Here is a 144,179-nt window from a genome sequence, read left to right as displayed (position 1 = left end):
TTCTGGGCCGATTTCGTTGCCATACCCCGTTCCTATTATTCAATTGCCGCTTGTCAGAATCGCGCCTGTGTTCTAGTACGTTTTAATAATTATTTTAAGTCTGATATCGGCGCGTTCTTTCTGGGAGGGAAGATCGAGGTCGGAGAGCTCTTCAGTTGCGTCCGCTCTCCGCCATGGCGTCACGTGATCTCGTCATCAGCAAATTTAATTACCTCACTAGTTACTCCCATCTCTAGCTCATTTATAAATATGTTAAAAAGCAGCGGGCCCAGCACAGACCCCTGGGGAACCCCACTAACTACCCTTCTCCATTGAGAATACTGACTATTTAACCCTACTCTCTGTTGTCTATCTTTTAACCAGGTTTTAATCCACAGTAGAACACTACCTCCTATCCCATGACTCTCCAATTTCCTCTGGAGTCTTTCATGAGGTACTTTGTCAAATGCCTTCTGAAAACCCAGATACACAATATCAACCGGCTCACCTTTATCCACATGTTTGTTCACCCCTTCAAAGAAAAGTAGTAGATTGGTGAGGCAAGTTTTCCTTCACTAAATCCATGTTGACTTTCTGGCTTATTGTCGAAAGAGAAGGGCACCCATCTTCCGACACAAATCGGGAGATGGGCGTCCTTCTCTCAGGGTCACCCAAATCGGCATAATCAAAAGCCGATTTTGGGCGTCCTCAACTGCTTTCTGTCATGGGGACGACCAAAGGTCATGGGGGTGTGTCGACACCGTAGCGAAGGTGGGACTGGGGCGTGATTAAGAGATGGGCGTCCTCGGCCGATAATGGAAAAAAGAAGGGCATCCCTGATGAGCATTTGGATGACTTTACTTGGTCCATTTTTTCTTGCGACCAAGCCTCAAAAAGGTGCCCGGACTGACCAGATGACCACCAGAGGGAATCGGGGATGACCGCCCCTTACTCTCCTAGTGGTCACCAACCCCCTCCCACCCAAAAAAAAAAACTTTAAAAATTTTTTTTGCCAGCCTCAAATGTCATACCCAGCTCCATGACAGCAGTATGCAGGTCCCTGGAGCAGTTTTAGTGGGTGTAGTGCACTTCAGTCAGGTGGACCCAGACCCATCCCCCCTACCTGTTCCACTTGTGGTGGTTAATGGTGAGCCCTGCAAAAACAAAACAAAACCCACTGTGCCCACATGCGGACCCAGGCCCATCCCCCCCCCCCCACCTGTTACACTTTTGCTGTTAAATATGAGCCCTCCAAAGCCCACTCGAAACCCACTGTGCCCACATGCAGGTGCCCCCTTTTCATCCGTAAGGGCTGTGGTAGTGGTGTACAATTGTGGGGAGTGGGATTTGGGGGGGTTGGGGGGCTCAGCACCCAAGGTAAGGGAGCTATGCACCTGGGAGCAATTTGTGAAGTCCACTGCAGTGCCCTCTAGGGTGCCCGGTTGGTATCCTGGCATGTGAGGGGGACCAGTGCACTAGGAATTCTGGCTCCTCCCACGACCAAAGGGCTTGGATTTGGTCATTTTTGAGATGGGCGTCCTCGGTTTCCATTATGGCCGAAAACCAGGGACAACCATCTCTAAGGTCGGCCATCTCAACATTTAGGTCGACCATCTCTAAGGTCGACCTAAATGTTGAGATTTGGGCGTCCCCGACCGTATTATCAAAACAAAAGATGGACACCCATCTTGTTTCGATAATACGGGTTTCCCCACCCCTTCACAGGGCTGTCCTGCTAGGACGCCTTCATGAAAACTTGGGCGCCCCGTTCGATTATGCCCCTCTTAGTCTCATTAATCCATGCTTTTGAATATGCTCTGTAATTTTGTTCTTTATAATAGTCTCTACCATTTTGCCCGGTACCGACGTCAGACTCACCAGTCTATAATTTCCCGGATCTCCTCTGGAACCTTTTTTAAAAATCGGCGTTACATTGGCCACCCTCCAATCTTCCGGCACCACGCTCAATTTTAAGGATAAATTACATATTACTAACAATAGCTCCGCAAGTTCATTTTTCAGTTCTATCAGTACTTTGGGATGAATACCATCCGGTCCAGGAGATTTGCTACTCTTCAGTTTGTAGAACTGCCCCATTACATCCTCCAGGTTTATAGAGAATTTATTCAGTTTCTCCGACTCGTCAGCTTCGAATAATATTTCTGGCACCGGTATCTCACCCAAATCTTCCTCGGTGAAGACCGAAGCAAAGAATTCATTTAATCTCTCTGCTAAGGCTTTGTCTTCCATGATCGCCCCTTTCACTCCTCGATCATCTACCGGTCCAACTGATTTTTTTGCTTGACCCCTTCTTAATTACCCAATGGATGCTGTCCCTCTCCCACCCTCTTAAGAACTGAAACTAAAGTTAGTCCAATAGGTACGCCCGCATCGTGTATTATGGGCGTACCCAACAGAACAGCATTCAGCTCCCAGGAGTAGCCTAGTGGTCAGTGCATTGTACTGGGAACAAGGGGATCCAGGTCCTAATCCCACTCCACCTAGTACAATTGTGGTGGACATTGTGAGCCCTCCAAAACCACCAAATTACAGACTGTGCCTAAATATAGGAGACACCTGCAGGGTGGATGGCCATTGTAATGGTGTACAGTTAGGTACAGTATATTTTATTGTTTCTGGAGGGCTCCGAATACAAAATAAAGGAGTTATGGTGAGAACTGTACTTGGGTGCCATTGTTAAAATCCATTGCACTGACCACTAGGCTGCCCATCTGATCTGCAAGGATGTCTGTGTGACTATTTCTCTCAAAATGATGCCAGACAGACGTTCTGGTGCCTGTTTTTTTTAGTGTTTATACTTTGAACGTGTCAGATTGAAAAATGCCTCTTCTTTGTAGACATCTTCTGTGAAAAGAGGTCCATCTTAGAGCTAGTTTTGAAAGAGAAACCCAGACATTTTTCCTGTTCGAAAATGGCTTTTAGAAGGCTAGGGGGTTTTTGGACGCCTCAATTTTAATTTTTGTTTGAAAATACCCCTCCACTGTACTACTGGGTGCCTATGTATTCTAGCATGTAACTTCAAAGGGGACCATCAGATGGGAGGGACATGGGCGAGTCATGAGCATTCTGACTATTTAAATATGTGCTTTATTGAATACTCTTAGGTAGGCGTGCCCATTTACACCTGTCATAGAGCAAGCATAAGTATGCTTACTACTACTACTACTTTACATTTCTAAAGCGCTACTAGAGTTACGCAGCGCTGTACAATTTAACATAGAGGGATGGTCCCTGCTCAAAGAGCTTACAATCTAAGAGACAAATGAACGGTCAGACCGATAGGGACGGTCAAAATGGGGCAGTCTGGATTTACTGAATGGTAAGAGTTAGGTGCCAAATGCAGCATTGAAGAGGTGGGTTTTAAGCAAAGACTTGAAGATGGGCAGGGAGGGGGCTTGGCGTAAGGGCTCAGGAAGGTTGTTCCAAACATAGGGTGAGGCGAGGCAGAATGAGCGGAGCCTGGAGTTGGCAGTGGTGGAGAAGGGTACAGAGAGGAGGGATCTGTCCTGTGAAAGGAGGTTACGGGTGGGAACGTAAGGGGAGATGAGGGTAGAAAGGTAGTGAGGGGCAGCAGACTGAGTGCATTTGTAGGTAAGAAGGAGAAGCTTGAATTGAATGCGGTATCTGATTGGAAGCCAGTGAAGTGACTTGAGGAGACGGGTGATATGAGTATATCGGTTCTGGCGGAATATGAGACATGCCGCAGAGTTCTGGACAGATTGAAGGGGGGATAGATGGCTAAGTGGGAGGCCGGTGAGGAGTAAGTTGCAGTAGTCAAGACGAGAGGTAATGAGAGCGTGGACGAGAGTTCGGGTGGTGTGTTCAGAGAGGAAAGGGCGAATTTTGCTGATGTTAAAGAGGAAGAAGCGACAGGTCTTGGCTATCTGCTGGATATGCGCAGAGAAGGAGAGGGAGGAGTCAAAGATGACTCCAAGGTTGCGGGCAGATGAGACGGGGAGGATGAGGGTGTTATCAACTGAGATAGAAAGTGGAAGAAGAGGAGACATGGGTTTTGGTGGAAAGACGAGGAGCTCAGTCTTGGACATGTTCAGTTTCAGGTGGCAGTTGGACATCCAGGCAGCAATGTCAGATAAGCAGGCTGATACCTTAGCCTGGGTCTCTGCGGTGATGTCTGGTGTAGAGAAATATAGCTGGGTGTCATCAGCATAGAGATGATACTGGAAACCATGAGATGAGATCAGGGAGCCCAGGGAAGAGGTGTAGATTGAGAAGAGAAGGGGTCCAAGGACAGATCCCTGGGGAACACCAACAGATAGGGGGATAGGGGTGGAGGAAGATCCATGAGAGTGAACTCTGAAGGTAATTGCTGACTTAGGTTAATATTCTATAACAGATTAGGTGCACAAATGTATCATTATAGAATAGTAGCTAAACGACTAGATTTTGAGTACCTAACTTTTAGCACCCTTATTGAATTGGCCATTGTCCCCTGGATTCTATATATGGTGCTGAAAAATCGTCACTAACTGGAATTTACGTGTTCATCTTCCTGCGCGCTATTCTATAACACCGGGCACTCAAATCCACTAGCACACAACTCAAAAGGGGGCATGGCCAGAAGCAGATCACGGGCATTCCAAAAAATTGCATGCATTGTTATAGAATAGTGCCTATTCATGCACCCAAATGCCAAGAGTTGGGCACCATCATTTACACCAGGTTTCAGCTGGCATAAATACCGGCGCTCAACTTACCTAAGAACATAAGAATAGCCATACTGGGTCAGAACAATGGTCAGTCTAGCCCAGTATCCTGTTTCCAGCAGTGGCCAATACAGGTCACAAGTACCTGGCAGAAACCTAAATAGTAGCAACATTCCATGTTACCAATCCTAAGGCAAGCAGTGGCTTCCCCCTGTCTGTCTCAATAGCAGACTATAGACTTTTCCTCCAGGAACTTGTCCAAACCTTTTTTTAAACCCAGATACACTAACCACTGTTACCACATCCTCTGGCAACGAGTTCCAGAGCTTAACTATTTGTTCAGTGAAAAAATATTTCCTCCTATTTGTTTTTAAAAGTATTTCCATATAAATTCCTTGAGTGTCCCCTAGTCTTTCTACTTTTGAAAGAGTAAAATATTGATTCACTTCTACTTGTTCTACACCACTCAGGAATTTGTAGACCTCAATCATGTCCCCCCTCATCCGTCTCGTTTCCAAGCTGAAGAGCCCTAACCTCCTCATACGAGAGGAGTTCCATCCCCTTTATCATTTTGGTTCCTCTTCTTTGAACCTTTTCTAATTCCGCTGTATCTTTTTTGAGCTGTGGAGACCAAAATTGAATCCACTTTACAACAATGTTATAAAATTTCATTAATGCTATTTATTTTGAACAGCTTACAATGCCATACATATATCCCTATCACTAATCCTCATTCATACATCAAACACCCCGGCACTCCTACTTCCTAGCCTTTTACTATCAAACTTTTATCACGCACCTATTATCGGCACAAAATGATAATATAGCCACAAGACATATATAAACGGTATTTCCGTCTATTCACATTTATACATCAAAGGGACCTATTTTCCATTTCAAACTATTCCAGTTTAAAAGGTCTTCTTATGTCAATGTCCCATATGTATAATCAAAACAAAGCCAAGTGAACAGTCCACCGGAATCCCGGTTTGATAGCTTTAAAGATCTTCTATCCACACGTATAGCTGCATTCAACGTGTGTCGTCACAGGCATAGGTAAGGCTGCTGGCGGAACTGCATTCATTCATTCAACATATCATCACGGAGTCTTCATGGTTCCCAATGCGTGCATGCATTTCGTCAACGACTTCATCAGGAGACCCAAATCATCCATCCTATAAACCAAACAAATATGAGATACTACCTACGGCATCTAGCTCTACAACTCAGTCAAACCTTCTATAATATGCATTGAAATATATTAACGGCTGCTTACCATCAGGTCTATTGTCCAAGCCTGGATTACCGGAAGTTACCTCAGAGTGTAATAACATGATCCTTTAAATTCCACATTTAAATACTACTAAGACTCCTCCCCCTGCTACCAAGTCACCGTGGTCAAACCCATTCAACTTCCAGGTTCAACCCTCTGGGGGCCATCGTATCCCGCTGAAATATATATCTTTGTTCGAGGTTTAGCAATCGCTCACTAACATCCCCTCCCCGTGCGGTCAACGGTATCTGTATTAATGCCAAGCAACTTAAGTCCTCTATCATATGATTATGACTAATCCAGGACCCGATTGCCCGGACATGTCCTCAAAAAGAGGGCATGTCCGGGTAAATCTGGACATATGGTAACTCTACCCCTCCCCCCTTCTGAAGCAGTAAAAATGAATACCTTGGCTGGCAGCGATCCCCAAGCCCCGCCAGTTGAAGAGTTTTCTCCAGAGCTCCCTGAGCTGTCTCCATCCTGGGGTATCAGCAGCACATTTCCAGCCACCCATGCCGTCATCTCCCACACGTGCTCAGTTCACCCGGTGCCCCCTTGAGCATGCACTGGGGAGTGCTGATTGATCTGAGAAAGCATGGGGGGTGCTGGCTTCAGCAGCTGGAGACACACCACTGACCACCCCTGGGTTGAGACAGCTCGGGAGCGGGGGGGGGGGGGGGAGTTCCAGAAAGGTCTCTTCAGCTGGCAGGGCTTGGGGATCTCCACCAGCAATGCTGACAATGTGCACCGCCACTGGGTGAGCCTGAACCACCCATAGCTAAAATCTCAGCCCTGTTATGGAGGCACCCCTAGCCAATCAGGTTTTCAGGATTACCACAATGATTATGCATGAGATAAATTTACAAGCATTGGAGACCTAGCCACCCCATTGGAGACCGAGTCTCCAAGGCTTGTAAATTTATCTCATGCATAATCATTGTGGTAATCCCGAAAGCCTGATTGGCTAGGGGTGCCTCCATAACAGGGCTGAGATTTTAGCTACGGGTGGTTCAAATGTATCTCATGTATGTTGATTGTGGAAATCCTGAAAAATGAACTGGCTAGGTGTGCCTCCCGGAGAGGATGGAGAAACACTGATCTAATCTAGCATGTATGAGAATAATGAAAACATTTTAGGTTGACGTGAGGTCGCATGAGGTAGGCAAACCTATGCTTGAACAAATCAATAGTTTAAAAATAGTATCTGTACCTTTACATGTGTTTCAGACATGGCAATGCAATAAAATCCCTGCCAAACCTTCCCCTCCAAAAAAATGTCTCTTTGTGATTCATGGCATGCTGTTGCACTTCAAATTAATTAAAAGTGATCATGCTGATTGCAAGTAGTTTATGAGGCAATAAATGGCTGACAGGTTGAAGCGAAACTGAAGCGCTTAATCAATTTGGAAGCTGTTAATTACACGTATGCTACCTATAATCAAACATTATTGATATTATGCATGAAATTTCTCTATATTTTTTTTTAAGTTCTCTCTTCTTAGGATAACTGAGCTACCATTTGGATAGCAGCTTTTCTGTCTGTTCTCATGGGCTTTTCGGAGATGAAACTTAAAGCACAGGTTGTATTTTTCCACCTCCTGCATAGCCCCACCTCACGTGACATCATTAAACTAATCCCACCCAGCATGTCATGCAAGGTGATTCACTGCAAGCAGAGGAAACACGTGTACAGAGTGTAATTTGTTTCCTCGCTTTGAACTGTAGATAGGCCGACGAGAAATATTTTTAAATAAATAAATAAATGTTTGAGAATGACATTTGTCCCTCAAGTCATTTTGGATCCCACCTAGATACCATGTTTTGCACTCAGCACAAACGAATACACTGTCCCCTGCATTACCAAGTTTTAACATGCACAACGGCTCAGGGCCCCTAAACTTGCTAGCGCATGGAACACATTTCAATAGACTGGCAAAGTGGCCTGTGGGAAAGAGGAACCCGAACTACAGCTACGTGATGCAAGGTTCCATATTAGGAGTCACCAACCAGAAAAAGGACCTAGGTGTTATCGTTGATGATACATTTAAACCCTCTGCTCAGTGTGCTGTGAAGGCTAAGAAAGCAAATAAAATGTTGTTAGGTATTATTAGGAAAGGAATAGAAAACAAAAATGAGGACATTATAATGCCTTTGTATCACTCCCAGGCAGTGGCGTACCAAGGTGGGGGCGGTGGGGGCGGTCTGCCCCGGGTGCATGCCGCTGAGGTGTGTGCCGAGCGCCGGTCAGTGTCGTTGGTTTCCATGCTCCCTCTGCCCTGGAACAGGTTGCTTCCTGTTGGAAACCAACGACGCTGACCAGCGCGTGGCACCCCCCCCCCCAGCGGCGTGCACCCGGGGGGTTCTTTTGCCGGGGTGGGGGGGTGTCCCTTCACCGGGGGGGGCGCGCTGCACGGGGGCGCTGCACCCAGGGGGGGTGGGGCGCATCGGCGATCCGCCCCGGGTGTCAGCGCCCCTCGGAACGCCACTGCTCCCAGGTACGACCACACCTCAAATATTGTGTGCAGTTCTGTTCACTGCATCTCAAAAAAAGATATGGTGGAATTAGAAAAGGTACAGAGAAGGATGACGAAAATGATAAAGGGGATGGGACGACTTCCCAATGAGGAAAGGCTAAAGCTGCTAGGGCTCTTCAGCTTGAAGAAAAGATGGCTGAGGGGAGCTATGATAGAAGTTTATAAAATGAGTGGAGTGGAACGCGTAGACGTGAATCACTTGTTTACTTTTTCCAAAAATAAGAGGACTAGGGGACACGCAATGAAGGTACAAAGTAGTAAATTTAAAACAAATCAGAAAAAAATATGTTTTCACTCAACATGAAATTAAACTCTGGAATTTGTTGCCAGAGAATGTAGTAAAAGCAGTTAGCTTAGCGGGGTTTAAAAAAGGTTTGGATAACTTCCTAAAAGTCCATAAGCCATTATTAAGATGGACTTGGGGACAATCCACTGCTTATATCTAGGATATGAAACAAAAATAGTAGAGTAAAAGGCAAAAGCCCCTTAAGACTTCAGGATAGGTTGTTCAGGGCAAGTCTCGTATAGTCACAGGTGTTAATTTTTTATCACCCATCAGGTGAACCCCTATTTAGTGACAAATTTAATCATAGACTACCCCCAACCTTCCTTGATGTGTAGTTCAACTTAATACTTTGTGTGACTAAAAAATTTTTCTTTTTTTATACGTTTATATATTTTTTTTGATTTTTCTATGTATTTTTTTGATTTTTCTTACTGATTTTACAATTCGTTAATCTTCTTTGTTGCTACTGTTCACCATGTTATTGCAGTGCTTTTCACTTCCCACACATTTCTACACATTAATGCTAACGAAGGCAACTTTGCTGCACCTGCGTGCCCAGGTGTGGCTGCAACCCTGGGCGGGTGGATGACACTTATCTGGATAAACTATATATGAAAAAAAAAACCCAGGGATTACTCAATACTCAAACTTGACAAACCTTCTTATATCCAAAAATATTTTTAAAAGTTCAAGAATATTGCCAAACGTCTTCTTGTAATGTCAAAAATCTTTAATTATCCAATCTCAATGAACAAATTCTTTCATTAATTCTTGAACTTTTTTCATATGATGGAAATGTTCAACTAGTCCTGTTTTGGGGGTGTGAGCCTACTACACACGTTTTTGAAATTACCGTTTTCGTATTTTTTCATATAAAAAGGTTTGTCAAGGTTTTTTTGAGTAATCCCAAGGGGGTTTTTTTTCATATTTAATTTGACTATTTTTCCTGTACATGTTTTTTTTTGTTTGTTTTTCCTCTCATTTTGATCACTTGTCTGGTTAAAGTCAATATTATTATTATTATTACTAGTAAGAAATGCCCGTTTCGGAAACAAATGAAACGGGCGCTAGCAAGGTATTACCCCCCTCCCTCCCTCACGAGTTACAGACCCCCCCTTCCATCCCTCCCTTCCGAGTTCCACACCCCCCTGTCCCTCTCTCCTTCACTTCGTTGCGAGTTTCATCTGCAGTCCGCGTACCTGATGCGAAGGGGAGCGTGTGAAACGGGCGGTAGCAAGGTTTTCGTTGAGGGCGGCGGAACGGCGGGCGTATTTATGTACTCCTGCCCCTGCGTGGCTTTTGTTGAACTCGTGCCTCCCTTGTGCCTTCCCCGGGCCTCGACGTCATGGCGTTTTGACGCAAGGGCGGAGCTACACTGCAGGCCAGCCAAACTGGATATCTCTGGCGCCTCAAGTTTCCGGCTTGAGGCTTCATTGGAACGTTGGAGGTGCCTTTTATATATAGAGATTATTATTATTATTTGTTGCATTTGTATCCCACATTTTCCCACCTTTTTGCAGGCTCAATGTGGCTTACATATTACCGTTAGCCGATTCCGGTCTGAACAAATACATGGAATACAAGGTGATATTGTGGTAGATAAGGTACATGTATGGTAGGTACAATTGGGGGGAACTTAGGGAGGGAGGGAGGGAGGAGGAGTCAGGTAATGTCCATTACATTCTTTGGTTACATTGTGTCACAGGTGTCCATGTATTTTTATGCTGGGTCGGTGGGGTATGCTCTTTTGAACAGGTCTGTTTTTAGTGCTTTCCGGAAATTAAGGTGGTCTGGCATAGTTTTTACTATTTTTGGCAGCGCGGTCCATAGTTGTGCGCTTAAGTAGGAAAAGCTGGATGCATAGGTGGATTTGTATTTGAGTCTTTTGTTGCTTGGGTAGTGGAGGTTTAGGTATGATCGTGCAGATTTTGTGGTGTTTCTAGTTGGCAGGTCAGTGAGGTCTGTCATGTATCCAGGTGCCTCGCCATAAATGATTTTATGAACAGTTGTGCAGATTTTGAAGGTGATACGTTCTTTGATTGGTAGCTAATACAGTTTTTCTTGGAGTGGTTTCAGTCCTTAAACAGATGAGTGAAACCAGACTTAGATAGGACTGTGTGTTTTATGCTGTCCGACTTGTCCAGTTACCTCATGCGGTTAAGGACTGAATATTGGTACTTAATCACGTAAGTGCCAACTCCGCCCCCCCCCCCCCCCCCCCAGACTGCCCACAACATAGCTGATTTCAGCTTAAGCAATTAGAGGGGATATTCACGGAACTGTCCAGTTATATGCCGCTCAATATCGGCTGATGGCCCTGCACTGGCAATTTTCTCCTGCTCAGTTAAACAGACGTTCAAATATTTGAAAGGTATTAATCCGCAAATGAACTTTTTCTGGAGATGGGAAGGTGGTAGAACTAGAGGACATGAAATGAGATTGAAGGGGGGCAGACTCAAGAAAAATGTCAGGAAGTATTTTTTCACGGAAAGAGTGGTGGATACTTGGAATGCCCTCCCGCGGGAGGTGGTGGAGATGAAAACAGTAACGGAATTCAAGCAAGCGTGGGATAAACATAAAGGAATTCTGTTCAGAAGGAATGGATCCTCAGAAGCTTAGCGGAGATTGGGTGGCAGAACCAGTGGTAGGAGGCGGGGCTAGTGCTGGGCAGACTTCTACAGTCTGTGCCCTGAAAATGGCAGATACAAATCAAAGTCAGGTATACACATACAGTGGTGGAAATAAGTATTTGATCCCTTGCTGATTTTGTAAGTTTGCCCACTGACAAAGACATGAGCAGCCCATAATTGAAGGGTAGGTTATTGGTAACAGTGAGAGATAGCACATCACAAATTAAATCCGGAAAATCACATTGTGGAAAGTATATGAATTTATTTGCATTCTGCAGAGGGAAATAAGTATTTAATCCCTCTGGCAAACAAGACCTAATACTTGGTGGCAAAACCCTTGTTGGCAAGCACAGCGGTCAGACGTCTTCTGTAGTTGATGAGGTTTGCACACATGTCAGGAGGAATTTTGGTCTACTCCTCTTTGCAGATCATCTCTAAATCATTAAGAGTTCTGGGCTGTCGCTTGGCAACTCGCAGCTTCAGCTCCCTCCATAAGTTTTCAATGGGATTAAGGTCTGGTGACTGGCTAGGCCACTCCATGACCCTAATGTGCTTCTTCCTGAGCCACTCCTTTGTTGCCTTGGCTGTATGTTTTGGGTCATTGTCGTGCTGGAAGACCCAGCCACGACCCATTTTAAGGCCCTGGCGGAGGGAAGGAGGTTGTCACTCAGAATTGTACGGTACATGGCCCCATCCATTCTCCCATTGATGCGGTGAAGTAGACCTGTGCCCTTAGCAGAGAAACACCCCCAAAACATAACATTTCCACCTCCATGCTTGACAGTGGGGACGGTGTTCTTTGGGTCATAGGCAGCATTTCTCTTCCTCCAAACACGGCGAGTTGAGTTCATGCCAAAGAGCTCAATTTTTGTCTCATCTGACCACAGCACCTTCTCCCAATCACTCTCGGCATCATCCAGGTGTTCACTGGCAAACTTCAGACGGGCCGTCACATGTGCCTTCCGGAGCAGGGGGACCTTGCGGGCACTGCAGGATTGCAATCCGTTATGTCGTAATGTGTTACCAATGGTTTTCGTGGTGACAGTGGTCCCAGCTGCCTTGAGATCATTGACAAGTTCCCCCCTTGTAGTTGTAGGCTGATTTCTAACCTTCCTCATGATCAAGGATACCCCACGAGGTGAGATTTTGCGTGGAGCCCCAGATCTTTGTCGATTGACAGTCATTTTGTACTTCTTCCATTTCTTACTATGGCACCAACAGTTGTCTCCTTCTCGCCCAGCGTCTTACTGATGGTTTTGTAGCCCATTCCAGCCTTGTGCAGGTGTATGATCTTGTCCCTGACATCCTTAGACAGCTCCTTGCTCTTGGCCATTTTGTAGAGGTTAGAGTCTGACTGATTCACTGAGTCTGTGGACAGGTGTCTTTCATACAGGTGACCATTGCCGACAGCTGTCTGTCATGCAGGTAACGAGTTGATTTGGAGCATCTACCTGGTCTGTAGGGGCCAGATCTCTTACTGGTTGGTGGGGGATCAAATACTTATTTCCCTCTGCAGAATGCAAATAAATTCATATACTTTCCACAATGTGATTTTCCGGATTTAATTTGTGATGTGCTATCTCTCACTGTTACCAATAACCTACCCTTCAATTATGGGCTGCTCATGTCTTTGTCAGTGGGCAAACTTACAAAATCAGCAAGGGATCAAATACTTATTTCCACCACTGTAAAGTAGCACATATGAGTTTATCTTGTTGGGCAGACTGGATGGACCGTGCAGGTCTTTTTCTGCCGTCATCTACTATGTATGTAAATTCATTTGACTATCAACCCCTTATAGAATGTGCTACATCTTTTCTATGAAACATACAACTGCACACCTATGGACACAGGGAAGTAAAACCAGGAATGACTCAGAGTGTACTTTATGACACGGAGTTAGCTGGTCCCTGAATTATTTAAAATAGAGACTTTGGCTGGTGGGAGAGAATTCCTGGTTTGTCAGACAGAACAAGAGTTCAATCTTATTTTTGCAATCAAATTCTTAACTTTTTTCCTAATTAAAAGAGTGCTATCTTGCATGCGCTTCTGTTAATGTGTGCCTGCCTCATTGTATTAGATTTCTTAATTAACGAAAAATGAATTTTCTCTTCTCAGCTTATTTTTTCTTCGAGGAAGAAGAATTTCCTTTGGCTCATCAGGGATGTCCAATAATTCTTTCAAAGCATGAATGTCACAGATATTAGCTCTGAGCCCGGTGACAGCAGTGAGGTATAAGACAGCAAGTCAATGACTGTAGGGAGGAAAACAGAATTGTTTAAATTAAGAAGTACTTTCTGTAGTTCCTGCTGCTCAAGAAGGCTGAAGAGGCTCCCAGTCGCTGTGAGACTGGGGCAGTTTCCATTTATTTATTACCTGAGGAGCCTTCTCTGGAGCAGCCCCCACACTCTGGAATGCACTGCCTGAAAGGCTCCGCTTAACACAAGGTAACCTCTACTTCAGGAAGCAGGTGAAAGCTTGGCTCTTCAACTAGGCCTTTAATGGAAGAAGTAACTAACCTGTTAGTCTCACTCACACAAGGAGTGACACGGGCTGCATAGGGAACCTAAAGGTGGACAAAGCCATGGGACCGGACGGGATATTGAGGGAGCTCAGAGAGGTTCTGGCGGGTCCTCTTAAAGATTTGTTTATTAAATCCTTGGAGACGGGAGAGGTTCCGTGGGAGTGGAAAACGGCGGATGTGGTTCCTCTTCACAAAAGTGGTGATAGGGAAGAAGCTGGAAACTACAGGCCGGTAAGCCTCACTTCGGTTATTGGAAAAGTAATGGAAGCGATGCTGAAGGAAAGGATAGTAAATTTCCTGGAAGACAATAAGTTACAAGACCCCAGACAACATGGTTTTACCAAAGGGAAATCGTGTCAAACGAATCTCATTAAATTCTTTGACTGGGTGTCCGAATAATTGAATCAAGGGCGTGCTATAGACGTAATCTACTTAGATTTCAGCAAAGCTTTTGACACGGTTCCCCACAGGAGGCTCTTGAATAAACTGGACGGCCTGAAGATAGGACCTGAAGTGGTTAACTGGATTAGGAACTGGTTGACGGACAGAAGCCAGAGGGTGGGGTTAATGGAATTCGCTCGAAGGAGGGAAAGGTGAGTAGTGGAGTGCCTCAGGGATCGGTGCTGGGGCCGATTCTGTTCAATATATTTGTGAGTGACATTGCTGAAGGGTTAGAAGGTAAAGTTTGCCTTTTGCAGACTATACTAAGATCTGTAACAGAGTGGACACCAGGGAGGGAGTGGAAAACATGAAAAAGGATATGCGGAAGCTAGAAGAATGGTCTAAGGTTTGGCAATTAAAATTCAATGCGAAGAAATGCAAAGTGATGCACTTAGGGAGTAGAAATCCACGGGAGACGTATGTGTTAGGCGGGGAGAGTCTGATAGGTACAGACAGGGAGAGGGATCTTAGGGTGATAGTATCTGAGGATCTGAAGGCGACAAAACAGTGTGACAAGGCGGTGGCCGTAGCAAGAAGGTTGCTAGGCTGTATAGAGAGAGGTGTGACCAGCAGAAGAAAAGAGGTTTTAATGCCCCTGTATAAGTCGTTGGTGAGGCCCCACCTGGAGTATTGTGTTCAGTTTTGGAGGCCATACGTTGCTAAGGGTGTAAAAAGAATTGAAGCGGTGCAAAGAAAAGCTACGAGAATGGTATGGGATTTGCGTTACAAGACGTATGAGGAGAGACTTGCTGACCTGAACATGTATACCCTGGAGGAAAGGAGAAACAGGGGTGATATGATACAGATGTTCAAATATTTGAAAGGTATTAATCCGCAAACAAACCTTTTCCGTAGATGGGAAGGCGATAGAAGTGAACTAGAGGACATAATATGAGATTGAAGGGGGGCAGACTCAAGAAAAATGTCAGGAAGTATTTTTTCACGGAGAGAGTGGTAGATATATTGGAATGCCCTCCCGCGGGAGGTGGTGGAGATGAAAATGGTAACGGAATTCAAACATGCGTGGGATAAACATAAAGGAATCCTGTTCAGAAGGCTTGGATCCTCAGAAGCTTAGCCGAGATTGGGAGGCGGGGCTGGTGTTTTGGAGGCGGGGCTAGTGCTGGGCAAGACTTCTACGGTCTGTGCCCTGAAAATGGCAGATAAAAATCAAGGTAAGGTATACACAAAAAGTAGCACATATGAGTTTATCTTGTTGGGCTGACTGGATAGACCGTGAAGGTCTTTTTCTGCCGTCATCTACTATGTTACTATCCACTCCTACCCTAGCTGAGATAATATTTAACCATCTCTCCGACCTCATGTGCAACGTTCTTTAAATTAATCACCTTACTTTCTAACTTTTCTTACTCTCTTACCTATCTATGGGGTCCTTTTACTAAGGTGCGCTGAAAAATGGCCTGCGGTAGTGTAAGTACAGGTTTTGGGTGCACACCTGTAAAAAAGGCCTTTTGGGGGTGGGGGGGTTTGCTGAAAATGGACGTGCAGCAAAATGAAAATTGCTGTACGTCCATTTTGAGTCTGAGACCTTACCACCAGCCATTAAGCTAGCGGTAAAGTCTCACACGGTAACCGGGCGGTAATGACCTACACGCCAAATGCCCCTTGGCACACATCCGATACACGCGTCAGAAAATAAAAATTATTTTTCGGCCGTGCGAATCAGATGTGCAGCAAGAATGAAATTACCGCAAGAGCCACGGGGTAGCCATGTGGTAACTCCATTTTTGCACACGTTGGGTGCACGTAGACGCTTACGTGGCTTAGTAAAAGGGCTCCTATATGTTCCATCTTTGCTTTACCCTTCACTATCAAATAAAATGTTCTATTACGTAGGTGGACTATTGGTCTGACCCAGTATGGATACTTCTTATGTTCTTATGTATTGTAACATAGTAGATGACAGCAGAAAAAGACCTGCACGGTCCATCCAGTCTGCCCAACAAGATATACTCTTGTGTGCTACTTTTTGTGTATACCCTACCTTGATTTATACCTGTCCTCTTCAGGGCACAGACCATATAAGTCTGCCCAGCACTATCCCCGCCTCCCAACCACCAGCCCCGCCTCCCACCACCGGCTCTGGCACAGACCGTATAAGTCTGCCCAGCATTATCCCCGCCTCCCAACCACCAGTCCCGCCTCCCACCACCGGCTCTGGCACAGACCGTATAAGTCTGCCCAGCACTATCCCCGCCTCCCAACCACCAGCCCCGCCTCCCACCACCGGCTCTGCCACCCAATCTCGTGTTTGTCGAAACTCACAAAACGTGTTTGGGAATGAACCTCTGTACAAGTTAAATCAATAAATCAAGTAAACACAGGGTTCTAAATAAACGAAGCACATATGTGTGTTTTAGGAGGAAAAAGCCTCGAGCAAACTCCTGTTTTACTACAACATATAGTTTAGTCAGAGTTGGACGTCCTCATCATTGGCTAAAAAACCTCCAGGATGGGACTTACAAAAGTATTTTACAGAGATATGTGATAACAAAGCTTTCAAACTTAGCTTAGTAATCTTGGTCTCAATGCCTTTTTCTCCAAACGTTGACTGTGATCAACGGTGGCCAGTGTTTCGAATGACTGCTTCTGCTTCAGGATCGCAGGCCAAGTACTCTCAGCTCAATCTTGCTGGCGGTCGCAAATGAGTCCCATCCTGGAGGATTTTTAGCCGATGATGAGGAAGTCCAACTCTAACTAAACTATATGTTGTAATAAAACAGGAGTTTGCTCGAGGCTTTTTCCTCCTAAAACACACATACGTGCTTCGTTTATTTAGAACCCTGTGTTTACTTGACTTATGTATTGTGTTGACATTGTAAGTAGTATACTATCCTGCTTATTTTCGAAAGAGAAAAACCCCTATATTGTGACCCAAATCGGGAGATGGGCGTCTTTCTCCCGTGGGCGCCCAAATTGGTATAATCGAAAGCCGATTTTGGGCGTTTCCAACTGCAATCCGTCGCGGAAACAGGTAAAGTTGACGGGGGCGTGTCGGAGGCGTGGTGGAGGCGGAACTGGGGCATGGTTATCAGCCGAGGAGAGATGGCCATCTTTAGCTGATAATCGAAAAAAAAGGCGTTTTTACCGCAATTTTGGGTCGCTTTTTTTTGGACACTTTTTTTTCACAAACAAGTCCCAAAAAAGTGCCCCAACTGCCCAGATGACCACTGGAGGGAATCAAGGATGACCTCCCCAGACTCCCCCAGTGGTCACTAACCCCCTCCCACCAAAAAAAACCCCACTTTACAAACTTTTTTCCAGCCTGTATGCCAGCCTCAAATGCCATACCCACCTCCATGACAGCAGAATGTGTTCGATCCTGTCACAGCCTTTCCCTGGGTCAGATGTGGCTCTCGGGTGCACTACAGGGTCACAACAGCATTGCATTGTGGTGGGTGTAGGGTATTGGGCTCCATGATTTCATTAGCTTGTGTTACAGTCTCACAATGTTGGTAGTTGGTAGGCTCTTCTCCCATGGTGCTTTTCCCCCTGCCTACTGGGTCAGAGCGTGCCCTGTTGTGTTTCCTGTTGTACTCCATGCGGTAGTGGCCATTTTTGTAAGCCAGTTTTAGTTCCCTTTCCTGTGTTAGCCACGTTAGACAACTTAGTTCTTCCCTTGAATGTGGCTGAAAGAGGGCATTGTACAGCATTCTGCCAGCTCTGACCTGCTGCTCATTTCAGTACCAGGGAGACTCGTTGCCAGTGGGGCACAACCTCTGATCTGCAGTTAACTGTGAGTAAAGGTGGTTATTCCAATAAAGGACGTTTTCGGAGAGATTAGTCTTCAGGTGTCAACTGGTGTGCCAATGTTATATAGCAGCAACCAGTCCTAGAGGCCTGCGTGTATGCAGGTCCCTGGAGCACTTTTAGTGGGTACCGCAGTGCACTTCAGCCAGGTGGCCCCAGGCCCATCTCCCCCCCCCCTCCCCTCCCACCTGTAACACTTGTGCTGGTAAATGGGAGGCCTCCAAAACCCACTGTACCCAAATGTAGGTGCCCCCTTCACCCCTAAGAGCTATGGTAGTGTTGTACATTTGTGGGTAGTGGGTTTTGGGGGAGGGGGGTTGGGAGCTCAGCACCCGTGGTAAGGGAGCTATGCATGTGGGAGCTTTTTCTGAAGTCCACCGCACTGACCTAGGGTGCCCAGTTGGTGTCCTGGCATATCAGGGGGGCCAGTGTACTACCAATCCTGGCCCCTCCCACAACCAAATGGCTCGGATTAGGACGTTTTTGAGCTGGGCGTTTTTAGTTTCCATTATCGCTAAAAAAAACAAACGCCCAGCTCAAAAACGTCCATTTTTTTCGAAAATTCGGTTCGGCCCGTCCCTTCACGGACCCGTTCTCGGAGATAAACGCCCATGGAGATAGGCGTTTCCATTCGATTATGCCCCTCCACACCATATTTTTTATTGTTATTTGAATATTTTTACTGCTGTTATTGCCTATTGCCCATGTTTGATCTATTCTTACTGTAGACCGCCTTGAGTGAATTCCTTCAAAAAGGCAGTAAATAAATCCTAATAAATAAATAAAAAGTTTTCTAGCACTTCTAGGTGTCTAAGAGACATCCCTGCTTGACAGAGCTTACAATCTTAGGCAATTCTATTTATTTTGGGAATGATTTTAAAAAACATAGTTATTGAACAGGTGGACAAGACAGTAAGAATTACAAAAACCCTCCAAAAGTGGGCATTTAGCTTAAATTTGAATAGGGCCAGAGACAGAGCAAGATATACCGACTTAGAAAGTCTATTCCAGGCATAAGGTGGAGCAAGATTTATTTATTTATTAGGATTTATTTACCGCCTTTTTGAAGGAATTCACTCAGGGAGGTGTACAGTAAGAATAGATCAAACATGAGCAATAGGCAATTACAGCAGTAAAAATATTCAAGTAGCAATACAAAATATGGCAATGACAACACAATACGTAATAGAACATTATAATTGGTAGTGAAGGGTAAGGCAAAGTTGTTACTTCTTCCATTAAAGGCTTGGTTGAAGATAAAAGGAACGCAGTCTGGAGTTGGCAGTGAAGGAGAAGGGCTCCAATATGAGTGACCGGAGTTCCCAGAGATAGGTTTAGGGGAGAGGTAAGAGGAGAAATACTAAGGAGCTGCAGGTGGTGCCAGTAGGGCTCCCACCCCTGTTGGTCAGCATTTTACAGGACCAGGACACTGTACCAGTGACTTCACAGTGAGAATCCTGAAAGGTAACTTTAAAACCATACAAGAACGTAAGACCTTTGAAGTCAGAATGATTGAATATTTTAACTACCAACAGAAAGGACTTAACAAGGATCTGGGGTTCCTAGCCCATTATCCTATATAATAAAATGCACCTCCAACATTCTGAAGCTGACTGCATGGCTGAGGCATTCTTGCTCTCATCTCCTGAATTGACATCACATACTTCCGGGTTCATCACAAGCAGAAGTGACCAATCACACGAGGTTTCTCGGCTTTAGAATGTTGGAGGTGCATTCTATTAAATAAGATTGGTCAGTTCCTTGAAGCACAGCCAGAGCTCAGCGTCCTGCACAGTAACGCTCAGACAACAGAGAGAGAGGGGGGGGGGCTGACACCAGAGAGAGGGAGGGAGGGGGGCCTGACACCAGAGGGGGGGGGAGGTATCTCTGTCACATACACTCTCTCTCTCACAGTCAATGTCTTTCTCTCTCTCACTCTCACACACTGTCTCTCACACACTCTGTGTCTCACACTGTATCACATTCACTCTCTATGAGTCACACAGTCACTCACACACACTCTCTTGGTCTCATACACTCAGTCTCACAGAGAGTCTGTGTCACACACTCTCTCTCTCTCACACACTGTATCTGTGTGAAACACACTCTCTCTCTCTCACACACTGTGTCTCACATACGCACTTGCACACACTCATTCTCTCACACACACTCTCTCTCTCACAGACTCACTCTCTCTCTCACACACACACACTCGCACATTCAGTCTCTCTCTCACACACAGTCACTCTCACATACACTCTCTCAAACATACACACTCCGAGGAAAACCTTGCTAGCGCCCGTTTCATTTGTATCAGAAACGGGCCTTTTTTACTAGTAAACCATAAAGCTGTATCTCTCTGTTGATCACCCTCCCCTCACCTATCCACACCTATCCTGTTAGAATATCAATGATATGCTTTGATGTCCCCATGCATACCTCCGACCAACCCCCATCCTCCCACCCTGTCAGACTTTCATAGTAATGCTTGAATGTTTTCACTTATATACACTGTCAGCTAGCACATTTGCTTATTTCCGATCTGACGAAGAAGGGCAACCTTCGAAAGCTAATCAAGAAATGTATTAAGTTGTGTCCAATAAAAAAAGGTATCATCTTATTTTCTTTTCCATGTTTTATTTTGTTTGATTTCTATTGATAACCTTAAGAGTAGACTAACACGGCTACCACACTCCTCTACCTAAGGAGCTGCAGAATGAATGCACATGTAACTCAGTAAGAGGAGTTTGAACTATATACAGAAATGAACAGAAAGCCAATGAAGAGACTTGAAAAGAGGGTTATGTGAGTGTAGTGACACTAGTGGAAGATAAGTCATGCAGCAGAGAGTTGAACTGATTGAAGGGAAGAGATATGGTTTACTGGGAGAGATACGGTTTAGGGGGAGACCTCTAAGGAGCAAGTTGCAGTAATCTAAATGTCAGGTGATGAGAGCATGGATAAGAGTTTTGGTAGTGTGCTCATAAAGAAAGAGATGCATGTCCAGATTTGCATCCTCTTCATTGCTTCCAAAGTTTTGCTAATTTCCATTCTTCTTCTCTTGGCTTATTCCAGTAGCTTCCCATAGGAGCAGCAGAACATCATTCTGGTTAAGGAGGAAGTAGCCAACAAATTAACCTTTCCCTCTGCTCTCCCCTCACCCAAGCTACCTAGCTGTTGACGCCATATGTGACAAAACGTAGCCCACCCCTTTCCACTGCCTATGTCTTCCCATCTGGTACCACTCAGCTAAAAAGATCCTGTTGTGCCTTCAACAGCCTACATGGCCTGGCTCCAGGTCCATGTCTTCTCCCATCCTCCCATCGCTTGGTGTTTATTTTACACTAATTGCATTGACACCCCTTTTGAGCTGAGTTTAATGCTGTCCTCACCGTGCATCACACTGAAGTTTCATCACAGGTCTGTGTTTTCTCCCTGCTCATCTCTTACCAGAAGGATGCTTGGGTGCATAGGAAGAGAAATGGCCAGCAAGAAAAAGTTGACGATAGTGCTTCTGTATCAGTCTCTGGTGAGGCTCCATTTAGAGTACTGTGTACAATTGTGTAGGCCGCACCTTCAGAAAGATATAACCATAAGAACATAAGAGTAGCCATACTGGGTCGGACCAATGGTCCATCTATCACAGTATCCTGTCACAAGTACCCAGCAGAAACCCAAATCGTGGCAACATTCCATGTTACAAATCCCACGGCATGCAGTTGATTCCCCATGTCTGTCTCCATAGCAGACTATGGACCTTTCCTCCATGACCTTATCCAAACCTTTTTTAAAACCAGATACTCTAACTGCTGTTACCACATCCTCCGTCAAAGTGTTCCAAAGCGCAACTATTCATTGACTGAAAAAACATTTCCTCCTATTTGTTTTAACGGTATTTTCATGTAACTTTCTTAAGTGTCCCCAAGTCTTTGTACTTTTGGAACGAGTAAAAAATCTATTTACTTCTACAAGTTCTACACCACTCATGATTTTGTAGACCTCAATCATATCTCCCCTCTCTCTTTTCCAAACTGAAGAGCCCTAACCTCTTTAGCCTTTCCTCATACAAGAGGAATTCCATCCCCTTTATAATTTTGTTTGCTCTTCTTTGAAACTTTTCTAATTCTGCTCTATCTTTTCTGAGATACGGAGACTAGAACTGAAAGCAATACACAAGGTGTGGTCGCACCATGGAGCGATACAGAGGCATTAAAGTATTTTTGGTCTTATTCGTCATCCCTTTCCTAATAATTCCTAGCATCCTGTTTGCTTTTTTGGCCGCTTCCGCACACTGACCAGAAGATTTCAGTGTATTATCTACAACACCTAGATCTTTTTCTTGAGTGCTGACCACCAAAGTGGACTAGGGGGCATGCAATGAAGCTACAAAGTAGTAAATTTAAAACAAATTGGAGAAAACCTTTCTTCACTCAACGTGTAATTAAACTCTGGAATTTTTTGCCAGAGAATGTGGTAAAGGCAGTTAGCTTAGCTGGGTTTAAAAAGGTTTGGAAGGCTTCCTAAAAGAAAAGTCCGTAGACCATTATTAAAGTGGACTTGGGGAAAATACTCTGATTATTTCTGGGATAAGCAGCATAAAACGTAATGAACTTTTCTGGGATCTTGCCAGGTATTTGTGACCTGGATTGGTCACTGTTGGAAACAGGATGCTGGGCTCGATGGACCTTTGGTCTGTCCCAGTGTGGCAATACTTATGTACTTATGTAACAGAGATGTGATAAATGTAGTACATTATAAACCGTACCATAATAGACAGCAAATGCAAGTTCTTTGCATGCATAAATTGACATGCGCATTAATGATCAGCTTCTGGCTAAGCATTATTTTGTAAGTGTGCACCAATATTTGATGCTGCATGCTGTGCAGGTGGACGTGAACACAGGTGCGCTGCGTATGCCTTGTAGCGCTATAGAAATGATAAGTAGTAGCAGTAGTAGTTTGGGCAGATCATAAGTGGAGTGCACATTTGCATGCATAGATTATAAAATATATAATCTAATGGGGAAGCTATTAACTTAGCCAACTGTTAAGATAGGTTATTTTGCTGATAACCAACTTATTAGTAACTAGGTGTCATTGTATAAAATGGGACCTGTACTAAAATAGAACAATCTAGTGGTAAAATAACACATCTCAATGGTAGCCCACATTGATAACTTCCCTCTTAGTGGTAACCGGAGCTGATATTGTGATGTCATAATGCCTCATTCCACCAGTGCCTTAGAGCCAACCTCATCATTGATGTCATAATGGCTTGATGGCTCATTCTTATTATATGTAGCAGTGATTTTGATGTCTAGAGACTTTTCTTTTTTCTTTAATTGGGGAAGAGAAATTATCAGTGTAGGCTGCCATTAAGACACGTTATTTTACTGTTTATCCCAGTTATTAGTGTATAGATCTCACTGCATAAAATGGGACCTGTGCTAAATTAATATGAGTTAGTGGTAAAATAACACATCTTAATGGTAGCCCATGTTGATTACACATCTATGTGCATTCTTTAACAATCTTGTCACTAGCATCTGCATCAGCTCTATGGCTGGTGGAAGTGATCTTGCCTGCCTACTTGCCTACTTGTCTTTATAGAACAGCCTTCAGATAGGTGTGTTCTTGGCACCCCTTTATAGAATCACCCTCAATCTGTGGGAAATATGGAAGATGTTCAGAAGGCTCTACCAAGATCCATCCGAACAATCAACGACTATCTACCCTTCAGAAAAATGTTGAAGACCCATCTCTTCAAGAAAGCTTACCCTAACAACCCAAATTAACTTTTTAAGCCCACCCACATGACTCCTGTCCTGACGATTATTATACCTTAGACCATGTCTCCCAATCTCCTTATGCTCATCCCCCAATCTTTTCTTCTCCATCCTCCCTACACCATACCCCTCCCAATCTATTTTCCTTTTGCTCATCCTATCTTTGTTTACCTCTCCATGTTCAATTTACATATCCTTAAAACCCCACTATTACTATGTTTACTACAATTTGTAATATTCTCCTTCAAGACTTTGTAATTCTATTTACTATGTAAGCTGCATTGAACTTATGTGTGGGAAAGCGCGGGGTACAAATGTAATAAATAAATAAATAAATAAAGGCAAAGAAACATTTCTATCATAATGTGAATGTAAAGTCAGTAAATGGATCATGAGAATTTTTTCAAATGATTACTAAATTGTTGGGGGGGAAGATCAAAGAAGGATATTGAAAATTTGTTGGACCCAGAATGTAAGGAGTTTGCAACATCTATATAAATAAAATCCCCCCTCAGACGTTCTGAAGCTCACTCCATCTGTCCTGAACTCCTGTCTTCCTGGTAGGCTAGGCTATTCGGACTACTCACCCTCAGTCTCAGCCACGCCCATCTGGGCCGTAGGCCACGCCCCATCTGCACATAAAAAGCACCCTCAACATTCTAAAGCACACTCTGAGGCTTCAACAGTTCGTATGTTTGAAGCTCTGTAACTATTTTTAAGCACACTACATCTCTGCCCCGCCCTGACCTATCAGAGAAGGGAGGAGTGTCACAGCTGCACCGCTCTGACCTATCAAAGGGAACTGAAACAGGAAAAGAGAGGAGCGTCACACCGAATGACGGACCTATCAGAAGAAAGTCAAATAGAAGAAGGGAGGAGCGTCAGAGGCCAAGGGGACGGCCGTATCTACGTCTCATAGGTTTCCTTGCTTTCTTTTCAGTGTATTGCAGCTGCAGTCATTTAGGTAAGTCTAGCAAGCCTGTCAGCTACTGAATACAGAAAGCAAAAGATAGCATGTGGGAACTTGCTCCATTTTGTTCTCTGGAATACAGTGATTATTATACAAACTAGTAAGAAAGGCCCGTTTCTGAGGCCAATGAAACAGGCGCTAGCAAGGCGCTTTCGTTCCCATCCCCCTCCCCTTGATGCTGGACTTAGACTTACCCTCCGTGCTTCAGGGTGGTCGTGGTCGCCCTGCCCCAGCCGGCGACCCGCCCCGTGACGTAGAGAGTGGGTGGCTGGCTCCCTCGCTGCCTGTGACCTACAGCCTGCCTAGCTCACTCCCTCCAATCGTCGTCGCGTAGTAGATCGATGTATGCCCCGCCCTCGCGTCAAACGTGATGACATTGAGGGCGGAGCGATGCGATTGGTCAAGTGTCATAGCTCCGCCCTCAACGTCATCATGTTTGACGCGAGGGCGGGGCAAATAGTAATGGGGCTAAATTCTGATCTCTGGCACCTCACAAACCGGAAGTTGCAGCTTCATTAGAACGATGAGGTAGGCAATTATGTGCGGAAGGGGCGTGGCTGTGGGTGGGTCTATCAGTGAGAGTGGTGCATGAGTGACAGTGAGTGGTGACAGCCTAAGTGCAGGGCCCCAGGGTTTCCCTGCCACAGAGTGAGCTTCAGAATGTTTGAGGTGAGAATTATTAATATAGATGGTCTTGCTTTCATTATTTTGGTAGGGGCTGCCTTCATGACTGTCCACAGTCCCCCCAGTCCTGACACCTGACAAGGGGGACAGGGAAGGACACTCACTGTCTCACATACGCATTCGCACACACTCATTCTCACATACACACACGCTCTCTCACAGACACACTCACACCCACTCTCTGTCTCACACACACACACATACTTGCACATTCTCACTCTCACACAGTCACTCTCACAGACACTCTCTCAAACATACACACTCCGCGCAAAACCTAGCTAGCGCCAGTTTCATTTCAGCCAGAAAAGGGCCTTTTTTACTAGTATCTTTATAATCACCTTGAGCAACTTATAGCCTGTGTGTTGACACAAGAATTGAAGAAGGTTTTAGCACCAACTGGACTGGATGTAGAGAGAGAGAGAAAAAAAATATGTTGGGAGAGTCTAAGGGCAATTTCATTGTCGGATTTGAAGAAGTATTTGACTGGGGTCAAAGCAACCTATAAAAAAAATTCCTGATGTGATATTTGGATGTTTTAATGTTGATAAATAAGGGAAAGGATTTGATATACTGCCTTTCTGTGGTTTACATATTATATACAGGTACTTATTTTAACTCATATTTGGGAAAGCAAAATACGAAAGCGCCAAACCCCTAAGAGAAAAACTACACTAGTTGGTTAAGTTAAGACAGAAAATGGTTGTCTTTACTGTCATTGAACCATGAAAAGAGAATAAGAGCAGTGCAGTCTTTCAAATGAGGGGAACGCATTTATACTTAGAGAAGGGAGAAAGAGCAGAAGAGGCAGAGAAGCGTGAGGTTCTTAGGAAAGAAAGAAGGAGAGAGAGGCAGGACCACTGAGAGACTGAGCCAGGCCCAGGACAGGGCCGCCACCGCCAGGCTGCCCCACTGAGGATTGTCGCTGCCACCGCCCTGCAACTGTAAATACCTTGGTTGGCCGGGATCCCAAGGCCCTGCCAGCAGAAGAGTCTTCCTCCAGCGCTGCTCTTCTTCACTCTGCCGCGTGACCTGCCCCTGCAGCTGCTTTTTCTATCAGGTCTGCTCCTCCGGGTCCTCCCCAGCCTCCAAGGGGGGCCTGGCGCCGGAGTTTTCTCTGTCCTGCTCCTGTCGGGACACGATCAACCGGGTCCCATCAGGAGCAGGAGAGAGAGAGAGAGACCCTGGCACCCAGGCCTTGGAAATTTTGCTCCACCGCCCCCCCCCCCCCCCCCTCTCGGCGGCACTGGAGAGAATAACAGATCTTAATTTACCCCAGTGGTTCTCAACCCAGTTCCCGGAACACACCTAGCCAGGATACCAACAATGAATATGCATGAGATAGATTTGAATGAGACAGTGCATGCAAATTTCTCTCGTACATATTTATTATGGATATCCTGACTGGCTGGGTGTGTCCCAAGGCTGGACTGAGATTTACATTAATAGCAGAAATCAGTTGTTCAGTAAATACTCAGCACCCTCACATCCCATTCATTGAGCTAAGGCATTTATATTCCTCCGGTTTTCATAGTGCAAGTCATAAAGCTTACCTTCAACATTATTCCGTGCGTAACCAACGCTCAGGCCCGTGACCTGAGAGTACCGGCCTTTAATGAAGAAAAATGACTGCTGGGGATGAGGACATCCACAGCAATTTGTCACCTACTGGAAACCCGGACTGTGCTGCAGCGGCAACAAGCCGCTTTCGCCTTGTGATGGATTGGAAAGGGGAAGACACCCCCCTGTGGACTGCCTGGTGTATTATTAGCAATAAATACCCAGTCATTGTAAAAGGCTTTGGCATTTCACAGTGCAGCTTCAGGCAGAATGCAGTAAATATCCCATTGAGCATCAGGGTCTTTCTTAGTCAACAAATTAATTTTTTGTTTTGTTTTTTGCTTGGAATAGAGCCATTTCATAAATAAATAAATAAACAGAAGAGCACTAGGGGGACTGGAAGAGCTGCAGACAGCTTGATTTATATGGAGGAACAATATCCATGAAGACTACATGGATTGGAAACAGAGAGGGTAGAGGGAGTAGTAAGCTCAGCAGCAGCTGCACAAGATTTCACAGCATCGCTAATGCAAGGAGGCTATTTCAGTCTAGAGGGACCCTGGTGCATCCTACTCCCCTCCTACTAAAATATTTTTTTTTTTAAATCATGTTTTAAGATTTAAAAAAAAAGAGTCTAGCATGATGGGGAGAAAGGGCCAACTCCAGACTCCGCCCTTTCTGCCTTGCCTCACCCTATGCTTGGAATAAACTCCCTGAGCCCATTCGCCAGGCCCCCTCCCTGCCCATCTTCAAATCCTTGCTCAAAGCCCACCTCTTCAATGTCGCCTTCAGCACCTAACCACCATACCTCTATCCAGGAAATCTAGACTGCCTCAATCTTGATTGACTGCATTTTTCGTCCTTTAGATTGTAAGCTCCTTTTAGCGGGGACTGTCCTTCTTTGTTAATTGTACAGCGCTGCGCAACCCTTGTAGCGCTTTAGAAATGTTAAATAGTAGAAGTAGTAGTTTTGCAATTAAGATCAATTTGCCTCCTAACTAATCCTCCGAGATCTTCTTTCTGGCACTCGGTGGATCGCAGATGCAGATGGCCTCTCGAAAAAAAGCTACAATATGCTAAATCGGCTTCATCTGCCTGAGATCAACCAGCAAACAAGCCACAGTCAGTAGAGAGCAGTGCCACGAGTCTGAGATCGACGATTACTCGGGTTCCAACTTGGAGCGTGGCTCTGCCCTGATTAGCACAAAGGCGATACACAAGTGGATGACAGAGTTCAAAACTGAATTTCAATAAGTTCGGTATGATTTGAGATCTACACTTGAGGATATTAAAAAAAAAGAGACCGGAGAACTCAGCAGCAGGCAAGAAGAAATGGAAGGCAGAGTGGGTCACTGTGAGGATCAGTCCTTGTTATGACTCTCAAAGCACAGATATTAGAGCACTGTGGGACAATGTAGAGGATTTGGAGAACCGGTACCAGAAGCACAATATTTGTATCCGAGGATTGCCAGAGGAATCTAGTTTTACTGATTACGTGGCAGTGGTGCAAAATTTAGCAGGCCACCTTCTACATGCACCAGACTCCCCAGAAACTGAGACTCTAAATGTAGTGGTAGCATAGTAAGAAGATGAAGAAAAGAGGAGAAGCAAACCTCAAGTAACCGTGAGCGATGAAACAAAAAAAAGTGAGGTGAATCCAGAGAGGATATCAAGGAGTCTTTATTGTAAATCAAGCTGGAAAACAATCCGACACGGCCGTGTTTCGGCACAAAAGCCTGCTTCGGGGGTCTGATAAATCTCTAATGTTGTGGCTAAACATCTAATAAAAGAGAACTATCAATATCCAGTCCATTGAATCCTTATTAATTGCGCAAAACCGCTGAACTACAATAGCCGTCCAACCGGCTAGGGTACGTGGGTCAAATGGTGCAAAAGTAGCATAGTAACACAGTAAGTGACTTGACAGCAGATAAAAACCTGAACCAACTATCACACTCATTATCAATTCATGATTACATCAACAATGAATGTGATGTAAAATACTTGGTCTTTGTTGGGCATTTCTGGGACATAGATCATAGAAGTCCGCCCAGCCCTGTCCTTAAGCAGTGGCGTACCAAGGGGGGAGTGGTGGGGGCGGTCCACCCCGGGTGCACCCCGCTGGGGGGTGCCGTGGCGCGTGCCTGCTCCGAGTTCGCTAAACTTCGTCGCTCGTTCGTTGCAGCTCCCTCTGCCCCGCAACAGGTTACTTCCTGTTCCGGGGCACAGGGAGCTGCAGCGAAGCGAAGTTTAGCGAACTTGGAGCAGGCGCGCGCCACGGCACCCCCCACCCCCAGCGGCGTGCACCCTGGGGGGGGGGTCATTTCGCCGGAAGGGAGGGAAGGTGTCATTTAGCGGGGGGGGGGGGTGCATCGGCGCTCCGCCCCGGGTGCCATCCAGGCCAGGAACGCCACTGTCCTTAAGTTCCAACTACTGGAGCTGCTGTCAAAGCCCACTCCAGCCTGTCTTGTCATTTGCGGGACACAGACCATAAAAGTCTGTCCAGCACTGTCCCTGGGTTCCAGCCACTGAAGTTGGTTATCAAAGCCCTTTCCAGCCCATTCTACACTGGATTGCCATATACAGGACACAGACCGTGCATGTCTGCCCGGCACCAGCCCTAGTTCATCACAGCCTGAGTCACCATCTAAACGTCACTCAACACATCCACAGACTTGCAGTCATTTAAGTTTAGGGGGGGGGGGTTTTATACCATTCATTTTCAAGTGTTGCTGAAGGAAAGGATAGTGAATTTCTTGGAATCCAAAATCCAAGGCAACATGGTTTTACCAAAGGTAACAAGGAAAAGAAGGATAAGGTCCCCACTGGAAAACAAAGAAACACAACAGTGGATTGACACTCTTGAAGAACCAGAATCACTTTATTCCAACCAACGTCTGTGGCACATATAAAGAGACATGACACAGCTGTGTTTTGGCAAACAATGCCCGCGACAGGTAAAAAAAAAACATCAAAAAATCGAATCACTGATCGAAAACATTGCTGGTCACAAAGGTCGGCTCATATAACACTGAGTGTATTAGTGATATCGCGAAGAAAACACTAGCATAAATGAACGCAACTGAGATGGCAGTATTTGGGGAGACCACTATAAGTGGCCAGTTTTTAGAGCACCTGTCTTGACATCCAGAGATGGCCTGGTTGAAATCCCACTGCTGCTCCTTGTGATCTTGGGCAATCACTTAACCCTCCATTGCCTCAGGTACAAACTTAGAATAGGGTGTAGCCAAGACACCCAATTTTTATTTATTTATTTGTTACATTTGTATCCCACATTTTCCCACCTATTTGCAGGCTCAATGTGGCTTACATAGTACCGAAAAGGCAATCGCCAGGTCCGATAGAGGAACAAATACAATTAGATGTTAGGGTCGAATAAGGTAAGTTACAGGCACGTTATGGGTCAAAGATAGGGGGGGGGGGGTTAATAATGTCCAGGATGATCTTTGGTTTTGCTGTGTTGCTGAGTTGAAGCATTTATGTTGGGTCGGTAGGGTATGCCTTTCTAAACAGGTAGGTCTTTAGTGATTTCCTGAGGTTTAGATGGTCATACATTGTTTTCAGAGCTTTAGGCAGTGCGTTCCACAATTTTGGGTGGGCCTGGGCCCAAGATGGGTGGGCAGAACTCCACCTTGTCCCACAAGTGATTTGGTCTCTCCCTCTCTCAACTGAGAAAATATTTAACCCTCTCCCTGACCTCATGTGCAACTTTCTTCAAATCAGTCACCTTACTTTCAAATTCTTCCTACTTTCTTACTCATCTATATGTTACAACTTTGCCTTACCCTTCACAACCAATTATAATGTTCTATTACGTATTGTGTAGTCATTGCAAGTAGTATACCATGCCATATTTTGTATTGTTACTTGAATATTTTTACTGCTGTAATTGCCTATTGCTCATGTTTGATCTATTCCTTCAAAAAGGCGGTAAATAAATCCTAATAAATAAATATGGTCTCTCAAGCATCCCCCATCCCCGCATACCTTTTAAATAGCAGATTTTCAGCGGCAGTGAGCAGCAACTAATACACACTGCTCATGTTGGCCCCACAGCCTTCTCTCTGATGCAACTTCCTGTTTCCGCATAAGTAGGAAGGCTGTGGGGCCGGTGCGAGTATATATCAGTCGCTGCTCACTGCAGGCAAAGATCTGCTATTTACATGATATGCAGGAGGGACAGTTGTTGGGAGTTTTCCAGCTGGTGGGGCTTGAGGATCCCTGCCAGCCACATCATAGGTGTACTGCTACTGGGTGGGCCTGGGCAGTGGCATAGGAAGGGGGGGCAGTCCGCCCCGGGTGCATGCGCTGGGGGAGGTGTCGGCTTGCTGGTTCTCTGCTCTTTCTGCCCCAGAACAGGTTACTTCCTGTTCCGGGGCAGAGAAAGCAGGGAAGCAGCAGAGCCGACGCAGCTCCCAGTGACGTGCACTGGGGGCGGATCGGCCTTCCCGCCTGCCCCCCCCCCCCCCCGCTGAAAGGTAGGGTGCGTTTTGGGGGGGTGCACTCCGGAGGGAGGGGCGCCGTGCCCTGCACCCGGGGGGGGGGTGCGCAGCGGCAACCCGCCCCGGGTGTCAGGCACCCTCGCTACGGCACTGGGCCTGGGCCTGGGCCCACCCTTGGCTATGCCACTGACTCAGATTGTGAACCCTCCAGGGACAGACTGAGAAATGCCCAGTGTATCTGAGTGTAACTCACCTTGAGCTACTACAGAAAAGGTGTGAGCAAAATCTAAATTAACAATCAAGCCGAGAAGTTATCAAAGCATGTATTGCAATAAGGTTAATTGAGAATCTTTGTTCAAATAAGATCAGATCTAAAGCAGGAAGCGCTCCAAAACATTTCGTAACGGCTGATATTTGAGAGGCAAAAGTAAGCTGATGATTAAACAGAATCCCAAGTTATTTGAATGGCTTAACCAGCGGGATGGATAGGTTTGCCACCTAATAATGGTCCATTGTCAGAGGAAACAGCTCTTTGTAAATGAGCTGAAAAGTTGGCATCAGAGCAGAATCACAGGAGCCATACCGGGATCTGTCATTACAGCTAACATTCAAACAGCAGATAATCCATATGCCAAGTCTAACTCTCCCACTGCTTCCTATCAGTGGTCTTCTAAAACAACAAGCAAATAGAAAAACATATAAATATCGTTATAACTTTTCCTAGCTTTAAAGAAAAAAATCAGAAATTAAAAGCCAACGTGTGGGGACCATGTGGCATTCACAATGCCATCCCAACAAACTGGCACCTGAAAACTCTAGACAATGAAAAACAGGTTATCACAAAAATAGAAGAAAAAAAAATTCTATATCAATATGGATTTTTTCCCAAATTTTCTATGATCGTAGAGAAACACAATTAACACACAATCAGCGTCCATCTAGCACCTGCATTTCCCAGCAAAGAGCAATGGATTAACAGGGAGATGTTTACTGGCCAGCTGCACGCCACAGCTCACATTACTCCTGTTTTTAATGGGTTCTGATGACTTTCATTTAACCAAAGGCCTAATGAATACCTTTCGCAAACTGTGGCGAAGTAGCTTTTTATTCAGCGGTAAATGAAATTATGTTTCACGGCCACTTACAACCCCTCTCTCCCAGCACCTTCCTGTCCATTTTTGCTGGGCGCTCATTAGCTTTCTCTTGCAGACTCTGTAGAGTTTGGCGACACAAGAGTGACATCTAGTGTAGAAATATGAAATTGCACATCGCCTCAAAGCCGGATTGCAGATTTCATCATTCTCACTCATACTTTAAAAACAATTAGGAGGAAATATTTTTTTTTCACTCAAAGAATAGTTAAGCTCTGGAACTGATTGCCGGAGGATGTGGTAACAGTGGTTAGCATATCCGGGTTTACAAAAGGTTTTGAAAGTTCCTGGAGGAAAAGTCCATTTGTTACTGATTTGGACATGTTTTTTGTTACATTTGTACCCTGTGCTTTCCCACTCATGGCAGGCTCAATGCGGCTTCCATAGGGCAATGGAGGGTTAAGTGACTTGCCCAGAGTCTCACTAGCAACATTCCATGTAGAAGTCGGCCCTTGCAGATCACCAATGTGGCCGCGCAGGCTTCTGCTTCTGTGAGTCTGACGTCCTGCACGTATGTGCAGGACGTCAGACTCACAGAAACAGAAGCCTGCGCAGCCTTCTACATGGAATGTTGCTAGTGGAATAGCAACATTCCATGTAGAATCTCCAATAGTAGCAACATTCCATGTAGAATCTCCAATAGTATCTATTTTATTTTGGTTACATTTGTACCCCACGCTTTCCCACTCATGGCAGGCTCAATGCGGCTTACATGGGGCAATGGAGGGTTAAGTGACTTGCCCAGAGTCACAAGGAGCTGCCTGTGCCTGAAGTGGGAATCCAACTCAGTTCCTCAGTTCCCCAGGACCAAAGTCCACCACCCTAACCACTAGGCCACTCCTCCACTGCTTGCACTGGGACTGGTAGCATGGAATGTTGCTACTAATTGGGGTTCTGCCAGGGACTTGTGACCTGAATTGGCCACTGTTAGAAGAAGGATACTAGGCTAGATGGACCATTGATTTGACACAGTATGGCTGTTCCTATGTAGAATTGCACACAGTATTCAAGGTGCATGCAGTCCCACCATGGAGTGATACAAAGGCATTATAACATTCTGATTTTTGTTTTCCATTCCCTTCCTAATAATTCCTAACATTCTATTTGCTTTCTTAGTCATGCTGCGCACTGAGAAAACAAAATAGAATGTTAGGAATGTTACAAATCATGGCTCCTCTTATTAATTAGGATTTATTAACCACCTTTATGAAGAGATTCACCCAAGGTGGTGTACAGGCTTACTAGGTTCTCACTCCATGTGCAACTTTGTCTTCTCTCCCAGCTCCCGACTCAGCTGTGTCAGCCTCTCTCCTAACTTGAATCAGCCAGGCAGGCATATAGCAGGGCAATACCAGTGTAAGGTCTAATGCCCTCACATGCTTATTTATCAAGAGGTCAATGGGACAATCCACATTCAGGGTGAGAAACACCTGAGGATACTCACTCTGCTGCTCCCCAGTATCTCTCCACACTAGTCCTTCCCTACACCCCTTCCCCTGCACTCCGCTCCATGGATAAATCCTTCTTATCTGTTCCCTTCTCCACTACTGCCAACTCCAGACTTCGCGCCTTCTGTCTCGCTGCACCCTACGCCTGGAATAAACTTCCTGAGCCCCTACGTCTTGCCCCATCCTTGGCCACCTTTAAATCTAGACTGAAAGCCCACCTCTTTAACATTGCTTTTGACTCGTAACCACTCGCCTCCACCTACCCTCCTCTCTTCCTTCCCGTTCACATTAATTGATTTGATTTGCTTACTTTATTTATTTTTTGTCTATTAGATTGTAAGCTCTTTGAGCAGGGACTGTCTTTCTTCTATGTTTGTGCAGCGCTGCGTACGCCTTGTAGCGCTATAGAAATGCTAAATAGTAGTAGTAGTAATGTTCGCCTCCAAAAGATGCTCTCCTGGTTGAAAAACAGGCATCTGAAAATAGGGGGATTTTTTAAACTGTGCCTAAACGTAAGCAACAAGAGACCCAAGTGAAACTGAATTCCATGTAATTTCATTGCGTGTCCACTGGTCACCACATCTCAAAAAAGATATAGCAGAATTAGAAAAGGGAAATGAAAATGATAAAGGGGATAGAAAGACTTCCCTATCAGGAAAGGCTAAAGCAGCTAGGGCTCTTCAGCTTATATATAGAAGAGAAGAGATGGATGAGGGAAATATGACAGAGATCTATAAAACACTGAGTGGAGTGGAACAGGGAGACATTTTTTTATTTTTGTTACATTTGTACCCCTTGCTTTCCCACTCATGGCAGACTCAATGCGGCTTACATGGGGCAGTGGAGGGTTAGGTGACTTGCCCAGAGTCACAAGGAGCTGCCTGTGCCTGAAGTGGGAATCGAACTCAGTTCCCCAGGACCAAAGTCCACCACCTTAACCACTAGGCCACTCCTCCACTCCCTGAATTGCTTGTTTACTCTTTCCAAAAATACTAGTCTGGGGGGGGGGGGCACACAATGAACCTACTAAGTAGTACATTTAAAACAAACTGGAGAAAATATTTCTTCACTCAACATAAACTCTGGAATTCATTGCCAGAGAATATGGTAAAAGCCGTTAGCTTAGCAGGGTTTAAAAAAGATTTGGCTAATTTTCTTTAAAAAAAAGTTCATAAGCCATTATGAAAATGGACTTGGGAAAATCCACTGTTTATTTTTAAGATAAGCAGCATACGATTGCCAGGAATTTGTGACCTGGTTTGACCACTATTGGAAACAGGATACTGGGCTTGATAGACCTTCGTTCTGTCCCAGTATGGAAATGTTTACGTTCTTATGTTCTTGTAGCTGATCAGGAAGGACAGCTAGGAAGCCAAACCAGGAAATGCAATGCCTCCTTTTTCACCATCTCCCTCCCTAAACTACACCCTTCATGTCCTGTCACTTTTTGCTGCTATGGAGATATTTCTCTGTGCCTGTTCCCCCTCAATCCAAGCCCTGTCTCTGACCCTTCTCAACATTAGAACTGCCAAAGAAGGTCAAACAATTATTAGTAGGGAAATTTTCAGAAGTGTGCTTCCATTTTAAAATAGCGTGCCAGCGGGGACTCAACACAGGCCAGCAAAAGAAGAGAAAAGCCACAGTGAAGAACTGTGTAGTTTGTTGACAGGGACATAAGCTGTGGCCAATAGTGTTTGAGCAGCGTTAGCCTCTTCCCACACAGACAAGTCTGAGTTTGTGAAAATGACACTTCTCGGTGTATGTTCCACCAAATACAAGCTGCAGCCTTATTTGCATTTTACAAAAGGCTCCATGTTCAGTAAGCCTTTTGTAAAATATGATGCAAATTGTAAACTTACTGACTTAGCCGCCCTAGACAAAAGTGGGCTTCAAGTTTTGAGCATGCACAGCTGCTTGAGGACACTGCATAATATTGAATATCTGAGAGGGAGCACTGAGCAGGAATCTAGGAAAGGGATGACTAATAAAAGCCAGACACTTCGGACTGGATTCTATATATGGCACCTGAAAAATCGGTGCCGAAAATATTTCTGCCTATGCATATTCAGTAAACTGTGCCTAGATTTAGGTGCAGTTTATAGAATACGCCCAGCGGGTTTATAGAATACACCTAGCAGCCGTACCAAACTCTGTGTCTATTTACGCCAAGGGGAGATATGATAGAGGTCTATAAAATAATGAGTGGAGTTGAACGGGTAGATGTGAAGCGTCTGTTCACGCTTTCCAAAAATACTAGGACTAGGGGGCATGCAATGAGGCTACAATGTACTAGATTTTTAAAACGAATCGGAGAAAATGTTTCTTCATTCAACTTATAATTAAACTCTGGAATTCGTTGCCAGAGAATATGGTAAAGGCAGTTAGCTTAGCGGAGTTTTAAAAAGGTTTGGACGGCTTCCTAAAGGAAAAGTCCATAGACCGTTATTAAATGGACTTGGGGAAACTGCCCTATTTCTGGGATAAGCAGTATAAAATGTTCTGTACAGTTTGGGGATCTTGTCAGGTATTTGTGACCTGGATTGGCCACTGTTGGAAACAGGATGCTGGGCTCAAGGCACCTTTGGTCTTTCCCAGTATGGCAATACTTATGTACTTATGTAAGTAAAACTTGGTGTAAATACCAGCGCCTAAGGGGCCCTTTTACTAAGCTGCATAAGCGTCTATGTGCGCCCAACATGCGCCAAAATGGAGTTACCGCTCGGCTACCACGTGGCTCTTGCAGTAATTTCATTTTTGATGCATGTCCGATATGCGCACCTGAAAAATCTTTTTTCTTTTTGGATGTGCATATTGGATGCACGCCAAATGGCATTTGATGCGTGTAGGTCATTACCACCCGGTTACCAAGTGAGACTTTACCACTAGGTCAATGACTGGATGTAATGACTCAGACCCAAAATGGATGCGCGGCAATTTTCATTTTGCCTCGTATCCATTTTTGGCAAAATTTTTAAAAGGCATTTTTTTACAGGTGCGCTGAAAAATGATTCTGTGCACGCCCAAAACACGCGTCTACACTACCACAGGCCATTTTCAGCGTACCTTTGTAAAAAGGCCCCTAAGTTAGGCGTGGAGCTGGTGTACTCTACATTAGGGTTACCATATGTCTGGATTTACCCGGACATGTCCTCTTTTTGAGGGCATGTACAAGCAACCGGGCAGGTTTTGCCAATCTGCCCGTTTGTCCGGATTTCTGGACAAACGGGCAGGCTGGTGGGCTGACCAGTGGATGATATCATATTATATCTCACCAACCCTCAGTCATCCTTGAAAGCCCCAAGGGGATTCTTTAGTTTTGTTAACGGACGCTGAAAAGGCGTCTGATAGGGTGGAGTGGCCCTACTTGTGGGAAGTCCCGTGTATTATGGGTTTTGGACCTAAGTTTATTGATTGGTTGCGGTGTCTCTATGCTGCACCAGTAGCCCGAATTAAAGTAAACGGGGGTTACTCCTCCCTATTTTCTATCCAGAGGAGGACTAGGCAGGACTGCCCACTGTCGCCTATGCTATTTGCATTATCAATAGAGCCTTTTGCTAGTCGGGTTCGGCTTCTGTCTGATATAAGGGGGATTCGGATAGGGGGAAGGGTGCATAAAATTGCTCTGTTTGCAGATGATGTTTTGTTCTATGTTAATTCTCCTCTGCTGACCCTGCCCATTATAATTAGGGAGATTAAGAGGTTTGGGAAGTTATTGGGTTTTAAGGTTAATTACGATAAATCAGTTTTTAGGGATTACTATTACGGATGTGGAGGAGAGGTTGCGGAGTTCTTTTGCTTTTCAACGGGCTGGTGTCAGTTTTCGGTATTTGGACATCCAGATTCCTAAAGATTTATCTAAATTATATGCACTGAATTATATCCCTTTGTTGTGGCAGTTACGTAGGGAACTGGCGGGCTGGAAAGAGGGACGGCTGTCGTGGTGGGGCAGAATTTCAGCGGTAAAGATGAATTTACTGCCTCGCTTATTGTTTTTGTTTCTGTTTCAATCTTTACCCCTATTGGTGCCGCGATCGGAGCTTTTGAAGCTTCAGTCTGAAATTTCTGGCTTTGTTTGGGGAGGTTGCCAGTCAAGGCTGGCTAAAAAAGTAATGTGGGGTCCCGTGGAGTTGGGTGGGAGAGGTATGCCGAACCTATTATGATATTATTGGGCGGCGCAGTTAAAGCTAGTTCATCACTGGAGTGAGGGAGTGAAGTCTCCTATCACTAACTTGGAGCAACATTTTGTGAAAGATTACTCCCTAGACGCAGTACTGTGGGCATCTCTTCCCAGTTGGGCATATGGGAGGTTGACCCCTAATCCGTTTATATCTCATCTGTTATCGCTGTGGGGTTTTTTGAAAAACAGGTTGTGGGGTGCGAGCGATTCTTAGTCATTTGCACATGTTGTTCAGGACCCGGGGTTTTTGGTGGGAAGGAAGCATGCAACTTTTTCAGGTTGGGCAGGCAAAGGTCTTGTACGTTTTAGGGATTTTTTGGATGTGGGGGAAATGCGCTCTTTTGAGGAGTTGCAGGAAAGGTATGGGCTGTCTTCTTCTGATCTATTCCCTTACTTCCAGATTAAGCATTACATATCTTCCCAGGGGTGGTTACGTGGGGATCCGGATGACAGTGAACACTTTGAGAACTTGCGGGGATCCATGGAAAAGGAAGGGGGGACTATAACGCTCCTTTATTGCTTTATTAGAGGAAACACTTTTGTTAAGTTCCCGAACATGAGGGCTTGGGAGGGGGATTTGAGGTGTGAACTAAGTGTGAATGAATGGAAGGCGGTGTGTATGGAGGTGAAAAAAGCATCTATATGTGTACTGATTAACGAGAATGAATTTAAAGTATTAAGTACAGTGAAACCTCGGTTTTCGTTGACTTCGGATTTCGTCGGTTTCGGTTATCGTCAATTTTTTTCACGAAAATTTTGTCTCGGTTTTCGTCGATCGCCTGTATCAAAGTCCCTGCTGGTTTTAGGCCCCAAATTTCGTCGTTTTGCCACACTACTACTACAGCTGGTTGAGTGCCTGTATCAAAGTCCCTGCTCTCATCATGGGACCCAAAAAAGTTTCTATGGGCAGCAGTCCTTCAAAGAAGGACAGGAACACGATTGAGTTGAAGAAAAATTGCTTGTTGCCTCGGTTTTCATCGGTTTCGGTTTTCGGTGATAGTTTTTGGACGAATTATCGACGAAAACCGAGGTTTCACTGTAGATGGTATTATACTCCTGACAGGATTAAAGCTATGTATCCTGGAACTACAGATTTGTGCTGGAGGTGTGGCGCAGCTGTGGGCACCTATTTTCACATCTGGTGGACACGTGGCAAATTGCAGGAATTCTGGCACGAGGTTTCTCAGTGCTTATGTGCAACCCTGGGATCAGTGTGCCCTTGTGACCCTAAATGATGTTTGTTAGGATTGGGTAATCGTAGGGGTTTGAAGTGGCAGGCGCAGACTCAAAGGCCTCAGTTTTGCTGCAGCTAAGATGGTGATTGCTGTACACTGGAAGAGGGGAAGAGGTCCCTCCTTAAACAGCTGGATCCTGAAATTACAGTTGATGGGAGAATTTGAGAAATGAACAGACCGTAGATTGGGCCGCTTGGATCCCGCAGCTGAGGAATGGGTACACCTGGATCATATTTTTTTTTTTGTTACATTTGTGCCCCGCGCTTTCCCACTCATGGCAGGCTCAATGTGGCTTACATGGGGCAATGGAGGGTTAAGTGACACCAATGTGGCCGCGCAGGCTTCTGCTTCTGTGAGCCTGCGCAGCCTTCTACATGGAATGTTGCTAGTGGAATAGCAACAATCCATGTAGAATCTCCAACAGTAGCAACATTCCATGTAGAATCTCCAATAGTAGCAACATTCCATGTAGAATCTCCAATAGTATCTATTTTATTTTTGTTACATTTGTGCCCCGCGCTTTCCCACTCATGGCAGGCTCAATGCGGCTTACATGGGGCAATGGAGGGTTAAGTGACTTGCCCAGAGTCACAAGGAGCTGCCTGTGCCGGGAATCAAACTCAGTTCCTCAGGACCAAATCCACCACCCTAACCACTAGGCCACTCCTCCACCACCTACTACTACTACTACTTATCATTTCTAAAGCACTACTAGACGTACGCAGCGCTGTACACTTGAACAAGAAGAGACAGTCCCTGCTCGACAGAGCTTACAATCTAATTAGGACAAACAGAACAAACAAGAGATAAGGGAATAGTAAAGTGATGATGATAAAATAAGGGTTCTGAACAATGAACAAGGGTTAGGAGTTAAAAGTAGCATCAGAAAGGTGGGCTTTTAGCTTAGATTTGAAGACGGCCAGAGATGGAGCTTGACCTACCAGCTCAGGAAGTCTATTCAAGGCAGCAAGATAAGAGGAACAGAGTCTGGAGTTAGCAGTGGAGGAGAAGGGTGCAGATAAGAGAGATTTACCCAGTGAACAGAGTTCCCGGGGAGGAATGTAGGGAGAGATGAGAGTGGAGAGGTACTGAGGAGCTGCAGAGTGAATGCACTTATAGGTCAATAAGAGGAGTTTGAACTGCATGCAGAAACGGATAGGAAGCCAGTGAAGTGACTTGAGGAGAGGGCTAATATGAGCATAACGACACTGGCGGAATATTAGTCGTGCAGCAGAATTTTGAAAAAGAAATGAATGTGAGTGGAGGAGGGAGAGGGTGGTGGGGGGGGGAGGTGGGTTTGGGGAATATTGTTTTGGATTGTTGCATGTAACAGTAGGGTGCTTCAATAGTATTTGCTGGGTCATTGCAATGATTATGGTTGTAATTGTATGTTTCTACAATTTTCAATAAAAAGTCAAGGTTTAAAAAAAATAAAATAAAATAAACTGAGTGCCTTCGGTCTGGGCCCTGAAGTGACTGACTGGGTTAGAAACTGGTTGAGTGGAAGGCGACAGAAGGTAGTGGTAAATGGAGCTCATTCTGAGGGAAAGGATGTTACCAGTGGTTTGCCACAAAGTGTGATTCTTAGGCTGGTTCTTCGTAACATTTTTATAAGCGATATTGCTGAAGGGGCTGTCTGGTAAGAATAGCCTCTTTGCGGATGATACCAAAACCTGCAATAGGGTAGACACCCCTGATGATGTGGATAACATTAGGAAGGACTTAGAAGAGCTAGAGGAATGCTCTGGAATTTGTCAGCTAAGATTTAACACTAAAAAATGTAGGGTCATGCATTTGGGCTGCAAAACCCCGAGGGAACGGACCAGTATATGGGGTAAGAACTTTTAAATGCAAAAGAAGAGTGGGACTTGGGTATGATCATACGTGATGATCTTAAGGTGGCCAAACAGGAAGAAAAGGTGATGACGAAAACTAGAAGGATGCTTGGGTGCATAGGGAGAGGAATGGCTAGTAGGAAAAAGGAGGTGATGATACCCCTGTATAAGACTCTGATGAGACCTCACTTAGGAGATTGTATACAATTCTGGAGACTGCATGTTCAAAAAGATATAAACAGGATGAAGTCGGTCCAGAAGGCGACTACTAAACGGTCAATGGTCTTTGTAATAAAGCATATGGAGACAGACTTAAAGATCTCAATATGTATACAATGGAAAAAATGCGGGAGGGGAAATATGATAGAGATATTTAAATACCTATGCAGCACCAATCTACAGGAGGCAAGTCTCTTTCAATTGAAAGGAAGCTCTGGAATGAGGGGACACAGGATGACGGTGAAAGGAGACAGACACAGAAGTAACCTGAGAAAATACTTCTTCAAGAAAGGGTGGCGAAATCATGGAACGGCCTCCCGATGAAAGTGGTGGAGACGAAAACAGTATCTGAATTCAGTAGAGCTTGGGATCTCTAAGGGAGTGATAGGGAGAGTAGATGACATGAATGGCCAGACTTTATCTGCCTACATTTTTCTCTGTTTTCACCGAGCATGTCAAGTTGGACTTTTGGACACATGGGATAAACTCTACAAATGGCACCCAAATGTAGGCAACAGGATGATATGAATCTATAATGGCAGTTGTGTGTGTGGAACTTCTGTCATAGAATACTAGCTTAAGTCTGCTTCTATGCACCTAACGGTAGGCGTGAGCAGTTGCGCAGGTTCAAAGGCATAAGTGATAGTATTCTATTTATTTATGTATTTATTGCATTTGTATCTCATGTTTTCCCACACATTTGCAGGCTCAATGTGGCTTACATTGCTCCGTCGTGGGGTCACCACGACAGAATGGCATATACAGTTATAATTTCATAAGAATATGGGGAACATCTACTATAATAAAACGCACCCTGAACGTTCTGAGGACAAAGGTAATGAAGTCACAGCAGAACGATAAGGGTTCGTAAGTTCGTGGTGGTGAAGCCATCCCACTGAGAATGCCTCCAGCTCCTCTTCACACTGCTTTTCTTTTCAAAGGAAAACCTACAGGAGCCCTAAAAGGCCAAAAAAAAAAACGATCGCAAAAATAACCTCCCTTCCGCCCACGTAAACAAACACTGCTGCCTCAGCACAATACCAAAGAAGCTTAAAAAAAAGAGAAACATCTATCCAACACTCTGCAAACACTGACCCCCCTACAAACACCCTTACATTTCACCAAAACAAAGATCTACCTACACAAACCCCACAGACAAAGAAACAGCTTGCAAGCACAGCACATCCCCCAACCCCCTCCCCAAAAACAAAAGTTAAAAAAAAAACCACCAACAACCTGCACACACACACAAACTAACTCTGTCACACATGCTCTGTCACACATGCACAGACAATGCACCACAAACACATACATTAACTAACAGAAACACCCCTCCCCCCAAAAAACCACAGAATGTAAACAAAAATACATGCATACTCAATTGCTATCTGAATCACTCTATATCATCTCTGCAGCCATAAACACCCTCAAAGCCACACTCTGCTCCATGACACTTTGCAAGCCTGGGGAGGGGGGAGGGGGAAATCCCTGCAACTGACATAAAGACCAGGGAACTGGGAGGGAGGGAGGGGGGACCCTGCCACATACTCTCATTCTCACACATGCTGGTAACCAGTCTCTGTCTCTCTGTGTGACACACAAACAAAGGCACATTCACTCTCTCTCACACAGACCATCTCAACACACACTCTCCAAAGGTTGTTTGAAACTATGTGACTGGTAAGGATTTTTACCTAAACCCGACAAACATGTTTTTATAGTAAAGCTCTTTTTTGAAAACACTTATATCCCTTAATATCAAACAGAAAAAAAAAAAAAAACCCCAAACCACATGCTAGCACCCGTTTCATTTGTTACGGAAACGGACCTTTTTTACTAGTAGTATATAAAAGTATCATGTATAAAGATATCAATATCGGAACAATAGGTAAACACGGCAATGTACTAATGTTCTATAACCTGGTATACCTAACTGCCTGACATGCCCCTCCCATATCCGCACCCTGCTTGAAACTGTTCGCTCTGGAATTTGAGCACACAACTTATAGAGAAGGGATTAAGGGCAGTTACACATGTAGCTGCTAATTGGTGCCAATTAGCAGCAATTAAGGCCAGTTATAGCCAATAATTGGCTGTTAACTCCAATTAACAGTCAGTTATTGAATTAAGTTATGAGTGCCACTGGCCTTATTCTATAAATTGTGCGTGCAACTTTGTGTATTAAGGGTAAAGTTGGGTGCCCAACTTTATACAATTTGGGGGACAATACAGAGTGATGAACCCAGTATTACTCATCTCCTCCTAGGTTCTCAGTATCGGTGCAGCAGCTGACTCTCTCTAGTCATTAGTTTTCTTCTGCTTCAGGCCCAGATGCACAAAAATTAATGAGCCAGCAACATGGTTTTTACACTGGATTTGGCCGGTTAACTGAGCACAGAGTTCAGCAGACTCTTTTCCTTTCAAGGTAGCAGCTAACAATAATTGCATGCTAAGTTATTTAAATGAGCTACTTACTATTCAAATGTGCATTCCGAGTAATGCACAGTCCTTTTCCTAGGAATGCACTGAAAGGACCGCCTACCTTAACGATGAAACTTTTACGGGTGGTCAGGAGCTGTCGGTACTGCTGTTTCCTTCCCATTATCTCAGAAATAGCAGCTGCCTATTGGCTGAGGAGAGCTGTGACATCTCTAGTGCCCACCCCCCTGCCCCCCTGTTCGCCAAGCAGCCCTTTGCTCTCTCCTTCACCTGGCTTGCTTCCCTCCCCCTTCAACACTGGCTCCACTGCTGCCGAGGGTCTGGCCACAGGAAACGGAGTGCTGTAGAGGAGACAGCTGGCAACAAGGAAAAAAAACATTTGAAAAAAAAAAAAGCTACACACTGCTTTCATACATGCAGCTTTGTATGTGTGTATGAAAGACATCTGTATCATGTGCAGAGCACCCCATGCTTAGCAATTGGCTCTTCTGCGCATGTCAGGTGACCGATTGACTTCCCCTCTGCTGAGCTGCTTCCCCTCTGCGAGCAGCTCATTTGCATTTCATTTGTTTTGAGCATCCTTCGCTATTTCCAACTCAGTAACGTTAACCGAGTTGGAAATAGCGATCTGTGCTTTTGTGGGACTTTGATGTATCTGCCTGTCAGACCACTTAAATCTGTGTAATGCCTGGACTGCAAAGATTGCTGGCAGTGGTGGGCAGCTATTCAGTTCCAGTCTTTGGTACATTTCATTCTCTTTCTGGCTGTCACAGGAGCTGCCTAGATCATGGTGCTGAACAGAAAACTCTCTTTTTGTGATTTTTATTATTCTTACACTATTTCTGTTTTATTTATTGGGCAAGGAGTGGGGAGGGGGATCATTTCTCAAACTTTTTACCATGGATAACCGTTTTAGAATTGGGCCCATTGTGTGAAACAAATTATTTCCTTGATGCTGGATAAAGTGGTAGGGTAGTTGTATTAGTCCACTTGTAAAAGTAATAAATAGAAATAAAAAGAAATTTGAGAAGCTCCTGTAGAACGCCGTCGGTCAGTGAAAACCACCAAAGTAATTTGAGAAGCTCCTGTAGAACGCCGTAGGTCAGTGAAACCTCCAAAGTAATTTGAGAAACTCCTGTAGAACGCCGTCGGTCAGTGAAAACCACCAAAGTAATTTGAGAAGCTCCTGTAGAACGTCGTCGGTCAGTGAAACCTCCAAAGTAATTTGAGAAGCTCCTGTAGAACGCCGTCGGTCAGTGAAAACCACCAAAGTAATTTGAGAAACTCCTGTAGAATGCCGTCGGTCAGTGAAACCACCAAAGTAATTTGAGAAGCTCCTGTAGAACATCGTCGGTCAGTGAAACCTCCAAAGTAATTTGAGAAACTCCTGTAGAACGCCGTCGGTCAGTGAAAACCACCAAAGTAATCTGAGAAACTCCTGTAGAACGCCGTCGGTCAGTGAAACCACCAAAGTAATTTGAGAAGCTCCTGTAGAACGCCGTCGGTCAGTGAAAACCACCAAAGTAATTTGAGAAGCTCCTGTAGAACGCCGTCGGTCAGTGAAAACCACCAAAGTAATTTGAGAAACTCCTGTAGAACGCCGTTGGTCAGTGAAACCACCAAAGTAATTTGAGAAGCTCCTGTAGAACATCGTCGGTCAGTGAAACCTCCAAAGTAATTTGAGAAACTCCTGTAGAACGCCGTCGGTCAGTGAAAACCACCAAAGTAATTTGAGAAACTCCTGTAGAACGCCGTCGGTCAGTGAAACCACCAAAGTAATTTGAGAAGCTCCTGTAGAACGCCGTCGGTCAGTGAAAACCACCAAAGTAATTTGAGAAACTCCTGTAGAACGCTGTCGGTCAGTGAAAACCACCAAAGTAATTTGAGAAGCTCCTGTAGAACGCCGACAGCGAGCAGATTGCTAGCCTCCCCTCCCCTTACTACTGCACTGGTGGTCTAGTGACCTCTTCAGCCTTCGGGGCAGGAAAGAGCCCCCCTCTTTCCTGCCCGGATCGCTGCCCTGCATGCATCCTTCCTGTTCGTGATCTCGGCGCCGATTCAAAATGGCCGCCGAGAGTTGAAGTGACCTCGCGAGACTTCAACTCTCCGTGGCCATTTTAAATCGGCACCGAGATCACGAACAGGAAGGATGCATGCAGGGCAGTGCTCTGGGCAGGAAAGAGGGGGCTCTTTCCTGCCCCGAAGAGCAGTAGTAAGGTAAGGGGAGGGGGAGTGATGGGGTGTGTGGCAGGGGGGAGGGGAAAATGTGACAGGGAGTGGAGCGAGGGCGTGAAAGGGGGTGGGTGGGTGTGAAAGGGGCGGGGCATGTGTCCTCCTTTTGGGGGGACAAAATATGGTAACCCTAACTCTAGAGACCTGCTTGGAATAGAGGCTGGCAAGTAATGTTTTAAATCATATTTTTGGGAGGTGGGAGGGAGTTAGTAACCACTGGGGAAGTAATTCTGTCCAGTGGTCATCTGGTCATTTAGGGCACCTTTTTGTGCATTATTTGTTATAGAAAGAGATCTAGCTCAAAACATCTTTGTTTTAATCCTGGACAGTTTTGTTTTGTTCCATTACAGCTGAAAAACGTCCAAACATTAGAAACCGCCCACCTTCTTTCCTCCTCGAAATGCACCACCTGTTCCTCTGATCCCATCCCCACCAACCTACTTAGCACCATCGCTCCTACTATCACCCCCACCATCTGTCATATCCTCTACCTCTCTCTCTCCACTGCAACTGTCCCGGACACCTTCAAGCATGCTGTGGTCACACCACTCCTCAAAAAAACATCACTAGACCCTACCTGTCCCTCCAACTACCGCTCCATCTCCCTCCTACCCTTCCTCTCCAAGATACTTGAACGTGCAGTTCACAGCCGCTACCTTGATTTTCTCTCCTCTAATGCCATCCTTGATCCGCTTCAATCCGGTTTTCGCCCTCTATACTCGACTGAAACGGCACTCACCAAAGTCTGTAATGACCTGTTCCTTGCCAAATCCAAAGGTCACTACTCCATCCTCATCCTCCTTGACCTATCCGCCGCTTTTGACACTGTCAATCATAATTTACTTCTTGCCGCACTGTCCTCATTTGGGTTCCAAGGCTCTGTCCTCTCCTGGTTCTCCTCCTATCTCTCCCACCATACCTTCAGAGTACATTCTTATGGATCTTCCTCCACCCCTATCCCTCTCTCTGTTGGAGTTCCTCAGGGATCTGTCCTTGGACCCCTTCTCTTTTCAATCTACACCTCTTCCATGGGCTTGCTGATCTTATCTCATGGTTTCCAATATCATCTTTATGCTGACGACACCCAGCTTCATCTCTCCACACCATACATCACTGCGGAAACCCAGGCCAAATTATCGGCCTGCTTATCTGACATTGCTGCCTGGATGTCTAACCGCCACCTGAAACTGAACATGGCCAAGACCAAGCTTATTGTCTGTCCTCCCAAACCCACTTCTCCTCTCCCTCCACTCTCTATCTCAGTTGATGGCACCCTCATCCTCCCTGTCTCATCTGCCCGTAACCTCGGAGTCACCTTCGACTCCTCCCTCTCCTTCTCTGCGCATATCCAGCAGATAGCCAAGACCTGTCGCTTCTTTCTCTATAACATCAGCAAAATTCGCCCTTTCCTCTCTGAGCACACCACCCGAACTCCCATCCACTCTCTCATTACCTCTCGCCTTGACTACTGCAACCTACTCCTCACTGGCCTCCCACTTAACCATCTACCCCCCCTTCAATCCGTTCAGAACTGTGCTGCGCGTCTTATCTTCCGCCTAGACCGATATGCTCATATCACCCCTCTCCTCAAGTCACTTCACTGGCTTCCGATTAGGCACCGTATACAGTTCAAGCTTCTCCTACTAACCTACAAATGCACTCAATCTGCAGCCCCTCATTACCTCTCTACCCTTATCTCCCCTTACGCTCCTTCCCAAAACCTCCGCTCACAGGACAAATCCCTCCTCTCAGTACCCTTCTCCACCACCGCCAACTCCAGGCTCCGCCCTTTCTGCCTCGCCTCTCCCTATGCTTGGAATAAACTTCCTGAGCCCATACGCTGAGCCCCCTCCCTGCCCATCTTCAAATCCGTGCTCAAAGCCCACCTCTTCAATGTCGCCTTCGGCACCTAACCACCATTATACCTCTATTCAGGATCTCTAGACTGCCCCAATTTGATTGACTGCACATTTTGTCCTTTAGATTGTAAGCTCCTTTGAGCAGGGACTGTCCTTCTTTGTTAAACTGTACAGCGCTGCGTAACCCTAGTAGCACTTTAGAAGTGTTAAGTAGTAGTAGTAGTAATAGAAACGCCCAGATCCCACCCTTAACATGCCCCCTTGTGATTTGAACTCACTTCTGACAGACTTCATAGAAAAACGTCTAAAAATTGGTTTTGATATTACAAAAAACAGACCAATTATGGTAAAAGAAATTTACGATTTACATCATAACAGCAAGGTAGCATTAGCAAGCAAGGCTTCTAATTATAAATTCATAGTAGGCCAAAAACCTCTCTCTCTCCACTGCATCTGTCCCGGACACCTTCAAGCATGCTGTGGTCACTCCACTCCTCAAAAAACCATCACTTGACCCTACCTGTCCCTCCAACTACCGCCCCATTTCCCTCCTACCCTTCCTCTCCAAGATACTTGAACGCGCCATTCACAGCCGCTGTATTGATTTTCTCTCCTCTCATGCCATCCTCGATCCGCTTCAATCCGGCTTTCGCCCCCTACACTCAACAGAAACGGCACTATCTAAAGTCTGCAATGACCTATTCCTCGCCAAATCCAAAGGTCACTACTCCATCCTCATCCTCCTCGACCTCTCTGCTGCTTTGGACACTGTCAATCACAACCTACTTCTTGACACACTGTCCTCCCTTGGGTTCCAGAGCTCTGTCCTCTCCTGGTTCTCCTCTTACCTCTCCCATCGTACCTTCAGAGTAGACTCTCATGGTTCGTCCTCCTCCCCTATCCCGCTCTCTGTTGGAGTTCCTCAGGGATCTGTCCTTGGGCCCCTTCTTTTTTCAATCTACACCTCTTCCTTAGGCTCCCTGATCTCTTCTCATGGTTTCCACTATCATCTTTATGCCGACGACACCCAGCTTTATCTCTCCACACCAGAAATCACTGCGGATACCCAGGCCAAAGTCTCGGCCTGCTTATCCGACATTGCTGCCTGGATGTCCAACCGCCACCTAAAACTGAATATGTCTAAGACTGAACTTATTGTTTTCCCACCCAAACCCACTTCCCCTCTCCCTTCACTCTCTATCTCAGTTGATAACACCCTCATCGTCCCCGTCTCATCTGCCCGCAACCTCGGTGTCATCTTCGACTCCTCCCTCTCCTTCTCTGCGCACATCCAGCAGATAGCCAAGACCTGTCGCTTCTTCCTCTATAACATTAGCAAAATTCGCCCCTGCCTCTCCGAGCACACCACCCAAACTCTCATCCACTCTCTCATTACCTCTCGCCTTGACTACTGCAACCTACTCCTGACCGGCCTCCCACGTAGCCATCTTTCCCCCCTTCAGTCCATCCAGAACTCTGCCGCACGTCTTATCTTCCGCCTTAACCGATATACTCATATCACCCCTCTCCTCAAGTCACTTCACTGGCTCCCAATCAGATACCGCATACAGTTCAAGCTTCTCTTACTCACCTACAAATGCACTCGATCTGCGGCCCCTCCGTACCTCTCTACCCTCATCTCCCCTTACGTCCCTACCCGTAACCTCCACTCTCAAGACAAATCCCTCCTTTCAGTACCCTTCTCCACCACCTCCAACTCCAGGCTCCGCCCCTTCTGTCTCGCCTCACCCCATGCCTGGAACAAACTCCCTGAGCCCATACGCCGTGCCCCCTCCCTACCCATCTTCAAATCAATGCTCAAAGCCCACCTCTTCAATGTCGCCTTCGGCACCTAATCACTACACCTCTTCTCAGGAAAACTTATCTACCCCAACTTGACATTTCGTCCTTTAGATTGTAAGCTCTTCCGAGCAGGGACCGTCCTTAATTGTTAATTTGTACAGCGCTGCGTAACCCTAGTAGCGCTCTAGAAATGTTAAGTAGTAGTAGTAGTAGTAGTAGCACTTTAGAAGTGTTAAGTAGTAGTAGTAGTAGTAGAAACGCCCAGATCCCACCCTTAACATGCCCCCTTGTGATTTGAACGCACTTCTGACAGACTTCATAGAAAAACGTCTAAAAATTGGTTTTGATATTACAAAAAACAGACCAATTATGGTAAAAGAAATTTACGATTTACATCATAACAGCAAGGTAGCATTAGCAAGCAAGGCTTCTGATTATAAATTCATAGTAGGCCAAAAACTAGGAGGAAAATGTTTCCAAAATAGTAAATATCAGGATGACATAAATCCACAGGCAGGCTATTCCACAGAAATGACCAATAAGGGTAAATAAAACCCCCTGAAAAACGAGTTTCATCAGGTTATACTACTATCCATATCAGTGAATAGTTCCAAACCATGGAATGGATCCTCAGAAGCTTAGCCGAGATTGGGTGGCAGAGCTGGTGGGGGGAGGTGGGGGAGGTGGGGCTGATGCTGGACAAGACTTCTACGGTCTGTGCCCTAAAAATGGCAGATACAAATCAAGGTAAGGTATACACAAAAAGTAGCACATATGAGTTTATCTTGTTGGGCAGACTGGATGGACCGTGCAGGTCTTTTTCTGCCGTCATCTACTATGTTTTCATGAGGAAACAGTATGTAAAGCTTTCCCTGTTGATCATAACTAGGGCAATGGGCAACATTCAACCAAAACTTTTCCGATGCAGTAGCAAACTGAGTGGAGGTGTAGCTTAACGGTTAATGCAGTGGGCTGAGAATCTGGGGAATTGGGTTCAATTCCCACTGCAGCTCCTTGTGACCCTGGGTAAGTCACCTAACCCCCCATCTCCCCAGGTACAAAACCTTAAATAGTGAGCCCACTAAGGACAGGAAAAGAACCTATATATAAACAACTTTGGTTGTACCATAGAAAGACAGTATATCAAATGCCTTACCCTTAGGGTTACCATACGTCCGGATTTACCCGGACATGTCCTCTTTTTGAGGACATGTCCAGGCGGGTTTTGGCCAGCCTGCCCATTTGTCCGGATTTCTGGACAAATGGGCGGGCTGACATGCGTGTGGGCGGGCGGCGGACCTCCCCTCCCCTCCCCTTACTCACGATCTTCCCTGGTGGTCAGGTGACCTCGAGGCAGGAAAGAGCCCCCTCTTTCCTGCCCGGCGCACTGCTCTGCATCCTGTATGCTGCCTGTGACGGTATCAGCGAGATTCAAAATGACCGCCGAGAACTGAAGTCTTGCGAGGCCGCTTCAATTCTTGACGGCCAGTTTGAATCTCGCCGAGACCGTTACAGGCAGCATACAGGATGCAGAGCAGTGCGCCGGGCAGGAAAGAGGGGGCTCTTTCCTGCCCCGAAGTCACTAGACCACCAGGGAAGATCGTAAGGGGAGAGGTGGTGACGGGGCCGAGGGGAGGTGAGGTGAGGGGGTGACCAGGGGGAGGGGAAAATGTGACGGGGGGCGGGGCGAGGTGTGACAAGGGGCGGGGCGATGGCATGAAAGGGGCGGGGCGAGGGCGTGAAATGGGGTTGGGCATGGGCGGGGCAAGTGTCCTCTTTTTTTAAGGACAAAAAATGGTAACCCTACTTACCCTTAACTACGCTTAACTATGCTTCTCCAAGTGACTAGGAGTCAGTGGAGTTCATGGATGAACTGGGGTGGCTTTGTCAGAATACTTACTGCCACTTAGAACACAAGCAACTGCATTCCGGATTGTCTGATTGAATACAAGCATCAAGTGCAAATAACATCAAACTACAATCAACGTGTCAATACTACAGCTTATAAAATAGAGTGTAACATAGTTTTAAAATAGCAGTTAATTTGGGCATGCATCAATAACCTAGAATCCTACACTATAGCAGGATCTTCGTTTCTGTCAGTAAAGGAACACTAGGGGGTCAATATTTACTATTAAATATTCAATATTTAAAGCAATTTAACCAGCCAGAAATGGCTCCTGGTCGGTTAAATCGCTTGTTTGGAACTATTCATTTATTTATTGCATTTGTATCCCACCTATTTGCAGGCTCAATGTGGCTTACATAGTTTTGTTAACATTGTCATTACAGGATAACAGATACATTTAGTATTATGCAGAGATTAAGTAAGGGAAGAAAGAAGAAGGAAGGAAGGGAGTGATTAGGGTAATTATAGAAGGTGGGCTTTCTTAACTGAGTGGTTTGGTGAGGTGGATTAGTGTGGCTATAGGTTCTCTTTATAGGCCTTGTTGAAGAAATATGTCTTCAGAGATTTGCAAAAGATAGTTGTTTCGTCGATTGTTTTCAGGTCTGTAGGTAATGCATTCCATAATTGCGTGCTTATGTAAGCGAAGGTAGTGGCATTCACTGATTCACTGCTATTTAGCGGCACTTAACTGGTTAATGCTGTTGAATATCATCACAGACTGCTAAACTCAAAGCTGACTGTTTAGTAGGCGGTCTGGGGGCTGGGTCAGCACTTATGCAGTTGTGTCAACATTCAGCACTGACCTGCCTAAATTTAGCGGCTATATCGAACCGCATAAAAGTCAGTCTTATTTTTTATGTGGTGTCACTTAGTGACCAATTGCTGAATATCGCACATAACCACATAAGAGATAGCCAGCCACGTAAACCCGGATATACAATGCTGGTGGCCCAGACATGGCCCGGCGTTGAATATCTGGGCATAATACCAGCAGCAGCCAAAAAAAAAAAAACCTCCTATTTGTTTTATTTATAGCATTTATACCCCGCTCTTGTCGATAGCAGGTTCAGTGCGGCTTACAATGTATGAGTACAAAGTGTCACAGAGATAACACAATGTAAGTACAAAGTATCATAGAGGTAATACAATGTATGGATAAAAAGTATCACTACGAGAATACAACTGTATAGAGCAGGACAGGGGAGGAGATTGAGGTATGTATAGTGTTAGTGGTGTGGATTCGGATCGTAAATTAAGTTGGGTTGTTTGGATAGGCTTGTTTGAAGAGGTGTGTTTTCAGCAGCTTTCGGAAGCGTAGATGTTTGTTGTGCAGATGAATCTTGGTATGGCGTTCCAGAGTTGGCTGCCTATGACGGAGAAGTTGGATGCATAGTAGGTTTTGTATTTGAGACCTTTGCAGTTAGGCAGGTGAAGGTTGAGATATGTTCGAGAAGATCTGAATCCGTTCCTGGCTGGAAGGTCGATTAGAGTGGTCATGTAACTTGGAGATTCTCCGTGGAGAATCTTGTGGATCTGGGCTTTGAAGTTTATTCGTTCCTTGATGGGGAGCCAGTGGAGTTTTTCACAGAGAGGTGTTGCACTTTCGAACCGTGATTTTCCGAAGATAAGTCTGGGCGGTTTGGAGTTTTTTTTAGGATTTGGGCTTGGCAACCAATGAAGATACTGCTGCAGTAGTCAGCGTGGGTGAGTACTATGGATTGTACCAGATTGCGGAACGTTTTTTGGGGGAGGAATGGCTTTACTCTTTTCAATACCCACATCATGTTGAACATCTTCTTCGTCATGGCTGTTGCGTGAATATCAAGAGTTAGATGGTTGTCTAGTGTTACTCCTAGAATTTTCAATTTTAAAAGTATTTCCATGTAACTTCGAGTGTTTGCTTGATTTTCCAAAAAAATCTAAATATCATTATTTGCATTACTCAGACATAAATAATAGACCAGTTCATTAATGGGCTTCAAGGTAGAAAATGACATGGGGACCCATGGGCTCTGTCCCCATCCCCTCAGTTACTGCGGGTCCCTGTGTCACTCTGTAATCATGTGCATCTTAGCTGTTTCAGTAAAGTTACATCATTCCCAGCTATGTTAAATATAAATTCCCAAGTACTGAGCCTGTGAACATTAATGTAAAAAAGCTTTCCCTCTAAAAGGGCACACTGCACCTCAAATTTAATAGACTTTGACCTCCCCCCTGTAGTTTTGGGTAATATTATCCCAAAAGTTTAAAAGTATCAGCTTTGATCACAAATGCAAAAGTAATAAGAATGTGATCTGACCAAGGAACAGGACATATAAGGAGAGTTCTTATGCTTAGGTGTTTCTAATAGAGCTGTCCAACGAACCATAATCTGGTCCCCATCCCCACCTGCCCCGAGTCAATTCTTTTCTGTCCCTGCAGCATCCCCTTCAAATTGGTACCACCCTACACAACTCCCAGTCTTCTTTCCCATAAGAAACAAAGAATAGCCATACCTGGTCAGACCAATGGACCATCTAGCCTAGTATCCTGCTTCCAACAGTGGCCAATCCAGGTCACAAGTACCCTCCTATAGTCTAACCAGTTATTTCTGTCTCTGTGTTAAGCCCAAATGGTTTATGGAGCAGCTATTCTCCGAGGTGAATGGCCTAGCCAGACAAAATGGGTTGCTATGCAGTGCGGGCTGAGTAGTCCCCTCAGGCCTCCTGCAGGCCCTTTCCTTTCACATAGTCTCCTCTGAGGAAAGGAGACTAGGCCATTTATGCTTCCATCCACAGAAATGGGATTTGATATAACGACATTCAAAGCGGTGTACATATATTCAGCTACTTATTTTGTACCAGGGGCAATGGAGGGTTGTGACAGAGTCACAGGGAGCTGCAGTGGGAATCGAGCTCAGTTCCCTAGGATCAAGGTCCACTGCACTAACCACTAGGCTACTCCTCCACTCCAGGTTTGGTGGCCCATCCTCTATTATCTCACACTACAGGGCAATGTTAGACTGGCAGCAGGCAAAAGAAGCAGAATGGGCTGGGCCATAGGGGTAGTGGTTGCACCAGCCCAACACACAATCAGCACCCAGAGAGCGGAAGCTTAGTTCGTTGGCCCCCTCCAACTAAATAAATGTTTTGCAGCTTATTAGGAAAGTATTCTCTACCTGTTTTCAAATCTATGCTGAAAACCCAACTTTTCACCACTGCTTTTGGCTCCTAGCTACTAGGCAATTGCCTCCCCTTGTTCCTTCTCACCCAGTACTTCCCTGGCCCTTAACTGTCTTGTCTGTATTATTTTTAGATTGTAAGTGCTATTGAGCAGGGCCTGTCTCTCTATGTCTGGTAGCTATACAAATGTTAATAATAATAATAATATTCTACTATCAGCCAGGAGTTTGGAAAACTGCGGCCGGAGACCATTATACTGAACATGAGAAAGATCCTGAAACCTTAATCACAACAGCGGCATCAGCAACAGACAACTAGACATCTGAGCCCACAAAGGCTGAGTGAGTCAACAAACGATGACGCAACAATGAGGTCGAGACGAGCATCGCGTTACGCAAATCCGAATTCGGGGAATCTCTTCCGTCCGACCATATAAGGTAAAGGAGTTGGACTGGAAAACAGGGACTCAGGTTTAATAGAACGCTAGAGTAATGCACGAAATTAACGTTCTCCCGGAAGAGCGACGCCTTCAGCTAAGCCATCGTGCGTACGTATGCAGTGTGCTCAACGCGGACTGTTGAGTAGTATAAAGCCACTCTGACCAGAACACATATCCGAGGCAGAGCTGCCAAATTACCCATTCCAGGAGACTTTTTGGCTGATCCTGGATTTCTGCCAAAAAAAAACAAATCCCGGTGCATTATGGAACCTTGCAATACTGGTTTCAAAGGATACAACACTCACGGACTACAAATACTACACTGCTTTAGGATTAAAACCAGGACCGGTCAAAAAATCACCCTCCTGGAATGGGTAATTTAGTAGCTCTACCAAGGTAAAACCACGGCGTAAATAAGAAGGGACAGGGAGCAACTAGGGACACGCTAAGCTTCCGTCTTTTAATATACACAACCTTTCCCCTACATTTCGCCCCTCCTCCTTGGCCGCCTCCATTGGCCTACAAGAAGGGTGACACCACTTTAAAACATTATAAAGCAAAAGAAAAAAGAACTAGAACCTTATCAGTCATAGACGTGATCTCACAGCGCCTTTCCAAGACAACACAATAAACTTCTTCAGTCTAATTTTGAACACGTGGTATGTTTCTTCCACGCCCCCCCCCCAGATGATAGTTGGACTCTTCCTTACGTCAGCAGGTGTGTGTGATGTCAGTGCCGCGTTCTCCGGCCGCAGGCTCAGGTAGTGTTTTTGTGGGGGGAGTTGTGGGTACACGGCGCGCGCGTTTGTGTGTGTGCGGCAGTTGGTTCGTGGCGGTTGGCGCGCGGCATGTCCCAGAGCCCTGCTAGGCTGTGCGCGGCGGCTCTGTTGCTGCTGTCGCCGCGGAAGGACTGCCCGGCGGCGAGGACTCGCTGTTCTTCTCTCTCCCCGCGGCAGACGAAGAGGGAAGCGGCGCTTCGGGGCTCTTGCCTGCCGAGTGTGCGGGGTTGTTGTGCCGGGGACGCCGGACTGACAGCGACGGGGCCGAACCGGACTGGTGAGTGAGTGAGGAGGCGCGCGCGAGTGACAGGTGTTGGGAGGCAGCCTGTGGGGAAAACAAGGTTTCATGGATGCTGATGATGGCCCAACTGAGGAGGATTTTGATTCAGTGTGTCATCTAGTCTGCCCGGTTTTCCAGGTTCACGCTGCAAACGATTAACGAAACCAGTGTGGCCTTACGGTATTATAATTATAATCCTATACAGTATAATAAAACGCACCTCCAAGCCTTGAAGCATTCCTGCAACGTTCCCGAGCTTTTAGCTTCACTGGGCGTCAGAATGCTGGAGGTGCGCTTTATTGTATAGGATGTGCTCGGTGCTTTTCTGTAGCACATGGGGGAATTTAATATATGCTGATTAAAGTGGAGGAATGGCTGGGGGGGGGGCAGGGGAGAGAGGACAATCGCTGGGGGGCAGGGGTGAGAGGACAATCACTGGGTGGCTGGAGGGGGGAGCAGGGGAGAGAGCACAATCGCTGGGTGGCTGGAGGGGGGCAGGGGAGAGGACAATCGCTGGGTGGCTGGGGGGGGGCAGAGGACAGAGGAGAATCGCTGGGTGGCTGGAGGGGGGACAGGGGAGAGAGGACAATCGCTGGGGGGCAGGGGTGAGAGGACAATCACTGGGTGGCTGGAGGGGGGCAGAGGACAGAGGAGAATCGCTGGATGGCTGGAGAGGAGGGGCAGGAGAATCGCTGGGTGGCTGGAGGGGGGCAGGGGAGAGAGGACAATCGCTGGGTGGCTGGAGGGGGGCAGGGGAGAGAGTACAATCGCTGGGTGGCTGGAGGGAGGAGCAGGGGAGAGAGGACAATCGCTGGGTGGCTGGAGGGGGAGCAGGGGACAGAGGAGAATCGCTGGGTGGCTGGAGGGGGGAGCAGGGGACAGAGGAGAATCGCTGGGTGGCTGGAGGGGGGGCAGGGTAGAGAGGACAATCGCTGGGTGGCTGGAGGGGGGCAGGGGAGAGAGGACAATCGCTGGGTGGCTGGAGGGGGGAGCAGGGGACAGAGGACAATCGCTGGGTGGCTGGAGGGGGGGCAGGGGAGAGAGGACAATCGCTGGGGGGCAGGGGTGAGAGGACAATCACTGGGTGGCTGGAGGGGGGGCAGAGGACAGGAGAATCGCTGGGTGGCTGGAGAGGAGGGGCAGGAGAATCGCTGGGTGGCTGGAGGGGGGCAGGGGAGAGAGGACAATCGCTGGGTGGCTGGAGGGGGGGCAGGGGAGAGAGGACAATCGCTGGGTGGCTGGAGGGGGGCAGGGGAGAGGACAATCGCTGGGTGGCTGGGGGGGGCAGAGGACAGAGGAGAATCGCTGGGTGGCTGGAGGGGGGACAGGGGAGAGAGGACAATCGCTGGGGGGCAGGGGTGAGAGGACAATCACTGGGTGGCTGGAGGGGGGGCAGAGGACAGAGGAGAATCGCTGGATGGCTGGAGAGGAGGGGCAGGAGAATCGCTGGGTGGCTGGAGGGGGGCAGGGGAGAGAGGAGAATCGCTGGGTGGCTGGAGAGGAGGGGCAGGAGAATCGTTGGGTGGCTGGAGGGGGGCAGGGGAGAGAGGACAATCGCTGGGTGGCTGGAGGGGGGCAGGGGAGAGAGGACAATTGCTGGGTGGCTGGAGGGGGGGGCAGGGGAGAGGACAATCGCTGGGTGGCTGGGGGGGGCAGAGGACAGGAGAATCGCTGGGTGGCTGGAGGGGGGACAGGGGAGAGAGGACAATCGCTGGGGGGCAGGGGTGAGAGGACAATCACTGGGTGGCTGGAGGGGGGGCAGAGGACAGTCGCTGGATGGCTGGAGAGGAGGGGCAGGAGAATCGCTGGGTGGCTGGAGGGGGGCAGGGGAGAGAGGACAATCGCTGGGTGGCTGGAGGGGGGGACAGAGGAGAATCGCTGGGTGGCTGGAGAGGGGGCAGGGGAGAGAGGACAATCGCTGGGTGGCTGGAGGGGGAAGGGGAGAGGACAATCGCTGGGTGGCTGGAGGGGGGAGCAGGGGACAGAGGAGAATCGCTGGGTGGCTGGAGGGGGGAGCAGGGGACAGAGGAGAATCGCTGGGTGGCTGGAGGGGGGGCAGGGGAGAGAGGACAATCGCTGGGTGGCTGGAGGGGGGCAGAGGACAGAGGAGAATCGCTGGGTGGCTGGAGAGGAGGGGCAGGAGAATCGCTGGGTGGCTGGAGGGGGGCAGGGGAGAGAGTACAATCGCTGGGTGGCTGGAGGGGGGGCAGGGGAGAGAGGACAATCGCTGGGTGGCTGGAGGGGGGGCAGAGGACAGAGGAGAATCGCTGGGTGGCTGGAGAGGAGGGGCAGGAGAATCGCTGGGTGGCTGGAGGGGGGGCAGGGGAGACACACTCGCACCCAGCAGTCTCACTCTTTCTGTCACACACACACACTCGCACATTCACTCTCTCTCTCACACACACACAGTCAATCTCGCGCATACACATTCTGAGGAAAACCTTGCTAGCGCCCGTTTCATTTGTCTCAGAAACGGGCCTGTTTTACTAGTTAAGTTATAACAGCTTGCTTTAAAAAGTTTCCAAATTAAGTGTATTGTTGGAGCAAACAAGCGATTTGCACGAGGTCACAAGCTCTGTCAATACAGAGGCAATGAGAGATGGACTCTGGGCTCTCTGGTTTTTAGCCCTTTGCTCCAGCCACAATAACAATAAACAAGTGTAATGTAACTGGAGGAAGGAAGGTCAAACTGCTTTGGCGGCTACTTCCCTTATGAAGCTGTTAGTTAATAACCGACTGGCTGAACCTAAAACGAATTACCAAATAGTATCCCTGCAACTCACTCACACTGCCATCCACACCAGACTTATACCCTGATCACATAAATAAATAGATGAGATTGTGCTCTGATGATACACAGAGACTGAAGAAACTGTAATTTAGGGTTTATGTTCAATGTTCTTTGTGGGATTTATTTATGTGATCAGGGTATAAGTCTGGTGTGGATGGCAGTGTGAGTGAGTTGCAGGGATACTATTTGGTAATTGTTTTAATGCACTGGTTTGTTTTCACTAATAAAGATTTTGTAATTTATATAGAACAGGAGTACTGTTTGTTTTTAATGTTTTAGGTACCTCCTATATATATATATATATATATATATATATATATATATATATATATATATATCCCCTATTAGGATTAAGATTGAACCTAAAACGAACCAAAGATCTATCAAAGGCCAGTCAGACCCAATTACATATATCTCCTAGTCCTGCTCAAAGAGCCGTTTGTGAAGCAAATAGGCAAGGGGAGAGCATGGCTTTGGTTGAATATGGTGACATTTTGTGTAATAATAGATCTGGAAACTGACAGGGGGATGGTATGGGATGCTGGACAGTTCAAACCATGTCGACATTACAGTCAAACTGAAATGGGCTAAGCGGTCGTTTGTTGTCACTTAATACTTCAGAAGCATTAGTGTAGCCTTCTCTAGTCTGTATGGCCTGGTAGTGGGATTCTGACACCTAATCTGTTTTTCTCAATGAATGAGGAACCATGGGAATAGAAAACAAACACTTCGCAGTTGTTTACCTGTTGCTTAAAAATACATAAAACCAGTGGTCCATTCAGTTGATGTGGCTTCCATTAGCCATGGGATTTCTGTCACACTGGGGTAGACTGAATTATTTCTGACACATTGGAAGAACATCTTAAAAACTTGTCAAAGTAACAGGTGGTTGAAGTAGTTCATAATATTTAATCACTGTAACATGCTTTTTTTCTTTTTTTTATTAAAACTTTGGTAAGTGTTAATCCAGAGCAGTGTCCTAACTGGCTGGCTTATTTTTTTGACTGGAGAAATAAATTACTGGTCTGTTTATATGTGCACAGTGTTTTCTTTGTGTGACATTGAGGCATATTTTCAAAGAACGTAGCCTTCCAAAGTTCCATAGGTTTCTATATTTAGTTACCATGGTGCAAGTATTGTAAGGAAAGATTGAAATCTGTAGCTTGTACTTAAAAGGCTCTATAATAGCAGATATGGGCAAAATATAGCTTTTACTAGAGGCAGAACATTTATTTTCAGAATTTAGGCTGACTGGTTCTTTTGAGAAGTGAGGTGTCGGTGGACTTCAATTACCATGTGATTATTTAACAAACAGCACGCAAGGGGTGAGTGACTCTGCCCAGTACTGTAAAGTGAACCAGCCGTGTGGCTGAGGCCAGAAAATTGTATGCTTTGAGGGATTTCTAGGTTTGGATCTCATCAGAGACAGTGAAACAGAGATATTGTACTCAGACCCTGAGAGGAGGAGAGGGGAACAGTTGCTTTTATTGTGTCATATATATTTAGGTTCAAGAGATGCTGTTGGACCTGCAGAGTTGTGTGATTCAGAACCACAGTTTTGTGGTTTTAAAGTAGCTACTTTCTCTATTGTTACCCTTTCATCAGAGGTACTAGGTGTATTTTGTGCTATGTGCCTGTAGGTTCCTAAATCTTTTTGGGACATAGTAAATATTTCACCATTAACACAATTGGGTGTCATTTCATTCTTTCCAACCCAACAGCAGTTGAAAAGAATCATACAAAAGGGGTGGGGGTCAAATGTCTGTCCAGTGGCAAAATAACTGAACATTTTACAGAACAGGATGATACTTGGGCATGTGGGGGGAAAAATAGTAGAAACACAGGTCAAAAATGGGCCAAATCAGACCTGAGGTTCCAGGGAAATGACACCTCCCCCCCATATGGCCTCATAGAAACATGACAGCAGGTAAGGGTCAAATGGTCCATCCAATCTGCCCATCCTTTTCTCCTCCTTTTCCTAAGAGATCTTAAATTCTGACACTTTTCTCCAAGACCTCTACTGGGAGGCATTTTCATGGGAAAAGGAGTTCCAGCTTCTGCTGCATGTCACCTGAATGCCCATTTGACCATGTATTTTAGAACAGGCTATATGAGAGTTCCTGTCTAAAATACCAGCAAAACTTCAGACATCCTGACTTGGTCTAAAGTCAAATTCCACTCTGTATTTATGATATTCTCCGAGGACAAGCAGGCTGCTTGTTCTCACATGTGGGTCGACGTCCGTGTCGGCCCAGGAAGGTGCAAATTTTTGCAAGCAAAAAAGTAAAGTTTTACCAGAGTCTTCTGGCATGTGAGCTGTGCAGACGACTTCCTGCCCATCGCTTGAGCGTTCCCCTTCAGTTTTTTCTTGTCCGCGAATGAGGTGATGGGTTTTTTTCTGTGCTTCTCATAAGGCCCAGGAAAAGAGTTTGATGACTTGAACTTTATTTTTCCTAATTTTTTCTTTAAAAAAAAAAAAACCTCCCGTAGCCAACTCTTAGTTTAGCCCCCTTTTAAAGTTTACTTTGTTTTCGACACGGCCAGCTTTAAGCCGCATGGTCGGTTCTCCCTTTCTTTTGTGCCCTTTTTTCTTTTAGTAGGCACAATCGCATATTTTGATTTCGCCGAAGCCGTTTTTCCTTCCATCTCATCGAAGACACCCAGCGGCTTCAAACGTTGTACTTGGTGCAACCGGACCATCTTGGGTACTGATATCCACACCTGGTGTATCCAGTGCCTTGGGCCCGACCCTAGCCCAGCCGCTTGCAGTCTGTGTCTTCGTATGAAGAAACGGACTCAAGCGTCTCGTGACGTCCAATTAGAAAAGCTTTTTGGGGCTTGGTCCGGTCTTTCGACATCGGTACCGAGGGTGTCAACAACAAAAGGAGCATCGACGTCGGGAAGAGAAGTAATGGCTACTGAGAGATCAACTCGCGCTGGGAGCAGCGAGGCGTCGAGTAGGTCTCCACCTGCCTCCTGTTATGCAGGCCCCCCCCCCCCCCCCGGGACCGACCTTCATCAGACCAGGCCCCGAGGAGACATGAGGATTCCATGTCCTAATCGGTACCGAGGAGTCTCAATGACGGGCGTCGAGCGAAGGCGAAGAAGCACAGTCATCTGTCTCCTTCAATACACGGTGCTGGGAACTCCGGGTCGTCGAAGGAATCGGCACCCGAGAAGCGTCGGTGCCAAGAGGATCGCTTCCCCTCTATACAGGAGGTGCTGATGCGTCTGTCTCCTGGCAGCCTGGTACCTGCTCCAGAGCCTCAACAGATTCTACCACTGGCTGCTCCACCGACCCTGCAGCCTTCTCCGATGGCGGCTCTCGACGAGCGCATCTGGACCCTGCTTCCAGTCCTTCTGGAAGGATTGCTGTGCCAGTCTGCTTCGGTGTCGGGGGTGCTTGCGCTTTCCGTGCTGTCTGCTGCAGCGGTGTCTGGCCCTTCACCTGCAGTGAGGTCCCCGGCCTCGGTGCCACCTGCGGCATCAGCATTGGCTGCCACCCAGGTCAACTCCCCTTCGACGTCAGTTGAGGAAGCTTCGCTGCAGTCCAGGCGGGTGTCGGCTTCTCGACATCGCCATCGAGGACGTCGTTCCTCACCATCGAGGCAGGCTCCGTATCGGAGTGCCCTGAGGGCAGTCTTGTCCGATACTGAGGAGGAGCGTTCGTGGGAGTCAGAAGAAGATCCCAGGTACTTTTCTTCTGATGAGTCCTATGGGATTCCCTCTGAACCTTCTCCTCCACCAGAAAGGAGACTTTCTCCACCGGAGAGTCTGTCCTTTACCGCCTTTGTCCAGGAAATGGCTACGGCTATTCCCTTTCCTATGGAGGCTGAGGATGAGCCCAGGGCTGAGATGCTCGAAGTCCTGGACTATCCTTCTCCACCTAGAGAGGCTGTAATGGCTCCTCTACAGCTAAACACGCTGTGATTGGCTGAGAGACCTAGGGGCGGAAGATGGACAGGAGTTGAAGACGTGGATGATGGACATCCTCAACTGCGCTCTCCTGCACTTTTCTTGCCTGGGGTGGGCTCTCAGGGGTGGTGGCTGAGCCGGGATCACGGAAGAGAGGAACCCCCGGAGCCTTCCTGCAGCAGGCGTGGAGGGGGTGAGTGGCGCGGCGTCTTCCTTTCCCGGGTGGCGCAGGGACGGCCACAGGCATAGCAAAGGTGCCATAACTTAAAAAAAAAATTTTAAGTCCCTCACGAGCACTTGGGACACGCAGCTTGTTTTTTTTTGTTTTGTTTTTTTAGATTGGTGTTAGGCGCTTTCCCACTGGTCTCCATGGGTCCCGTTCACAGCAGCCCCAGCCTAACGAGAGGTGCAGACCACCCGTTAGGTTTTCCACGGTAAGGGGATCGTAATACCTTAGTGCATCTCATTAAACTAGCCTGCTACGGTAGTGCAGCTCATTATAATACCCTTTGGATCATTTGCATTCCTTTTTCGTTAGCTGCTACCATGACAAGACAATGCCCTTTTGTGCATGGCACGGTTTACTACTTGCTCGTTGAACTGGCTTGAACCAGTTTAAAACCCACATTAATGGCTCGTTTTTTTTTTTAGTGCATCTACCCCTAAAAGGAAAGAGGACAATAACTGTGGAGAAGAGTCAATCAAAGACATACAGCGGAAGGTGGTAGAGACAGGAGTAGAAGGATGGATGCTGGAGGCAAGGAAGAGAAAAGGAAAATATCTGTTGCAGGAGTATAATGAGGATAAGGATGCAAGAGCAATGTTAAGGGAAAAGGGCAGAGGGCTTATGAATAGGGTGAAAGAAAGTGGGTATAGACCCTTTGAAGGAAGTGAGAGGGAGGAAATGTATAAGAGGGTAAGACAAGGAGACTGGAGATGGATAGAGGATGAGTGACAGTGAAGGAACTGGGGTTGGTGATGGGATGAAAGGCAGAGGTAGATGAGGCTGGGTTGAGAGTACAGAAGTAGAAACAGTGGACTACAAAGTGGCTAAAAGACAAGAATGGGAGGCTGTCATACAAATGAGAGACAAAACTGGGAGAATCAGAAGTGAGCATAGGGAGTGGAGGTGGAGAAGTAGACAAAAATGCAGATAAGAGAAATGGGGAAAAATGAGACAGAAGGATGTGTCAGATGTAGAGGAGGACAGGAAGATGAAAAGGAGAGTAAAGAAAAAATGGAAATGTGATCATAAAAAAGGATTTAGGAGAAAACAAGAGGAAGTGGTAGAAAGAGACCAGGATCAACTCAGGAAAAATAAAATAATCAAACAAAGGTACAGAATATCTATTTTCAATTTCTAGAGAATGAATAATGTTCTGAAAAAGTGCATTACTTGCATTTTGCTCAATACAGGAGGAAATGCATTTGTTTTTCTTTCTTCGGTATACCATGGCTGTCTGAGTCTGGTTTCTAGAGTTTTCCATTTCATTTTTTGTCTGTGTTTGTAGTCTCCAATTCTTTGGGGGTGTTTTACTAAAGATTAGCACAGGTTATTGAGGCACACAGTCTCGGGGGGCGGGGCACCCAATCTGCTCTACAGCTTCCCAGCACAGAGACACTGGAACCCTTGGCCCGACGTCTTCAGGAAACGGCAACCACATTGGATTCCTCTACTCTTTCTCCCCGCTCCCATAATCCAGATGGTCTTATGATTTTAAGTGGAGGAAGTTTTCCGTCTGTGGTGGAAGGCTTTTAAACTCTTTATCCTGTCTCACATAACTGCTATATTTCATTCACCTCAAGTATTTTCCAATAGCAAAAAATAGTAAATATTTAGATGGGCTATCAAGTGTGAGATACGTTTTTAAAAATACAGATCACACATCACTATTCTCATCAGACCATTTTTCAGTTCACTGTATTGTGTATATATTAAAACTTTTCAGGTCAGGTACTTCAGCTCATAGAAAAACTTTCACCTGTTGGGTAAAAAGCAGGAGCCACATAAACAGCTAAAAATCATGTGGCAGTGAGTTTTAAGTTTATAATCACCAGTTGCACCAAGGTGAATTCTAAGAGTTGGTTTTCAAACCGGACTGATAAATATAGAAACATGACCTATGGCTATGCTAACCCTGACAGTGTTTCGATTATCATGCCATATCAGAGAGAGAGCACATGTGATAAATTTCAAAACTTATCTCTAAGTAGACTTCCACTGTATATATTTTAAGAATTACTGAAGATTGTGAAGATTATGATGTGGGATTTAAATGTGCACTTGGTGGTGGTGGTCACTTCTGTGTGCGGTCTGTGAACTCCAGAGCTGATGCTCTGATGATCAGAAGCAAACGCAGGTGCTAGAGGACAATAGTGCCATACTAGGGCCCGCATTTGCTCCCGCCTGATGATCAGAGTCGGTGAGCATGTGTAACAGTGCACTCGCCAGTTCTGATTGCAGTGAGCATACAAATGCATATTAAACAGGGCATTGCCTATTCCTCCCTAATGCTCAGCGGGCAGCATGCCAAACATTGGTGGTGCTTGTGCAGCAAACCCTATGCCAGCTTAGAGATAGCGTTAGGATTTGCAGAGCAATTGGGAGGAATGGGGATCCCTGTCCAGCATTCATTAGCATGCTTGCAGGCCCCCCCCCCCCAAGCAATCAAGGCCCTGGTGGCCTAGTGCCCCCCCAACACCCAAAAAAGAATTCCTGGTGGGCTGCCACCCCAACCCCCCCCCCCCCCCCAGAAGTCTAGCAGAGCCTTTCCCTCCTCCTGTACCTCTCCGATGGAGGAGGGAGTAGCGCACTCCCTCCTCATGCAGCGCCACCTTCAAAATGACGCTCTGCCCAGTGCATCCAGGGATGCACTGGGCAGGGCTTCCCTACAATATAAGGGATTCTTTTGGGGGGTTAGGGGGCTGGAGATCCACTTGACCTCCAGGCCCTCGGGGGGGGGGGGGAGTGTTGGGGGACTTGAGGTCCACTGGACCTCCAGCAACCATGTCGCTGTCTGGGGGGGGGGGGCTTGGGTTGGCAGCTGGCATCCTTTCACACTTTCCCCCTATGATTAGAGCTTTTATTTGCATGCTATTAGCTCTGATCATAGGAGCGGTATAGCCCCGCGCTGTTGCGGCACCATTTTTAGAGAGCTATTTGGAACAGTGGAGGGCTTCTGATAATCTGGCTAAGCCTTATCCACCTTATAGAAAAGTTTTTCAACAGTGGGATGGTTCTGTGCACACATGGTACAGTGATCTTCCTCCACCCCCATCCCCCTATCTGTTGGTGTTCCCCAGGGATCTGTCCTTGGACCCCTTCTCTTCTCAATCTACACCTCTTCCCTGGGCTCCCTGATCTCATCTCATGGTTTCCAGTATCATCTCTATGCTGATGACACCCAGCTGTATCTCTTCATACAGACATCACCGCGGAGACCCAGGCAAAGGTATCAGCCTGCTTATCCGACATTGCTTCCTGGATGTCCAACCGCCACCTGAAACTGAACATGTCCAAGACCGAGCTCATCGTCTTTCCACCAAAACCCACTTCCTTAGCATCCCTCCGGACCGGCCCAGGATTGGACTGATGGGTTGTGCACGCCTACCAGCAGGTGGAGACTGAGAAAAAAACTCTGACTCTAGAGAGCCAATGAGAGCCCTGGTCATGTGACCCTAGTCTCAGTATTTTCTCAGTCTCCCAGCAGGTAGGACGTGAGCCTATTAGTCTCTCTTTTTGGTATTTGTAGATATTTTCTTTATTGGTTCTTCTGTGCCCAGGAATTTTATTGAGGTCATTCCTGATACTAAGTGCCTTAGTGTTCAGCCTCTGGGGTGTTAAACTCGGGTGCCCCGAGTCCCTCCCCCCTATTTCCTCCCCATCTCCCTTCTGGTGTATCCCCACACAGCTTTATTAATAACTAAGGGGAGGGCTACCCTTTCATTGTAAAGGAGTATTGCCTTTGGGAGAGGCAGCCAGTATTTAAAAAAAAAAAAAAAAAAAAAAAAGAACTGAAACAGCTGAGTAAGCTATCTGTTCCCCGCTGACTTAACGAGCAGGCAGCTCTGTCAGGCAGCTCTGTGTTTTCAACTCTGTGGGTTTCAGCACCTGTTTTGAAAAAAAAAAAAAAAAAGAGCTTTGAGATAGGGGAAGCGAACGAAGGCAAGCAAGTACCCTTTTAGTGCTTTATTGCTCCTGTCAGCCCTTGGGTTTTTAGCTGCTAAATAGGCGTTTTAAAAAGGCGCGAACCGCGTTGCCGCTTTCTCGCGAGTGCTCGCTTGTTGCCGCGATGGCGGAGAAGTTGAAAAGATGTGCAGTCTGTCAGCGTCGGGGGGTTAATGCCTCCGGCGCCTGTAAATTTTGTACAGCGCTTGACATGCCCGCCGTTTCTCTTCCTCCGCCGGTTTTGCCTTCGGTTCCGTCGGGGGTTTCGATTTCGCCGTCGCGCTCCCTCGCTCCTACTTCGGAGATCTCTGGCTTAGAAGCGCCCGCGGCGAAAGTGGCGCGAACGGCGGCCATTTTGGCTCCTGCTCCTTCAACGTCGGGTGCCGCGTCTGGCCCTTTAAACTCCGCGATTTTAGGAGATTTAAATACGGAGGTCCTGGCACATTCGACAGCCACTCAGGGAGGAGGTTTTCCCCCTGAGTTTGTTATTCAGATGTACCAGGCCTTCCTGATGCAGCGAGAGGGGCCAGCAGCGGGGCTGGCAGGGACTACAGCGGGGCTGTCAGGGGCTATGGGCAGTTTGGTTCCTACTGCACCTAAGCCTAGGACATGTGAGTTTCCTTCAGATCTGGTACCAGAGCATACTTCAGACATGCCTTTTTTGGAGGAAGAGGAAGACTTAGGACCGGCACTTAATGAGCTGGCTTGGGAGGATCCTTCCTCTTTAGATCCTGACTCTGTTCCTTTGGGCCAGGGGGAAGATCCCTCGGTGGCTAGAGTGTTTCATAAGGAAGATTTACAGGATCTTATTGTTATGGTGGCTACTACTTTAAATTTTGATGATCAGCCTCCAGCTTCACAAGTCCGTAAGGTTGATTTGTTGGTTAAGGGCTCTAGGGCTTCCAGCAAGACCTTTCCTATGCATGAGGACATTTGGGATGTCATTAAAGCGCAGTGGGAGGTCCCGGATGCTGCTTTTCGGCCTACTAGATCCATGTCTCGTTTATATCCAGTGCCCGAAGCTGATAAAGCACTTCTTAAGCTGCCAGTGGTTGATGCTGTGGTCTCTGCGGTTACTAAACGCAACACAGTCCCAGTAGATGGAGGAACGGCGCTTAAAGATACTCAAGACAGGCGTTTGGACTCTCTTTTGAAGCATAATTTTGAGGTTTCCTCTCTGGCAGTGCAGGCGGCCATTTGCGGATCTTTAGTGGCCAGGGCCTGCTTTCGTTGGGCCGAGAGAGTCTTGGATAGATCTTCGGATGATCTTGCAGCTATAGATGTCGAGGTGGCAAAGATTGAAACGGGCTCTGCTTTTTTAGCCGATGCCCTATATGACCTGTTGAGGGCTTCTTCTAAATCTTTGGCCCTGGGAGTTGCAGCTCGCCGCTCTCTTTGGTTGAAAGGTTGGTCGGCAGATGCGGCCTCCAAATCTAAGTTGAGTAAATTTCCCTTTAGGGGGTCATTTTTGTTTGGAGAGGACTTGGACAAATTGGTTCACTCCCTAGGAGACTCTAAGGTGCCTCGTCTCCCTGAAGATCGGCCTCGCCTATCCAGTCGGGGTGCCTTGTTTGGACGTGGTAGGCTAAGGTCTTTCCGTAGATTTCAGCCTGATAAAGCTTCTCAGCCTCAGAGATCGCGTTTCTTTACCAGGAACCAGTCCTTTCGAGGTTACCGCAGAGGAGGCAGATTCTCAAGCGGCAATTTTCGCTCCCCTGCGCGTACTTCCCAATGAAGGTGCGAGGGCCCCTTCTCTGGTACCTGTCGGAGCTCGGCTTTCTCAGTTTTATCAGAGGTGGGCCCACATTACATCAGATCAGTGGGTCTTGGAGGTGGTTCGAGACGGATATGCCTTAGAATTGGCAAGGCCTATTTCAGACGCCTTTCTGGAGTCTCCCTGTCGCTCTCCACTCAAAGCGCGTGCGGTTCGGGAGACTCTACAGAGGCTCTTAGATCTTCAGGCGATTTATCCAGTTCCTCCTGCCGAGTACAAGCAAGGTCGGTATTCCATTTACTTTGTGGTGCCCAAAAAGGAGGACTCCCATCGTCCTATTCTCGACCTCAAAGCTGTCAATCGCGCTCTCAAGGTCACCAGTTTCAGGATGGAGACCCTTCGGTCAGTCATAGTAGCAGTGCGCAAGGGAGAGTATTTAACAGCTTTGGATCTGACAGAAGCCTATTTGCATATTCCCATTCGTCCTGCTCACCACAAGTTTTTGCGTTTTGCAATTCTAGGCCGGCATTATCAGTTTCGCGCTCTGCCTTTCGGCCTGGCGACGGCGCCGCGCACATTTACCAAAGTGATGGTCGTGGTGGCAGCGGCTCTCAGGAAGGAAGGGATTCTGGTTCATCCCTACCTGGACGACTGGTTGATAAGGGCAAAGTCTTATCAGGAAAGTTGTCAGGTCACGGAGCGAGTAGTATCGTTCCTGCAGTCCCTAGGTTGGGTGGTGAACATTGCCAAGAGCCGTTTGGTTCCCTCTCAGTCTCTAGAGTATTTGGGGGTCACCTTCGATACTGCGAGGGGTCGAGTTTTTCTTCCGCAGGGCAGAATCCTAAAGCTCCGGTCTCAAGTTCTGAATTTGATGCATCTGAAAGTACCGTGTGCTCGAGACTATCTTCAGGTTCTCGGTTCCATGGCTGCCTCGATAGAAGTAGTTCCCTGGGCCAGAGCTCACATGAGATCTCTTCAGTGGTCTCTTCTGACCCGGTGGTCTGCTCAAACAGATTCCCTTCTGGTGAGACTGCCTTTGCGGCTCCGGGAACGAATCTCTCTGTTTTGGTGGCTACGGATGCAGAATCTCACTGTGGGGATGCCGTTGGAGCCTCCGCGGTGGATTCCTCTAACAACAGATGCCAGTCTCCGAGGCTGGGGGGCTCATTGCCTGGACAAGTGGGCCCAGGGCCTCTGGTCGCCGCTGGAAGCAGTTCAATCCATCAACTTTCTGGAGACCAGGGCGATTCGGTTAGCTCTGCTGCACTTCGGTTCTCTTCTGGAGGGCACAGCTGTGCGAGTTCTCTCGGACAACGCCTCGGCAGTAGCCTACATCAACCGCCAGGGAGGTACGAGGTGCCGTCTCCTGTGTCGGGAAGCGGAGAGTCTCCTGGCGTGGGCGGAGATTCACCTCACGGCCATCTCAGCCTCGCATGTGGCAGGAGTGGACAACGTGCAAGCAGACTTCCTCAGTCGTCACACTCTCGATCCCGGGGAATGGGCTCTGAGCGATCGGGCGTTTCAGTTGATAGTACAGCGTTGGGGTCTTCCAGTACTAGATCTCTTCGCCTCCAGGCTCAACTCCAAAGTTCCTCGCTTTTTCAGTCGCCGAAAAGATGTAAGGGCGGCAGGGGTAGACGCCCTCTTGCAGCAATGGCCCTCCGGCCTTCTTTACGCGTTTCCTCCATGGCCACTAATAGGTCGTCTCCTTCAGAAGATCGAAGACCACGGGGGGCCGATCATTTTGGTGGCACCGGACTGGCCTCGGCGTCCCTGGTACGCGGATCTCCAGCGTCTGTCCGTGGCGTCTCCTCTTCGTCTTCCGGCACACAAGGCGTTGCTGGTTCAAGGACCAGTTCTACATCCAGATCCAGCTCGATTTTGTCTTACGGCTTGGCTCTTGAACGAGCTCGTTTAACTAAGCGAGGATTTTCAACGCCAGTGATTTCTACCATGCTGCAGTCTCGTCGCCGTTCCACTTCGTTAAACTATATTCGCACGTGGAGAATTTTTGAGGATTGGTGTGCAGAAGCTGACATTGTTCCTTTTCGGGCGTCAGTACCTCAGATGTTAGACTTTTTACAGCGAGGTTTTGATAAGGGGCTCTCTCTTTCGTCGCTGAAGGTGCAGGCGGCAGCTCTGTCCTGTTTCAGAGGTAAAATAAGGGGTAAGTCTTTGGCTAGTCTTCCCGAGGTGGCTCGTTTTTTGAAGGGGGTCTGCCTTCTTCGTCCTCCGGTCAGATCGGTTTTTCCATCTTGGGACCTTAATCTGGTGCTTTCGTCTCTGACAAAGCCTCCTTTTGAGCCTTTACAAACATGTTCTCTGAAGGATTTAACGCTTAAGACGGTGTTTTTGGTGGCTATCGCGTCAGCTAGAAGAGTCTCAGAGTTGCAAGCTTTTTCCTGTAGATCTCCATTTCTGGAATTTTCTAAAGAGCGAGTGGTCCTTCGGCCGGTTCCTTCCTTTTTGCCCAAGGTACTATCTCGGTTTCATATGTCCCAGTCGGTTTTTCTTCCTATTCTGGGATCCTCCTCCGGAACGCAGGAGCAGCGAAAGTTGCATACTCTGGATGTTAGGAGAGTACTTAAAAGGTATCTTGCGGTTACGGAGGACTTCCGTCGATCGGACCGCCTCTTTCTGCTATTTGCTGGTCACCGCAAGGGCCTGGCAGCTTCTAAGCCTACTTTGTCTCGGTGGATCAAAGAAATGATAGCGTCTGCTTATCTCTTGGCAGACAGACCAGTTCCGGCAGCGCTTAAAGCTCATTCTACCCGGGGGCAGGCAGCCTCGTGGGCGGAGTGTTCCTTGGTGCCTCCAGCGGAGATCTGTAAGGCAGCGACTTGGTCGTCACTTCATTCTTTCTCTAGGCATTACAGGCTAGATGTACAGTGTCGTCAGGAGACCGTCTTTGCATCTCGCGTACTCACAGCGGGTTTGCTGGGGTCCCTCCCTTAGGACTACTGCTTTGTTACGTCCCATCAGTCCAATCCTGGGCCGGTCCGGAGGGATGCTAAGGAAGGAGAAATTAGACCTTACCTGCTAATTTGCTTTCCTTTAGTCCCTCCGGACCGGCCCAGGTCCCTCCCGTGTTCTATGGTTCTCAATTTTACTGTGTACAGAGATGCAACTGTCGTCTACAGAGCTGTTCTGCTAGTTAGACAGTTAAAGGAGATACATTATGTTCTACAAGAAATACATTATGTTCTACAAGTTAAATGTTTTGCAAGTTCTCTGGTTATTCAGTTCATAATATTATACAACTTGCACAGTTTATGGGATACACATTTCTGTACATAATTGGCCATGCCACGGCTCTGAACTGAGTTGTTGGTGCGCCCAGTGTCACGGCGAAGCCGTAGTTTAAGCACGTTGGTTTTCTCTCGTGCTGCCTGGCTGCTTAAATTCCTCAGGGCACAGAATATAGGTCCTTCTTTTCCTTTCTGCTTGGTTATTCAAATACTGAGACTAGGGTCACATGACCAGGGCTCTCATTGGCTCTCTAGAGTCAGAGTTTTTTTCTCAGTCTCCACCTGCTGGTAGGCGTGCACAACCCATCAGTCCAATCCTGGGCCGGTCCGGAGGGACTAAAGGAAAGCAAATTAGCAGGTAAGGTCTAATTTCTCCTTCTCCTCTTCCTCCACTTTCTATCTCAGTTGATAACACCCTCATCCTCCCTGTCTCATCTGCCCGCAACCTCGGAGTCATCTTTGACTCCTTCCTCTCCTCTGCGCATATCCAGCAGATAGCCAAGACCTGTCGCCGCTTCCTCTTTAACATCAGCAAGATTCGCCCTTTCCTCTCTGAACACACCACCCGAACTCTCGTCCACGCTTTCATTACCTCTCGCCTTGACTACTGCAACTTACTCCTCACCGGCCTCCCACTTAGCCATCTATCCCCCCTTCAGTCTGTTCAGAACTCTGCTGCACGTCTTATATTCTGCCAGAACTGATATACTCATATCACCCCTCTCCTCAGGTCACTTCACTGGCTTCCAATCAGATATGGCATTCAAATAAAGCTTCTCCTTCTTACCTACAAATGCACTCAGTCTGCAGCCCCTCACTACCTTTCTACCCTCATCTCCCCTTACGTTCCCGCCCGAAACCTCCATTCACAGGATAAACCCCTCCTCTCAGTACCCTTCTCCACCACCGCCAACTCCAGGCCCCACTCATTCTGCCTCGCCTCACCCTATGCTTGGAACAACCTTCCTGAGCCCATACGCCAAGCCCCCTCCCTGCCCGCCAAGCCCCCTCCCTGCCCATCTTCAAGTCTTTGCTTAAAACCCACCTCTTCAATGCTGTGTTCGGCACCTAACTCTTACCGTTCAGTAAATCCAGACGGCCCCAATTTGACTGCCCCTATCGGACTGATCGTTCACTTGTCTTTTAGATTGTAAGCTCTTTGAGCAGGGACTGTCCCTCTATGTTAAATTGTACAGCGCTGCGTAACCCTAGTAGCACTTTAGAAATGTTTAGTAGTAGTATCTTTTCTAGTATCCACATCCAATCTGTAGTGCTTTGAGAGATAATGCAAAGAGGACCATGTAGCTGATCTACAAATTTCTTTAATAGGGACCACAAGGGACTCTGTCCAAGCAGTGGTTACACCTCTAACAGAGTGAGCTCTCAGAAGGGCTAAGAAGTTGTTTTCCTCACAAAATATATGCTGCGGAAATGGACTCCTTCATCCATGTAGCAACTGTGGCTTTGGAAGCTGCCAGACCTTTCCTAGGACCATTAACAACCTTAAAGTGCATAAGAAGAACATGACGGAGATTAGCACAATGAGAACCATAATGCTCTTTAGATAAGGATGGGAGAAGAAAAGGCTGATTCACATGAAATGAGGAGAGAACCTTGGTAGAAAGGAAGGAACTGTTTGAAGGGAAACCCTGGCCTCAGAAAAAAAAAAAAACAGGGATCTTTGAAGCTCTGAAACTTGCCTGGCTGAAGTAATAGCCACCAAAGACAGTCTTGAGGGTAAGGTCCTCCAAAGTTGTCTTGTATAATGAGTCAAAAGGAGGATCTTGCAGAGCTTTCAAGACTAAATTGAGGTTCCACTGAAAACAAATTAGATGGAGGGGTGTCTGAAGGCCCCACAAGAATCTGACTACATCAAGGTTTCCTACCAAGGAGGAATTGTTCATTCGTCCCCTGAAGCAACCTAACGGCACCACCTGAACTCTGAGAATTCAAGCCTAAACCTGTTTTGAAACCACCTTGAAAGGCTAAGAGATGCACAAAGGTATATATTTTTTTAAATGTATCTTTAATGAAATGTTTAAATTTACAATCCAAGCATATTGTCAGTTGTATAGAAGATAAACTTATACAAAGGGGAAATAAACTTGTACAAAGTACATAAAATTGTTAGAAGAGACACCTGGATGTTATCACAAGTCCTCACTAAGTGGAGGAGACGAGATCAACCAAAAAAAAAGAAAAGAATATTCAAAGGTCAAGAAGAAAAAAAAACCCCTAGAGCTAGATATTTAAATCTTAAATGAGGGACTATAAAACTTATAGCTGTGGTTCTTCTGCATCAGATACAAGAGCCTGTCAACTTGTCACAATCGTATTACTCAACAACAGTCAACTGAGGCAGATTGAAAAAGAATATATGATTGGAACTGGTATTGAACCACACATTTACATGGACATTTTAAGAAAAACTGACCACCAGAGCCAAAACTCTGGATCTCATTAACAAAAATTGTCTACGCTCCTTTTCTAAGGCTTTTGCAACACTAGGAAAAATGTGTACTTTTAAAGAACAAAAAACAATATCTAAAATATATGGTTTTAAAATCCAATCATAATCCAATGTAAAAATCACCAAAAGAGTAGAGGATAGTGTTGTAATAGTTTTAGAAAATTCCAAAAAAGCTGTTGGATGTAAAATATTGTTGGGCAGACTGGATGGACCATACAGGTCTTTATCTGCCGTCATTTACTATGTTAACTATCTTGAGAGATAAGCTTTTATCTCTGACTTATCAGATTTTCTTTGATAAGAGAAGAAGAGAGAAGACCTAGACGTGTCGTGAAATGCTGTTCCACCATATGAATGCCTGAACTGCTTGCAAATAATACATTTAGAAACAGGTGGCAATGATTGACAAGATACTTTTTCAAAATTTCCAACATACAACAACATTTTTTGTGCAGATGTCCCACGAATTCTAAGAAAATTAATCAAATGAAGATTTCTACTTAGTTTTCAAGATTTTTATATTTAGTTTCTAAATTAGTGTTACCCTTCACTAAGGAAGGTGACACTGATTTTACATTTATATGCCATTTTCCAAAGTCTTAATGTAATTTTGAACCATAGTTAGCCGAGATTCATGCATTTCCAGCTGCCGTTCAAAATTATCAAACAGTGGATGAATCCAGAGACTTCTGGGTTATGTCCATCTACCAGTAGGTGGAGAAAGATGTTCTGAAGTGAAGTGTGCCACATATAGGTCGGTATGTTCTCTATCTCCAATAGGCAGTGGACAGGCTTTCACCAAGCTCCTGGTCTCTTCCTCAGCTTTTGCTCCTGTTTTAGGTTCTTCTGGTTCAGTAGAGCATGGGGGCATTTAGGACTGCTTTTTCTAGGGGTACACTTGGTGGTTCCAGGCCCCCCCTTACTCCTTCTCCTTCCTCACAGGACTTGAACAAAATAAATGGAGAAAAGTGCCCTTACAGACACCTGTTTACTAGGTAGTAAGGGATCCTGTGCTAATTGGTTAGTGTGTGGCAATGTAGCTGCGCTGATTAGCACTGGGTATGCCTACTGTCCGCCCCCCAAGACCTGCCCCCAGCACTAAAAAATATTTTCTATTTTTTTAGCACATGCATAGCACGTGCAGAACACAAAACTACTGCAGGACACCTGAGCATCCCCCATAGTTTTGCGTTTTATCCTGCGTTAAGCACACGTTTCACTAAGCTGCGATAAATACTAAGATTTGATATAGATGTCATGCAACAAGGTCACAGTGCAGAGAGAAATTATTTTCTTCCCCATACAGTTGGAACTAAATTTCAAATTGAAGTTGTGTTTTCCACCTTGAGAATAACCTGGCCCAGTGCTGAACCAAGTGCTGTTGAGCAGTGTGATGACATACGGCATAAATACAGAGGGGGCACAGAAATTGCTCCCAACCCACCTTCTCTCAGTGGTGGTGGCGAAGCAGGTGGGGTTTGGGGAGGGAAAGCCAGTGGGCAAGTCGCATAGGGCACAACTGTAGCTCCCTTAGCTGGTCTAGTCCTACTTTTAGCTTGAGTTTACAAGATTGTCACCCTATGAATAGCCACTGAAGATGTACAGGAAGAAAATTTTTGTTTATCTGACTTCACGGTAAACCTGGAGGACGTAATGGGGCAGTTCAGCAAACTGAAGAGTAGCAAATCTCCTGGACCAGATGGTATTCATCCTAGAGTACTGATAGAACTGAAAAATGAGCTTGTGGAGCTACTGCTAGTGATATGCAATTTATCCTTAAAATCGAGCGTGGTACTGGAAGATTGGAGGGTGGCCAATGTAATGCCCATTTTTAAAAAAGGTTCCAGGGGAGATCTGGGAAATTATAGACTGGTGAGTCTGACGTCGGTGCCGGGGAAAATGGTAGATGCTATTATTAAAAACACAAAATTACAGAGCGCATCCGAAGACATGGATTACTGAGACCGAGTCAGCACGGTTTTTGTGTGGGGAAATCTTGCCTGACCAATTTACTTCAATTCTTTGAAGGAGTAAACAAACATGTGGACAAAGGGGAGTCGGTTGATATTGTGTATCTGGATTTTCAAAAGGCGTTTGACAAGGTACCTCATGAAAGACTACAGAGGAAATTGGAGGGTCATGGGATAGGAGGAAAAGTCCTATTGTGGATTAAAAACTGGTTGAAGGATAGGAAACAGAGAGTGGGGGTTAAATGGGCAGTATTCACAATGGAGAAGGGTAGTTAATGGGGTTCCTCAGGGGTCTGTGCTAGGACCGCTGCTTTTTAATGTATTTATAAATGATTTAGAGATGGGAGTAACTAGTGAGGTAATTAAATTTGCTGATGACACAAAGTTATTCAAAGTCGTTAACTTGCGACAGGATTGTGAAAAATTACAGAAGGACCTTACGAAACTGGGAGACTGGGCGGCTAGATGGCAGATAACTTTTAATGTAAGCAAGTGCAAGGTGATGCATGTGGGAAAAAAGAACGTGAATTATAGCTATGTCATGCAAAGTTCCACGTTAGGAGTTACGGACCAAGAAAGGGTTCTGGGTGTCATCGTCGATAATACACTGAAACCTTCTGCTCAGTGTGCTGCTGCGGCTCGGAAAGCGAATAGAATGTTGGGTATTATTAGGAAAGGTATGGAAAACAGGTGTGAGGATGTTATAATGCCGTTATATCGTTCCATGGTGCGACCGCACCTTCAGTATTGTGTTCAATTCTGGTCGCCGCATCTCAAGAAAGATATAGTAGAATTGGAAGAGGGGCAGCGAAGGGCGACTAAAATGATAGCGGGGATGGGACGACTTCCCTAAGAAGAAAGACTAAGGAGGCTAGGGCTTTTCAGCTTGGAGAAGAGACGGCAGAGGGGAGACATGATAGAGGTATATAAAATAATGAGTGGAGTGGAACAGGTGGATGTGAAGCGTCTGTTGACGCTTTCCAAAAATACTAGGACTAGGGGGCATGCGATGAAACTGCAGTGTAGTAAATTTAAAACAAATCGGAGAAAATTTTTCTTCACCCAACGCGTAATTAAACTCTGGAATTCGTTTCCGGAGAACGTGGTGAAGGCGGTTAGCTTGGCAGAGTTTAAAAGGGGGTTAGACGGTTTCCTAAAGGACAAGTCCATAAACCGCTACTAAATGGGCTTGGGAAAAATCCACAATTCCAGGAATAACATGTATAGAATGTTTGTACGTTTGGGAAGCTTGCCAGGTGCCCTTGGCCTGCATTGGCCACTGTCGTGGATACGATGCTGGGCTCGATAGACCCTTTCCCAGTGTGGCATTACTTATGTACTTATGTCGTTTTGCCTAGTAAAAGTGCATGTTTTTACTATAGTGCAGGCTATTCAATTTACATGAAATAGCATGCACTACTACAAAATGGAAATGATACAAAAATGCACATCCCTAGAAGCTACTGCTTGAGAGATTCTGTGCCTCTTCACTTTTGTTTTGGGTTGGTTCCCCCCCCCCCCCCCCCCCCCCCCCCGGTGCTATCTGTAGTTCCCCAGGGGAGCACTGGGTGGTGCTATTATGCCATGTTTGTTGTCAAGGCCTTTATGTGTGACTGAAGTTCGCATTTCTCTGTCAGCCTCCAGTTCGGTTTGTCATTTTCTCGGAGTTGTTGCATTTCTTGTTTTTACAATTCCAGTGTGTATGTGGGATTGTTCAAACCTTGTCAGTTGATGGTAATATAGGATTGACAAATCCTAGCCCCGAAGAAGTGGCTACTGTTCCATTTTCATTTCCATTAGATCAGTGTGCTGGCATTTAGTTTTTAAGCCATATCATGTTACATTTGCTTTAGTCTGGCTTTGCCTGGGTGTCTTAAGTGATTGTGCTGCAGGACCTTGACAGGATTCACCAGAGTAGCAATCTCTATCTGAATGTGATTCTTGAAACGTGTAATGGATGTAAGTAGATGGTTTTCAGGTTCGGTAGGCCTAAAGTTGACATGTTGTCTTGGGAGGTGTTAAATGGGTAACTATCACAGTACTTGATGATATTTTTCTGTATTAAATACAGTTATTTCTTTGTGTTTAAATATGCTATAATGTGGGTAAAAAAACATGAATTTAGCAGCAAATGATCACAGCTGGCCAGATTAGATGGGGTTGTATTTTAAATTGATATTCAATACACATGTCAGGAACTCATGTTTTGATGTTAGATTTCACTGCTGTTTTTTTTTAAAGCTACTTGCTGACAATTTAAGTCACAGAGCAATATAATGGAATGACATATAAACATATATAGAAAATAACAGGTAAAAACCATATGGCCTGTCCCGTCTACCCTTCAATACAAACTACTAAGCTCTAATCCTTCCTCTCCCCTCAAAGATGACATGTCCTCTAGAGCAAAAATGATAGGTTTGTTTACGCAAGTCTTTTACACAGTTTCCTGCCCTTAGATACTAAGAGGCTTTTTTTCTGGGTTTTTCTCACATCTTTTTTTTCGGGTTTTTAATTTTTGCTAATCTTTTATCTGATTTATATATTTTTTAAGGATACCATTCTTATATTCTTGACTGGAATGCACATAGCCATTGTGTAGAAACTGTATGTGTGGTACTGAAGAAAAGAAAGGAGGACATAATTGAAATGTTCAGATACTTAGCAGACTTTATACAGCTGCTAATATGGAAGGAAAGGATAGAATGGCCTGCTTAGTCGTCTTATCTGGTTTCTATCCCTTTGGATAAATGAACGTAAACCAACCCAAGCTCTCCACTTCACTTCAAGTATTATACTCATCCTCTGTTCTGTTCATCTACTGCTTTTTATATCTGCCCCTAACATGTTTAAATTATGATACACTCCTAGTCTCCACCTCTACTAGAGGCTATTTGAGGTCTTGTCTGCTTCCTTTTTGGCATGTATTAGTCCCATGCATAATCCAGCACTAAAGTCCCTTTCTGTAGCTTTCTGCCAAGCTTTGTAGTAATCTAAACAGCTACCAAATCTAGCAGACTGGTGTGTGAACATCTAGCTGCCCCCCTGCTCATTAATGACAGCATTTTAACTGTGGCCACTTTATGCAGACTATTGCATCCTTCTGGAAACCTGATCTAGCAGAGTTTTTTTCTTAAGAAAACAAAACTCTGTGACAAGGGGATATGACTTGAAGCCAGTGGGAGGTTTAGAGAAAATACCCTTATGGAAACAGTGATGGATGCATGGAGCATAACCTATTTATAAATAAAAGGTATAAACCACTTCTTCAAATGATTGTTCAAAGTGGTGTGCATAGAAACAATTATGTATTTGACCATACTATAACAGAATTTAAGCATGCTTGGTATATAGGGCAGTGGTAAAAACAAGAAGAAAAGGGTTGAGAGATTAGGGTTTATGGAGCAGGAGGCTTGGTTAACTTGTACATTAATTTACCCAGATTTAGGGTTATAAAATTAAACAGCTAAATGACTATAAGTATTGATCTTACATTTTTAATATATTAGAGTTAATGTTCAAAACCTAATAAGCACAAAATTGCTGACTTGGGCTAAAAGCCTCCAAAATTCTTACTGTGAATAGCATTTCAAATTTAATCATGTGAAATGAGGGGACTAATCATTTGTCTCTCCTAAAGAGGGCTTGGTCCCATTTCTGAACTTCAATTGTCCCTCCTTTCCTTGTCATCAATACCAGACCAGTGGGTTATATCCATCCACCAGCGGAAGGAGACAGAGAAAATAGTTCCATGTACTTTGCCCTTAAAGGGTATTGTGCAGCCTAGAATGCTCAGTATTTTCTCTGTCTCCTAGCGGATGGTAACTGGATGTGCAACTTCTCTTGAGTATGGCTGGCTAGCTCTGGCTCCAGCTCTGCTGGGGACTGTTGAGCAAGGGGTCTCACAATCTTTCCTACTGTCATCCCTTTTATCTGTCATATCCTCAATCTTTCACTTTCCACTGCAACTGTTCCTGATGCCTTCAAACATGCCGTAGTCACACCACTCCTTAAAAAACCTTCATTGGACCCTACCTGTCCTTCCAACTATCGCCCCATCTCCCTCCTCCCTTTCCTATCCAAGATACTTGTTCATAGCTGTTGCCTTGACTTTCTTTCATCTCAAACTATTCTTGATCCACTTCAATCTGGCTTTTGCCCCCTTCATTCAACTGAAACAGCGCTTGCTAAAGTCTCCAATGATCTGTGCCTGGCCAGATCCAAAGGTCTCTATTCTACCCTCATCCTTCTTGATCTATCTGCTGCTTTTGACACTGTTGATCACAGCCTACTCCTTAATACGTTGTCCTCACTTGGATTTCAGGGCTCCGTTCTTTCCTGGTTTTCTTCTTATCTCTCCCAGCGTACCTTTAGTGTATACTCTAGTGGATCCTCCTCTACTTCTATCCCACTGTCAGTTGGTGTACCTCAGGGATCTGTCCTGGGACCTCTTCTTTTCTCCATCTATTCTTCTTCCCTTGGTACTCTGATCTCATCCCATGGTTTTCAGTATCATCTTTACGGTGATGACTCCCAGATCTACCTCTCCAAACCAGAAATCTCAGCTGAAATCCAGGCCAAAGTATCAGCCTGCCTGTCTGACATTGCTGCCTGGATGTCTCAGCGCCATCTGAAACTAAACATGACCAAGACTGAGCTTCTTATCTTTCCCCCTAAACCAACCTGTCCTCCTTCCCCATTCTCTATTTCTGTGGATAACACTCTCATCCTTCCTGTCTCAGCTCGTAACCTTGGGGTCATCTTCGACTCCTCCCTCTCCTTCTCTGCACATATTCAGCAGACTGCTAAAACATGTTGTTTATTTCTCTATAATATCATCAAAATTCACCCTTTCCTTTCTGAGCACACTACCAGAACCTTCATCCACACTCTTATCACCTCTCGCGTAGACTATTGCAACTTGCTTCTCACAGGTCTCCCACTTAGCCATCTCTCTCCTCTTCAATCTGTTCAGAATTCTGGTGCACGACTAATATTCCGCCAATGTTGTTATGCTCATATTAGCCCTCTCCTCAAGTCACTTCACTGGCTTCCTATACGTTTCCGCATACAGTTCAAACTCCTCTTATTGACCTATAAGTGCATTCACTCTGCAGCTCCTCGGTATCTCTCCACTCTCATCTCTCCCTACATTCCTCCCCGGGAACTCCGTTCACTGGGTAAATCTCTCTTATCTGCACCCTTCTCCTCCACTGCTAAGTCCAGACTCCGTTCCTTTTATCTTGGTGCACCATATGCCTGGAATATACTTCCTGAGCCGGTACGTCAAGCTCCATCTCTGGCCGTCTTCAAATCTAAGCTAAAAGCCCACCTTTTTTATGCTGCTTTTAACTCCTAACCCTTATTCACTTGTTCAGAACCCTTATTTTATCACCCTCACTTTAATATTCCCTTATCTCTTGTTTGTCCTGTTTGTCCTAATTAGATTGTAAGCTCTGTCGAGCAGGGACTGTGTCTTCATGTTCAAGTGTACAGCACTGCATACGTCTAGTAGCGCTATAGAAATAAGTAGTAGTAATAGGGTCTGCTAGTAACCCAGTCTTGGGTTTAAGATGATACCCAGTGTTCCTGAGCCCCTCATCTCCAGCTAGGGCATAGTGCAACTGGGTCCTTCCCCTCCCCACTCTCATAAGTACATAAGTATTGTCACACTGGGACAGGCCAGTGGTCTATCAAGCCCAGTATCCTGTTTCCAACAGTGGCCAATCCAGGTCACAAATACTTGGCAAGGTTCCAGAAAAGCTCAATACATTTTATGATGCTTATCCCAGAAATAAGCAGTGGATTTTCCCAAGTCAATTTAATAATGGTCTATGGACTTTTTCTTTAGGAAGTCATCCAGACTGGTTTTAAACCCTGCTAAGCTAACCGCCTTTACCACATTTTCTGGTAACGAATTCCAGGGTTTAATTACACGTTGAGTGAAGAAATATTTTCTCTGATTCGTATTAAATTTACTACTTTGTAGCTTCATCGCATGCCTCCTAGTATTTTTGGAAAGAGTAAACAAACGATTCACATCTACTCATTCCACTCCACTCATTATTTTATAGACCTCTATCGTATCTCCCCTCAGCTGTCTCTTCTCCAAGCTGAAGAGCCCTAGACGCTTCAGCCTTTCCTCATAGGGAAGTTGTCCCGTCCTCTTTATCATTTTCGTCGCCCTTCTCTGCACGTTTTCTAATTCCACTATATCTTTTTTGAGATGCGGTGACCAGAATTTAACACAATATTTGAGGTGCATTCACACTTTGGCCTGATACAAAGACATTATAACGTCCTCAGTTTTGTTTCCATTCCTTTCCTAATAATACCTAACATTCTATTTGCTTTCTTAGCCGCCGCAGCACACTGAGCAGAGCATTTCAACGTATCATCAAAAACGACACTGAGATCCCTTTCATGGTCGGTGACTCCTAACGTGGAACCTTGCATTACTTAGCTATAGTTCGGGTTCCTCTTTCCCACATGCATCACTTTGCACTTGCTCACATTAAATGTCATCTGCCATTTAGACGCCCAGTTTCCCAGTCTTGTAAGGTCCTCACCAAGACATGATAGAGGTATATAAAATAATGAGTGGAGTGGAACAGGTGGATGTGAAGCGTCTGTTCACGCTTTCCAAAAATACTAGGACTAGAGGGCATGCGATGAAACTACACACAGTGCAGTAAATTTAAAACAAATCAGAGAAAATGTTTCTTCACCCAACGCATAATTAAACTCTGGAATTCTTTGCCGGAGAACGTGGCGAAAGCGGTTAGCTTGGCAGAGTTTAAAAAGGGGTTAGACGGTTTCCTAAAGGACCAGTCCATAAACTGCTACTAAATGGACTTGGGGAAAAATCCACAGTTCTGGGAATAACATGTATAGAATGTTTGTACGTTTGGGAAGCTTGCCAGGTGCCCTTGGCCTGGATTGGCCGCTGTCGTGGACAGGATGCTGGGCTCGATGGACCCTTGGGCTTTTCCCAGTGTGGCATTACTTATGTACTTATGGTCCAACCGATTCTTTTGCCGGCTTCTTGTTTTAATATTCCTGAAAAAATTCTTACTATGTGTTTTTGCCTCTAACATAATTTTTATTTCCAAAGTCCCTCTTTGCCTTCCTTATCAGCGCTTTGCATTTAACTTGATATTCCTTATTCTGTTTTTTGTTATTTTCAGTTAGTTGTTGCTTCCATTTTCTGAAGGATTTTCTTTTTCTCTAATAGCTTCCTTTCATTCACTTTTTAACCATGCTGGCTGTCGTTTGGTATTCCTCCCTCCTTTTTTAATACACGGAATATATTAGACCTGGGCTTCCAGGATGGTATTTTTGAACAACATCTACGCCTGTTGTAAATTTTTGACCCTCGCAGCCGCTCCTCTAAGTTTTGTTTTTTGTTTTTTCACCGTTCTTCTCATTTTATCATAGTCTCCTTTTTGAAAGTTCAATGCTAACGTATTGGATATCCTGTGTATACTTACTCCAAAGCTAATATCAAATCTGATCATATTATGATCACTGTAATCAAGCGGCCCCATCACCTTTATCTCCCGCACCAGACCATGTGTTCCACTAAGAACGACGTCTAGAATTTTTCCTTCTCTTGTCGGTTCCTGTACCATCTGCTCCATAAAGCAATCCTTGATTTTGTCAAGGAATTTTACCTCCCTAGCATGCCCCAATGTTACATTTACCCAGTCACTATCAGGGTAATTGAAATCACCCATTATTATCGTGTTGCCCAGTTTGTTAGCCTCCCTAATTTTCGATAACATTTCTACCTCCGTCTGTTCATCCTGGCCAGGCGGACGGTAGTACACTTCTATCACTATCCTTGTCCCCTTTACACATGGAAATTCAATCCACAGGGATTCTAAGATATGTTTGGTTTCCTGTGGAATTTTCAATCTATTTGATTCAAGGCCTTCCTTAACATACAATGCTACCTCTCCACCAATTCAATCCACCCTATCACTACGATATAATTTGTACCCCGGTATGACAGTGTCCTACTGGTTATCCTCCTTCCACCAGGTCTCAGAGGTGCCTCTTATATCTAATTTTTCATTTAGTGCAATATATACTAACTCCCATCTTATTTCTTAGGCTTCTGGCATTTGCATATAGACATTTCAAACTGTTTGTTATTCCTGTAACAAGATGGCTGCTGCCTGAAAGATCACGGAGCAGCTAGCTCCAAGGACCGAGGAACAGGACCAGCCAAAGCTGAAACGAGACCTTGGGTGAACCGAGCGGCGAGGCGTCCTGGGCTGCGGCTGTGGCAGCACCCGAACTCGGCAGGAGACTCCCGCCGACTGGAACCGGGCGGTCGGCCGAGCCCGCGCTGGACACGAGGCAACTGGACCCGATCGGAGGTGAGGATCGAGGAGAGCTGCAGCGCTGAACCTCCCGTGCCAAGATCGGGGGGGGGGGGAGGAGATAGACCTGCACCCCTGCTCATCGGACCTCTGGCCGAGACCCTCCTGCCCTGGTCGAGACGCGAGGGGACAGGCTCAGAGCTGACTCCTCGGATGGAGCCGGCAGAGGGGTGAGGCCGAGCGTGGAAGGCTGCCTGTGCTGGCCACGTGTGGGCACGGAGAGCTCTTTGGGAGACAAACCCCAGCATCCCACTTCCCCGGCACCTGACGCCGCCGGCCACAGCTACCGCCTACCCGAGGCCCAAGTCGGAAAGGTCTCGCCTGGAGCCTCACCTCCCCTCCATGCAGCTCCACACACCTGCGCCCGGCAACCCAAGCACCCGACGCTGCTGACCGCAACAACAACCTACGGAGAGCGCAAGACTGGATGGGTCTCGCATGGTGTTAAATGTAGATCTTTGTACTTGAAGCGCAAGTTTGGACGGGTCTCGACTGGTGCCCCCACCTCCTCACCATCCGAGACACCCTCGCGGACCCACACTGAATCCCACCCTCTTCGGCCTGACCTTGGTGCCCCGCTTGATACCTCACAGTTCTGGAGGTCGACGCTCTGGAAGTCGGAGCTCGGACGACATCACATCGGTCTACTGGGGCTCACATGCCGTCGAGTGAAACGTGGGGGCGAATAACCTAGTCAGACGGCCCGCATTGCTATCAGAGGTGGGAGTTCGCCGACCAGGGAGACAAGTGCCAAGGAGTTGAGCTGCTCATATGCTTCAAATGCAGGCGTTATTTCCCTCCTCCAAAAATGGAAAAACATTTGGCACTACAATTATCTCTCCTAGATTCCTACCTCCAACCAATGATGCAACACCTAGAATCACGGAATCTCTGCACCCTGGTGCAACTTTTCCGAACAGCTGTGAGTAATAAAAAAAAAAAAAAAAAAAAAAGACTCAGGAGCGTTTTGATGTGCCAATACTCACCCAATGATATTGACTCCCTACAGTGGAAGCAATTAACTGTAGGAGACAAATTAGTGAACGAACCTCACCCAGAACTATTCCCCTCCTCCCATTCGAACACTGCTTAGTAGCAGCCAAACTGAACTGATCCAAAATGAATATTGCCAAAATACTCCTAGCTATCTACTCCTTATCACTGGTCTATCTAACTATTCCGATCACAGAAAATAACATCATACCCATACTACAGAATCACCAAAGACTGACCAGACACCCCTCACCACAACAAAATGACAACACCTATATCAAAGGAAAAATTCCTACATGCGGACAACACCAACAGAACTGAAAGAAAGGTCATACCAAACACACGCTAACAAAGAAACGACAACTAACATAAATCCACACAACACCAAACATAGAAGCCCCATACCAAAACATCCAAGTGGGTTACATCAATGCCAGATCTGTTGTAAACAAAACAACAGTAACAGACTGGATCATGTCAGAAAACCTTGATCTAAACTTCATCAATTGCTAAATAGTTGGCCAACTGGGAGGACGCACTGTAAGGAGCTGGTCCGAGGATCGTTTCCCCGGTCTGAGGTTCGTTTCCCCAGCGCTCCCGCTGCAGTGCGACCCCCCCGGGAGAGCCCGAGTCGCGGGTTGGCGCCGAGTTCGCCGATCCGCGAGCTCCGTGTGCTCACCCTCGGCCGTCGCGCTCCCCGGCAGGAACTGCCCGGGACCGTGTCGGCTGGGAGTCGGAGGGAGATCGCCTGCGGCCTGTAGTGCGGGCCCGACCTCGTGGCGCGAGCCCGGTCCGGGCGGCGTGGTGTGCCTCTTCAATAGGTGTTCGCGGATCTGCCGGCCCAGCGATCTGGGGGACCCACTGCAGCGATCCCGGGCCCAGCAGCCCGACGCCCATGCTGCCCTTCCCGCCGCGTGGCGCGGCCTGCCTCCACCGCGAATCTTCCACACTGGGCTGTCGGCGCACAGCGAAGCAGTCTTCCACAGCCGCCAGGGATCAGCAACACTCCCTGCGTCAGGAGGAAGTATCGACGCTCTAGCAAAACTCGTTTGCTGATTGAGGGCAGCCCAGCTCGGTTGCTCTGAGAGCAGCCCAGCTGCTCCAGCTTTCCCTGGTCCACCCGAGCCTGCTTGCTCCAATCCAGCTGTCCTAGCGTGTTCCAGTCCGCCTGATCTCAGCTTGCCTTGTTCCGGTCCGCCTGATCCAGCTTGTTCCGGTCCGCCTGAGCCCATCCTGTTCCAGTCCGCCTGAGCCCATCCTGTTCCAGTCTGCCGATCCAGCTTCCCCATTGTTCGTTCCAGTCCATCTGCTCCAGCCTGCTTGTTCCAGTCCAAATGCTCTAGTGTGTTCCAGTCCGCCTGCTCCAAGCTCGTTCCAGTCTGCATGATCCCATCTTGTTCCAGTCCGCCCGATCCCAGCTTGTTCCAGTCCGCCGATCCAGCTTCCCCTGCTTGCTCCAGTGTTCCAGTCCGACTGTTCCAGCTTCTCCCTGCTTGTTCCAGCCCATCTGCTTCAGCCTACTTGCTCCGGTACACCTGCTCCAGCCTACCTACTCCAGTATATCTGCTCCAGTGTGTTCCAGTCCGCCTGAACCAGCTTCTCCCTGCTCGTTCCAACCCATCTGCTCCAGCCCACCTGCTCCAGTTCATCTGCTCCAGCGTGTTCCAGTCCGCATGTTCCAGCTTCTCCCTGCTTATTCCAGTACCTGCTCCAGCCTGCCTGCTCCAGTACATCTGCTTATTCCAGTGCCTGCTCCAGTTCATCTGCTCCAGCGTGTTCCAATCCACCTGAACCAGCTTCTCCCTGCCTGTCTCAGTCCATCTGCTCCAGCCTGCTTGCTCCAGCTTCTCCCTGCTCGTTCCTGTTCATCTGCACCAGCTTGTTCCAGCCCACCTGCTAGCTTGTCAGCCATTGACTTACTTGCTTACTAGCTTACTAGCCTGCTAACTCACCAGCCATTGACATACCTGCTCTCCAGTTTCTCCCTGCTCGCTCCTGTCCTCCTGCATCAGTATGCTCCAGCCCACCTGCTAGCTTGTCAGCCATTGACTTACTTGCCTGTCTGCTAACTTGTCAGCCCTTGACTTACCTGCTCTCGAGTGTCTCCCTGCTCGTTCCTGTCCATTGGCTCCAGCATGCCCCAACCTGCCTGCTAGCTTGTCTCCCATTGATTTACCTGCCGACCTGCTAACTTGTCAGCCATTGACCTACCTGCCTCCCTGCTTGTTCCAGCCCACCTGCCTCTCCCTGCTCGTTCCTGTCCATCCGCACCAGCTTGCTCCACCCCGCCTGCAAGCTTGGCAGCAACTGCCTCACTTGCCAGCCACTGACTTACCCACTCTCCAGTCCATCAATCCCTCCAATTCCAAGCCTCCGGCTCTTCGCTCTATCTATCTGCTTCTCACCTAAGTCACTACACTTAGACCTGTCACACCGCAATCACTACTTATGGCCCCTGTCCACATCCTCTTCCTTGCCCTGTCCCTTCCTAATCTTTTTCCCCTCCCCTTACCGCTGTCTACCGCTGGAACCCATTGCCCACCTGTGTTCCCTCCCGTCCTGCCCGCTACGGCAATACCCTATTCACCCCCATCCCTCACCACCTCACCATCTCTCTTGTCCCCCTCCTTCCTAGCCCTTAATCTCCAACACCTCCTTCCTACCATCAACCCTTCACCATTCCTCCTAAGTGCACCCCGTCTTCGTCGTCCGACCTGCCCCACCCTCCTCCGCACTCTCTTGCTCCTCCTCCTGCTATCTGCGGGAGACTTTAATCCTAATCCAGCCCCCCCCCCCCCCACCTGTCCTCCTCCTATCCATGCAAACAATTCCGTGATGTCTCCAACCTCGTCTCTATTCCCCTCCTCCCCCCCTCTTCCCTCCCCTTCTCATGTGCCTTGTGGAATGCCCACTCGATCTGCAACAAACTGCCCTTCACCCACGATCTCTTCATCTCTCGTTCCCTCCAACTGCTGTTCGCCCTAACTGAAACCTGGCTCTCCCCTGACGACTCTGCCTCAGTCGCGGCCCTTTGTCATGGAGGCTATCTCTTCTCCCACACTCCCCGCCCAGATGCACGTGGTGGAGGCGTCGGGCTACTTCTCTCGCCCTCCTGTACTTTCCAACCCCTCCTTCTACCGCAGGCTCACTGCTTCTCGTCCTTTGAAGCTCACTCCATCCGGCTATTCTACCAATTACCACTCAGAGTTGCAGTCATCTACCGCCCCCCCTGACAAGCCCCTCTCTTCATTCCTTACTGACTTCGACGCTTGGCTCACCGTCTTTCTTGATCCCGCATCTCCATCCCTCATTCTTGGTGATTTTAACATTCACGTTGACAACCCATCCAACTCCTACGCTTCTAAATTCCTCACTCTGATATCCTCCTTTAACCTCCAACTATGCTCTACCACCCCTACTCACCGTGATGGCCATTGTCTCGACCTTGTTCTCTTTTCTTCCTGCTCACCTTCCAATTTCTGCACCTCAGTCCTTCGTATCTCAGATTATCACCTAATCACCCTCACACTTCATCATCCTCCCCCTCAACCTCGCCCAACTATAACCACGGCCTTCAGGAATCTCCAAGCTGTCGACCCCCCTACCCTATCCTCTCAAATCTCCAATCTCTTCCCTTCCATCTCGTCTTCTGAATCTGTCGACACGGCTGTCTCTACCTACAATGAAACTCTCTCCACTGCTCTGGATACCTTAGCACCATCTGTCTCTCGCCCCACTAAGCGCACTAATCCTCGGCCCTGGTTAACCCCTTGCATCCGTTACCTTTGCTCCTGCACCCGATCTGCTGAACGACTCTGGAGGAAATCTCGCACCCTGTCAGACTTCACCCATTACAAATTCATGCTATCCTCCTTCCAGTCCTCCCTATTCCTTGCCAAACAGGAATATTATTCTCAATTAACCAATTCTCTTGGCTCCAACCCTCGTCGCCTCTTCGCCACCCTCAACTCCCTACTTTAAAGTACCCTCCGCTCCCACCCCCCTCACTCTCTCCTCAAACACTAGCTGACTACTTCCGCGATAAAGTGCAGAAGATTAACCTTGAATTCACTTCCAAGCCTTCTCCTCCCTGTGACTTCTTAACCCACTCCCTCAACCAACCTAACCCAGCCTCCTTTTCCTCCTTCCCTGAGATCATCGAAGAGGAAACTGCTCGCCTTTTTCTTCCTCTAAGTGCACCACCTGTTCCTCGGATCCCATTCCCACCAATCTGCTTACCAACATCTCTCCTACAGTTAACCCCTCAATCTGTCACATCCTCAACCTCTCTCTCTCCACTGCTACTGTCCCTGACACCTTCAAGCACGCTGTAGTCACACCACTTCTCAAAAAACCATCACTTGACCCCACCTGTCCCTCCAACTACCGCCCCATCTCTCTTCTACCCTTCCTCTCCAAATTACTTGAACGTTCTGTCCACAGCCGTTGCCTTGACTTCCTCTCCTCTCAGGCCGTCCTCGACCCGCTTCAATCTGGCTTTCGCCCACTACACTCGACAGAAACAGCACTCTCTAAAGTCTGCAATGACCTGTTCCTCGCCAAATCCAAAGGCCATTATTCCATCCTTATCCTCCTCTACCTATCCGCCGCCTTTGATACCGTCAATCATAATTTACTTCTTGACACACTGTCCTCATTTGGGTTCCAGGGCTCCGTCCTCTCCTGGTTCTCCTCGTATCTTTCCCAACACCTTCAGAGTATTTTCTAATGGCTCCTCTTCCACCCCCGTCCCGCTCTCTGTTGGGGTTCCTCAAGGATCTGTCCTTGGACCGCTTCTCTTCTCGATATACACCTCTTCCCTAGGCTCGTTGATCTCATCACATGGTTTCCAGTACCATCTCTATGCCGATGACGCCCAGCTTTACCTCTCCACTCCCGACATCACAGTCGAAACCCAGGCCAAAGTTTCAGCCTCCCTTTCCGACATCGCTGCCTGGATGTCCAACCGGCATCTGAAATTGAACATGGCAAAGACTGAGCTCCTTATCTTTCCACCCAAACCCTCTTCTCCTCTTCCCCCACTTTCCGTCTCTGTTGACAACGCCCTCATCCTCCCCGTCTCTTCAGCACGCAATCTCGGAGTCATTTTCGACTCCTCCCTCTCCTTCTCTGCCCATATCCAGCAGACAGCTAAGACCTGTCGCTTCTTCCGCTATAATATTAGCAAAATTCGCCCATTCCTCTCTGAACAGACCACCCGAACCCTCGTCCACTCGCTCGTTACCTCTCGTCTTGACTATTGCAACCTTCTCCTCGCTGGCCTCCCGCTTAGCCACCTATCCCCCCTTCAATCTGTCCAAAATTCCGCCGCACGTCTTATCTACCGCGTGAACCGATACTCTCATATCACCCCTCTCCTCAAGTCGCTTCACTGGCTCCCAATCCGCTACCGTATACAGTTCAAGCTTCTCCTATTGACCTTCAAATGCACTCAATCTGCTGCCCCCCCATTACCTCTCTACCCTCCTCTCCCCATATGTTCCCACCCGTAACCTCCGCTCTCAGGACAAATCACGCCTATCTGTACCCTTCTCCACCACCGCTAACTCCAGACTCCGCCCCTTCTGCCTCGCAGCACCTTATGCCTGGAACAGACTTCCTGAGCCCATACACCATGTGCCCTCCCTGCCCATTTTCAAGTCCTTACTCAAGGCCCATCTCTTCTCCCTTGCTTTTGGCGCCTAACCACCTTCCCCATTCCTGTTACCTACACTGACTACGTAGTCTGTTACCTTTAGATTGTAAGCTCTCTTGAGCAGGGACTGTCCCTCCCCGTGTTTAAACTTGTACAGCGCTGCGTAACCCTGGCAGCGCTATAGAAATGCTAAGTAGTAGTAGTATCAATGAAACCTGGATCCATGATCAAAAAGACCTCATAATCCTCGACCTCTGCCCTCCAGGAAAAGAGAGGCGGAGGCATAGCACTAATCTATCGATCCCACTTTATAACCGAAATCACTGCCAATCCATAACAGCCCAACTTGAAATTGCCTCAATCAGAATCTACAATAAACACTGCTTGATCACCTGAACTGTGTCTTGTTTTATAGACCACCAGGTAATTGGAATGAAAGCCAGCCAACCTTCATGGACTTCATTTCAAACACTTGTGCAACCAACTCAAACATACTGATATTAGGAGATATCAGCCTTCACTTAGAAGACCCAAAATCTGCCAATGCACGAGAATGCAAGGAATTCCTTCACCTATGGGATCTTAAATGGCCACACATGCAAGCAACCCATGTCAAAGGGCACACACTCATCTCACATAAATTGGCCACAGACCAAAACGTATTGATAACTGATATTAAATGAACTGACCACTACAAACTAAACCTATTCCTAAACTGGCGGAAGAAAGGCTCACACCATATACAAGAACACACAACCTACAGCACAAGAGGCCAAATAGACCCGAAAACATTCTTGCAACAAATATACAATAGCGAATGGACAACACAAACAGACTCCATACACTACCTCTACAACTGGGACAAAAGATGCAGAAGCATACTAGATGAAATAGCACCCTTACAAACAAGAACATCACGAAGACATATCTCGATACCATGGTTCAACGACTAACTGAAAAAACTAAAAACACAATCCAGAAAACTCGAAAGAGCATGGAAAAAACTAAAAGACGAACACACGCTCAACGCTTGGAACAGGACAGGCCAAAAGGTCATATTACAGAACCAAAATAGGACCAGATTGCAAAGACACGAAGAAACTATAACAACTTGTAAACAAACTACTAGACACCACTTCGGTCACCACAACCAACACAGACATCCCATCTGCAGACAAACTCGCTAAATATTTCAATGAAAAAATTGTAAATCTACGCAACACACTACCTCTCGACAATACTGATATTGAAAACATCATTGACAGTCTGGACCCAAGCTCTAGAGAATACCCAGCGGACCGAATCTGGTCAAACTTCACGCTCCTCACCACCGAAACAGTTACCCAAGCGATCCATAAGTTCTCCAACACTCACTGTAAATTGGATACGTGCCCCAGCTACCTATTAAAATCCGCCCCCGACCGCTTCATAGCAGACCGTACATCCCACCTAAACTACTTACTCCAACAAGGTCTCTTCCCTGAGGAAAATGGCAACATCCTACTCACCCCAATTCCCAAAGACACAAAAAGACAAGTGAACTCACCAACTACCGCCCAGTAGCATCTATCCCACTAGCATGGAAAGCATGGTAACCAAACAACTCGGTGATTACATAAACAAATTCTCAATCCTACATGAATCACAATCAGGTTTTCACCCCCTCCATAGCACTGAAACAGTACTTATTACACTCTGGCCAAATTCAAGCAGGAAATAGGAACAGGTAAAAGCATACTTCTCCTTCAATTCGACATGTCTAGTGCATTCGACATGGTAAACCATAATATACCACTAAGGATCCTAGCTTACTTCGGTATTTGTGGAAACATACTTTGTTGGATCAAGGGCTTCCTAACCAGTAGGACATACCAAGTGAAATTAAACTCAAACATATCATCACCATGGAAAGCTGACTGCGGAGTACCTCAAGGGTCACCACTATCACCGACCCTCTTCAACCTAATGATGACACCACTAGCCAAGTCCTTATCCAACCAAGGCCTCAACCCATTCATCTATGCAGACGACATCACAATATATATACCTTACAAACATGACCTGACAGAAATCACCAAGGAAATCAAGCTCAGCTTAACCCTTTAGTGTCCAATGTTCCCATAATAAGCCATATGGGAACAGATTGATGGAACATTGGACACTAAAGGGTTTAAACATCATGAACTCATGGGCAAATGCATTCCAACTAAAACTCAATAAAGATAAAACACACTGTCTCATCCCAATCTCTGCCTGTTGGGACTACCTCCATGCTATTTGTGGAGGATGCCTCATTTTGACATGTAAGGCTGGCTGCCTCTTTGGCTTTCTGTTCTAGAGGTTGTACCATGCCCCATTTCTGGATGTCTAGAGTGGCTTCTTCTTCTCTAGCTGTCATACTGTGCTCTGTCTCGGGCTGCAGAGTCTTCACCAGTCTCTGTAGGTCTGGCCTTAATACCTTTCTGGATGGCGCTCATCTCTGGATAGCGGGCCTTGCTTTGTCTATGGATGTGAGCCTTGCTATGTCTCTAGATGGCGAGCCTTACTCCGGCACTGTATGTCGGAACTTTACATGGCTTTGGATGGTTACCCTGGCTCCATCTCTGAGCGGCGGGCATGTTTCCTTTTTGGTTGCTGTACCCTATATCACCTCCAGTAGTTTGGCCTTGCTCCATCTCATGATGTCGAGTTTGGCTCCTTCTCCGAAGGTCGAGCCTTGCCCTGCATCTGGGCCCCGGGTCTCCCTTTCTCCTCTGGGTGCTGAGCTTTACTCCACCTCAGGTGGTTGCGTTTCGCTTCTCTGCGGGTTGTACCAGATTCCTTTTTGGGACAGTACAACTGGGGCACACCTCACTCTCTATGGTGGGTGTGCATGTCTCTGGTTCTGGTTGGGGCCTGTTTCCGTCTTCGGAAATTGAGCCTAGCCACCTCTCTCCTTTGCAGGCTGAGCTTCCCTGTGAACCGTGTGCGGTTCTCTTGCTGAGATTTCGTCTCTAGGGTTGGGGAGCTGTATCTTTCCTGGAGAGAGACCTTGTTCCTTTCTCTCTGCTCTTTGTCTCCTTTAGCCGTTCTCCCTTCTCAGGCTGTGGGGCCGGCCATGGCTGCTACCAACCCATTGGGGCTCAGTCTCTGGCTCTGGTGATGGAGTTTTTTCTTCCTGTTACTCTGTCTCGTAGGAAGGGTTTGCCTCCAGTTTCCTAGTAGCTTTCGGACTCTGTACACCGCTGGGTTGCAGTTCGGTTCCTTTGGGGGATATTTGGCTCATATTGCGTCTTCCTTCGTCCTTGATGATGGGGCGCATAGCTCTTTTGGTCCGCCAGTTTAGGTCTGGGCCATTTTTTGGTTTTATCTTTCTGCTGGTCTTTCCTGTTCCTCTCAGAGATCTTGAGACATCTCAGTTTTCGGCAGTTCCGTTTTCTGTTATCTTTTTTCAGCATTGAATTTTTTTCCTGGTCCCACCCTATTGCTGTGACTGGTCTGATATTGATGACAAGGAAGGAAAAATTATGTTCTTACCTGATAATTTTCTTTCCTTTAATCGTACCAGTCCAGACACCCTCCCTTTCTGTTTTACTTTTAGGATCCTGCCTTATTGCCCCTCCTGGGGCTTAATTTCACCCCTTCTCTGTCTGAGTCATTTTGGGGCAGCATTTCCCTTTGCTCTTCCTGCCACTTGCATATGCCAGCTCTTTACAGCTCTCCCTTGTGTTTCAAGGTCAAGCCACTCCTACGTCAGGGGGCATCTGTCAGGGTTAAATTTTTTTTTTTTTACATTTGTACCCCACGCTTTCCCACTCATGGCAGGCTCAATGCGGCTTTCATGGGGCAATGGAGGGTTAAGTGACTTGCCCAGAGTCACAAGGAGCTGCCTGTGCCTGAAGTGGGAATCAAACTCAGTTCCTCAGGACCAAAGTCCACCACCCTAACCACTAGGCCACTCCTCCACTCAGTATTCTCAATGGAGAAGGGTTGATAGTGGGTTTCTGCAGGGGTCTTTTCTGGAACTGCTGCTTTTTAATATATAAGTGGATATGGGAATAACTAGTGAGGTAATTATATTTGCCAAAAGTTACTGAAAGTTGTTAAATTACAAGAGGATTGTAAAATATTGCAAGACGACCTTATGAGACTGGGAGACTTGGCATCCAAATGGCAGATGACGTTTAATGTGAGCAAGTGTAAAGTGATGCATGTAGGAAAGAGGAACAAGTATAGCTATGTGTTGCAAGGTTCCACATTAGGAGTCACTGACCAGGAGAAGGATCTAGAAGTCATTGTTCACGATACTTTGAAACTCTCTGCTCAGTGTGTGGTGGCGGCAAAGAAAGCAAATAGAATGTTAGGTATTATTAGGAAAGGAATGGAAAATAAAAATGAGGATGTTCTAATGCCTTTGTATCGCTCCATGGAGTGACCGCTCCTTGAATACTGTGTACAGTTCTGGTCAGCGCATCTCAAAAAAGATATACTGGAATTAGAAAAGGTACAGAAATGGACAACAAAAATGATAAAAGGGGATGGGACGATTTCCCTATGAGGAAAGGCTGAAACGTCTAGGGCTCTTCAGCTTGGAGAAAAGACAGCTGAGGGGAGATATGGTAGAGGTATATAAAATGAGTGGAGTGGAATGGATAGAACTTGAATCGCTTGTTTACTGTTTCCAAAAATACTAGGACTAGGGGGGCACACAATGAAGCTACAAAGTAGTAAATTTAAAACTAATCAGAGAAAATATTTCTTCACTCAACATGATTAAACTCTGGAATTCATTCCCAGAGAATGTGGTAAAAGCAGTTAGCTTAGCGGGGTTTAAAAAAGGTTTGGATATTTTCCTAAGAAAAGTCCATAAGCCATTATTAAAATGTCTATTGCTCATGTTTTTTTTCTTATTGTACACCACCTTGAGTAAATTCCTTCAAAAAGGCAACAAATAAATCCTAATAAATAGCTGCAGATTATTCCACATAAACGATGTTGCAATAATCTAAGTAACCTTCTTTCTCCTCAGTTTGGTGTTTCAAGCTGCATCTCTGGGCATTCCAGGCCTCATTGTGGTGCTCCCAACTGCCTCTCTCCATACTTTCTTAGCCTCATTCTGGAGTGTCCAGAGATTTTGACTACACTCCCATGGGAATCTCTTGGTAACTTCTTCCATCTCTGCGGGAATCCCATGACAAATTTTTCCATACCCGCAGGATTCCCTCAATCCCCATTCCTGTGCAGCTGTCTAGTCTGGTGTAGCCATGTGGATAGCAGGTAGAGATCAACACAGTTTGAGAATGAGGTTAGATTTGCTTTCTCAACCTCTGCTATAATTAGATAAACTGTGAACCACTTATCTAATTATAGCATCATCAAATAGTGCGCACATCTGATTTGAATGTTGTAGATTGAGGTCATGGATATAAACTGGTTTCTCTTATTTTCATAAATCTTTTTAAAACTATTGATAATTCTCTTCACAACTGCCACAAGGTCCTTTTTACAGACTAGAAAGCTTGTGTTTACTTCTGGATATAAGGTATTGAGATTGGCAGTATTTTTATCATGTAATTCTTTGCCACTTTTAATTTTGCCATGTTTGTGTGTGTGTTTTTTTTTGTTTTTGCTTCTTTCTAGTTTGTTCCATGGGGAGCAGCACCAGCAGGCTATATAGTGCTCTTGCTAAAACACTTGGCAGTAGTAGCAGTGCTGTACCACAGCAACCCAATCAGGAGCAACTGGAGCCCATTGATCCAAAGGAACTTCTGGAAGAATGTCAGGAAGTTCTTCAAGACCGGCCAGCACGGCTCCACAGGGACTTTGTGACTCTGAGGAATGGCATCTCCAGCGGCCGCCATCACCCTTTCAGGGTCATGCAGTGGAACATTCTGGCACAAGGTAGAAAACACTGCATACCACCATAATTATAGGGTTGAAGGAAAACAAGAGATTCATAAAGCCACACTTTCTAAGTTACCTGGCAGCTCTAAATGTAACAGGAGGGCTTGTCATCAGTATTCAGTTCAGCAGTTAAAGTTAAACAGTGTTTCAGGAGATGTGCTGGAGGATCCCTCCTTACTAAAAGGCCGATGTTCAATGGTTTGCAGTAGAAATTGCCACAGTATGCTCATACTGAGCATTCAGATTAATACCACATTGAAATAACGGTATTAATTAGCTGCTCGCTATTCTGCACTAGTTTTCCTGTCGGTGCCTGAATGCTGATTTGGCTCAGGTACTGATGCCCAGATGATTGAAAGCCCCACGATGTTCCAAACAGCACTGGAATAGCACGGGGCTTTACCGCCCCTATGATAAGAAATAATAGCATGCAAATTTATGCGCGATATTATCTCTGATCATAGAGTAAAGTGTGGGAGGAAATCCTCCGCACTTGTTTGACCTGTCAAACACAGGGGCTGGAGGTCTGTGGGACCACCAGACCCCAAACAGCATGGCCTTAGTGAACCCCCACCCCAATGACACGGGACCTGGAGGTCCGGCAGACCTCCAGTCCCCCCAACCCCCCCCCCCCCCCCCAATACAAGCTGGGGGGTGGGCTGGAGATCCGGTGGGTCTCCAGCCACCTTAGCATTCCCCCCAAAAAAGTCCTAGTGGCCCAGTGGGCCGCAAATCAAACCCCCCAAAACCTGGTGGTCAAGTGGCCCTCTTCCCGGCACCCCTGTACCTTTGTTGGAGGAGAGAAGTACACTCCCTCCTCTTCCAGTAGTGCCACCTTGAAAATGGCGGTGCCCTGCCCAGTGCATCCTGACACTTAATGTAAATTCTGAAAGAAATGGGTCGCAAACAAGTCTAACATTGGTGAGGGAAGTCTATGCAAATATATTCTCCTTATCCTTAGATCCAAGCCCCTGTGTCAAAATAATAGAAGGAACTAACGCCACACCCAAGTAGTATAAAAATAAGGCAATTATTTTATTTACAATAGCAGCAAACATGATATAAGAAAGACAGAAATGAATGCAAAGCCAATCTCATTACAGAAATAAAACTTGGAGTAAATGCACATAAATCCCTAACTAGACTCTTAACATGCAAAGAGTCACTCTAACCCACAACGCTAATACAAAGGTACATGGCACATACAACCTGATGCAGTTCTTCAGATGTCAGCGTTTCCCTCAGATGGTCAGTCTGGTCCTACGCAGGTCTGCTCCTTAGGGTGGGATGTTGACACTGTAACCCCTGTCTTTAAGAGCCCCTGTTATAGAGAAATCAGATTCTATAGCTGTTTTGCTGATGTACTTTCTGTTCTTGTAACATAAACAGAGCATTGTGATCTTCCATTGTTATGACTTCAGGGGTCACATGATTGTTTCACTGGCACCACATTCAGGGGCACCTTGACTTAAGAGCCAGGGTTTCAGAAACTGTGTACAGTTTGGCTAGCCACAGCGTCTCTTGAAGTGTCCTTGGCTGTCCCAGCCATGACATCAGTTCTGATAACAACCTTGTCCTGGAACATTGTAAATGTTATCCGCAGCTTCTGTTCGTACTCACGGTCACAGCTTCATGAAGCAACAAGCTCAGATGAGATGTCTGAGTGTGGAGATTGTAATCAGGTTGTTAGTGCTGGATAGTGCCATATATTTATGAATCCATATATTTTGCCATATAGGTACACACAGGGCTATGCCTAGTGTTTCAGTAATGCTTGCTTTGCCCCTACAGAGGGATGTCTCCTCCCTCCTATTGTGGGTACGTTATCACAATGGCAACGCCCTGCTTCACCTCACCCCATGCATCCTGGGATGCATTGGGCAGGGCATAACTACCATATTAGGGAGATTTCCCTTTATATGGTAGTTAGTCCCCGCCTATTGCAACCTAGATGCACCAGCCAGGGAGGGGCGCCACCATTTTGATGACGCACCCAGAGCAGGAGAGAGGAGGCATCCCTCTTGCCCTCTATTAGGTACGAAGCGGTTTTTGAGGGGGGGGTTAATTGCCAAGGTGAACTTTGGGGGAGGGTCCTGGCCTGGCTAGGGTCCCACTGGACTACCAGGGCTTTTTCATAGTTTATGAAAAGGAGGGAGTCAGGAAATATATGCAGGCTCTCGGTCAGCCCTAGCACCCCAGTCCACCATCTTCCTGTTGACCATGTGAATAGAACTCTATGCTTACTAGCAACCATGAAATGATTTGCTTATCAGTGTTTTTGGTAGGCTGCCAAATGGCCAGCAGACTTCAGGCCTGCTGGACCTTTGTTTATTGTTGAGCTACTAAACATGTTTAGAATATGTATTTGTATTAGCTATCAGACCTAATGGTTTGAGCAGCAGACTTGAGAACTGGTCAAGCCAAGGTTCAGATCTTACTACTGTGCTTTGAGGTATTGGACAAATCATTTAATTCTCCGTTGCCTCAGGTACAAACTTAGTCCCAGATACACTAAACCTAACAATCCAGCAATGTGATTTTTAAACTAGTTGTATCGGTTTAACAAGCAAGTAGTAAAATGAGACATGCACAAAGGGGTTCTCTGAGCCATTTTCCTGTCACAGGAGCAAATAACAAAAATGGAATGCAAAGCTATTGTAATGAACTAATTACTATTATAATGTGCATGCAGCGCGATGCACAGCTGTTTTCTGACCCCATGTACAAAAGCAGTCCCTACCTTTACAGTGGAAAATCTAATGGGAGGTCTGCAGCTGTAAAGGTAGGGACTGCTTTTGTACATGGGGTCAGAAAACTGTGCCCGTCTCTTCAAGAAAGTGATTTCTCATTTTAAAATGTCCAGTTTAAAATAGAATCAGAAAACATTTTTTTTTTAATTTCATGACCTCTCACCAATCACAATGCATTTAGCTAACACCAGTGTCTGCTAAACGCGATTTCCATAGCGTCCCACAGATCAATCCAGAGATTTGTGCGTTGTGTCCCTCTACCAGCAGTTGGAGATAGAGAGAACCTCCAAGGTTTGCTATATGTGGACCTGTGCAGCCAAGTAAACCTCAGTATTCTCTCTATCTAGCAGGTTGAGGGACATCTCTGTGCAGCTCTGGTTTGATCTGGTTACTGGTGTCCTTTGGGCCTAGTTTAGCACAGTCAGGGGTTGAGTGGCTGTTTGTAGCTTCTGGTGTACACCTGGTGGTGCTAGGTCCCTCCCAGTCTCCCCCTACCTTTCCTCTGTCGCCAGGGGCTATGGGCCTGATCGGGTGTTGCCTTTTCTGAGTTAAAAAAAAAAAAAAAAAGTAAGCGTCTCTTTAAGAGACTTTGTTTTTGTTTTTGTTTAATCATATGGAGGAGCTAGACGGGCTGCCGAGTCTGAGGGGTGGGTGTTTGTGGAGCATGTCAGTGTGCCTTCTGAGGCAGCTAAGCGCTACTCCCGGTGTGGGGGCCGGAGAGCAGCGTTGGGGGAGCGTGAGTCGTGCCACCGTCAACCCACAGTGGGTGTTCAGCGCGACGGGGATTCCCCTCAGGCGTCCGGCGAGTCGGAAGCGCAGGGGATAGTTTCGGCGGTTTCCTCGGGGCAGTTAGTGCAGCAAGCATCAGCAGGCGCCATTTTTTTCCTCTCAGGCGCGACCTGCTCCGCACTTGGCGGTTGACACAGGAGGCACAGTGAGCTTCTGTGGCACAGGCTCCGATGGAGGAAAGCAATTTAGAGGGAGCAGGGGAGTCCCTTTCAGTTCCTTTTTCCCCAGATTTTGTTTTATTAATGCACAATGCCTTTCTTCTGAAGAAGTCAGGAGCTTCTCTTCAGGCAGTCCCATCTCTTCCTCAGCAAACTTCAGTTGCTGCAGCCTCTCAGTCTTTCCTGCCAAAATGTCCCCAGGTGCAGATTTTGGATCCTGAGGAGCTATCTGACACAGATGGCACGGTTTTGTCTCTGGGCTCTCCCTCATTCTCCGAGGACAAGCAGGCTGCTTGTTCTCACATATGGGTGACGTCCGACGGCAGCCCCAGGATCGGAAATCTTCCTAGCAACAAAGCTTGCTAGAGCCCTTGCGTGCACATGCGTGCACCGTGCATGCGCAACCGTCTTCCCGCCCATAGCGCGAACGTGCCTCTTTTTTTTTTTTTTTTTTTCCGCGGCTCAGGGCGGCTGTTTTTTCAGCTGTTCTGCGCCCCAGAGAGAGCTCTCACAGCGTTTTCGCTGTTTTCCGAGTGAGTCACTCGTGTTTCTTCGTTCTTTAAAAAAAAAAAAAAAGTTAACTTTTTTCTTTATTTCTTAGTTTATCCCCATAAATTTCCTTTCGTTGTCGCGAGCGCCCATTTTGGCCGCCCGTATGGGTTTTTTTCCTTTTTTTGTGCCCTTCTTTTGGCACCATCGCGGATTTTGAATTTGCCGCCGCGATTTTTCGTCCATGACCTCGAAGATCGCCAGCGGCTTCAAGAAGTACACGCGGTGCAGCTGGGCAATCTCTGCCACTGATCCACACGCTTCGTGTATTCAGTGTCTTGGGGCTGGTCATCGCCCCAACGCTTGTACTCTGTGTCTTCACCTAAAAAAGCGGACACAAGCGTCGAGATTGGCCCAGTGGGGAGCACCTGTTCCGAGCCGTGCCTGGTCCTTCGGCATCGACGTCGGTAACGGTACCGAGATCGTCGGGGACGGTATCGATGTCTGAACCGGAGAGTGCATCGATTTCAGGAGTGCAGGTAATGGCTGTCCAGAGACCTTCTCATGCTGGCAGCAGTGAGCCATCGAGTGGGTCTCCACCTGCCTCGAGGACTCCTGCGGTATAAGCCCCCCGGGACCGACCTCTTTCGGACCCTGCCACGAGGAGGCGTGTGGATGCCACGTCCACGTCGGTATTGGGAGATGCCGGTGACGTGCTTCGTGCGAAGGCAAAGAAGCATCATCATCGGTCAGCTTCCCGTCATGGTACCGAGAGCTCCGGGACGCCGAAGGATTCAGCACCCGTGAAGCATCGACGCCGGGAGGACCGCTCACCCTCCATACAAGAAGTGTCGATGCGCTCTTCTCCGGACAGCCTGGCACTTCCTCTGCGCCCCAGGCAGATTCTGACTTTGTCGCCTATACCGACCCCACAGCCTTGCTCGACAGACACTTCAGACGAGCGCCTCTGAGCCATCCTTCCAGGGATTCTGGAAGGGCTGCTGCAACCATCTGTTCCGGTACCGGTGGTGCTTGCGCTGTCGGTACCGTTGAGAGATGCAGCAGTTGGTTCACCACCCGTGGTGCTGACTATGACGCCGGTACCACTTGCGGCCTCGGCTGCCACCCAAGTTGACTTCCCGTTGACGTCGCTGGAGGGAGCTTCGTCGCCGGCGGCGTGGGAATCTTATTGTCGGAATCACCATTGAGGACATGGTTCCTCGGCGTCGAGATGGGCCCGGCTTCGGACTGAAGTCAGAGAACTCGTGTCCGATACCGAAGGGGAGGCCTCGTGGTAAGCAAAGGAAGAGCCAAGATATTTCTCTGATGAGGAGTCTTGGGGTCTTCCTTCTGATCCTACTCCTTCGCCAGAGAGAAAGCTTTCTCCCCCTGAGAGTCTGTCTTTCTCTTCCTTTGTCCGGGAAATGTCTACAACCATTCCCTTCCCTGTGGTTACTGAGGATGAGCCCAGGGTTGAGATGTTCGAGGTCCTGGACTATCCTTCGCCACCTAAGGAATCGTCCACTGTTCCTCTGCATAATGTCCTGAAACAGACATAGCTGACAAACTGGGTGAAGCCATTAACTAATCCCTCCATCCCCAAAAAGATTGAGTCCCAGTATAGGAGCCACGGGGACCTAGACTTGATGAAGACCCAGTTGCCTCATGACTCTGGTGTTGTGGATTCTGCTCTCAAGAAAGCCAGGAGTTCTCGGGATTACGCTTCGGCGCCCCCAGGGCGCGAGTTGAGAACCCTAGACTCTTTTGGGAGAAAGGCCTATCATTCTGCTATGCTCGTGTCCAAGATTCAGTCCTACCAGCTCTACACGAGCATCCACTTGCGGAACAATGTGCGGCAGCTGGCGGACTTGGTCGATAAGCTCCCTTCGGAGCAGGCCAAGCCTTTTCAGGAGGTGGTCAGGCAGCTGAAGGCGTGTTGAAAATTCCCGTCCAGGGGTGCTTATGACACTTTTGATGTTGCATCCAGGGCCGCTGCTCAAGGGATAGTGATGCGCAGACTCTCATGGCTGCGTGCCTCTGACCTGGAAAATAGAGTCCAGCAGCGGATTGCGGATGCACCTTGCCGAGGGGATAATATTTTTGGTGAGAAGGTTGAACAGGTGGTCGAGCAGCTCCACCAGCGGGACACCGCCTTCGACAAACTCTCCCACCGGACGCCTTCAGCATCTACCTCATCAGGTAGTTGTTTTATGGGGGAAGGAGGAATGCTCCCTATGCTTCTAATAGGCGTAGGTACAATCCACCTTCCCGACAACCTGCTCAGGCTAAGCCCCAGTGCGCTCGTTCACATCAACAGCATGCGCCTCAACAGGCCCCTGCAGCTCGCCAGCAAAAGCAAGGGACGGGCTTTTGACTGGCTCCAGGAGAGCATAGCCACTTTAAAAGTGTCCATGCCGGACGATCTACCGGTCGGGGGGAGGTTAAAGTTTTTTTCACCAAAGGTGGCCTCTTGTAACCTCGGATCGGTGGGTTCTTCAAATTGTCTGGCTAGGATACTCCCTCGATTTGATTTCCACACCTCCAAATTGCCCACCGGGAGCTCAGTCCTTCAGCTTCCAGCACAAGCTGGTACTTGCAGAGGAACTCTCCGCCCTTCTCAGCGCCATTGCGGTCGAGCCCGTGCCACCGGGGCAGGAAGGGCTGGGATTCTCTTCCAGGTACTTCCTTGTGGAAAAGAAAACAGGGGGGATGTGTCCCATCCTAGACCTAAGGGCCCTGAACAAATATCTGGTCCGAGAAAAGTTCAGGATGCTTTCCCTGGGCACCCTTCTTCCCATGCTTCAGGAAAACGATTGGCTATGCTCTCTGGACTTAAAAGATGCTTATACTCACATCCCGATACTACCAGCTCACCGGCAGTATCTTCGATTCCGTCTGGGGACATGGCATTTTCAGTATTGTGTACTACCCTTTGGTCTCGCCTCTGCGCCCAGAGTGTTTACAAAATGCCTGGCAGTTGTAGCAGCGTCGCTGCACAGATTGGGAGTTCATGTGTTCCCTTATCTCGACGATTGGCTGGTGAAGAACACCTCGCAGGCAGGAGCTCTACAGTCCATGCAGATGACTATTCAACTCCTGGAGCTACTAGGGTTTGTGATAAATTATCCAAAGTCCCACCTTCTTCCAGTTCAAAGACTAGAATTCATAGGAGCTCTGCTGGACTCCCAGACTGCTCATGCCTACTTCCCCAAGGCGAGGGCAGACAACCTTCTGTCTCTTGTTTCCTGGGTCCGAGCGTCTCAGCAGATCACAGCTCGGCAGATGTTGAGATTGCTTGGCCACATGGCCTCCACAGTCCATGTGACTCCCATGGCCCGTCTTCACATGAGATCAGCTCAATGGACCCTAGCTTCCCAGTGGTTTCAAGCTGCCGGGGATCTAGAGGAAGCAATCCAGCTGTCCACAGGGTTTCTCAAATCCCTACATGCTGGACAATTCAATCCAATTTGACCTTGGGACGTCCCTTTCAAATTCCTCAGCCACAAAAAGTGCTGACAACGGATGCGTCTCTCCTCGGGTGGGGAGCCCATGTCAATGGACTTCACACTCAAGGACGTTGGTCCATCCAGGAAACCGGTTTTCAGATCAATCTTCTGGAGTTGCGAGCGGTCTGGAACGCTCTAAAGGCTTTCAGAGACCGGCTGTCCAATCAAATTATTCAAATTCAGACAGACAATCAGGTTGCCATGTATTACATCAACAAGCAGGGGGGCACCTCGCCCCCTGTGTTAGGAGGCCGTTCAGATGTGGCTTTGGGCATGTTTCTCCAAGCCACGTATCTGGCAGGCATAAACAACAGTCTGGCCGACAGGTTGAGCAGGATAATGCAACCTCACGAGTGGTCTCTCAATTCGAGAGTGGTACGTCATATCTTCCAAGCGTGGGTCACCCCCTTGGTCGATCTCTTTGCTATTCAGACCAATCACAAAGTCCCTCAGTTCTGTTCCAGACTTCCGGCCCACAGCAGACTAGCGTCAGATGCCTTTCTCCTTTATTGGGGGAAGGGCCTCCTGTATGCGTATCCTCCCATACCCTTGGTGGGGAAGACTTTGCTGAAACTCAAGCAGGATCGCGGAACCATAATTCTGATAGCGCCCTTCTGGCCGCGCCGGATCTGGTTCCCTCTTCTTCTGGAGTTGTCCTCCAAAGAACCGTGGAGATTGGAGTGTTTTCCACCCCTCATTACTCAGAACGAGGGGGCGCTTCTGCATCCCAACATCCAGTCCCTGGCTCTCACGGCCTGGATGTTGAGAGCGTAGACTTTGCCTCCTTGGGTCTGTCAGAGGGTGTCTCCCAAGTCCTGCTTGCTTCCAGGAAAGATTCCACTAAAAAGAGTTACTCTTTTAAATGGAGGAGGTTTGTCGTCTGGTGTGACAGCAAGGCCTTAGACCCTCGCTCTTGTCCTACACAGACCCTGCTTGAATACCTTCTGCACTTGTCTGAGTCTGGTCTTAAGACCAACTCCGTAAGAGTTCATCTTAGTGCAATTAGTGCTTATCATTACCGTATAAGGTAAGCCTATCTCTGGACAGCCTTTAGTTGTTCGCTTCATGAGAGGTTTGCTTTTGTCAAAGCCCCCTGTCGAACCTCCACCAGTGTCATGGGATCTCAATGACGTTCTCACCTGGCTGATGAAACCTCCTTTTGAGCCACTGAATTCCTGCCATCTGAAGTACTTGACCTGTAAGGTCATTTTCTTGGTGGCTGTTACTTCAGCTCATAGTCAGTGAGCTCCAAGCCTTCGTAGCCCATGCTCCATATACTAAATTTCATCATAACAGAGTAGTCCTCCGCACTCACCCTACGTTCTTGCCCAAGGTGGTGTCGGAGTTCCATCTGAACCAGTCAATTGTCTTGCCAACATTCTTTCCCCGTCCTCATACCCGCCCTGCTGAACATCAGTTGCACACATTGGATTACAAGCGAGCATTGGCCTTCTATCTGGAGCGGACAAGCCCATTCAGACAGTCCGCCCAAATGTTTGTTTCTTTTGATCCCAACAGAAGGGGAGTGGCTGTCGGGAAACGCACCATTTCCAATTGGCTAGCAGATTGCATTTCCTTCACTTACGCCCAAGCTGGGCTGACTCTTGAGGGTCATGTCACGGCTCATAGTGTTAGAGCCATGGCAGCGTCAATGGCCCACTTGAAGTCAGCCATTGTAGAAGAGATTTGCAAGGCTGCGACGTGGTCTTCTGTCTGCACATTCACATCTCATTCCTGCCTTCAGCAGGAAACCTGACGCAACAGTCGGTTTGGGCAGTCGGTGCTGCAGAATCTGTTTGGGGTCTAACTCCACCCCCCTAGGCCCATTTTTGTTCTGTTCCAGGCTGCACTCTCAGTTAGTTGTTATTTTTCAGGTCAATCTATGTTATGTCCTCCTTGCGAGGCCCAATTGACCCTGTTTGTTGTTTTGAGTGAGCCTGGGGGCTAGGGATACCCATACGTGAGAACAAGCAGCCTGCTTGTCCTCGGAGAAAGCGAAGTTACTTACCTGTAGCAGGTATTCTCCAAGGGCAGCAGGCTGATTGTTCTCACCAACTCACCCACTTCCCCCCTTTGGAGTTGTGTCTTTGTTTGTAATTTGACTGAGGCACGTTCGCGCTACGGGCGGGAAGACGGTCGCGCATGCGCGCACGAGGGCTCTAGCAAGCTTTGTTGCTAGGAAGATTTCCGATCTGGGGCTGCCGTCGGACATCACCCATATGTGAGAACAATCAGCCTGCTGTCCTCGGAGAATACCTGCTACTACTACTACTTAACATTTCTAGAGCGCTACTAGGGTTACGCAGCGCTGTACAATTTAACAAAGAGAGACAGTCCCTGCTCAAAGAGCTTACAATCTAATAGACAAGTGAACGGTCGGTAAGTAACTTCGCTGAATCATTGGATTTTGCAGATGAGGTCACCCTGCCTTCTGAGGAGGGGCATGACCCGACGGCTGCCCACCTTTTTCGCAGGGAAGAGCTTCCCTCCCTGATTATTAGGGCTCTTGAGGTTTTGGCCATTTCACCCCCTGAATCGTCAGGGGGAACAGGTCCGGTGCCCTCTATTATGTCTGGCACCAAATGCCCATCTCGTTCCTTTCATGTGCATGAGGCCATGAAAATCCTTATTTCGGCGCAGTGGGATACGCCGGACAGTGGACTTATGTTTGCTAGAGCTATGTCGCGTCTTTACGCGCTGCCTGCTGCTGACTTAGACTTGATGAAGGTTCCTACGGTGGATTCATTAATCACAGCGGTCACTAAGAAAACCACTCTCCCTGTGGAGGGTGGCACGGCGCTCAAGGACCATCAGGATCGTAAGTTGGAGACTTGCTTGAAGCTGTCCTTTGAAGTAGCGACCCTTTCCCTGCAAGCTTCAGTTTGTAACTCCTATGCGGCTCGGGCATGCTTATCGTGGGTACAGAAAGCCTCATCTCCGGAGGACCTCGTGGCTGTTTTGCCGGCCTTAGAGTCCAGTTTAGCCTTCCTTGCGGATCTTCTTTATGATTTTTTGAGGGCTTCGGCGAAGGAGGTTTCCCTAGTGGTCACCGCGCGTCGCTGGCTGTGGTTGCGACATTGGGCTGCAGACGTGGTCTCTAAGTCACGGCTGGCAAGGCTTCCTTTTAGGGGAAAGCTTTTATTTGGGGCAGACTTAGAACAGATTGTGAAGGACCTCGGTGATTCTAAGGGCCAGCGCCTCCCGGAGGACAGGTCCAAATTTGTGCGACCGGTGGGACCTAGACCTAAGTTTAGGGATACACGTCGTTATCGTCCAGGTCGCGGGGCCTCTTTTCAGAGAGCAAGGTCTTCTTGGAGACCTCAGCCCTTTCAAGGTGACAGGTGGGCTTTCCTTTCTGGTAACAGAAACCAGCCTGCAGCCAGGTCCGCCCAATGATGGGGCCCTGGTTCATCTCCAGCCAGTTATTGGGGGCAGGCTGTCCCTATTCCTGGTGGAGTGGACCAGGGTAACATCCGACGGATGGGTCTTGGAGGTTATCAAAGACGGCTGCAAGTTGGAATTTGCTCATCCGATTATAGACTCGTTTCTGGAATTTCCTTGCAAATCTCCCGCCAAGGTGTGGGCAGTTCGTCACACCCTTCTCAACTTACAACGACTGAGAGCCATCCAGCCTGTACCCCCAGCAGAAAGAGGGTGGTGTCGATACTCCATTTATTTTGTGGTGCCAAAAAACGGTTCTTGGCAACCCGTCCTAGATCTCAAGTGTGTCAAGAGGTCCTTACGGGTTCAGCATTTCCCCATGGAAACCCTCCGTTCGGTGATCGCAGCGGTACAGCCAGGGGAGTTTTTGACGTCTGTCAATCTCAGAGGCCTATTTACACATTCCAATTTGGCCTCCCCACTGGTGTTTTCTTCGCTTTGCAGTGCTCGGTCGTCATTTTCAATTCAAAGCGATGCTCTTCAGCCTAGCCACAGCACCTTGGACTTTTTCCAAGGTCCTTGTCGTAGTCATAGTGGCGGCCTATCTCAGAAAGGAAGGGATTCAAGTCCATCCTTATCTAGACGACTGGCTTGTGCGGGCATCTTCTTTCGAGGAGAGTCGACAGGCAACCGACAGAGTGGTCGGGTTGCTTCAATCGCTTGGTTGGGTGATCAGCTTCCCAAAGCGCAGCCTTACGCCCTCCCAGATGCTGGAATACTTGGGAGTGTGCTTCGATACCCGAACAGGGATTGTTTCTCTTCCTTCAGCTCGAGCACAGCGGTTGCAGGGTCAATTGCGAGCTCTGTTCCAAACTCCGAACCTGTGGGTTTCATGGCCTCCACCTTGAACGTCGTAAAGTGGGCCAGAGCTCACATTCGCCCCCTGCAGTAGCACCTTCTAAGCCGTTGGTCTCCTCTCTGAGAGGATTACGAGGTTCGGGTGCCATGTTCGACCTGTCTGCACACACTCATGCACTGGTGGTTCATTCAAAAGAACCTCCCACCTTTTCCTATGTCATTGGTACCTACATGTACCGAGACAGCCGGTTCCTGCGCAGCAGTATCTAAAATCCTTTCTAGGTGATGTGTGAGGTCTGCCACCCTTGCACCAGGCAGGCAAGTGACCAGGTGATCTTCACGTGCACCAGCCACCCAGCTATCTACATGCCTAATAATCGAATCACCAACTACAACAGCTGTCCTAACCCTTCCCTTCTGGGCAGAAGCTCCTGGAGACATATCCTTGGTGCAAGAGGATATTGCATCCCCTGGTGGGCTGGTTCTTGCTTTCAACTTCAGCAGAGTGATGCTCTCCTTTTAGGAGACCTTCCTCCTCCAAGGCAGCACAGGGGCTGCCAGACTGGAGGTGGGACTTCTCTACAACATTCCTGTAGGTCTCCTCTGTGTACCTCTCTGTCTCCCTCAGCTCCTCCAAGTCTGTTACTCTAGCCTCGAGAGAATGGACTCGCTCTCTAAGAGCTAGGAGCTCTCTGCATCAAGCACACACATATAAAGAGCTAACTGGATGGGAGGGAAGGAGGGGAGGTATGTTGAGAACTTGTTACATTATTGTTAAATAAACTGGTGTGTGTCAAAAAAGCAATTGCATACTGGTGCGATATCAGCTCAAAACATAAAAACATTTATTTTAAAAATAATTCTTTTTTTTCTGGCCATTTATCATAGGTCTCAGTCTTTGCTTACTGCTTTCATATCTTCTCTTAACTCTTTCTAGGGTCTCTTGTCAATTTGTCATTTTTCTCTCTCTTCCTTTCTCCACTACATCCATCTCTTAATTGATCATTTCTTTTCAGCTTTCTTCTGTTCCTGCCTCTGGCCATTTAATTTTTAAATCTCATAGGTCCCAGTCTTTACTTACTGCTTTCCCATCTTCTCTTAACTCTTTCTAGGGTCTCTTTTCCATTTGTCATTTTTCTTTCTCTTTTCTCCACTACATCATCTCTGAATTGATCATTTCTTTTCAGCTTTCTTCTGTGTTTCTATCACTGTCCATTCAGATTTCAATTCATTCCTACTATCAAGTCTTCAGTCTTCCTTTTATTACTGTATCTACCTACAGCTATCCATCTCTCCCTCACCCAGGCCCTTTCATTCCCCAGTTATTAACTCTTTCCTCTCTCCCCCTGCCATCCAACATCATCTGCCACTCCTCCCTCTCCTGCCATGCAATTTCTGTCACTACCTTTCCACATCTCTGACAAAGGTAATGTAAAAAACAAAAAAGGTGTGCAGGACCATTTCCCTGCTTACACTACTACTGCTGGTCCCACACCTCGGGTACAGGCAACTTACATCAGAGGGGGCAGGATGGTGCAGAGAAATAGTCGTGCTCATATTTCCTGATAGCGCTGCCATCAGCCTAAGTTCAGGAAGGCAGTGGACCCAGTGAGAGGTAGCAGCCAAAGGATGAGTAAGAGAGAGCAGAAGGTTACAGTTGGGGCTGGAGATCTGGTTGTGAAAGCTATGTTTGGGGGGTTGCACATATGGGGTCACAGCTACAGAAAGATGGATGTTCACTGTTATAAACCCTCCAGTGAAAGGACAACACCTACAGCTGAAAAAGGTGTGAGCTAAATCCCACATTACAATTAATTTATGATTAAAATGGACATAAATGTGTTAGATTTCAGGATTGGACAAAGTCTGCAAATTATCAATTTGCTTTACTTCTATGATTTTGACAGTTGAAATCTGTGACCACTAGTGTCAATTGTTTCCCCTTCCCTTGTGTATTTTTTTTTTCTCCGAGGACAAGCAGGCTGCTTGTTCTCACGACTGGGTGACGTCCGCGTCAGCCCCCATCAACCGGAAGAAGCTTCGCGGGGGGTCCGCACGCAGGGCACGCCCACCGCGCATGCGCGGCCGTCTTCCCGCCCGTGCGCGACCGTTCCCGCCAGTTCCTTTTTTTCCGCGACTGGAGAGAGTCATGCCTTCGCCGCTCTCTCTGTTTCAGCCCCGGAAAAACCGTCGCGTTTACGCGAACTTCTTTATTTTATTTTATTTAGTTGCTGCGCGCTCCACTTTTCTTTTCTTTAAAAAAAAAAAAAGGAGCACGCGCTCCCATTTTCCCTCGTTTCTAGCGGGGGCGTCGCGTTGCGGCCTAGTGGCCGCACGGTCGATTTCTTTTTTCGAGGTGTGATTACCGCCACCATCGACGACTTTAACTTCGCCGACGCGATTTTTCCGTCGATGTCCTCGAAGGTCCTGAGTGGATTTAAAAAGTGTGGTCGGTGCGGCCGGCCGATCTCGCAGACCGACACCCACGCTTGGTGCCTCCAGTGCCTCGGGCCGGAGCATAATATCAAGTCGTGTTCTCTGTGTCTCGGTCTCCGGAAACGGACTCAGGTTGCGAGGCAAGTTCTTCGGGACCGTCTTTTTGGAACTTGCGCCGGCCCCTTGACGTCGACCTCGACGGCATCGGTATCGACGGCCGGTTCTTCGGTACCGGTATCGATGCCCGAGAAATCGGCACCGATGGCATCGACCCCAGGAGCACAGGTCCCATCGGCCCGCCGGTCCTCCGGTGAAGGTAGGGGTGAGAGGCCGCGTGGGCAATCGGCCCCGGTCACTCCCTCGGCCCATGGCCCTCGGGACCGAACCCTGTCGGACCCGGTTCCTCGTGACCGAGGGGGATCGACCTCCTCCTCCTCTGCTCCACCTGGCGCCGATGATGGGCATCGGAAAAAATCAAAAAAGCACCGTCATCGGTCGCCCTCGATGCACCAGGGTTCCGGTGCCGGCAAGGAGTCAACGCCGAAGCGTCCTCGTCGAGAGGAGAGATCCCCTTCGGTTGTGGAGGTACCGCCGCGTCAGGGTCCCCGCACTTCGGTGCCGTCTCCTGGACCCGAGCAGCTTCTGGCACCGACACCTCTACCGGCCCCACCGTCTTTCCCTGCAGCGGGCCTGGACGAGTGCCTCCGAGCCATCCTTCCGGGGATCCTGGAAGGGCTGATGCGCCAGGCTGTGCCGGCGCTGGGGGTGCTTGCGCCCTCGGCGCTGTTGACTGTGGCGCCGGCGAGCTCTAGACCGGTGCCGAGGCCGTCGACACCGCCGCCGCTTGCGGCGCCGGTCTCGACCGCCACGCAGGTGGAGTCGACGTCGATGGAGGGAGCTTCGTCCCCGCCGGCGCGGGAGTCCACCGCTCGACGACACCGAGGCCTCGGTGCCTCGACGCCGGGCCCGGTTAAGGACTCAGCTACATGAGCTTATGTCCGATACCGAGGAAGAGGCCTCGTGGGGGGAAGAGGAGGACCCCAGATATTTCTCCTCAGAGGAGTCTGCGGGCCTCCCCTCTGACCCCACGCCTTCACCGGAGAGGAAACTCTCACCCCCGGAGAGCCTCTCTTTTGCCTCTTTTGTCAGGGATATGTCTATCTGCATTCCCTTCCCCGTGGTCTCTGTGGATGAGCCGAGGGCTGAGATGCTCGAGGTCCTCGACTATCCATCACCACCTAGAGAGTCCTCCACGGTGCCGTTGCACAATGTCCTCAAAGAGACACTGCTGCGGAACTGGATGAGACCGCTATCTAATACCATCATCCCCAAGAAAGCGGAATCCCAGTACAGAATCCACTCTGACCCAGAGTTAATGCGGCCCCAATTGCCCCATGACTCGGCGGTTGTGGATTCTGCTCTCAAGAGGGCAGGGAGTTCGAGGGATACCGCCTCGGCGCCCCCGGGGCGGGAGTCTCGCACTCTGGACTCGTTTGGGAGGAAGGCCTACCAATCCTCCATGCTCGTGACCCGCATCCAGTCATACCAGCTCTATACGAGCATCCACATGCGGAACAATGTGAAGCAACTGGCGGACCTGGTCGATAAGCTCCCGCCGGAGCAGTCCAGGCCTTATCAGGAGGTGGTCAGGCAGCTGAAAGCGTGCAGAAAGTTCCTGTCCAGGGGTATCTATGACACCTGTGACGTGGCATCTCGTGCTGCGGCCCAAGGTATAGTGATGCGCAGGCTCTCATGGCTGCGTGCCTCTGACCTGGACAACCGCACCCAGCAGAGACTGGCCGACGTCCCTTGCCGGGGGGATAATATTTTTGGTGAGAAGGTCGAGCAGCTGGTGGACCAACTGCATCAGCGGGAAACCGCCCTCGACAAGCTCTCCCACCGGGCGCCTTCAGCATCCACCTCAGCAGGTGGACGTTTTTCCCGGGCCCGGCAGGCTGCACCCTATTCTTTTGCAAAGCGTAGGTACACCCAGCCGGCCCGAAGGCCTCGTCAGGCACAGGGACAGCCCCAGCGCGCTCGTTCTCTTCAACAGCGTGCGCCCAAGCAGCCCCCTGCGCCTCCACAGCAAAAGCCGGGGACGGGCTTTTGACTGGATCCACGGGAACATAGCCGCCCTCAAAGTGTCCGTACCGGACGATCTGCCGGTCGGGAGGAGGTTAAACTTTTTTCACCAAAGGTGGCCTCTCATAACCTCCGACCAGTGGGTTCTCCAAATAGTGCGGTGCGGATACACCCTGAATTTGGCCTCCCTGCCACCAAATTGTCCTCCGGGAGCTCAATCCTTCAGCTCCCATCACAAGCAGGTACTTGCAGAGGAACTCTCCGCCCTTCTCAGCGCCAATGCGGTCGAGCCCGTACCACCCGGGCAGGAAGGGCAGGGATTCTATTCCAGGTACTTCCTTGTGGAAAAGAAAACGGGGGATGCGTCCCATCCTAGACCTGAGAGGCCTGAACAAATTCCTGGTCAAAGAAAACTTCAGGATGCTTTCCTTGGGCACCCTTCTGCCAATGATTCAGAAAAACGATTGGCTATGTTCCCTGGATTTAAAGGACGCATACACTCACATCCCGATACTGCCAGCGCACAGACAGTATCTCAGATTCCGCCTGGGCGCACGGCACTTTCAGTATTGTGTGCTGCCCTTTGGGCTCGCCTCTGCCCCACGAGTGTTTACAAAGTGTCTCGTGGTGGTGGCGGCGTATCTACGCAAGCTGGGAGTGCACGTGTTCCCATATCTCGACGATTGGCTGGTCAAGAACACCTCGGAGGCAGGAGCCCTCCGGTCCATGCAGTGCACTACTCAACTCCTGGAGCTGCTGGGGTTTGTGATAAATTACCCAAAGTCCCATCTCCAGCCAACCCAGTCTCTGGAATTCATAGGAGCTCTGCTGAATACCCAGACGGCTCAGGCCTTCCTTCCCGAAGCGAGGGCCAACAACCTCCTGTCCCTAGCTTCGCAGACCAGAGCGTCTCAGCAGGTCACAGCTCGGCAGATGTTGAGACTTCTGGGTCATATGGACAGTTCATGTGACTCCCATGGCTCATCTCCACATGAGATCTGCTCAATGGACCCTAGCTTCCCAGTGGTTCCAAGCCACCGGGAATCTAGAAGATGTCATCCGCCTCTCCACCAGTTGCCGCACTTCACTGCTCTGGTGGACCATCCGGACCAATTTGACCCTGGGACGTCCATTCCATTCTCCGAGGACAAGCAGGCTGCTTGTTCTCACGACTGGGTGACGTCCGCGGCAGCCCCCACCAACCGGAAAGAAGCTTCGCGGGACGGTCGGCACGCAGGGCACGCCCACCGCGCATGCGCGGCCGTCTTCCCGCCCGTGCGCGACCGCTCCCGCCAGTTCCTTTTTTTCCGCGTCTGGAGAGAGTCGTGCCTCGCCGCTCTCTCTGTTCAGCCGCCGGATTTCGATCGCGTTTACGCTGATCGTGCTTTTTTTCTTTGTTTATTTCGGTCTAGTTACCGTCCGGTTTCTTTTTTCAAAAAAAAAAAAAAAAAAAAAGAAACCCTGCGCGTGTGGAGCACGCGCTCCCCTTTTTCCCTCGCTTCCAGCGGGGACGCTGCGTTGCGGCCTAGTGGCCGCACGGTCGTTTTTCCTTTTCGTGGTGTGATTTCAGCCACCATTGACGACTTTGACTTCGCCGACGCGATTTTTCCGTCGATGTCCTCGAAGGTCCCGAGTGGATTTAAAAAGTGTGGTCGCTGCGGCCGGCCGATCTCGCAGACCGACACCCACGCTTGGTGCCTCCAGTGCCTCGGGCCGGAGCACAATATCAAGTCGTGTTCTCTGTGTCTCGGTCTCCGGAAACGGACTCAGGTTGCGAGGCAAGTTCTGCGGGACCGTCTTTTTGGAACTTGCGCCGGCCCCTCGACGTCGACCTCGAAGGCATCGGTATCGACGCCCGGCCCTTCGGTACCGGTATTGATGCCCGAGACATCGGCACCGATGGCAGCGACCCCAGGAGAACAGGGCCCGCCGGTCCTCCGGTGAGAGTGGGGGTGAGAGGCCGCGTGGGCAGTCGGCCCCGGTCACTCCCTCAGCTCGTGGGCCACGGGACCGAACCCTGTCTGACCCGGTACCTCGAGACCGAGGGGGATCGACCTCCTCCTCCTCCATGCCCTCCGGCGCCGGTGACGGGCATCGCAAGAAAGATAAGAAGCGTCGTCACCGGTCGCCCTCGGTGCATCCGGATATCGGAGAGGAGGCGACGCCGAAGCGTCATCGTCGAGAGGAGAGGTCTCCGTCGGTTGTGGAGGTACCGACGCATCGGGGTTCCGGCACCTCGGTGCCGTCTCCTGGCCCCCAGCAGCTACTGGCGCCGACACCTCTACCGGCCCCACTGCCTTTCCCGGCAGCGGGCCTGGACGAGTGCCTCAGAGCCATCCTTCCGGGGATCCTGGAAGGGCTGATGCGCCAGGCTGTGCCGGCGCCGGGGGTGCTTGTGCCCTCGGCGCCAATGACTGTGGCGCCGGCGAGCTCTAGCCCGGCACCGGGGCTGTCGACACCGCCGCCGCTTGCGGTGCCGGTCTCGACCGCCACGCAGGTGGAGTCCCCGTCGATGGAGGGAGCTCTGTCCCCGCCGGCGCGGGAGTCCACCGCTCGACGACACCGAGACCTTGGTGCCTCGACGTCGAGCCGGGCCCGGTTCAGGACTCAGCTACATGAGCTTATGTCCGACACCGAGGATGAGGACTCGTGGGGGGAAGAGGAGGACCCTAGATATTTCTCCTCAGAGGAGTCTACGGGCCTTCCCTCGGACCCCACGCCTTCACCGGAGAGGAAACTCTCGCCTCCCGAGAGTCTCTCCTTTGTCTCCTTTGTGCGGGATATGTCTATCAGCATTCCCTTCCCCGTGGTCTCTGTGGAAGAGCCGAGGGCCGAGATGCTCGAGGTCCTCGACTATCCATCACCACCTAGAGAGTCCTCCACGGTGCCGCTGCACAATGTCCTTAAGGAGACGCTGCTTCGGAACTGGGTGCGACCATTAACTAACCCCACCATTCCCAAGAAAGCAGAGTCCCAGTACAGGATCCACTCCGACCCAGAGCTAATGCGGCCACAATTGCCCCATGACTCAGCGGTCGTGGATTCTGCTCTCAAGAGGGCACGGAGTTCGAGGGATACCGCCTCGGCGCCCCCGGGGCGGGAGTCTCGCACTCTGGACTCGTTTGGGAGGAAGGCCTACCAATCCTCCATGCTCGTGACCCGCATCCAATCATACCTGCTCTATATGAGCATTCACATGCGGACCTATGTGCAACAACTGGCGGACCTGGTCGAGAAGCTCCCGCCGGAGCAGTCCAGGCCTTATCAGGAGGTGGTCAGGCAGCTGAAGGCGTGCAGAAAGTTCCTGTCCAGGGGTATCTATGACATCTGTGACGTGGCATCTCGTGCTGCGGCCCAAGGTATAGTGATGCGCAGGCTCTCATGGCTGCGTGCCTCTGACCTGGACAACCGCACCCAGCAGAGACTGGCCGACGTCCCTTGCCGGGGGGATAACATTTTTGGTGAGAAGGTCGAGCAGATGGTGGACCAACTGCATCAGCGGGAAACCGCTCTCGACAAGCTCTCCCACCGGGCGCCTTCAGCATCCACCTCCACAGGTGGACGTTTTTCCCGGGCCCGGCAGGCTGCACCCTATTCTTTTGCGCAGCGTAGGTTCAACCAGCCGGCCCGAAGGCCTCGTCAGGCACAGGGACAGCCCCAGCGCGCTCGTTCTCGTCAACAGCGTGCGCCTAAGCAGCCCCCTGCGCCTCCACAGCAAAAGCCGGGGACGGGCTTTTGACTGGATCCACGGGAACATAGCCGCCCTACAAGTGTCCGTACCGGGCGATCTGCCGGTCGGAGGGAGGTTAAAATTTTTTCACCAAAGGTGGCCTCTCATAACCTCCGACCAGTGGGTTCTTCAAATAGTGCGGTGCGGATACGCCCTGAATTTGGCCTCCCTGCCTCCAAATTGTCCTCCGGGAGCTCAGTCTTTCAGCTCCCATCACAAGCAGGTACTTGCAGAGGAACTCTCCGCCCTTCTCAGCGCCAATGCGGTCGAGCCCGTACCACCCGGGCAGGAAGGGCAGGGATTCTATTCCAGGTACTTCCTTGTGGAAAAGAAAACAGGGGGGATGCGTCCCATCCTAGACCTGAGAGGCCTGAACAAATTCCTGGTCAAAGAAAAGTTCAGGATGCTTTCCTTGGGCATCCTTCTGCCAATGATTCAGAAAAACGATTGGCTATGTTCCCTGGATTTAAAGGACGCATATACTCACATTCCGATACTGCCAGCTCACAGACAGTATCTCAGATTCCGCCTGGGAGCACGGCACTTTCAGTATTGTGTGCTGCCCTTTGGGCTCGCCTCTGCCCCACGAGTGTTTACCAAGTGCCTCGTGGTGGTAGCGGCCTACCTACGCAAGCTGGGAGTGCACGTGTTCCCATATCTCGACGATTGGCTGGTCAAGAACACCTCGGAGGCAGGAGCCCTCCGGTCCATGCAGTGCACTATTCAGCTTCTGGAGCTGCTGGGGTTTGTGATAAATTACCCAAAGTCCCATCTCCAGCCAACCCAGTCTCTGGAATTCATAGGAGCTCTGCTGAATACCCAGACGGCTCAGGCCTACCTTCCCGAAGCGAGGGCCACCAATCTCCTGGCCCTGGCTTTGAAGACCAGAGCGTCTCAGCAGATCACAGCTCGGCAGATGTTGAGACTTCTGGGTCATATGGCCTCCACAGTTCATGTGACTCCCATGGCTCGTCTTCACATGAGATCTGCTCAATGGGCCCTAGCTTCCCAGTGGTTCCAAGCCACCGGGAATCTAGAAGATGTCATCCGCCTCTCCACCAGTTGCCGCACTCCACTGCTCTGGTGGACCATCCGGTCCAATTTGACACTGGGACGTCCATTTCAAATTCCACAGCCCACGAAAGTGTTGACGATGGATGCATCTCGCCTGGGGTGGGGAGCTCATGTCGATGGGCTTCACACCCAGGGTCTGTGGTCCCTCCAGGAAAAGGATCTGCAGATCAACCTCCTGGAGCTCCGAGCGATCTGGAACGCACTGAAGGCTTTCAGAGATCGGCTGTCCTGCCAAATTATCCAAATTCGGACAGACAATCAGGTTGCAATGTATTACGTCAACAAGCAGGGGGGCACCGGATCTCGCCCCCTGTGTCAGGAGGCCGTCGGGATGTGGCGTTGGGCGTGTCGGTTCGGCATGCTCCTCCAAGCCACGTACCTGGCAGGCGTAAACAACAGTCTGGCCGACAGACTGAGCAGAGTCATGCAACCGCACGAGTGGTCGCTCCATGCCAGAGTGGTACGCAAGATCTTCCGAGAGTGGGGCACCCCCTCGGTGGACCTTTTCGCCTCTCAGACCAACCACAAGCTGCCTCGGTTCTGTTCCAGACTTCAGGCACACGGCAGGCTAGCGTCGGACGCCTTTCTCCTCCATTGGGGGACCGGCCTCCTGTATGCTTATCCTCCCCTACCTTTGGTGGGGAAGACCTTACTGAAGCTCAAGCAAGACCGCGGCACCATGATTCTGATAGCGCCCTTTTGGCCCCGTCAGATCTGGTTCCCTCTTCTTCTGGAGTTGTCCTCCGAGGAACCGTGGAGATTGGAGTGTTTTCCGACTCTCATCTCGCAGAACGACGGAGCGTTGCTGCACCCCAACCTTCAGTCCCTGGCTCTCACGGCCTGGATGTTGAGGGCGTAGATTTCACTGCGTTGGGTCTGTCTGAGGGTGTCTCCCGGGTCTTGCTTGCCTCTAGGAAGGATTCCACTAAAAAGAGTTACTTTTTCAAGTGGAGGAGGTTTGTCGTGTGGTGTGAGAGCAAGGCCCTAGAACCTCGTTCTTGCCCTGCACAGAACCTGCTTGAATACCTTCTGCACTTATCAGAGTCTGGCCTCAAGACCAACTCAGTAAGGAATCACCTTAGTGCGATTAGTGCTTACCATTATCGTGTGGAAGGTAAAGCCATCTCTGGAGAGCCTTTAGTTGTTCGATTCATGAGAGGCTTGCTTTTGTCAAAGCCCCCTATCAAGCCTCCTACTGTGTCATGGGATCTCAACGTCGTCCTCACCCAGCTGATGAAACCTCCTTTTGAGCCACTGAATACCTGCCATCTGAAGTACTTGACCTGGAAGGTCATTTTCTTGGTGGCAGTTACTTCCGCTCGTAGGGTCAGTGAGCTTCAAGCCCTAGTAGCTCATGCTCCATATACCAAATTTCATCACAACAGAGTAGTGCTCCGCACCCACCCAAAGTTCCTGCCGAAGGTGGTGTCGGAGTTCCATCTTAACCAGTCAATTGTCTTGCCAACTTTCTTCCCCAGGCCGCATACCCGCCCTGCTGAACGTCAGTTGCACACATTGGACTGCAAGAGAGCATTGGCCTTCTACTTGGAGCGGACACAGCCCAACAGACAGTCCGCCCAATTGTTTATTTCTTTCGACCCTAACAGGCTAGGGGTCGCTGTCGGGAAACGCACCATCTCCAATTGGCTAGCAGATTGCATTTCCTTCACTTACGCCCAGGCTGGGCTGACTCTTGAGGGTCATGTCACGGCTCATAGTGTCAGAGCCATGGCAGCGTCGGTGGCCCACTTGAAGTCAGCCACTATTGAAGAGATCTGCAAGGCTGCGACGTGGTCATCTGTCCACACATTCACATCTCATTACTGCCTCCAGCAGGATACCCGACGCGACAGTCGGTTCGGGCAGTCGGTGCTGCAGAATCTGTTTGGGGTTTAAATCCAACTCCACCCTCCAGGACCCGCATTTATTCTGGTCAGGCTGCACTCTCAGTTAGTTGTTCTTCGTAGGTCAATTTTCTGTTGTATCCTCGCCGTTGCGAGGTTCAATTGACCTGGGTTCTTGTTTTAAGTGAGCCTGAGAGCTAGGGATACCCCAGTCGTGAGAACAAGCAGCCTGCTTGTCCTCGGAGAAAGTGAATGATACATACCTGTAGTAGGTGTTCTCCGAGGACAGCAGGCTGATTGTTCTCACCTACCCTCCCTCCTCCCCTTTGGAGTTGTGTGTTTCATCTTTTGCTAGTCATTCAACTGGCGGGAGCGGTCGCGCACGGGCGGGAAGACGGCCGCGCATGCGCGGTGGGCGTGCCCTGCGTGCCGACCGTCCCGCGAAGCTTCTTTCCGGTTGGTGGGGGCTGCCGCGGGACGTCACCCAGTCGTGAGAACAATCAGCCTGCTGTCCTCGGAGAACACCTGCTACAGGTATGTATCATTCACTAATTCCGCAGCCCACGAAAGTGCTCACGACGGATGCATCTCGCCTGGGGTGGGGAGCTCATGTCGATGGGCTCCACACCAGGGTCTGTGGTCCCTCCAGGAAAAGGATCTGCAGATCAACCTCCTGGAGCTCCGAACGATCTGGAACGCACTGAAGGCTTTCAGAGATCGGCTGTCCTGCCAAATTATCCAAATTCGGACAGACAATCAGGTTGCAATGTATTACACCAACAAGCAGGGGGGCACCGGATCTCGCCCCCTGTATCAGGAAGCCGCCGGGATGTGGCGTTGGGCCTGCTGGTTCGGCATGCTTCTCCAAGCCACATACCTGGCAGGTGTAAACAACAGTCTGGCCGACAGACTGAGCAGAGTCATGCAACTGCACGAGTGGTCGCTTCATTCCAGAGTGGTAAGCAAGATCTTCCGAGAGTGGGGCACCCCCTCGGTGGACCTTTTCGCCTCTCAGACCAACCACAAGCTGCCTCGGTTCTGTTCCAGACTACAGGCACACGGCAGGCTAGCGTCGGATGCCTTTCTCCTCCATTGGGGAATCGGCCTCCTGTATGCTTATCCTCCCATACCTTTGGTGGGGAAGACCTTACTGAAGCTCAAGCAAGACCACGGCACCATGATTCTGATAGCGCCCTTTTGGCCCCGTCAGATCTGGTTCCCCCTTCTTCTGGAATTGTCCTCAGAAGAACCGTGGAGATTGGAGTGTTTTCCGACTCTCATTTCGCAGAACGACGGAGCGTTGCTGCACCCCAACCTTCAGTCCCTGGCTCTCACGGCCTGGATGTTGAGGGCGTAGACTTCGCTGCGTTGGGTCTGTCTGAGGGTGTCTCCCGTGTCTTGCTTGCCTCTAGGAAGGATTCCACTAAAAAGAGTTACATTTTCAAGTGGAGGAGGTTTGTCGTTTGGTGTGAGAGCAAGGCCCTAGAACCTCGTTCTTGCCCTGCACAGAACCTGCTTGAATACCTTCTGCACTTGTCAGAGTCTGGCCTCAAGACCAACTCAGTAAGGAATCACCTTAGTGCGATTAGTGCTTACCATTATCGTGTGGAAGGTAAAGCCATCTCTGGAGAGCCTTTAGTCGTTCGATTCATGAGAGGCTTTTTTTTTGTCAAAGCCCCCTATCAAGCCTCCTACAGTGTCATGGGATCTCAACGTCGTCCTCACCCAGCTGATGAAACCTCCTTTTGAGCCACTGAATACCTGCCATCTGAAGTACTTGACCTGGAAGGTCATTTTCTTGGTAGCAGTTACTTCAGCTCGTAGGGTCAGTGAGCTTCAAGCCCTGGTAGCTCATGCTCCATATACCAAATTTCATCACAACAGAGTAGTGCTCCGCACCCACCCAAAGTTCCTGCCGAAGGTGGTGACGGAGTTCCATCTTAACCAGTCAATTGTCTTGCCAACATTCTTCCCCAGGCCGCATACCCGCCCTGCTGAACGTCAGTTGCACACATTGGACTGCAAGAGAGCATTGGCCTTCTACTTGGAGCGGACACAGCCCCACAGACAGTCCGCCCAATTGTTTCTTTCGACCTTAACAGGCTAGGGGTCGCTGTCGGGAAACGCACCATCTCCAATTGGCTAGCAGATTGCATTTCCTTCACTTACGCCCAGGCTGGGCTGGCTCTTGAGGGTCATGTCACGGCTCATAGTGTTAGAGCCATGGCAGCGTCAGTGGCCCACTTGAAGTCAGCCACTATTGAAGAGATTTGCAAGGCTGCGACGTGGTCATCTGTCCACACATTCACATCACATTACTGCCTCCAGCAGGATACCCGACGCGACAGTCGGTTCGGGCAGTCGGTGCTGCAGAATCTGTTTGGGGTGTAAATCCAACTCCACCCTCCAGGACCCGAATTTATTCTGGTCAGGCTGCACTCTCAGTTAGTTGTTCTTCGTAGGTCAATTTCTGTTATACCCTCGCCGTTGCGAGGTTCAATTGACCTGGGTTCTTGTTTTGAGTGAGCCTGAGAGCTAGGGATACCCCAGTCGTGAGAACAAGCAGCCTGCTTGTCCTCGGAGAAAGTGAATGATACATACCTGTAGCAGGTGTTCCCCGAGGACAGCAGGCTGATTGTTCTCACCTACCCTCCCTCCTCCCCTTTGGAGTTGCGTTTTCATCTTTTTGCTTGTCGTTCAACTGGCGGGAACGGTCGCGCACGGGCGGGAAGACGGCCACGCATGCGCGGTGGGCGTGCCCTGCGTGCGGACCGCCCGCGAAGCTTCTTCTGGTTGATGGGGGCTGACGCGGACGTCACTCAGTCGTGAGAACAATCAGCCTGCTGTCCTCGGAGAACACCTGCTACAGGTATGTATCATTCACTATACCTAATGTGTATGTATGTATGTAGGCCTTCATGGTCTGAGGAGCCAGAGTCTGGTGCAGAAGTGACTCAAGATCTGGACGATCCCTCCGCGGTGAGGATTTTCCACCGTGATGAGCTGCCAGCGCTTATTTCTGATGCCCTGCAGGCTCTCTCTATTGAGGACCCTGCCAGTGGCACAGCCTCCTCTGTGAATCCTAGGATGGCTAGTACCAAAAAGCCTGCTCGAGCCTTTCCTTTGCATGACTCCATCCAAGAGCTTATTTTGGCTCAATGGGCTGACCCCGAGGGACCTTTGAAAGTTTCCAGGGCTATGGGGCAATTATACCCTCTGAGTGAGGAGCATATGGCTCGCTTTGCTATGCCTAAAGTAGATGCCCTAATCACAGCTGTGACAAAGAGAACTACCCTCCCTGTTGAAGTAGGTGTTGCCCTGAAGGATATTCAAGACCGTAGACTGGAATCAGCACTTAAACGGTCATTTGAAATTGCAGGTCTCACTTTTCGGTCGTCTGCATGCAGTTGTTATGCTGCTAGAGCCTGCCTGGCTTGGTTGCAACAGGCAGTGGAACAGCCCGGTGATGGAGCAGAGCCCTTTTCAGATGTGGCTCCGCGGATGGAGTCGGCCTTGTCCTTTCTTGCTGACGCCCTTTATGATATTGTCAGAGCTTCGGCTAAACACATGGCAGTAGCAGTGGCGGCTCGCCGTCTTCTTTGGCTACGGCATTGGGCGGCGGACATGGCCTCTAAGCAAAGGTTGGTGAAGTTGCCCTTTCAAGGCCTTCTCCTGTTTGGTGAGGAGTTGGAGAAAATTGTGAAGGGCCTGGGTGAGGCTAAACCCCAGCGCGTGCCCGAAGATAGGCCGAGGCCTTCCTCCAAGGGCCAGGCGGTCCATTCCTCTTATAGACCTCGTTTCCGTGAAGCTCGAAGGTACCGCCCGGGGCGTTCTGCTGGGTTCACTTCTCGTGCCCGTTTTCAGCAGAGGAACTCCTTTCGCTCGGACAAACGTTCAACAGCCACTGGCTCAAGGCCTGGAGTTCAGGGGCGACCCTCTCAATGATGGTGCGCCGGCCCTCTCCTCGAGTCCTGTCATCGGAGGACCTCTTTGCCGAGGAGTGGGCCACCATTTCCTCAGATCAGTGGGTCTTGGACCTGATCAGAGATGGTTACAGAATAGAATTCGAAGCCCCTGTAAGAGATGTGTTTGTGGAGTCCCGATGCGGTTCTGCCGCCAAACGGGCGGCGGTAGAGGAGACTTTACAAGGTCTGATTCAGATAGGGGCCATGTCCCTGGTACCTCCCGCCGAACACGGCTGCAGCCACTACTCCATCTACTTTGTGGTGCCGCGAAAAGGAGGGTCTTTTCACCCTATTCTGGACTTAAAAGAATTAAACAAGTCCCTGAGAGTGCGGCATTTTCACATGGAAACCCTGCGCTCCGTCATTGCAGCGGTACAGCCAGGAGAGTTTCTCACGTCTCTGGACCTGAAAGAAGCTTACTTGCACATTCCAATTTGGCCCCCGCACCAGAAGTTTCTGAGGTTTGCGGTGATGGGAAAGCATTTCCAGTTCCGGGCCTTGCCTTTTGGCCTCGCCACAGCTCCCCGCACCTTTTCGAAGGTTGTGGTGGTAGTAGCTGCCTTTCTAAGGCGAGAGGGTATTCGGGTTCACCCGTACCTGGACGACTGGCTCATTCGAGCAAACTCTGCTGCAGAGAGTCAGCATGTAACAGCCAGAGTGGTCTCAGTACTTCAGTCTCTGGGCTGGGTCGTCAATTTGGCCAAAAGTCACCTGACCCCCTCGCAGTCTCTAGAATATTTGGGGGCCAGGTTCGACACAGCCTCGGGGTATGTGTACCTATCCGAGCAAAGGCGGTGCAAGCTTCAGAATCAGGTCCGTCTGCTCCTGAGGATGCCCCGCCCACGAGCTTGGGACATTGTCCAGCTGCTTGGATCGATGACGGCCACCATGGAACTGGTGCCCTGGGCGAGAGCGAACCTGAGACCTCTACAGTATGCTGTACTCCAAAGATGGTCTCCAGTATCTCAGGATTACCAATGCAGACTCTCTTGGCTCCCTGCGGCCCGACTCAGCATGGAGTGGTGGCTCTCAGACAGCATGCTGCGGTGAGGAATGCCACTGGCGCTCCCCGATTGGTGCCTAGTAGTGACAGATGCCAATCTGAAAGGCTGGGGCACACATTGCAAGAGGAAGCATGCCCAGTGTCTATGGACACCCGAGGAGTCGGAGTGGTCCATCAACCGCCTAGAGTTGAAAGCGGTGTTTCAGGTGCTTCTGGTCTTTCAAGTGACCCTGGAAGGATTGGCTGTCAGAGTGATGTCAGACAACACGACAGCAGTGGCCTACATAAATCGACAAGGCGGCACTCAGTGCAGAGCTCTAGCTGCGCAGGCCGAACAAATTTGCCACTGGGCCGAGCTGCAGCTCACATTGCAGGTCAGAGCAACGTGCAAGCCGATTATCTAAGCAGGCATCAGATCGATCCAGCGGAGTGGGAACTTGCAGACGAAGTGTTCCTGCAGATATGTGCCAAGTGGGGCAAGCCCGTGATGGATCTAATGGCGACAAGCACCAATGCCAAAGTCCCATGCTTCTTCAGCAGACGGAGAGATCCTCGCGCGGCGGGGTTGGATGCCTTGGCTCAACCCTGGCCTCCGGGCCTACTGTATGTGTTCCCTCCGTGGCCCTTGATAGGGCGAGTGCTCCTGCGGATTTGGCTGCATCCAGGAGAAGTGGTTCTCGTTGCCCCGGATTGGCCCAGGAGGCCTTGGTATGCGGACCTCCGACAGATGCTCGTAGAGGATCCCCTTCAGTTACCTCTGGTTCCCAACCTGTTGTCACAGGGTCCGGTGACCATGGATGACGCCAGCCGATTTGGTCTTATGGCCTGGCGATTGAGAGGGCGCAATTGAGAGGCAGAGGCTATTCCAATAAAGTAATTTCCACTCTCCTGCAAGCCCGCAAGCGTTCCACTTCAGTGGCTTATGCCAGGATTTGGCGCCAGTTTGAAGTCTGGTGTGCTTCCAGAGAGATCACACCCCTGCGGGCTCCTGCCTCGCCGATTCTGGACTTTTTGCAGGATGGTGTACAAAAAGGCTTGGCCTATAATTCCCTGCGGGTGCAAGTGGCAGCGTTGGCCTCCCTGCGTGGCAAGGTTGAAGGCGTGTCTTTAGCTGCTTATCCGGATGTGGCACGGTTTCTTAGAGGGGTGCTTTGGCTCCGTCCTCCCGTGCGTGCACCTTGTCCAGCTCGGAACCTGGGGCTAGTGCTGAAGGCCCTTCAGGGTGCTCCCTTTGAACCGCTTCAGCGTGCTTCAGAGAAAGATTTGACACTGAAGGCCGTCTTGTTAGTGGCCATTACTTCGGCGAGACGGGTGTCAGAGCTCCAGGCGCTGTCCTGTAGAGACCCTTTTCTGCAGTTTTCAAAGTCTGGGGTCACGGTTCGGACCGTGCCTTCCTTCTTGCCTAAGGTGGTTTCAGCGTTTCACCTAAACCAACCTATTTTCTTGCCCTCCTTTGTCGAGGAGGAGTTTCCAGAATCTTTTGGGCAATTGCACCTGTTGGACGTGCGCAGGACTCTTCTGCAGTATCTGTGAGTTACTAACTCTTTCAGGACCTCTGATCATCTGTCTGTTTTGCTATCAGGTCCTCGCAGAGGGTCTCCAGCGTCTAAAGCCACTATTGCCCGCTGGCTTAAAGAATCTATCTTTTCAGCTTATTTGCTTGCTGGCTGGCCTCCGCCTGATGCCTTTAAGGCGCATTCCACTAGAGGAATTTCCTCTTCTTGGGCTGAAACTGGAGCACTCTCTCTTCAAGAGATTTGTAGTGCAGCAATATGGGCTTCTAAGCTCTCTTTTGCCCGACATTACAGGCTGGATGTGGCTGCCAGGAGGGACGCACATTTTGGAGCGCAAGTGCTGGCGCGTGGAGTGGCTTGTTCCCACCCTATCTAGGGATTGCTTTGATACATCCCATCTGTAATGTCTGCATCTGCTTGATGACAAGGAAGGGAAAATTAGGTTCTTACCGTGATAATTTTCTTTCCTTTAGTCATAGCAGATGCAGCCATGATCCCTCCCTGTCTGATGCTATCTGCTGTAAATCTATTTCAGGTTCTGTTCGTGTTTCCTGGAGATTCCGGCCTTGGGAGAAAGTCGGAAAACAGGATTCTTGTTCAATTAAAGGAGGATGACTTAATTCCCTCCAGTTTCACGTTTTGGAGGATGAGTTTATGCCTTCCGGGAGGATGTTTCATTCCCTCCATTCTGAGTTAATGCCCTTTGTTGTAGGGCCATCGTTCACTGTGAGGAAAGCTCATGTTATTCCCATTGCGGTTTGCCATACTGCTTTGGAAGCTTCAAATACTGAAGGAGAGGCAGTGGAGCAAGCTGGTATGAGGCACTGAAAAAAGTGTGCTCTCTATCTCCCTCTGCTGGTTGATGGACACAACCCATCTGTAATGGCTGCATCTGCTATGACTAAAGGAAAGAAAATTATCACGGTAAGAACCTAATTTTCCCATAGTGAGTAAATTTGTGCGCACATTGATTAATGAGATCAGCACCAATAATTGACTACTAACAATCAGTTGGCGTTAATTTTGTCTATTAGATTGTAAGCTCTTTGAACAGGGACTGTCTTTCTTCTATGTTTGTGCAGCGCTGCGTATGCCTTGTAGCGCTATAGAAATGCTAAATAGTAGTAGTAGTAGTAATTGGGACTTATGCACACTTTGAGGCTTATTTTCAAAGCACTTAGCCTCCCAAAGTTCCATAGAAACCTATGGAACTTAGCCTCCCAAAGTGCTTTGAAAATATGCCTCTTTGTATTCTATAATGATGTGAGAGGAAATCCTATAGAACATAAATTCAAGGGGGCATGGCTGGGGGTGTTCCCAGAATTTATGTGCATTGTTACAGAATAGATGTAACCAGCGCCTAATTTAGGCACTGGCATTTACATCTGATTTCAGCAGGCGTAATTACTGGCACGTGTTTAGGCGTGGTTTATGCACTTAGCCGCTGTTCTATAAAGGGTGCAGATCCTTTATAGAAAAGCACTCAACACTTAATTTTTCACCACCAATTTCTCAGCGCCATTTATAGAATCTAGCCCTGAGTGTATTTCTTGTTCTATATATGCTATCTGTAAAGTTATATAACTTCCATAAGTAGATCAGAGTGCATCTTCTTTGAAAACTCTTATAATTTTCAAATCAAGTGCAGTTTTTCAGTTTGAGTAGTCAAAAAAATTCACAGATTTACTTTTTCTTTTTAGCTCTAGGTGAAGGCAAGGACAACTTCATTAAGTGCCCTATAGAAGCACTCAAGTGGGAGGAGAGGAAATACCTGATTCTGGAGGAGATTCTGACCTACCAGCCGGACATTCTTTGCCTGCAAGAAGTGGATCATTACTGGGACACCTTTCAGCCAGTGCTTAGCAGGCTGGGGTACCAGTGCACCTTCCTGCCCAAGCCATGGTCCCCTTGTCTGGATGTAGAGTGCAACAATGGACCAGATGGCTGTGCCTTGTTCTTCCTCCAGAACCGCTTTCAGCTAATTAGCAGCACCAAGCTCCGGCTGACAGCAAAGACCCTGAAAACAAACCAGGTGGCCATCGCAGAAATACTGCAGTGCAATGAAACAGGCAGATTGCTCTGTGTGGTGGTCACCCACCTGAAAGCTCGCACCGGCTGGGAGCGGTTTCGGTCAGCACAAGGCTCTGACCTACTGCGAAATCTACAGGACATAACAGAGGGAGCAAAGATCCCACTTGTTGTCTGTGGGGATTTTAATGCTGAGCCTACCGAAGATGTTTACAAGCACTTCGCCTCCTCCAGTCTGAACCTGAACAGTGCCTACAAGCTGCTGAGTGCTGATGGGCAGTCTGAGCCACCATATACCACATGGAAAATTCGCCCTTCAGGAGAGAGCTGCCACACACTGGACTACATCTGGTACTCCCAGCATGCTCTCAATGTAATTTCTGCTCTAAGCTTACTGACCGAGGAGCAAATTGGGCCCAATCGGCTGCCATCCTTAAACTACCCCTCGGACCATCTGTCACTGGTATGTGATTTTAGCTTCAGTGAGGATCCTGACAGATTGCTATAGTTTACTTGTGGCATTGCCCAGTCTTTTCCAGCTGAGGCCAATTGTGAGACCAACCCTCAGTTGGGCACCTAAAGTTTTTTGCTATACCAATTAAATGCATCATCATGGCAATGGGACATGTTCTCTGGACCTGCTGTGGGAGAAGCAAAGGATAAACTGAAGAGTATTTTTTAAAAAACTGAACACTTTTACCCTAATAATTTAAACATGCATTTGGTATTAACATGTGATTCACATGCCACAGACTCAAAACATGCAGGTCTACCAGACAAGTGTTTAATGATAGGCAGTGCAGCTTTGTTTAATGGCTTCTTCCAAAGTCTAATGTACAGTGTTCTTAAACTGAAGAAAAAAAAAACTGTTACTGTACCTAATGGAATCATTCACCTATTTAATTTGCCCATATTAGCAAGCAACTTTCCATAATAGCACTTTAATGTATTTATTCTTATGTTTTGGCAAGTTAATAAAATTAACAAAAATTAATATTTAGAATTTCATTTTTTTCTCTATGTAAAAAGATTGGCAAGCTCTCGTAAGATGTTAATAATTCAATGGCTGGAAGGAGGCAGCATTCTCTCTTTGGTGTGACATAACTGTATAGGTACTAACTCTTAGCAAAACTAGAACATTTTGCAGGACTTGTGCAACTCTGAGCATGTTGGGGTGGTATATTTAATTATTCTAATGACTGCCGTTCTCATTTTGAAGTGGGCAGTATAAACTGCAGAGCGAAACAAGCAAATTTCCCCCTTCTGCCTTTTCCCTAGTAGCATGTGAATTGAGTTATTAACCATTTCATGTTTTTGTAAATTTTTGTGTAGAAGACCTCTCAGATAAGTAAGGCTAAGGGGTGACCCCTGAGGCGGTTATACAGACAAAATAGTAGTGTCTGCAGCCAAAATATATAACTGTCCTCCAATGTTTTTTCCAAGTATATGGGCTAGTTGAAGGGTCCTCCGGTTCAGTATCCACTTAGAATAAAGGCTCTGGCAGACATCATAAGTACATAAGTAATGCCACACTGGGAAAAGACCAAGGGTCCATCGAGCCCAGCATCCTGTCCACGACAGCAGCCAATCCAGGCCAAGGGCACCTGGCAAGCTTCCCAAATGTACAAACATTCTATACATGTTATTCCTGGAATTGTGGATTTTTCCCAAGTCCATTTAGTAGTGGTTTATGGACTTGTCCTTTAGGAAACAGTCTAACCCCTTTTTAAACTCTGCCAAGCTAAGCGCCTTCACCACGTTCTCCGGCAACGAATTCCAGAGTTTAATTATGCGTTGGGTGAAGAAACATTTTCTCTGATTTGTTTTAAATTTACTACACTGTAGTTTCATCGCATGCCCCCTAGTCCTAGTATTTTTGGAAAGCGTGAACAGACGCTTCACATCCACCTGTTCCACTCATTATTTTATATACCTCTATCATGTCTCCCCTCAGCCGTCTCTTCTCCAAGCTGAAAAGCCCTAGCCTCCTTAGTCTTTCTTCATAGGGAAGTCGTCCCATCCCCACTATCATTTTAATCACTCTTCGTTGCACCTTTTCCAATTCTACTATATCTTTCTTGAGATGCGGTGACCAGAATTGAACACAATACTCAAGGTGCAGTCACACCATGGAGCGATACAACGGCATTATAACACCTTGGGGTGATAGTATCTGAGGATTTGAAGGTGACGAAACAGTGTGACAAGGCGGTGGCTGTATCTAGAAGGTTGTTGGGCTGTATAGAGAGAGGTGTGACCAGCAGAAGAAAGGGGGTGTTGATGCCTCTGTATAAGTCGTTGGTGAGGCCCCATCTAGAGTATTGTGTTCAGTTTAGGAGGCCGTATCTTGCTAAAGATGTAAAAAGAATCGAAGCGGTGCAAAGAAAAGCTACAAGAATGGTATGGGATTTGCGTAACAAGACGTATGAGGAGAGACTTGCTGACCTGAACATGTATACCCTAGAGGAAAGGAGAAACAGGGGTGATATGATACAGACGTTCAAATATTTGAAAGGTATTAATCCGCAAACGAACCTTTTCCGGAGATACGAAGGCGGTAGAACGAGAGGACATGAAATGAGATTGAAGGGGGGCAGACTCAAGAAAAATGTCAGGAAGTATTTCTTCACGGAGAGAGTGGTGGATGCTTGGAGAACTCTTTTATTTATAGAGACGGAAATCAATAGACAACCGTACATTAAAAATACATAAATACAAATCAGCCCACTATATACATATTCACAAGTCCCCCCCCCCCTACCCGGGAACCCTAATAAAACCAATACCCACCTGAAACCAAAAAAAATCATGACAGTTTTAACATGCTTCCACCAAATAAAAAATTTACCAATCCCTACCTCCGCCCTTTCCCACCGTGCTACCTCCTGGACTGCCCTTACTATATCCCAACTGACCCCCTCAACAGACCTGTACTCCTGACGCAGGGAAACCCCGCAGCGCGCCATCCAAAGACAGAACCTGACAATGACAGAGATCAGAAACCCCGTTACCGGCTCCAGCTGCCCTTTCCCCTGCTGTCTCCCATAAACCCAATCCGCGTAGGTGTAAGATCGAAAACTGGGAATTTGTAACAGAGAAGCCACTCTGTCACACACCTGAATGGAAAAAGGGCATTCCTTTAAAAAATGGTTCATGGTTTCTTCCTTTCCAACACATTCCCCCCTCGGACAGTCACGGTCCTTCATGTTCCTGTCCTTCAGATTTCCCCTTACATATAGCTTTCCATGCAAGCACAGCCAAGCAATGTCCCTGTACTTGTGTGGGATCCTTTCTGATGACACCAACCGCAAACCCCGCTCCAATACCGGCCCAGGAGCATCCCTAAGTACCAGTGGAGAGGAAAATCTCTGAGTGCGCACCCTTTCCACCCAAACCTCCCTCCTCCCTTCCTTTATTTCCTCTACCATAACACCCCACAACCGTACTAACTTGACCAGGGTCCGATAATACCCTACCCCCTCCGGAAAGCCTTTCCTCAAAACCCTCACCCTCCCCCCTCCCAGCCAGGGGACCCAATATTCCTTCCACCACTGAATAACACTCTCTGCCCACCCCAGGGGTTCTTGATCTACTGCCCGACCCAAATTAAATTGAAGAAACAAAGAACTGAAAACTAACACTGGGTTAACCATACCTACCCCTCCCTCATTCCTTGGCAAGTATGTGATGTTTCTTTTGACTGGGTTCATCCGGTTACCCCATAGCATTTGAAAAAACACACTGTAAAGTGCCGTGTAACAACGCTCTGGTAACAGACAGATGTAACTTAAAAATAAAAACATTGGCACTACATGGGATTTGATCAAACGAACCCGATCTGCCATCGACATCCTCCAGCCCTTCCACCTCTCTACCTTTGCCCTTGCCTCTTCAATCTTCTGATTCCAATTAATCAATCCATAGTCCCCTGCCTCAAACTGTATCCCCAGAAACCTTATCCTCTCTTTAGCCTGTGGGAACCCACCCTCCAATTCAAACCTTGCCCCTGCCGGTCCCACCCATAAGCTTTTACATTTCTGATAATTCACCCGCGATCCTGACGCCTGCGAATACCTTGAAATCATCCCTTGCAATTTCCTGCCTTCTGTCTTATCTGCTACCCAGACTGTAATATCGTCCGCATAGGCCACCACCCGTAGTTGCTTCCCCTTGCTCACCTCCACCCCTTGCAATCCCTCTTCACCACTCAACTCCAAACGCCGCACAAATGGGTCAGTGGCAAAGGTATACAGCAGAGAGCTCAAGGGGCACCCTTGTCGCACTCCTGCCGTAATCCCAAAATCCTTCCCCTTCCAGCCATTCACCAATGGAAAACACCGCACATTGGTATACAATAACCGAAGCTGTTCTACCCATCCCCTTGGAAACCCATAATGAATTAACACCTCCCATAAAAAATCCCACTGTACCCTATCGAAGGCTTTGTCCTGGTCCAGGGCTACCAGTAACCGCCCTTTCTGATCCTCCCGACTGCGCTCCAGACCCTCCCGTACCCATGCCACTGCCTCCAACACCCCCCTGCCCGGAACCCCACAACCTTGTGAGATCGCCAGCACCCCCCCAGATACCTGTCTCATCCGAGCTAAGAGCATATGCGCAAAAACCTTCCGGTCGCTATTTAACAATGCTATAGGCCGCCAATTAGCCATAAGCCGAGAATCTTTGCCTTTACTAAGGAGAACCAGTGCTGACTCTGAAAAAGACTTTGGCAAGGAACCCGTCCTCCGTGCCACCTCCCAGACCTCCAACAAAATTGGAGCCAGCTGGTGTTTGAACGCCTGATAAAACTCCGCTGGGAGCCCATCAGGTCCCGGCGAGGTCCTGCTCCGCAAGGCCCCAATGGCCTCCTCCACTTCCTGCAACGTCCAGGGCTGTTCCAGAACCTGGAGATGAGGCCCCCAGTTTCCCACCCCCGGGGTCCCTTCTACATACTTCTTCATGACCTCCTTGTCCAAATTCTGATCAGAAAAAACTGCTCAAAATGATCCCCCACCACCCCCAGGATCCCTTCCCTTGAATCTCTGATGACCCCCCTTTCATCCCTTAACCCCTCTATTATCCTATGTTCCCTTCTCTCCTTGCAGCATACGAAAGGATCCGGGCTCAACAGTTTCCCAAAATCCCTTTCGTACACCAAAGAGGCGTACCTGTTATATTGCACCTTCTCCATTTCTGACTGCACCACCTCTATATCCTCCCTCCTCCCTTCTCTAGAAATTAAATTCTCTCTCCTCTTCTTTAATGCCACCCCTAGCCGGGTTACCTCCCGTCCCTCCCGTCTCGCCTGACGTATGAAAAAGACCTTCGTGCGCCGTTTCACTTCCTCCCACCAATCCCCTGGAGATGAAAAAATACCCTGTAAAGACGATTGATCTATCAGAAACTCCAAAAATTCCCTCTGTACCGGCCCCTCCCTTAGCCATTTTAAATTTAGTCTCCACATACCCCTTCCTGACCTGTGGATTCCCGCACCCCCTAACTTAATTAACACCAACTTGTGATCTGAAAAATCCACCTCCATCAGTCTAGGCCCCTGCCCACATGCCCCTCCCCGAACCAAAAACCTATCTATCCTACTTCTACAACTACCCCTGGAAAACGTAAAACCCTCCCTTCCTGCAAAATGTTCCAAAAACATGTCCACCAACCCTGCTCTCTTCATGATCCCTGCCAACTTCACCCCATCATAACACACCTGTGCTGACCTACCCCCACTATCTTCTTTCCTCAGGATCGTATTAAAATCCCCTCCCCACACCAACTGACGGGACGTATACAGATATGGCCTGATTTTCCCGAACAACAGTGACCTCCCCCTCTTACTCTGGGGCCCATAGATATTAATAATTCTTAAAGCCACCCCGTGCAATAACACATCCACCACCAAACACCTCCCTACCCCTAACTCCACCACCCGTTGAATTACCACCTTATGTGTCTTGAACAAAATACCTACCCCCCCATACTTTTCCCCTGCCAGCCCCCAAACTGAAGGACCCCATCTCCATGCCTGTTTCGCCCGCCTGACAGCATCCAATGTCTGCAATCTTGTCTCCTGAATCAAGAAACAATCTGCCTGTATAGCAGAGAGGCCATCGAAGGCCACACATCTCGCCCTCTGGGAGGAGACACTGGCCACATTAAGCGTGGCAAAGAATAACAGCACTCCCGCCATCACCTCTATCTAGAGAAACGCCTCCCCTGCACAGACTTCTCCTTCCTCCCTTCCTTCTCCTCTAACCTGCCACCTAAATCCTGTACCTTACCATCCCCCACATCTTCCTCCTCCGCCCAGTCCCTCACTCCAAATTCAAAAATCCTCTTTCCTTCCCCCCTCCCCCCTTATTTTCTTCCTCCCCTTCTTCTCCTCCTCACCTACAACCCCTCCTCCCCCTAAGGCACAACCATCTCCCCGCTCCCCCTCCTCCCCACCCTCCTCCCCCTCTCTCTCGTCCTCCGACCCTTCCCCCCCCCCTTATCTACTGCTTGAAAAACACTTTCTTCCAGATTTCCTCTTCCCCCCTTCTCCCCTTCCTATACCCCCTTCCCCCCTCCACTCTCAACTTCCATATCCCCCCTCTTCCAAGCAACCCTCCTCCATCCTAACCTTTCCCCCCTTCTTCCTACCCCTCACCTTTCCCCCTCCCTCCCTCATTGCCTCCTGCCTGCTTCCTTCCCCCTCCTGCCATCCTCTATTATCCCCTCTTCCCTCCTCTACTATCTCCTCCTCCCTTCCTTCTACTTCCAAACCCCTAAATTTATTCCCAACCTCTATCCCTTGCTCTAACCCCCTCCCAGCAGCTACCCGCATCCCCATCCCTCTTCCCTTTCCTCCCTTTTGTTTCTTTGAGACCCGTAACCATCCTTCGTCCTCACCCTCCTGCCTCTGAGCTCCCCCCCGTTTCTCCCCCCCCCCTGACTTGTCAACTCTTCCTCCACAACATCCGTACCCTGGACCCCTGTCCCCTGTCCCTCCTCTCCCCTCCCCCCTCCTGCATTTGACTATCCCTTCCCGTGCCATCCTCTCCCCCATTATGAGAAGCCTGCGGACAATCTCTAAATGCGTGCCCCAGACCCCCACAAAGATTGCATCTAATGGAGGTACAATCCTCTGTGGAATGCTCCTTGGCCCCACATTTTGCACACTGCATTACTGGGCAGGACATGCTAAAGTGCCGAAAGGACCCACACTTAAAACACTGCTTCGGCTGTCCTTTATAGAAGCATAAAATTCTGTCCCTCCCTATGAACGCCGCTGAGGGAATGTGCTGTATCACCTGGCCCACTTGATTTAATTTAACCAAAGCCCCCATCCACCCGCCCATACCCTACTGGGGGCCGGGAGTTTAGTCAACGGAGTTCTCAACTCTGCATACCTCTGTAACCAGAAAGCCAGGTCTGCCCCTGAAATGGACTCGTTCCGCACCAACAGAGTCACCTGCACCAGGTCTGGTCTGCTGATCGGGACCACTTTATAATTTTTCCACTCCCCTCTCCCTCTTACCCCTTCATACCTCTCCCAGAAGACCTCCATTCCTCTCTGTGTCAAGAAACTGACATCGTACTCCGGGATGTTCACCGGATGTATGCATGCATAAAGGTCCTCTGGGATAAACCCTAGCCCCAAAACCAACCTCAATACTGTGTCCCTGGAAGGCATCCCCCCCTCCCCCACCCATCTAACTTGTATCACATTCCGCCTCCTGGGTACTTGCCCACGACCTCTCCCCTCTTCCCCAAAACCTGCCCCCGCCTTACCACCCCATGGAAACCCTCCCACCTCTCTTCTCCCCCCACTACCTACTACAGCAGCAAAGGACTTAGCCCCCTGCCCCCACCGCCCTCTCCCACCTTTCCCTGAACTCAGTGCATCCTGCCCATCTCGTACCGTCCCCCCCCCCTCCGATTGCCCCCCTGCTATCCCTTCACTTGCCTCTGCCGTGCCCCCTCCCCCTTGATCCCCACCTCCCTTTTCCCCAACAGACAAATGTATCAATTCAGAAAATTCCCCTTCACCCCCTCCCCCCTCTTATCAATACACATATTTATCACATCAGATATGCCCCCCTCCTTCAAACATTCTCTATCCATAGCAACCCTCCCCCCCAAGTCCAAACTCAATCCCTCTACAGAGCTGTCCTTATCCTGCAGCAATACCCCACAGTTCAAAACCCCACAGGCCTGGGCTGAAGATCTGGTGTTTAGTTCTGTCTGCAGAGCATCTTCTGACCCCTGCTGGCTGTCTGTATGCTGTCCTCTCCACACAGGCAGGTCTTGCAGGAGACTGGTAGTTGGTTTCACCTCAGGCTTTCCCCCTTCTCCCTCCTGATTGGATGGGAACTCCTGTCCATCCAACCCTCTGGGGCGTAGCTCCTCAGAACCTGGCTGCACAGCAAGCTGAACTCCTGAATGAGAAAAATCGGTTGCTGCAATCAGAGAGTCAACTGGCTGCACCTGAGCCAGCCTTCCAGAGTACTGCAGTCCTCCTGAGTCCTGCCATCTCTGCACAAGCTGTATCCACTCCTTTAACATGTAAACTGCTTTCCTCCTCACTGGATGTTTCTACTAACACCTGCTTGGAAAACAGACTGCCTCCCAAGTCTCCTTTCTCAGTTTCTACAATGTGCAACAGTTTAGGAATCTTTCTTGTTTCAGATTCTTGTCCCTTAGGTGGTATCACAGGTTCTGAAAAGACACCAGAACCAAGTCCAACCACCTCCTGGCTGGAGCCTTCTTCCACAGTGAGTACATCTGGCTGGCTTGCCAAAGCCTTCATAAAAGTTAAAGTAGCTTGATTATCAGACCCTGACAAGTCCTCTGTTACAGGCTGACGTTTAAACATACAAGCAGAGCCAGACTCTGCCTTTTCTCCTGCTTTCATAGACACACTTCTCTCTCTGGACACAAATGTTCAGAAGCAGAGGCCATTCTTTCATGATTCAAATAAAGCTCCCTCAAGGGATTGTCACTGCCCTTTTTTAAGGAGCCCAACAGCTTCTCTTTCTGCTGGAGCTGTTTTATCAGTCGGACTTCCTCCTTGTAAGCCTTCCTGTGTTCAGCTGGGGCTAACTCGCTCAAAGCCTTAGCCATTTTTTGCTTCTTCCCCAGCTCTGCACACTCCTTTTCCAGGGCCTTGATTTTCCTGACCCTCTCTACCACGCCTTTAGCCGTGTCTTCTGGATCACAGCTTTCTAACTGGACCTCCTCCTCTTCCTCCTCCTCTGACCAGCCATCCTCGCTCTCTACCTGATCAGGCAGAGGCTCCTGGCTCACCTCCATTCCCTCCTCTCCAACCATACCCTTAGAGAGTTCTTCAGGGGTCTTTACCAACTTCCTCCCCTCTCCACATTCTTCACGCTCACCTTCCATGAGCAGCTGAGTCGTGGAGGGGGTAACGATCCGGCTTCCAGTGTTGCCAGATGGGCGGTTTTCCGCGATCCGTCGCGGGAAATTTTTGCCCGCGGCGGGTTGCGGTTTTTTTGGGCTTTTTTTGGTTCTTGGGCGGTTTTTTTGGCGGTTTTTTCGGCCGCGGGGGGCGGGGTTAGTGACGTTTTGGGCGGGGCCGATGACGGGGGAGGCGGGGCCGATGACGGCGGGGGTGATGACGCGGGGGTGGGGTGTCGGGGGCGGGGTTTGAGTTTGGGCGGGTTTTGGGCTGGATTTAGGCTGTTTTGGGTGGGAAAAAAATTTTCCACCTGGCAACCTTGCCGGCTTCCACCCCTGGACTTCTGCACTCTGCAGTCCACAGGACTCCTCTCCCTCCTCTCTGGGGCTAATCCAGAAAGAGAGCTATTCCTCCGGGCCTTCTGGTCCCTGGCCCCAGTAGGCCCCTTGGCCTGGGACCTTCCTGAGGACTTCTCCCCAGGGACCCTCCTCATTGCTGGGGAAGGAGCTAGGCCCCGCTCTCCTCCCTCCTGGTACTGGCAGAGCCTCCAGCAGCACTTCCTCCTCTGTCAAGGACTAGCCAACAACTGAGCTGGAATGCCCTCCCGCGGGAGGTGGTGGAGATGAAAACGGTAACGGAATTCAAACATGCGTGGGATAAACATAAAGGGATCTTGTTCAGAAGGAAAGGATCCTCAGGAGCTTAACCGAGATTGGATAGCAGAGCCGGTAGTGGGAGGCGGGGCTGGAGGTTGGGAGGCGGGGATAGTGCGGGGCAGACTTATACGGTCTGTGCCAGAGCCAGTGGTGGGAGGCGGGACTGGAGGTTGGGAGGCAGGGATAGCGCTGGGCAGACTTATACGGTCTGTGCAAGAGCCGGTGGTGGGAGGCGGGAATAGTGCTGGGCAGACTTATACGGTCTATGCCGGAGGCGGGGCTAGTGCTGGGCAGACTTTTCTCCGAGGACAAGCAGGCTGCTTGTTCTCACGACTGGGTGACGTCCGCGGCAGCCCCCACCAACCGGAAGAAGCTTCGCGGGCGGTCCGCACGCAGGGCACGCCCACCGCGCATGCGCGGCCGTCTTCCTGCCCGTGCGTGACCGTTCCCGCCAGTCTTTTCTTTTCCGCGCTGGAGAGAGTCGTGCGTCGCCGCTCTCTCTTAGTCAGCCCCGGAAAACCGTTGCGTTGTCCGCGAATCTTTGCTTTTTTTCTGTTTTTTGTTGTCGCGCGCCTTCAAAACTTTTTTTCTTAAAAAAAAAAAAAAAGAGAACGCACTGAATTTTCCCTCGTTTTCTAGCGGGGGCGTCGCGTTGCGGCCTTGTGGCCGCGCGGTCAATTTATTTTTCGAGGTGTGATTTACCGCCACCATCGACTACTTTAACTTCGCCGACGCGATTTTTCCGTCGATGTCCTCGAAGGTCCCGAGTGGATTTAAGAAGTGTGGTCGGTGCGGCTGGCCTATCTCGCAGACCGACACCCACGCTTGGTGCCTCCAGTGCCTCGGGCCGGAGCACGATATCAAGTCGTGTTCTTTGTGTCTTGGTCTCCGGAAATGGACTCAGGTTGCGAGGCAAGTTGTTCGGGACCGTCTTTTTGGAACTTGCGCCGGCCCCTCAACGGCATCGGTATCGACGGCCGGTTCTTCGGTACCGGTATCGATGTCCGCGAAATCGGCACCGATGGCATCGACCCCAGGAGTACAGGTCCCGTCGGCCCGCCGGTCCTCCGGTGACGGTAGGGGTGAGAGGCCGCGTGGGCAATCGGCCCCGGTCACTCCCTCTGCTCATGGCCCTCGAGACCGAACCCTGTCTGACCCGGCTCCTCGAGATCGAGGGGGATCGACCTCCTCCTCCTCCGTTCCACCTGGCGCCGATGACGGGCACCGCAAAAAACAGAAGAAGCACCGTCATCGGTCCCCATCGGTGCGCCCAGCCCTCGGTGCCGGAGAGGAGTCGACGCTGAAGCGTCCACGTCGAGAGGAAAGGTCCCCCTCGGTAGTGGAGGTACCGACGCATCAGGGTCCCAGCACTTCGGTGCCGTCTCCTGGACCCAAGCAGCTTCCGGCACTGACGCCTCTACCGGCCCCCCCCCGTCATTCCCGACAGCGGGCCTGGACGAGTGCCTCCGAGCCATCCTTCCGGGGATCCTGGAAGGGCTGATGCGCCAGGCTGTGCCGGCGCCGGGGGTGCTTGCGCCCTCGGCGCCGTTGACTGTGGCGCCAGCGAGCTCTAGCCCGGTGCCGAGGCCTTCGACACCGCTGCCGCTTGCGGCGCCGGTCTCGACCGCCACGCAGGTGGAGTCCCCGTCGATGGAGGGAGCTTCGTCCCTGCTGGCGCGGGAGTCCACCGCTCGACGACACCGAGGCCTCGGTGCCTCGACGTCGAGCCGGGCCCGGTTGAGGACTCAGCTGCATGAGCTTATGTCCGATACCGAGGAAGAGGCCTCGTGGGGGGAAGAGGAGGACCCCACATATTTCTCCTCAGAGGAGTCTGTGGGCCTTCCCTCTGACCCCACGCCTTCACCAGAGGAAGCTCTCGCCTCCTGAAAGCCTCTCCTTTGCCTCCTTTGTCAGGGACATGTCTATTTGCATTCCCTTCCCCGTAGTCTCTGTGGATGAGCCGAGGGCTGAGATGCTCGAGGTCCTCGACTATCCATCACCACCTAGAGAGTCCTCCACGGTGCCGTTGTACAATGTCCTTAAGGAGACACTGCTTCGGAACTGGATGCGACCATTATCTAATCCCACCATCCCCAAGAAAGCAGAGTCCCAGTACAGAATTCACTCGGACCCAGAGTTAATGCGGCCCCAATTGCCTCATGACTCGGCGGGCGTGGATTCTGCTCTCAAGAGGGCAGGGAGTTCGAGGGATACCGCCTCGGCGCCCCCGGGGCGGGAGTCTCGCACTCTGGACTCGTTTGGGAGGAAGGCCTATCAATCTTCCATGCTCGTGACCCGCATCCAATCTTACCAGCTCTACACGAGCATCCACATGCGGAACAATGTGAAGCAACTGGCGGACCTGGTTGACAAGCTCCCGCCGGAGCAGTCCAGGCCTTTTCAGGAGGTAGTCAGGCAGCTGAAGGTGTGCAGAAAGTTCCTGTCCAGGGGTATCTATGACACCTGTGATGTGGCATCTCGTGCTGCGGCCCAGGGTATAGTGATGCGCAGGCTCTCATTGCTGCGTGCCTCTGACCTGGACAACCGCACCCAGCAGAGACTGGCCGACGTCCCTTGCCGGGGGGATAATATCTTTGGTGAGAAGGTCGAGCAGCTGGTGGACCAACTGCATCAGCGGGAAACCGCGCTCGACAAGCTCTCCCACCGGGCGCCTTCAGCATCCACCTCAGCAGGTGGACGTTTTTCCCGGGCCCGGCAGGCTGCACCCTATTCTTTTGCAAAGCGTAGGTACACCCAGCCGGCCCGAAGGCCTCGTCAGGCACAGGGACAGCCCCAGCGCGCTCGTTCTCTTCAACAGCGTGCGCCCAAGCAGCCCCCTGCGCCTCCACAGCAAAAGCCGGGGACAGGCTTTTGACTGGATCCACGGGAACATAGCCGCCTTCAAAGTGTCCGTACCGGACGATCTGCCGGTCGGGAGGAGGTTAAACTTTTTTCACCAAAGGTGGCCTCTCATAACCTCCGACCAGTGGGTTCTCCAAATAGTGCGGTGCGGATACGCCCTGAATTTGGCCTCCCTGCCACCAAATTGTCCTCCGGGAGCTCAATCCTTCAGCTCCCATCACAAGCAGGTACTTGCAGAGGAACTCTCCGCCCTTCTCAGCGCCAATGCGGTCGAGCCCGTACCACTCGGGCAGGAAGGGCAGGGATTCTATTCCAGGTACTTCCTTGTGGAAAAGAAAACAGGGGGGATGCGTCCCATCCTAGACCTGAGAGGCCTGAACAAATTCCTGGTCAAAGAAAAGTTCAGGATGCTTTCCTTGGGCACCCTTCTGCCAATGATTCAAAAAAACGATTGGCTATGTTCCCTGGATTTAAAGGACGCATACACTCACATCCCGATACTGCCAGCTCACAGACAGTATCTCAGATTCCGCCTGGGCGCACGGCACTTTCAGTATTGTGTGCTGCCCTTTGGGCTCGCCTCTGCCCCACAAGTGTTTACAAAGTGCCTCGTGGTGGTAGCGGCGTATCTACGCAAGCTGGGAGTGCACGTGTTCCCATATCTTGACGATTGGCTGGTCAAGAACACCTCGGAGGCGGGAGCCCTCCGGTCTATGCAGTGCACTATTCAACTCCTGGAGCTGCTGGGGTTTGTGATAAATTACCCAAAGTCCCATCTCCAGCCAACACAGTCTCTGGAATTCATAGGAGCTCTGCTGAATACCCAGACGGCTCGGGCCTTCCTTCCCGAAGCGAGGGCCAACAACCTCCTGTCCCTGGCTTCGCAGACCAGAGCGTCTCAGCAGGTCACAGCTCGGCAGATGTTGAGACTCCTGGGTCATATGGCCTCTACAGTTCATGTGACTCCCATGGCTCGTCTTCACATGAGATCTGCTCAATGGACCCTAGCTTCCCAGTGGTTTCAAGCCACCGGGAATCTAGAAGATGTCATCCGCCTCTCCACCTGTTGCCGCACTTCACTGCTCTGGTGGACCATTCGGACCAATTTGACCCTGGGACGTCCATTCCAAATTCCGCAGCCCACGAAAGTGCTGACAACGGATGCATCTCGCCTGGGGTGGGGAGTTCATGTCGATGGGCTTCACACCCAGGGACTGTGGTCCCTCCAGGAAAAGGATCTTCAGATCAACCTCCTGGAGCTCCGAGCGATCTGGACCGCACTGAAGGCTTTCAGAGATCGGCTGTCCTGCCAAATTATCCAAATTCAGACAGACAATCAGGTTGCAATGTATTACGTCAACAAGCAGGGGGGCACCGGACCTCGCCCCCTGTGTCAGGAAGCCGTCGGGATGTGGCGTTGGGCTTGCCAGTTCGGCATGCTCCTCCAAGCCACGTACCTGGCAGGCGTAAACAACAGTCTGGCCGACAGACTGAGCAGAGTCATGCAACCGCACGAGTGGTCGCTCCATTCCAGAGTGGTACGCAAGATCTTCCGAGAGTGGGGCACCCCCTCGGTGGACCTTTTCGCCTCTCAGACCAACCACAAGCTGCCTCTGTTCTGTTCCAGACTTCAGACACATGGCAGGCTAGCGTCGGATGCCTTTCTCCTTCATTGGGGGACCGGCCTCCTGTATGCGTATCCTCCCATACCTTTGGTGGGGAAGACCTTACTGAAGCTCAAGCAAGACCACGGCACCATGATTCTGATCGCGCCCTTTTGGCCCCGTCAGATCTGGTTCCCTCTTCTTCTGGAGTTGTCCTCAGAAGAACCGTGGAGATTGGAGTGTTTTCCGACTCTCATTTCGCAGAACGACGGAGCGTTGCTGCACCCCAACCTTCAGTCT

General features: G+C 48.6%; 1 protein-coding gene across 2 annotated transcripts; it reads left to right on the top strand.

Annotated features, from left to right (window-relative positions):
- Positions 1 to 56,197: 56,197 nt before the first annotated feature.
- On the top strand, positions 56,198 to 130,334 carry NOCT (nocturnin). 2 transcript variants are annotated; one of them, XM_030191729.1, is made up of 3 exons: positions 56,198 to 56,251; positions 97,481 to 97,741; positions 129,024 to 130,334. In XM_030191729.1, exons 1-3 carry the CDS (start codon positions 56,218 to 56,220, stop codon positions 129,857 to 129,859), a joined length of 1,131 nt encoding a protein of 376 aa, XP_030047589.1. In that variant the 5' UTR covers positions 56,198 to 56,217; the 3' UTR covers positions 129,860 to 130,334. The 2 variants fall into 2 exon arrangements, with proteins under 2 accessions (XP_030047589.1, XP_030047588.1); XM_030191728.1 differs by lacking the exon at positions 56,198 to 56,251 and adding an exon at positions 56,258 to 56,546.
- Positions 130,335 to 144,179: the final 13,845 nt, after the last annotated feature.

Source organism: Microcaecilia unicolor, chromosome 2 (genome assembly GCF_901765095.1).
Source record: "Microcaecilia unicolor chromosome 2, aMicUni1.1, whole genome shotgun sequence".
NCBI lineage: Eukaryota > Metazoa > Chordata > Amphibia > Gymnophiona > Siphonopidae > Microcaecilia > Microcaecilia unicolor.
Note: the sequence above shows the minus strand (reverse complement) of the source record. Positions and strands in the feature narration are given on the sequence as shown.

Excerpts from the sequence above, each read along its gene's own strand:
- NOCT (XM_030191728.1), top strand. The coding sequence starts at position 56,339 with ATGTCCCAGAGCCCTGCTAGGCTGTGCGCGGCGGCTCTGTTGCTGCTG. Across the intron at positions 56,547-97,480 it reads GACGGGGCCGAACCGGACTG|TTTGTTCCATGGGGAGCAGC; the intron begins GTGAGTGAGTGA and ends GCTTCTTTCTAG. Across the intron at positions 97,742-129,023 it reads GTGGAACATTCTGGCACAAG|CTCTAGGTGAAGGCAAGGAC; the intron begins GTAGAAAACACT and ends TTTTCTTTTTAG.